General features: G+C 41.7%; 1 protein-coding gene and 1 long non-coding RNA gene across 3 annotated transcripts; one reads left to right on the forward strand and one right to left on the reverse strand.

The window, feature by feature from the left end:
• The first annotated feature begins 775 nt into the window (after positions 1-775).
• ANKRD55 (ankyrin repeat domain 55) lies at positions 776-92,289 on the forward strand. 2 transcript variants are annotated; one of them, XM_036065678.2, is made up of 12 exons: positions 776-905; positions 1,203-1,293; positions 26,174-26,296; positions 38,906-39,036; positions 43,061-43,170; positions 53,273-53,333; positions 64,363-64,491; positions 74,232-74,416; positions 78,284-78,451; positions 81,391-82,052; positions 89,731-89,823; positions 91,813-92,289. In XM_036065678.2, exons 2-12 carry the CDS (start codon positions 1,236-1,238, stop codon positions 91,932-91,934), a joined length of 1,842 nt encoding a protein of 613 aa, XP_035921571.1. In that variant the 5' UTR covers positions 776-905; positions 1,203-1,235; the 3' UTR covers positions 91,935-92,289. The 2 variants fall into 2 exon arrangements, with proteins under 2 accessions (XP_035921571.1, XP_035921569.1); XM_036065676.2 differs by having other exon boundaries at positions 787-1,045.
• Positions 58,116-60,913, reverse strand: LOC118518726 (uncharacterized). Its single transcript, XR_004908853.2, has 3 exons — positions 60,797-60,913; positions 58,865-58,928; positions 58,116-58,321 (listed from the first exon to the last, which is right to left on the reverse strand). It is a non-coding gene; the product is annotated as an uncharacterized LOC118518726 (long non-coding RNA).
• Positions 92,290-113,919: the final 21,630 nt, after the last annotated feature.

A 113,919-nucleotide genomic window follows, 5' to 3' on the forward strand; every position in this document is an offset into this window, starting at 1 on the left:
CCCAAAATCAAATTATCTTGAGTATAGAACTTTGTTAGTTTGCTTTGAATTTATTACATCAGATTTTTAATGACAAATAAAAAATAATAGACATTTGTTATAAGACTAAAAGTACAAAGGTGGATGGAGTTAGAAATCTACTACTTTAATTGCAATCCCCTGAGGTAACCAATTATTAACAGTTTAGTGGGTATCTTTCTACATCTTCCTTGATGTTCCTTAGAACATATATAAATATATTTACATATACAGTGGGTGGTTTTGGTTTTATAGAAATGTGAACAAATGAAATATATACCTTTTTTTTTCATTTAACAATAGATTAGAGACATCCTACCAGATGAATACAGAGAGAGATTTATCTCACATTTTTTAATCTAGAGATGAATTTACTATCATTTATTCAACTGTTCCTCAAATGATGTACATTCTGGTGTTTTCTGGGGTTTTTTCCACCACAGATAATACTGCACTGAACACCCTTGTGATTGCAGACTGTTCTAATTTCATTGTCATGGGTATCTGAGCCTTGAAATCTAACCTTTCAAAATGCCACTTGCTTCCCCTCATCCTCCCTGTCATTTGGAGAAGGAAGCTAGCTGAAGGGGGACACTGCAGATGAGCTAGGCAAACGGGTAATCACTCCATACCGCACATGGCCAGCAGCTTCCTGCTACACTATTTACGTCCTAGTCCATTGAGATGGCACTCTCCGCTCACATGACCCAAATGCAGCTCGCACTCCACCAAGAACACAGCTGAATCCAACTGCATTGGCAGCTTTGCACATGCTCCGTCTGGCCCTGTGAATCCTCACTCACCCATTGAGATTTCTTTTGGTTTAAAGCAACATTCCAGCTGCTGAAGCTCCGTGACCTCCAGTGTTTTCCTGGCTCTGATCCAAGGCAGGTGGCCCCCTGCAAATGGTGTTTTTTTGAGTTTGAGCTTTTTTGTTTATTTGTTGGGGGTCGGACGGTGTATGATAATTACCCACAAGCTTAGCTGATGAATGGAACCATTAAGAAGTAACTCTTTTTTCTGGCAGGTATTGTAGGAATAACATTTACTTATTACCATCATTTGCCTTGACAACAACCTGCAGCTCTAATGCACATTTAATTCTCAGAGGTCTTGGCGACTGATGCTGTATCTGACTGATGTGTTGACTGTAACATGTGAGGTGGTGTTTTTTTCCTGTCTAGAAACCTGGATGCTTTTTGCCATTCTGATGGTGAATGATGAGACAGGCAACCATGGATTTCAGCACTCCATCTGTGTTTGATCAGCAAAAAGGTAAAAACGCTGTTTTCATACATCCTTTGGTTCTTCGCATCTTTAGTTCAGTAGTTGAGATTTTGCAATTCTAAGAGGAAAGAGAGTAGTGTGTGTGTGTGTGAGAGAGAGGGTGAGAGAGAGGAGAGAGAGAGAAAAGAGGATTTCAGATAGAAAACCTGTTCTAAATGTTCGCTTCTTATTTGATAAGCATTTGGAAGGGAAAAATAAGCTTCTGGTCTGTTTGTCTTGTTAAAATATTCTGATCTACAAATTTAAAAAATTGGGTTTCGAGCACACCAGCTATTTCAGATATGATCATCTTTATTCTCATTTGATTTTTTTCAAATCTTCTCAAAAAATGTTATAGGAAGTAATATAAAAAGAATAAATCACGTATCTCTTTTCAGTCTATTAACCCAGTATCTCATTGCTCCAGTTTCATAAATACTTCTTGATTCCCTTTTAGGAATAGATGTTAACCTAGGTTTATGCTGTAGTTGATATATTATCTCATCCGGGATTGTGGTATGACTTATTACTATGTTATTATTTGTAATGACGGGATATATCTTTCTTACGCATAATTTGCAGAGTGGAGGTCATTTTCCACATGAAAAGATTGCTGTGGAATCAACCCATCCTCATAAAAACCATGTATTCAGCCATATACATTTTGCATATGAAGTGTTTACATGTGTGTATACATAATACCTTTGTGCAATGATGCACCTTTTCTATGCACAGGAAATTTCCACTCTGTAAATGTCATAGATATTTTTTTAGAATATTTTAAAAAATAATCTGTTATCTAAACCACTTTCTGTTACCTGTGAGTATTCTTCAGGATCCTCAAGTTCTTTGATCATTTCCTTGTTTTGGGTACAACATGAAAATGGTGATTTGTGAAAGCCTCATTAAGAAAATTCATTGCTTCTTTCTTTTTCCCTTTTCCTGCTGTAGGCCATACTGTGTTTACTATCCTCCAAGCCAAATCTGGTTTCATGGGTGAATTATTTTAGTTCAGTGCTTTCTCAAATATTAGCTTTACATTTAGATCTCTGAGTAACTGTATGTACAGGTATACGCAGACACACACACAGATTGATCTCCATGCCTTACCTCATTTTGAATTGTGTGTGTGTGTGTGTGTGCACCTTCAGAATGTACTGGTTCACACTGCGTTGGATGATGAACACCATAGAGAAAGTGACTGTTGTGGCCGTGCCCACAACTATCCTCTCCCTTGCGTACGTCTTATATCACTGAAGACAATCAGGAAAAGTGAAAATATGGCTAAATCCAAAGACCTAATACTGGCTAAAAAATGACATTGCTGAGCTATGCAATCCAAAGAGGAGCATAGTGGGCTTATTTTGTAAGACTAATTTAAGGAAGCTGGAACCGACTGCGAAGAGCTGGCCCTTCATAAAGAATTCCTCGTGTTCTAGGGTTGTGTCTCCTTACAGGACTGAGCCTAAAACATAACTAGTTAACATATTAATTTGTAATATTTATTTTCTTATAGCACCTTTCATGTGAGCAATTCACAGCATTTCCTCCACCCCAGTCCTGACTCTCCCTCATCGAAGTTAACCGTCTCCCTGACAACTCTATCTCTAGTTCTCAATCCTTTCTTTCTAGAGATGCTGCGGTATGGTGGAAATAGCATAAGCTGGGATGGCAGATCGACTTCTTAACTGTGTGACCTTTGCAAGTTACCTAACCTCTCTGGGCCTTATTTTCCTCAGCAATAAACTGGAGGAAATAATGCTGGCCTAGCAAGGTTGTTGTGAGAATATAAAATAATTTGTAAAAAGCACCAGTCCCATTGCCTAATGTGCCATAAGTACCTTAAAATTGTGGTTGCTTTTGTTATTATTGTTGCTATTATAATTATTACTACCTTGGACTGTGAGTTCCTCAAACGTGAAAGGCTCTTCACTTCTCTATCTCCAGCTTGAATTTAGCAGTCCTCAGAACAAATGAGAGTTTGGTTAATACTAGTTGACTAGAAAACTTTAATATTTTTTCAGAACTCCAGGGTACCATTCAGAGCAGTCCCCTAGAATAATAAATTAAATGATACCTGAATAGTTCTGTTATCACATTAACCCTTCCACCCTCTTAAAAGCATGAAAGGCCATAATGGTTTAGACCATTATATAGATTTTAAATACCAATATTGTGTTGTTGGGCAAACCATGGCAAAGTGACTTTCTCTCTATAAGTTGAATGTGGGCTTTGAGGGCTCTCCATGAATTCTGAATATTTAGAAAATCATAATTCTGGTAGATGCAGATGTTGAGGAAAGACATGCTATCTGGAAGGATCTTAGAAGTCATGTAATCCACAGGTTCTCAAACTTAGCCACACATGAGAATCATGTGGACAGGTTTTGAAAATGCTGATGCCTAGATCTCCAGTTTAATTGGTGTGGGGTGTGGCCTAACAAAAGCTCCCCAGGAAGATCTCATGTACCACAAAGATTGAGAACCACTCATCCAACCCATCCCCCTAACATCTCCAATGGAAAGAGTAAAGCACAGAGAGGTTAAAAGGTGGGCCCTGTTTGTACTAAGACCCCCAGCTAATGAGTAATAGAGGGGACTGAGCCCCAGGTGTTCACTATCCAGACAATAGAACAATGAGAAATTTCTCTTCATGGGTGATCTCTGGCCCCAATAGCTACTATGGGGTGGTGGTAGGGCTCAGGCTGCTCTGGTTTATGGGTTCCCAGAGAATGGTTAGCACTCAAAAAATATGACACAGAATGACCTTCAGGGCTCAAATGATGTGGATGTGCTAAGTCTGAATCCCTCCAATGGCATTTTTCTCTATTTCTCTTTGGTAGAGGTAACAAGGCATCCTTATGCTAGGGGCGTAGGGACGGATGGCAGTTGCCCATGTTCTGTCTCAGTTTTCTTCCCATTTGCATGCACCTGGCAGACTGATCTCTGGGTCTGAAAAATGTGCAGGGGCAGGGCTGCTGGCAGGCTTAAAGATCTGGTTCTCTGACTGGCCAAAGGAATGAGAGCCGGGTTTCTGGCTTGCTTTGTGAAATTGTGACACAGGAAGCCTGGGTCTTCAGAGCTCTCCACTCCTGCTTTGTGCTTTTTGCTTTCACCATAGCAACATCGCTTCTGGTCCCACGTGCTCTTCCTGGCTGTCTTCCCTCTCAAAGCCCACATGCAGGAAAGGACCTGTAGTAAAATCACTTACTACAGAACACAAAGGTTCCTACTGCGGTAGAGATGGTATATAACTGAAGAGATTTGCATTTTTAAGCTTTGTCTGTAATTGTGGAAGGAAAAGGTCTGCGATGCCTGAAGGAGGAACCTGAGGCCTCAGAGAGAGAATGGGAGCTGGACAAGCGTCCCCAAGGGTCTTGCCTACACCCGGCCCCACCCAGGGCCTGGGAGGTAACGTGTTTGATGAGCAGTGTGTTTGTGGGCACCTGAGGGGGTTGGGGCCCACCCCACAGGCTTTTCACTGGTAGAGGTGCTGAGACAATACGAGGAGGGCGAGGCCCTCCGGTGCAGTTTCAACCACTGCAGTAGGGTCCTAGGGCTGCCTGACAAAGCACCAGAGGTTGGGTGGCTTAAAACAACAGAAAGGCATTGTCTCACAGTTCTGGAGGCCAGAAGTATGAAATCAAAACTTCGGCTTGCTCCTTCTGCACTCTCCAGGGAAGAATCCTTCCTTGCTTTTTCCAGCTTCTGGCTGCTTGTGGCCTCCACTCCAGCCTGTGCCCCATCTTCACATGGCCTTGTCCTCTGCGTGTGTCTCTCTTGTGAGCATCTGGCTTAGAACTCTCTCTCTCTCATAGTACCAGTGCATGGATTACACTGAGGGCCACCCATATAATCCAGGATAAACTTCTACTCTCAACAGCCTTAACTTGATCACATCTTTTGACATATAAGGTGATATCCACCCTTTTGCCATATACAGTAAAATGTACAGGTTCCGGAGATTAGGGCGTGGAAATATCTTCAGGGCCACCGTTCAGCCTGCTACATGGCATGAAAAGATATCAAATCTCAAGTCCCTTGTCAGAAAGTATCGTGACTGGGGTTTTGGTACAAATCCATTCTTACTGAAACTAGAGGGAAATTTGGCATTTGGGAGGGAAGATGGAAAGGGCATCTATTCGGTGCAGACTCTGCAGGTACTTTACATAGATTACATTTGAAAAGAACAAATGTTTATTGAGCACTTAGCAGAGCCAGGCTGTGTGCCACATGGGCGTAGACTAGCTCATTTAACCCTCATATCTGCCCCACTATTATTCCCCCCCTTTTACCAATGAGGGAATTTTAAAAGGTTATGACTGACCCAAGGTTACGACAGATAAAATGGCAACGCTGAGATTCAAGCATAAATCTGCTTGACTTCAAAACCCATGTCTGATCTAGACAGTACTCTTCCTCCATCGGCCATACATTTTAATGAAGAAGTAGAGATTAATGAAAATTCAAATTAATGAAGCAGTATTTTCACAATCAAGCTGTTCTTCCATTGTGTTGCGGATTTTTAAAGCTCCCACACACAGATGTGATGGTTTTAATTTCCAACTTTTCATCCAAAATGGGAATGCTAAACAAAAAGAAATTAGAGTGTACAGATTTGCACTTTGCTGAAAAAGCAAAAGTGAAAATTCTGTGTGACATCCAGATGCCTCCAAAGGAAGAGTAAGCAAATTTTCAAAGAGGTTTGGGTAGAGAGCAGAGAAAAGCCAGGCAAAGGAGACAAGACAGAGAGGGAATGATTTGGGCTCACATGATGATTTTAGGTTCAAAAACCTTGAGTGGGTGCCTAGACTAAAACCCAGGAACACTGAGGAGAATGCTATGATTAATTTTCAGACTGATGGTTCAGATAAAGGAAGATTAGCTGGTAAATCATCAGTCCACAGGTTTAGAAGCAGAATAATCTGTGGCCTCTGGGAAATGATTAGCCTTCTCTTTTGGTGAAGGAAGAGGAGCAGAGGGAAAATGAGAGATGAGAGAATTCTTTTTCCAGTGTTATTGCCCACTCAAGACCAAGTTTAGTCAAACAGGTTTGCTGGAAGCCTGCCCTTACTTGCTTCCTTGCTGTCTCTTTGGCACAGGAAAACTCCTTCCCATCAACCAACTCCTGGGAAAGGTTGTGACAAACCAGTCCCCTCCTGGCTCCTCTTGTGAGCCTAGCTGGAGGGAAGCCCTTGACGAATCTTATCCAAACAATTACCATTCACAGCCTTAGAGAGCCATGAAAATGCAAGTGATTCAGCAGGTTGGGGATTAGGAGAGTGGTGTCATTGTCACTATTCTTCTCCAGAGGACAGCCCTACTGTCCTGGGGAAGGGGGCCTCCTGCCCTAGGATGCATCCCAAGGAGGATCCAGGAGTGGTAGCCCGAGGGAATGGAGGTACACCAGGTCCCTTAGGTCTGTGTCAACCCTGATGTTATGTCCCACAACGTAGCCAGATCAATTTCAGAAGGCAAATCCGCTATTCAGCCCCTTTTTCAGAAGTCAGCTAGGCCACCACACTGAGCTTTTCCTGCCATCTCTATTCATTAACTCCACATTTCTTTAACAATTATTAACTGTGTTGAGTAAATTGATATTCATGTATTTTCTCTTTAATGCAACCATTTGGATGCAAGGATATTTTAACGGAATCTGAAAAAAAAATTTCTACACATGTAGCTATTGTTATTACCAAACACGTACGAAACAAACATCTCACCTATCCCCAGATATGAGACAAGGTGAGAAGGTGAGGTTCTAGACGCACGTGCATGCAAGACTGGTGTAGAAGATGTGTACAGATACCATCTTGCAGAAAGACCACATCCAACCAGGAGTCATGCTTAGCACTTCTATCAGGAAGCCTGTCTATCAGTCAGGGCAGTGTTGGCTGATTCTGAGAATCCACTTGTTGAAGAATGATCTACATCTCAGCTTTTCTGATTTATCTCTTAAAATCATGGTGGTTTTACCTAATCCTTATTAGCTTTCAACTAATAAATAGAGTTGTGTGCTTAATAAGGGCCTTGGTTTCTTTTCTTTTTTTTTTAAGATTTTATTTATTTATTTGACAGCGAGACACAGCGAGAGAGGGAACACAAGCAGGGGGAGTGAAGAGGGAGAGACAGGCTTCCCGCTGAGCAGGGAGCCAGATGCGGGGCTCGATCCCAGGACCCTGGGATTATGACCTGAGCTGAAGGCAGACGCTTGACAACTGAGCCACCCAGGTGCCCCTAGTTTGTTTTCTCTTTGTAAAACTTAAAAATGTCACTGACTCATCCATGATCTTGTTTTATTGGGTCTGTTGGGGAGGAGGAAAAGGGAAGACTGTCCTTTTACACAGGAAATATTTCTATTTCTAAATGTTCCTCAGAACTTTAAAATATACATGTACAATATTTAATAGCATTCTAATTCTTTTTTAACTTTTTGTTTGAAAATAATTTCAAACTTAAGGAAATGTTGTAAAAATAGTATAAAGAACACTTGTGTCTTTTACACAGATTCACCTAACGTTAACATTTTGCCCCATTTGCTTTACTGTTGGCTTTCTTCTCTGTCTCTCCCCGTCCCACATCTCCCTGTCTCTGCCTCTCTCGGCCTCCCTGTATGTATATATATGCATATGTGTGTGTATACTATAATCTGTCCGCATTCCAATTTTGTCTAGTGAGCCAGTAACATCTTTCATAGCATTTCCTCCAGTACTTGATCCAGTCTAGGATTAGGTATTACATTTAGTTGTCATGTGTCTTGTGTTTCCTTTCTTCTGGAACATTTCTGCACTCTTCCTTTGTCTTTTATGACATTGACATTTTGAAATTACAGTCTCTCTCTCTTTTTTAATACTGAGTTCCTCTTTCTGGGTTTGTCTGATGCTCCCTCATGACTAGTTTTAGATGATGCATTCCCAGCCAAAGTACCGCAGGGTGATGTCTCCATCTCAGGTTATCACAATATCATTTAAGTCTCTTTAAATGGTAATTTGAAGTGACAGGTCTTGCACTACTACATATCAACCAGTTCTTACAATGTTTTTTTTTCTTAATATACTGGGATTTTTTTCCTATTATAAAATTAATCCGACCTTCTTCAAAATAGTCAAGCAATACAAGAAGGATTTCAGCATAAAAAGTGCTGTATTCTAGCCATATGAATGTTACACAGCTAGTGAATGGCTCTGTTCTTCAGTCTGTGAGCCCAGCCTGTCCTCAGCTTCTCAGCCACCAAGATGGACTCATAGTAACTCACCCTCCCTGCTGGGGCTGGGAAGTAGCTTCCAATGGGAGATAAAGGAGATCAGGCCAAGAATATCAATCAGCATCATTAATCAGAAGAAGAGCAATAACTGGTTAATTAAGCAGCTCCCACGTGCTAGGTGCTGTGCTAAACTCTTTACTCCTGTTATGTCACTTGAACCTCAACACAGCCTATGAGATATGTCCCATCTTTGGTTGTCTGAGGTTACACGACTTGGCCAGCACCACATAGGTCAAGGGCAAAGCTGCCATTTTAACTCCAGCTTCTGAAACCCAAGCCCTACTCACACTCCCCTTCACCACAAAGTTAGACTTTGTGGTCTCTGATAGCCCACCCCATCCACCACTTCGTGACTCCTAGCGCAAGAAGGAAAAGAAAGGTAGCGGCACCTCAAGTGGGACTGGTGGGAGCTGACAGCCCTGAAGTGGCTAACCCACGATGAACGTCCAGTTGCAATGAGCTCTCAGTGGGTACTGCTCATTGTGACAGCCTGACCTTTTCCAGGGTAGCGATGGATTCAGTCTCCATGGCAGGTTGCCTTGGGAGCAGAGAAGGGCACCAGCATCTTGGGAGAGGAGTCCACAGCTAAAAGATTGGGGTGACACAGAAATGTGACCTGTGGAGCTGATGTGATAGAAGCTGGGTATTTGCAAGGTCAAGGCTTGGGTTCCATCACAGAAGCTTCAGAAGCCAGGTTCTTCATCATATTCCTACTCAGCACATTTGTTCTCTGCAGCAACCTGTTGATGTTTCTCCAAAAGACAGTTCAGGGAGCCCAGCCCCGAAAACAAGGTCACACATAAACAGCATTAGATAGAAAGAAAAAAAGAATTATTTGGACATCGATATCCTGTGGTTTGATTGTGAATAACCTTGAGACCATTTCTTTGTTCTTTAACTCACCATAATAAATCAGAGCACAGTCTGCTGTTTTGTTTTGTTTTTTTTAAACTTCTTTTTAAGAACTGTGAGAGGTACACCTGAAATTCATCTGAATTGACACTTTTATCCTTCTGATTACTTAGTGCTATTAAAAAATGGTGTTCTAGAGTTTTGGCTACAACTTGGCTGACTCAGCATGACCAGTAAATATAGAGAGGCGTCAGGATGGGCTCACAGGCATCTGGTTTCAGGTAGTCAGAGCAGAAATCAATTTCAGGATGGATCCTGGGAGTGTTTTGACTTAGAACAGTTGTATTTTGGAACTGGAAGGAACCTCAGTCTGTAATCCAACTCCCTCACTTTTTATATGTGAAGACTGAAACGTAGAGGTATTGATGGGGATACCATGTAATGCTGTAATGGCCCCTGGAGCCAAACTGAACAGGTCAAGGCCAGTGCCACGACTTACTGTGTGACCCAGCTGTTTAACATCTCTACAGCTCACTTTCCTACCTTGTAAACTAAGATGAAGCTACTACAGAGGATTGCTTATCTAGATTGAGTTAATGAATACATACAAAGCCCCTGCAACCATTCCTGGCTCATAGTTATCATTCAGTGCTAGTGGTGGTTATAGGATTGTTGTAAAGATGGTTATAACAAGGATTGTTCTAAAAATTTAATGAATACATACAAAGCAGTTGGAACTAGGCATGGCCCAGAGTAATCACTCTGTGAGTGCCAGTGATTCTTATAAATGACTCACATAAGGTCACATGGACAACTGGTCTTCCCAGGTCAAGAGAACATCTTACCCTTTAAGCTGGCTCCTCCTTAGTAATGAATACATGGCATAGCACCACTGTTTTTTGTGGAAATTGGAAGAGGCAGAATTTTCCTGGGCAGGAAAACCACATCAGAAGGAAATGAATTCTCCAGGAAAGCTCACACAACTTGGACTAATTCTACTTTGCCTGTCCTCTGTTACTGGTGTTCTGTCCTTCCAGATAAAACTCTTCCTTTTGCCCAAAAGCCAGTCTACCTGTTAGCTTTCACTGTCCATGCTGGTGCCAGGCAGGTTTCTGGGCTCTCTACATGGTTCTGGGAATCTATCTGGTTTTGAGGCAGAATCTCATTTTTTAAAATTTAATAGTTTTATCATGTTTTATGATTTGATAGAGGAAAACTCCCTCAGTACTCTTTTTTCCCCCAATTTCATTGGATATTCTTATTCATTTTTTGTTTATTTATTTTTGCTTTTGGAAGATACACATTAATACATGTTCAAGGTGTAAAACAATATCCAATGAAGAATCTCCCACCCTGCCAAACTCTCTAATCCTCCAGTTCCCCTCCCTGGAAGCAAAACAATATAAGCAGTTTCCTATGTATACTTCTAGAGAGATTCTGTGTAGATAAGCAAATAGTTAAATATAATCTTTTTTCTTCTTTAAAGCATAAAGTTATCCATTTGTTTTTACAAATTAAAAGTAGTGTCATTTTCCTGAACCCGACCCCCCAGAAAACTATTGAAACTTTTATTGAAATGACATTAAACTTACAAATGAATCTGTATAATAATTAAAATTTATTATCCTATTTAGTTTGCCCTTTCTGGGAATATGGCATATATCTCCATGAATTCAGCTCTTCTGTTATATTGCTCAACAAAATTCTGTAGTTTTCCTCAGTTAGATTTTAAATATTTATTCCTGGCCATTTTATATTTTCATTGTAATGAGTTATTTCCTGCTTATATTATTTATTACAGAGAACTATCTAGTTTTATATTTTATATTTATTTTAAAATCTGCTAACTTAATCAAATCTCATTACTTCTAATAGTTTTGTCATTAGTTCTCTTGTGCCGTCCTTGTGCACAGGATGAAACCTAATGGACTGTTTTCAAATCCTGTTCTGCCAACTATGGGGAAATTATTAAACTTCTCCATGCTTCAATATCCTCATCTATAAATTGGGATAAAGATACTACCTACTTCATAAAATTGTTGAGGCAAATAAATAGCCTAATTCAAATGATACTGTTGGGACAGTTAGCTATTATTAAAACTATGATAATTTTCCTCTCCCTTTGTGATTATTATATCTCTCTCTTTTTTTTTTTTTTTTTGCTTCATACTTATTGCATTAGATTGTCTTCTTTCTTCTCTATTGTTTTACTATTAAATATGATGTTTGGAATTGATTAGAAATAAACGCACTTAACCATACTTAGAATGTAAGCTTTCAGCTGTTAAGCATTTTTTTAGATCCTTACTCACATTATCATGTATTTCCCCTTTGTTCTAGTGGTGTGATATATTTTATTAATAGATATCAAGAAATCAAAATGTTGTGGTTTTGGAATATAGGTGAAGTTCAGTAGGGTGAGGTCTGGAGCTGGACCAAGAAAGAATTCTTGAGACATCTGTGGTGCAAAATGGTGCTTTTAATTAAAGCACAGGGACAAGAGCCGAGGGAGGGCAGAAAGAGCTGTGGCACCAGGGTCCTGAGGAGTGGTGATTATGTACGCGGGAGTTGGGGGAAGTAAGGAAAAGGGAGGTTTCAAAAGAACTTTCATATGCTAAAGAGGACCGACCTACAAGATACCTAAAAGATACTGGAGGCCCTTGCCATTGTCAAGTTAAGGTTGTTTTCCCCTCTTGCAAGGTATTAACATTAAGATAGTTGGGAGATCCCTAGAAGACCGTCACACATGTCCCACCCAGGAGTGGGGTGGGGAAGGTTGCAGGGTGTCAGCTTATGCTTTGTCTTCAGCAAGCCTTCTGCTTCCTCAACAGAAACATCTTTATAAATGATTAACTATTTGATCATCGTGTATTATTCTTTCAATATCCAACTGAATTTTATCTGGTAGAATTTAATTTAAAACTTCGAATTCTATGCTCACAAATTGAATTCTTCTGTAGGTGCCTCTGTGTGTGTGTGTGTGTGTGTGTGTGTGTGTGTGTGTGTTACCAGTTTTGCTGGCCTTAGAAAATAAATTTGAGGGGGTGCCTGGCTGGCTCAGTTAGTAGAGCATCCAACTCTTGATCTTGGGGTTGTGAGTTCAAGCCCCATGTTGGGTGTAGAGATTATTATTTTTTTTTTTTGTAATTTAATTTAGTTTTATTATGTTATGTTAGTCACCATACAGTACATCATTAGTTTTTGATGTAGTGTTCCGTGATTCATTGTTTTCAAATAACATCCAGTGCTCCATGCAATATATGTGCTCCTTAATACCCATCACTGGGCTAACTCATGCCCCCCACCCCCCACCCCTCTAAAACCCTCAGTTTGTTATTTAAAAAGAAATTCTTTAAAAATAAGAAAAGAAATTAGCAAAATTTCCCTTTTTCTGTGCTTCAGTTTGAGAATTATTTGTTCCTTGGTCATTTGATATTTATCTTAACAAACTAAAAGAATTCAGTCAACCTCACTTTAGAATCTTTATGCTATTACCACCAACTTTAATTCTCTCTCTGGTGTACAACCAACTCTTCATAGATACATTTCCAATTTTCAGTTGATATGTGAATTTTATTTTTGCTACAAATGAGTTTAAAGTCCAGGACAGTGATGTCTGTCAGGCAGAATGCAGAGCCACGCAGATTGTGCAGCAGAGAGTAGATGCGGGCACAGGCTCTGTTAGAGAGAATGGAATGTAGAATGACCATCCAGCTCCAAAGAAAGGTCACAAGTTCACTGGAATATGTGAGAGCTTTGCCTCCTGAGTGAAAAGGCAGTTATATACAATAGTACACATGGGTCAGAGGGTAGAATCTGAGGCCTGACAACCTGCAGCCTTTTCTGAGTTTCACCAGTTACTACCTGTATGACTTTGAGTAAGTCACATTCCTGTCCTATGCCTCAGTTTCCCCATCTGTAAAATGGGGATAATTTGTAGTACCTACTTCATAAGGTGAAAATTAAATGAGCTGATTTACAGAAAGGGTTTAGTACAGTGCCTGGTGCATAATAAGCATGATGTAACTGTTAACCATCATTATGACTGTTCTTCAGACAGTGACAGAGACATGAAGGGCGCAGTAAGAGTGGATGCTATCATAGTGACTGGGAGACATTGTTGTCCTGTAGAAGTGGCTGTATCATAGTTTTTGCTAACTCTGGGGTTGTTCTAAGTTTTTAATTGCTTCAAATATGCTACCAAAAATTCTAGAATTCAAAAGTCTGCTGGAAAGACAAAAAAGCTCAGAACCTTGACTGTGGACTGGCCACAAGACTCTCTGGAATGTGCCTGAGGTGCACTTTGGCTATATCCCCAAGTTCATGTGTGCACCATGGCAGAGAGGGCAGGTCTGGGCTTCTGCTTGCCAAGCCACAGTTTCGATGAACAGGAGGTAGGAAGAGCCTCCTGTAGGGAGTTAATAGTGATTTAGTATATGATAAGGTTGCCATTACAAATTAGCAAGAAAAGGGAAAATTATCCAATAATTGGCTATTTGGGAAAAAATTTTAGCATACAAAAATATAGTTTAGAAATTCCACATTAATTATAGTTAAATATTAACATATAAGTAAGCCTAAGGTCCACAAATTCTTACCTTTCTAGTCATAAAAGCAATGCAATAAATTTTGTAAATGCAATATCCATAAATATTGAAGATGTGTTTTTCAAAAACCAACAAAACACCTGAAACTTAAGTAGCAAACAGGGAAAATAACTGCAGCATAGATAACAGGTGAAAAACTGGTGTCCTTACTATATAAAAAGGTATTTCAAATCAATTAGATAAAGATAAATGCCTGGAAATAGTAAGATGTAAGGACACCAATAAATAATTCATAAAATGGCCATAAACAGTTGGAAAAACTTTTCTCTCAGGACAAATAAATGACCATTGAAAATTATATACTATTTTTCTTCTTTCACATCAATGTTAATTTAAAAAATATATATATATATAGCATCATTAAGAAAAATGAAGTATGTGCTCTCAAGCCCTGCTTGGGGAGGGTATATTGGTTTAACTTTTCTGGAGGCCAATTTGACAAAGAGTCAAATGCATTGACTCCCATGTTCACTTCTAGGAATATGTCCACAGGAAATAGTCAAAGATGTGAGAAAAGATATATATGCAAGAATATTATCGCATTATTTGGAATGGCCAAAAAACTTATGATTCTACAGAAAAAAGAGAAAACATATAAATGTCCTATAATAAGAAAATGATCAAATCAATTGTGTTAAATTCAGTCAATGGGATTTTATGCCACATTTTAAAATCTTACCTTGTGACATGGGAAGACATTTATGATCAAACATTAAGTGAAAAGGGGCAAAAATAAAAATTATATGTACAGCATGATCTTATTTTTGTAAAAAATAAATAGATATGTGTAATTCCAGCACTATGGCTCAGAACTGTTAGTCATTGATTGTTACAATATTAAAATATCTCTATACCCTCAGATCAATAGAGACCACCCATCTTCCTGTACCAGTCATTCCCCAGGAACACACACATTATGCACAATTTAGCAGCTAACAAGTTATAGATCCCACCCCAGCTATTAGGCCTGCCTCCGTTCTGATGGAGGTTCTGATAAACCAGTTGTTGGATCCTCTTAATATCACCCTTGACTTGGTCCCTTATTATGGAAGGGGATTTTGGGGTGGGGGAGATACAGAGATTCACTTAATAAATAAGCAACAAAATGCCCTTACTCTTAGCCAAACTCATGCTGGATCTTAGAAAAGTTTAGTCATTTTTTTTTTCAGGTTCTATCATTGTATTCCAAGCCATGTAAAGATCACAGTGTGAGCTCTTTTAAGATTTGCATTGCTAGCTTGGTCAGCTAGTCCTTCCCCACCAGCTGCCACAGGCATGAAGCCACTGTCCTTATCCCTGAGGCTCAGTGCCTCAGGGTGCTGTAGCACCTTCCAGAACTTTTTTTGTCGCCTGGCCTCGCAGCTTTTTGGATTTTTTATCCCCTTTGCTTGCTCCTCAGGAACTTGCCTTCTCATTTATACAGCCTGTGAGTTGGGTTACCACTCATTTTCAGTCATGTCCATTTTGAGTCCAGAAGGGAGGGCAGGAGACAGTTCAGATTTTGAAGAGTAAGATGGAAAGGGCAGAGGTTCACAACTGCTCATTCTGAAGCAACGAGATCCTCAGGCTTCCAGGCTTCAGCTTCTGCTAGTATTTCTCCATACTCTCTAATTACTTTACACAGGCAGGTAGAGGAACAGAGGCTCCAGGAAGAAAGTAGGCGGGCAGGAATCCCGTGGTGCCACATAAGTCAAGTACATACAATAGGTCAACAGCTTAACAGTGATTATCTTTAAGGGTATATGTTCTTTTTATCTGTATTTTTGTAATTTTTATAAAGCAAGAAAGTATTATAAAATAAATAACATAAAATGACAGATCAAATGAATCAAAATATCTGGGGATAGTATTTGGGCATCAGTTGTTTTTTGTTTTTTTTTTTTTTTTATTATGTTATGTTAGTCACCATACATTACATCATTAGTTTTTGACGTAGTGATCCACGATTCATTGTTTTCGTATAACACCCAGTGCTCCATGCAGTACGTGCCCTCCTTAATACCCATCACTGGGCTAACCCATCCCCCCACCCCCTCCCCTCTAAAACACTCAGTTTGTTTCTTGGTGTCCATAGTCTCTCATGGTTCATCTCTCCCTCCGATTTCCCCCCCTTCATTTTTCCCTTCCTTCTCCTAATGTCCTCCATTCTATTCCTTATGTTCCACAAATAAGTGAAACCATATGATAATTGACTTTCTCTGCTTGACTTATTTCACTTAGCATAATCTCCTCCAGTCCCATCCATGTTGATGCAAAAGTTGGGTATTCATCCTTTCTGATGGCTGAGTAATATTCCATTATATATATGTTTTTGTTTTATTTTATTTATTTATTTGACAGAGAGCACAAGCAGGGGGAGCAGCAAGCAGAGGGAGAGGGAGAAGCAGGCTTCCTGCTGAGCAGGGAGCCTGATGCAGGTCTTGATCCCAGGACCCTGGGATCATAACCTGAGCCAAAGGCAGACACTTAACCAACTGAGCCACCCAGGCACCCCTTGTTTTTGTTTTTAAGCTCCCAAGGTGATTCTAATGTATAGCCAGTGTTGAGATCCAGGGATGTAATCACCCTTTCAGTTTACAAAATAGATAGCTGAACCCAAAGTGGTTCACAGTAACACACTTGGCTAATATGCTCATTGTGCAGAGGATTCTTTATGAGATTCAGATTTAACTGAGAAGTCAAATCTCTTAGTTACTGAGAAGTAATTTCTGTTGTCACTCTTTTAGACCCCACAATATTACATGCTCAAAGTTCTGATAAATATGGTTTAAACCAGCCTTACTTTAACCCTATATCCATAATATATGACAGTTAATGAAAGCTGTTCATTTACTTCAACTCTACTTAAAATCCTAGTGATAAGCCTTATAAAATTGTTTAAAGGAGCAGAAGATACCTTCATCCACCACTTTTCCTAATTCTCTTCCTAAAAATTATGAAAAATGAGACTTCATTTATCTACTCTTGTCAATTTGTCAATTGGAAAAGAATATGCCAATTAAGTCAATAAACATATTTATCAAATATCTACAATATATCCAACACTACTCTAGCTTCTACTATCTAATGTTAGAGATTTTTTTTCCTGTAATAAAGACAAAGCCATACTGCCAAAATTCTAGTGCAATCATATAAAGAGTGATTATTCTTTAGGTTTGGTCTTTATTCTTTCATAAAGCAGTTATCATATGGTTTCACTCATATGTGGAATATAAGAAACAGCGCAGAGGATCATAGGGTAAGGAAGGAAAAACTGAATGGGGAGAAGAACCATGACTCTTAACTATAGGAAACAAACTGGAAGTTTCTGGAGGGGCGGTGGGTATGGGGATAGGGTAATTTGGTGATGGGCATTAAGGAGGGCATGTGATGGGATGAGCACTGGGTGTTATATGCAACTGATAAATTATTGAACACTACATCTGAAACTAAGTATGTACTATATGTTGGCTACTTGAATTTAAATAAAAATAAAAATAGTGGGCGCCTGGGTGGCTCAGTTGGTTGAGCAACTGCCTTCAGCTCGGGTCATGATCCTGGAGTCCCTGGATCGAGTCCCGCATCGGGCTCCCTGCTCGGCGGGGAGTCTGCTTCTCCCTCTGACCCTCCCCCCTCTCATGTGCTCTCTCTCATTCTCTCTCTCTCAAGTAAATAAATAAAATCTTTAAAATAAAAATAAAAAAATAAAAATAGTTACCAAAAAAAAAAAAAGACAACGAAACCATGGCAGGAAGTCTGCCACAGTTCCATTTCAATTTCTTCAGGCATCTTTAGAAACACATGAGACAGCTATTCAGGAACTTACTGTCAATCTGTGACTGTGGACAGAGAGCAAATATGGACATTTTCGGGGTCAGAGCAATTTTAGAGAAATAAGTAAGCAAGAAAAGTGAGTAAAGGAAAGTAAGAGATCACTGTCCAATCCGGGAATGGATTACTGATAAAGAGGGAGAAAGCAGAGTTGAGACAACAAGAACATCCATGGAAGGCCAGCTAGCAGAAAGTGTCTGCAACAGGGCTTCAGGAGCAATGCAAAGCTAAGGGACTGCAGGGTGATAGACTTGTTCCCTCTTTGACAATGGCCCAGCCATTCATACTACGTTTGTTTTTTTAAACTGTTTTCAGTGGATCAAGGCACTAGGAACATTTTTGTAAGTGGCCACAGTAGAGGGCTACTCAGAGGAAGCCTTTTAGAGGACCCAAGGAAGACCTCCTTCTCCAAATCTCTTCCAGCCCAATAGTCATTATTCTTCAATAATAGGTTATTTGTTACTTGCTTCTCCGCAGATGTGAGAAAGACACATAGAACACCAGTCATGAAAGGAACCTTAGAGGTCAGCCTTCTACTCAACACAGGTATCTAATCAACAGCATTCCAAGCTATGTTTGGTCAGAACCCACTTAAACATGGGCAGTGATGAGAAGCACACTAGCTCACAAGATAATCTCTTCTAGTTCTGAATAGCTCTGGTCATTCAAAGTCTTAATTAGTTCAATTGCTGCCCATTAGGACTAGTTCTCCCTGTGCATCTACAGAAAACAAGTCTAAACCCTCTTCCAGTTTTTCCAGTATTTGAAAATAGTTGTCATGTCTTCTCCTAGCTAACAAACTCTGCCTCCTCACCTGTTCCTCACCTTCCAGAGTCCCCAGTTAAAATGGCAAATACTTGATGTGGAAACCTGTCATTTCTGGGACGTGAAAGAGGTAGTTGGAGTGATATATTTGATCCAGAAGAGAGTTAGGGAGATTGGAGGAAGGGTGGTTGAAATGACAGCACTTGGCTTACTTTGCAATTTCCAAAGACCAATTAGGCTAGTACAGTCCTTCACAAAATTCATTTAAAATTTATACCTGCCTAATTGCCAAAGAACTTATCGACACAATATTTTAACATCAAGGAGATTTCCACAAGACTCCAATGGATGAGAAAACCCATTGAACATGTATGCTAAATCACTCAATCGATCCATTCATTGTACATATCCTCAACGCCCTATGCATTGAGATCTCACTTTTTAAGAATTGGTATTATTAAAATGAAGTTCATTCTATGAAAATACATTTTAGAGAGGCATCATTACTGAAGTTCAACACAGATATGCTTCTTAAAATAGCAAATTCCATTTCCCAGCGCCCCCACACCCTACCCCACCACCACCCCAGGTCCAGTAGAGATGCCAACTGTGGAATGGCATTTACAGGTCAGAAGAAGCACCCCGAGGGACACAGTGATGCTGAGATTCAAAGAAACACAACATGTGTCGCATCACAAATCCAGTTATTAAGAAAGGTCTGATTGTGGCCAGATATTTACCCTTGAGATAATGTTGTTGCAAGACTTCCTCCCCAGAGAATGAAATCCCCTTTTCCACCCCCAGGGCATGAAAGTTCCTTTGAGTACTTGTTCTCAACTTGTTCAGCTGGTATATGCAGAACGCTTAGAGCTATTTTTCTCTTTAAAATGTTAGAAAGAGACTCTTTTTCCTCCTCACATATGACTGGCACTTTATAAAAAACTCTTAAAGCCTCAGCCAATATACCCTGAGGGACTGGAGGAGAAAACAGAAGAAATAGCAAAATGTTTCAGCTCACAAGATCTCTGTAGCCTGCTCAGCAATGCAAAGGGTCTCATTGAGGACATAGAAGACAGAGAGCCCTATCTATGTCAAAGAAGTAATATTCATAATAATTGGCATGGATTGAATACTTACTCTGTGCAGGCATTGCCCGAAGCACCTTGCATGGATTAACTCATTTAGCTCTCAGAACAGCCCTAGAAGGTAGTTACTATTCTTATCCCATTTGACAAGTGAAGAATAGGAATAGAGAAGTTAAGCAACTCCCCTAAAGTCACACAGCTTGCAGGTAAGTGGCAATGCCAAGATTCAAACTCTGGAGTTTGGGTCTGTGCTCTTAGTATTTTTCTACGGTGCCTCCAAGTATATATGCAATGTGTCACATGATATATATAATGAGTCGTATGAAACTACTTTTGTTTCAATGCCAGCCAGCTGTATCAATGATCTTAACTTGTTTCTGCATTGCCAGAGACTTCTAGACCGGCTTTTAATTCTCTCCAGCAGAACTGGTACCATCCTGGTTCAGGGACCAGGTCAAGGCCCACAGGGACTCTTCATCACCAGCGGGTGGCAATGTTGTCACATGGAGCCATCAGGGTACAGTGTAGGCTTGGCATCCTCCCTAAAAGTGGAAGGGCCTCCCCACCCTATATAGGTCATTCTACACAACCCCTGAAATGGACTTTCTCTACTGTCCCTGGAACACCCAGGATAATCCTGCAGGAGGAGAGAGGGATGCCCAGGGAACTATTCATTTAAGTGATTCTTCCTCTGTCCTGCCATATCCCTGGTGTATCTCAGTTGTCATTTACACACTGTCTTCCCACTAGGACATGTCTTTCTTAAAGACAGAGACTCTGCAATATTGTCCCCACAATTTCACTAGCCTAGGGTAGATGTCAAGTAAATGGATGAATCATTAAACTTCAGCTCTTCACAGGCAATCAATTCCACTGTAACGAACAGTCTAAGGAGGAGCTACAAAATCCCCTGTTGTTAGCCAAAATGAACCTGACCCGGACTTCATGGTGATTCTAGGGTGGGTTCAGCCACCCAAGGATCCTCAGAATAGAATGAACTAAAGAAAGCCTCTCAAGACCATTCTCGTCTGGACTCTTGAAACTGCAATACCCAGTCTATCCTTACATTGATCTGACTCTTCCACAAAATGGTCACAGCTTAAGCAGAACAAGTGTCAAGCCGACCTCTGGGTAGATTTCAACACAAGAGGCCAGTAACTGATGCAGCCAGTGGCTTTCCCAAGCAGCTCCGCGATAGTAACTCAAGGGCAGAATTACTCTGTGAAGCTTCTAGAAAAGAGGCCTACATGTGTATAAAATCTGAGAAATTCTGAGGCAGGTCCTCGAATCCCAAACATTTCTAGAAGCCTGTCATATGTCTGAAATCCCACTATTAAAGAGCTAGGCACTTGGAATTAGGTGGATAATTTATGGCACGTGCAGAAATCTTTTAGGGTTTTTAACCATGAAAAATGAGGGAAATAGATGATTGCAAGAATGTCTATCCTTCCAATTTTTAGGTAAAACTTAAAAACTTAATGTATGTACCTGTTTGTTTAATCTAGGGAATTTACAAAGGTCAGAATTAGAAAAATACACATATTTTTTTTTCTTTTTCAGAACTTTGTCAAATATCCAGGACTTGTTTTCTCAGTCACAGACACACTAGGCTCTGTTTACCCTTTTAGTAGTAGCACATTAATGTAAAGCTTATAAGACACTTTCCTCAGCATTTAAGAAAAAAACTTGGTTTACTTTGATGATTTTTAGAAATATAAACTCATTATAGAAAATTTGGAAAATATAGTATAGAAAGCTCTAAAGAACATCTAAGAGATGATCTCTGTTGACTTTTTGATGCATGTTCTTCCAGTCTTACATATTTCATATTTATACATATACATAGATAACATTTTAGAAAACATAATTTACATCTACTCACATGCTTCTTTCTTCCTACTTCTTTGTCTCTTTTCCATTTTATCTACTTTTAGCCTCTCCCCCTCTGTGTGAATTCTGGAATTTCTCTTTATGCACCCATACATAAGTCTATCTGTTTTACTTTCACACAATTAGAGAGGCTAGAGCCATTGAAAACATGCTCCAGATGATAGTTAGATAATACTAGATAGAAAAATAGATAGATGATAGATATATACAGAGATAGATAAGAAAAGAAGGAAGGAGAGAAGGAAGAATTCATGTATTGTTTGTTTATTTAGATATAGATCTTCTGCATATAAATGGTTTCGTGACCTTTGGTAGAAAAAATTTTTCTTGCTTCTGTTTTAGATTCTTTAAAGACCATCATTCATCCTTCTCTTTGTACATGTAATTTCTTCATCACACTTTCTCATTTCCACAGAAATTCTTTGTATAGTCTTAAGTTTATACCTAATTATTTGCATTGACTTCAACTTAAATTGGCTGTTTCTACACATGCTCTGTGGAAACCCCTTCGTTTCCTATTTCTTAATGGCTCCGTTGTTTAGTATGATAGTTCAGGGCTAGAAGGAACTCTGAAGTAAATTCTGTTCTGCCTCTCACATCTTCCTGTCCCCTTACTGCCTCACACATCTTCCTGTCCCTTTATGCTGTGCCTCATGTTGTGTGAATTCCTCCCATAATACACTTCCTTAGTGGCCATCTACCCAAGATTGGCCATCTTCAATGTCAGGAAACTCACTACCTCTTAAGTGACCCGGAATATTTTTACATTGCTTTAACACTTAAAATACCCTTTTCTCTGTCACTCTCACTCAGTGCTATTTCTAATTGCTGGAGTTCCACAAAACAATTAAACCATAAAATTATTTGTTTAAAAAGTTCTTTGAAAAACAATTCTATTTACAACAGCATCAAAAAAAATATTTAGGAATAAATTTAGCCAAGGAGGCTAAAGACTTATACACTGAAAACTACAAAATATTGCTGAAAGAAATTAAAGAAGACACTGATAAATGGGAAGACATCCTTGTTTCATGGATTAGAAGATAATGTTGAGATGTCAATGCTACCCAAAGAGATCTACAGATTCAATGTAATCTCTATATAAATTCCAATGATACTAGGTAAAAAAATGGATAAAGAAAGAAGAAAGAAGAGAAGGAAAAATTTATGTATTGTTTATGTAGATCTTCTGCATATAAATGGTTTTGTAACCTTCTGTCAAAAAAATTTTTGTTTTTGTGAAATAGAAAAATCCATCCTAAAATCCATATGGAATCTCAAGGAGCCCCAAATAGCCAAAACAATCTTACAAAAGAAAAACAAAGTTGGAGTTCTCAACACTTCCAGATTTCAAAATATACTACAAACCTGCGGTAATCAAAACTCTATAGTACTGGCATAAAGATAGACATATAGATCCATGGAACAGAACTGTGAGTCTAGAAATAATCCCATGCATTTAAGTCAACTGATTTTCAACAAGGGTGTTATGACCATCCAATGGGAAAGAATAGTGCTGGAACAATCAATAGCCATGTACAAAAGAATAAAAATCAGACCCTTACCTTAACACCATATATAATAATTAACTCAAGATGGCTCAAGGATCTAAACATAAGACCTAAAACTATAAACTCCTAGAAGAAAACATAGGAGAAAAGCTTTGTGACATTAAATTTGACAATGATTTCTTGGATATGATGACAAAAGGGCAGACAACAAAAGAAAAAATAGGCAAATTGAGCTACATCAAAGTTAAAAGGTTTTGTGCATCAAAGGACATGATCAGCAGAATGAAAAGGCAACCCACAGAATGGGAGAAAATATATGTAAATCATATATCTGATAAGGGGTTAATATCCAGAGTATATAAAGAATTTCTATAACTTAATACCAGAAATTAAACAACCTGATTAAAAATGGATAAAAGACTTAAGGAGACATTTCTCCAAAGAAGATATACAAATAGCCAATAAATACATGAAAAGATACTCAACATGACTAATCACTGGGCCATGCAAATCAATACCATGAGATATCACTTCACACCTATTAACTCCCTATTATTAAAACAAACAAACCCATAAAACAATAACAGGAAATACCAATTGTCTGTAAGGACATGGGAATATTGGAACCCTTGTGTGCTGTTGGCAGGAATATAAAATGGTGCCGCCACTGTGGGAAACACTTCGGTGGTTCTTAAAAAATTAAAAATAGAATTACCATATGATCCAGCAATTCCACTTTTAAGTTTATACCCAAAAGAATTGAAAGCAGGGTCTCAAAGAGGTGATGTTCGTGATAGCATTATTCAAAATTGCCAAAAGGTGGAAACAGCCCAAGTATCTATCGATGGATGAACAGATAAACCACATGTGGTCTAAACATACAATAGAATATTATTCAACCTTGGAAAAGAAGGAAATTGTGACACATGCTACAACATGGATGAACCTTAGGACATTATGCTGAGTAAAATAAGCCAGTTGCAAAAGCACAAACACTGTTAATTCCACTTAAATGATTCCTTAGAGTAATCAAATTCAGAGACTGAAAGTGGCATGGTGGTTTCCAGGGGCTGTAGGAGGGATTAATGGAGAGTTACTATTTAATGGATACAGAGTTTGAGTTCTGGAAGATGAAAAGAGTTCTGAAAATGATTGATGGTGATGGTTGCTCAACAATGTGAATGTTGAGTGTACATTACAAATGTACATAATGCCCTTGAACTATATATTTAAAAAGGGTTGAAATGATAAATTTTGTGTTATATATATTTCACCACAATTTTTTAATTAAAAAAAAAAAGATCTTCAAATATCTGAAGGCTGCTGCTATCATGGTCCCATAGAATAATCTCTCTAGAGTAAACACATAGACATAGACATAGGTGGTTGTCATAATCATCATCATCATCATCTCCATTTTATTATTATTATTTTAAAGATTTTATTTATTTGAAAGAGAGAGCATGAGTGAGGGAGAAGGGCAGAAGGAGAGCAGAAGCAGACTCCCCACTGAGCAGGGAACCCAACGTGGGGCTCAATCTTAGGACCCTGGGATCATGACCTGAGCTGAAGGCAGACACTTAACCAACTGAGCCACCCAGGCACCCCTCATAATTTCCATTGTAGGAACAAGGAAACAGGTGTAGAGAGGGTAATTTTCAAATTCACAGAGCTAGTTAGTATAAACCAGGACTTGAACCCAAGTTGTGTGGCTCCAGAGTCCTCACACTTACCACGGAAGGGGCATTTGATGTTGATATCTCTCACCTCCTACTTCCAGCCCCCAGGCAAATGTGCAGGTGAGCCTGCTTTAAAAACACCCCCAACAACAACAAATTTACTGTGGATAAATTAGGGAACAGCTACTCAACTTTACAAAGGAGCTTGTTGTCATAAGTGAACCATTTTCAATAACAAGCTCCTCCTGGGACAGGTCAACTAGTTAAAAAGTCACTAATGACTTCCCAGAAGTACTGGAGCAGAGAAACCCAGCCAACAGGTTAGGATCACTGCCAATTAAAGATTAGAATGGTAAAGTATTTCTGGTGTAATGTCCACATTCATAGAAAAACAGTTTTAAAAACTTTTCTTGCACACACATATTTTCCCTGAATAATGGCTATGTGTGGGAGAAATTGTAAAAGCAGAGGGGCTCTGCACAGCGCCTCACTAGGGGTCTCCACATGAGCAGAGTTTGCCTCCCAGCCCTTCAGTGCTCCCTGGGCATCACTTGACCCAAAGTTCTGTCCTCACCTTTGGTAGTACTATTAGTTGGTTCAGTCGTGCACAAAGGTATAATACAGGTGGCTACCAAATTCCAAGGAGTTGCATATAGGTCTGTTCCTTCTGGAAACAGCATGTCATGAAACCCCAACTGCTTTTGTGAAGGGACTACATACAGAGATGAGGCAGGGTGGAGAGAATGGTGTTTGTTACCAAAGGGAACCCAGTAAGAGCTGGTTCTGGGGAGGAGGAAACTCCTGGTGGAAGAGAAGCAGCTATTGTTAGACACTACACCAGGAGAAGGCAGAAAGAAATTCCCTACCTCTCTCTCTTCTCCCCACCAGTCTCTTGCCAGTGTCTCCTTTGGGCAAACCAGAGAGCGAGGGGGCCTGGGTGATACAGTCAGCAAGTGTCAGCCCTCAGGGTACACAGCAGGAGGGGATGGGGTGGAGAGTACATCAGGAGAACAGAAAATAAAGAATGTAATATCTGTATCAGAGTTGGGTAAACTGAGTCATTGAAAGGAAAAGTTTAACATGTTTCAGATCAAAGAGGGAAACCTAGAACCAACACAAGGGTCCCATTTTCCTCTCTGGTCTCACTGATTTTGAATACCCTGAAGGCCTACAGAGAATCTTAAAATCTCGGAGGACATCTAATCCCTCAGACTCTTTCCCAATATATGGTGATGTTACAACATGGCCCACAGGGGTCCACCTTTCTTCAGAAGCATTGAGGGTGCTTGTGAGGAGTATGACTCAGCCTCCTGCCTGGATTCATCAGAGACGTTTTCATGAATCACTTGTATGGGAGATGTTGTGGGTGTTATTCTTTCAGTGAATTTGGTACACACACTAAGTGTATCTCTGTTTGATTCATGAAGGTGACTCATCTGAGGAAGTCAACCTGACCATGGTTTATCAGGCAGCTTCTAACGGAGATGTCAATGCTCTGACTTCAGTAATTCGGGAAGACCCTTCCATCCTAGAATGCTGTGACAGTGAAGGTGAGCTATTTATGCATTTTTAATTCTGCAGAATGTTCTGTCCTATTCTTTTAGAGATGGCCTTCAGAGGTGAGCAATATTAATGAAATTATATATGACAGACCATTTTGATACTGGAGGGACAAGGAGTATCCTGCCTCTGTGGCTAAAAGTCCTTTAGTAATTCTTTACATGATAGTCTTGGACACAAATCTTCCAATTCTTTTATATCACCTTGTATAATGAAGCTAGTTGGTTTGGGTTTACTTTCAACTTCTTTGTATGAATAACTAAAGTAGATAGGCCAAGTAGTTAAAAAAGGAGTATGGAAAGAGGGCTATTTTGGGTAGCATTGGACGTTGGGAAAGTGTGACTATTAAAGCCAGAAAGCAAAGATTTGCTTCTCAGAAGATGGAGTAGATGTACTTTTTTTATTCCTACTGCTAAATATAACTAAAAATCTTGGATGTTGTGTATAATATAAACATAAGAACACTCTGGAAAGTGGAAAGAAAATGACAGACTAGCTAGGACCATGGGACCCAAGGAATGACATGGTGGTAACTTTCCTTGGTTCTCTTTCCAAGTATATCCCATACTTGGAGTTGAAAAAATCCAACAGCCCAGAAAGGCTAATAGTCACAGACAAACACACACACACACACACACAAGCCTGCTCTCTAGCCAAAGAACCAGGAAAGGGACATAGCAAGGCAGAGAACTTTTAGACAATAATGAGTCTACTCCAACCAAACATCACACAAATACACAAGCAAACAAGCAAACTAAAACTTGCTGCCCTAGCCCCATCATTCCAGCAAAGACCAAGTAGAAATCTTGGACCTCCACCCCAACTACTCAGCCTCCCTCCCCCTACCTGTTGGGGTGGTGTCAGAGGAAGCCTTTTTGAGAATTAGTATTTTTACCACCACCTAATAATGAAGAGTCTTCTCCCTCAGATGTCAATGGAAGCTAAGTAGGGAACCTGGACTTCTGATCTGACCTGGCAATGATGAGGTGGCACACATACACCCCTACTTCCCCTTTGGAGCAGTGTCAGAGAAAGCCAACTAAAATAGAGGGTTTAAGTAAGATTAGGTAACTCAATACAATACCCCAAATGTCCAGGTTTCAATAGAAAATTGTTTGTCATATCAGGAAACAGGAAGACCTCAAACTGAATGAAAAAAGACAATCAATAGATACCAACACTGAGATAACAGATGTTAGAATTATCTGACAGATTTTGAAGAGGCCATGAAAAAAGAAATGCTTCAATGAGCAATTACAAACTTGCTCAAAACAAAAGAAAAAAATAGGAAGCCTCAACAAAGAAATAATAGACATAAAGAAGAACCAAATGGAAAATTTTAAAACTAAAAAATACAATAATCACAATTCAAAAATTCAGTAGATAAGCTCAGCAGCAGAATGAGGAAGCAGAGGAAAGGATCAATGAACTTGAAAATAGAACGACAGAAATGAGCCAATCTGAACAACCGAGAGAAAATAGGCTTCTAAAAAAAAGAGGATCAGGGACCTATGGGACTGTAACAAAAGTTCTATCATTGTTTTTTCCGTCCTAGTACTTGTGGGAAATCATTAATGATTTTTAACCAGTGTACCTGTCCAAGAAGAGCTTGGGAGTTCCTTATCATGACAGCAAAATGTTTTGTAAAGTGAATAGTTGCCCCTAATTATCCATAGTAGTTTTATTTGTTTGCTTGCTTGTTTGTTTGTTTTTAAATCAGACTTACATGTACATCTGCTTTGGGGCTAGAAATGGAAAATGAGGAGAGACAAATGTTAAATACCACTTGTGTAATAATGCAAGATCCAGACTCTTTGGGTTCAATCCTAGCTTCTACTGCCTTTGAGAGGAAATGAACATATGACGTCTTAAAATTTGTGGGGCACAGCTAAAGCAATACTGAGGGAAAGCACTAAATACATTTATTAGAAAAGAGGAAAGGTATTAGTCAATAATCTAAGTTCTTACCCCAAAAACCTAGAGAAAGAAAAACAAAATAAACCCAAGGAAAGAAATAATAAAGAAAGAATAGAAATCAATGGATTTGAAAACAGAAAACAAAAAGAAAATCAATGAAGCGAGGAACTGATTCTTTGTGAAAAAGATCAAAAAACTGACAAAATTCTAGCAATACTGACAGAAAATGAAAGAAGTCACAAACTACCACTATCAGGAGTGAAACCAAAGATATCACTACAGACCTGTGGACATCTAACCGATAAAAAGGAACTACAACAAAAAAACTCTACACACATAAATTTGACTATTTAGATATAATAGATCATTTCCTCAAAAAAGATAATTGCAATTCATCCAATAGGAAATAGAGTATTTGAATTCCCCTATAACTATTAAGGAAAGTATATTCATAATTTTTAAATTCCCAGAAAAATAAATTTTCAGGCCTACATGGTTTCTCTGGAATCTTCTACAAACTTTTAAATAATAATTAATATCAATTCTAAATAATCTCTTCCAGAATGAGAAGGAAACTCTTCTCAGTTACACTTATGAAGCTAATATTACCCTGATATTGAAAACAGATGATATAAAGTATGATATAAAAAAAGAACCTAAAGACCAATACTCCTCATGAATGTAAGATAGAGAAAACCTTAGCAAAATATTAGCAAATATAAGTCAGCAATTTATAACTAGAATTATATACCATCACCAATTGGGATTTGTTGTAGGAATGTGTGATTCAGTATTTCAAAATCAATCAGTGTAATCCATCATATTAACCAGCTAAAGAAGAAAAATCACATGATCATATCAATGAATGCAGAAAAGCATGTGAAAAAATTTTATACACATTGGTGATTAAAAACTCAAAAAAATAGGAATAGAGGGGCACATCCTCAATTTGATCTATAAAAAAAGAAAGAAAAACCCTAGAACCTAACATTTTACTTAATGGTAAAAAAGACTGAATGCTTTGCCCCTAAGATCAGGAACAAAGCAAAGATGTTCACTTTTTTTTTTTTTTAATTAACATAATGTATTATTTGTTTCAGGGGTACAGGTCTGTGATTCATCAGTCTTACACAATTCACAGCACTCACCATAGCACATACCCTCCCCAATGTCCATCACCCAGCCACCCCATCCCTCCCACCCTTCTCCACTCCAGCAACCCTCAGTTTGTTTCCTGAGATTAAGATCTCTTATGGTTTGTCTCCCCCTCCGGTTTCATCTTGTTTCATTTTTCCCTCCCTTCCCCTATGATCCTTTGTCTTGTTTCTCAAATTCCTCATATCAGTGAGATCATATGGTAATTGTCTTTCTCTGATTGACTTATTTCACTTAGCATAATACCCTCTAGTTCCACCCACATCATTGCAAATGACAAGATTTCAATTTTTTGATGGCTGCATAATATTCCATTGTGTGTGTGTGTGTGTGTGTGTGTGTGTGTACACACAGATGTTCACTCTTACTTATATTCAGCAGAGTGGTGGCAGTTCTAGCCAGTGCAAAAAGGCAATAAAAGGAAATAAAAAGCATATCTATTGAAAATGAAAAAATAAAACTATCCCCTTTTGCACAGCACAAAGAAAATCCTCAGGAAGCTACCAAAAAAACTCCTACAACTAAGTAAGTTCAGCACTGTCACAGGGTATAAGATCAGTCCAGAAAAACAAATTATATTCCTGTATACCAGAAGTGAACACATGGACAACACAATTAAAACTATAATACCATTTGGGATGCCTGGGTGGCTCAGTTGGTTAAGCATCCAACTCTTGATTTCAGCTCAGGTCATGATCTCAGGGTTGTGGAATCAAGCCTTGCATCTGGCTCCATGCTCAACATCGAGCCTGCTTAAGAATCTCTTTCTCTCCCTCTGCCCCTCCCCCTGCTCACTCACTCTCTCTCTCTCTCACTAAAACAAACAAAAACAAAACAAAACAAAAAAACTACAATACCATTTAAAATCACTCAACAAAGAATACTTAGGTGTGAATATAACAAAATATGTACAAGATTTGTATACTGAAAACTATAAAATGCTGATGACAGAAATCAAAGGAGATCTAAATAAATGGAGAGACATCATGCTTATGGATTAGGAGACTCAAGATAGTAAATATGCAGTGCTTTTCAAATTCATATACAGGTTTAATGCAATTTCTATCAAACCCCAGCAAGATTTTTTTGTAGATATACACAGAATTATCTAAAATTATATAGAAAGGCCAAAGAATTAGTAGAGTTAAATCAATTTTGAAAAAGAATAAGGTGGGAAGGAGAACTTAGGAAGATGGAGGAGCAGGAGGACCTGAGCTCACCCCATCCCATGTTTACCAGATATCATCCACATCCAAGTCAATAAACTGGAGAGTGATCCAAAGACTGACAGAACAAACTCCACAACTAAATATAGAGAAAAAGCTGTCTCTGAAAGGTTAGGAAGGTCAGAAAGTTGGGGGGGTGGGGGGGTGGGGAAGCTACCTGCAGGAGAGAGGGGGCTGCACATGGAGAGGACACAGAAACAGGCCCTTACGCAGGGAGCTCATACTGGGAAGACTGATCCCCATAAGGCTTTTTCCTTAAAAACCAGAGGGGCGGGGCGCCTGGGTGGCTCAGTCGTTAAGCGTCTGCCTTCGGCTCAGGTCATGGTCCCAGGGTCCTGGGATCAAGCCCCGCATCGGGCTCCCTGCTCCGTGGGAAGCCTGCTTCTCCCTCTCCCACTCCCCCTGCTTGTGTTCCCTCTCTCGCTGTGTCTCTCTCTGGCAAATAAATAAATAAAATTTTAAAAACCAGAGGGGCTGAATTCTGTGAGCTTTTAAAACCAGTGGGACTTGGAGCTTAGAGCTTTAAAAGTCAGCTGACTCAGCTCTGGGTGAGCTTGGGAGGGTGAGTGGTAGCTGGGTTGACACCCTTAAAGAGACAGCAGACTATGTGGAGAGGCAACAACAAAATGGCAGTTTACATAACATCAGGGGCAAGTGGGAGACAGATCTGTTCATACTGATTTCTGAAAATGAGGGAACTGGCAGGCACCATTTTCCTCCCTTGTCCCCCATTATAAACACAGAGCCACCTGAGGGAGGTGGGGCTGCACAGACACTGGTAGTCTTGGCCCAGAGCTCAAGGCAAATTTTGTTAAAGCTTCGCACATGCCCTGCCCAGCAGTCGGGTACACAACTGTCACCTTGTGCCCCACCCAGCCACAGTGCAGCACCCAGCCAGCCACATGCCCCCTGATGCCAGGGCACAGCTTCCAGCCACCACAGTACTTCAGGAGATCCAGCATGAGACTAATGGCCCAACACAAATTTTGCTAACACTGCCACCCCATTCCCAAGTTCCCCAGCGGGCATGCTCCCTCAGAGCTGCCCTGCCTGGGTCCCACTAACACCACAGAGAGCAAGCACATCCCACAAAAGGCAGAGTCAGTGCAGAGGACTGCACTGAAAGGAAAAGTGACTCAGATGCAACAGCAGGGCGTAAGCAGCATACATAGGATACTCTTCTGAAGGGCCAGGTTCTGGTAAACAGGGGACACTACACTGCAGGGCACTCCAGAATCTCCTTTTCATAAAGTCACTACTTTCAAGAAAAAAAGACATAGCTGAGTTTCTTAACACACAGAAACAGACACAGAGAGGCAAACAAAATGAGGAGACAGAGAAATTTATCCCAACTCTAAGAACAGGATAAGGTCATGGCCAGAGATCTAAGTGAAACAAATTTAAGTAACACATAGAGAATTTAAAGCAATGATCATAAGGATACTCCCTGAACTTGAGAAAAGAGTGGAAGACATGAGTAAGACCCTTAATACAGAGATAAGGAATAATGTAGCAGAGATAAAGAGCTCAGTAAATGAAATGAGAAATACTCTTGGTGGAATGAACAGCAGGATGGAAGAAACAGAGGAATGAGTTAGTGACCTAGAAGACAGAATAATGGAAAGTAATCAGGCTGAACAAAAGAGAGAAAAAATAATTGCACAAAACAAGAATAGACATAGGAATTCAGTGACTCCATTAAACAATTACAGGAGTCACAGAAGGAGAAGAGAGAGAAAAGGGGGCAGAAATTTTATTTGAAGAAATAATAGCTGAAAACTTCCCTAATCTGGGGATGGAAACAGATATCCAGATCCAGGACAGACAGAGAATTCCCATCAAAATCAACAAAAGCAGACCTACACCAAGACATATTGTAATTAAATTTGCAAAATATAGTGATAAAGAAGAAAATCTTAAAAGCAGCAAGGCAAAAGAAGTCAGTAAATTACAAGAGAAAGCCCATAAGGCTAGCAAGAAATTTCTCAATAGAAACTTTCTAAGCTGGAAGAGAATGGCATGATAAATTCAAAGTGCTAAATGGGAAAAATCTGCAGCCAAGAATACCCTATCCAGCAAGGCTGTCATTCAGAATAGAAGTCTTGGTAGTAGTCTGACTCTCTGCCTTTTGTGGGATGTGCTTGCTCTCTGTGGTGTTAGTGGGACCCAGGCAGGGCAGCTCTGAGGGAGCATGCCCGCTGGGGAACTTGGGAATGGGGTGGCAGTGTTAGCAAAATTTGTGTTGGGCCATTAGTCTTATGCTGGATCTCCTGAAGTACTGTGGTGGCTGGAAGCTGTGCCCTGGCATCAGGGGGCATGTGGCTGGCTGGGTGCTGCACTGTGGCTGGGTGGGGCACAAGGTGACAGTTGTGTACCTGACTGCTGGGCAGGGCATGTGCGAAGCTTTAACAAAATTTGCCTTGAGCTCTGGGCCAAGACTACTATTTAGAATAGAAGGAGAGATAAAGAGTTTCCCAGACAAACAAAAACTAAAGAGTTCATGACCACTAAACCAGCCCTGCAAGAAATATTAAAGGAGAGACCAAAAGTGACAGTTTAAAGGCAGGAAACACAAAAGCAGTAAAAATGAATATTTCTGTAAAAAATCAGTCAAGAAACTCACAAAAAAGGGTATAAAATATAACAGCGTGTAACTAAAATGTGGGGAGGAGAAAAGAAAAGAATAGATTCAAACTTAAATGACCATCAACTTAATATATACTGCTACATGCAAAAGAGGTTATATACAAACCAATATATCAAACCATATATAAAAAACCACTAATAAACATGGAAAGAATAAAGAGGAAAAAATCTAAATATATCACTAAAGAAAATCAGCAAAACATGAAAGAGAAAGACAAGAAAGGATCAGAGAAAATCTTCAGAAACAACTACAAAACAAGTAATAAAATGACAATAAATGTGTAACTATCAATAACAACTTTGAATGTAAATGGACAAAACACTCCAATCAAAAGACATAGGGTGACAGAATGGATAAAAAAAAACAAGACCATCTATATGCTGCCTACGAGAGACTCATTTCAGACCTAAAGACACCTGCAGTTTGAAAGTGAGGGGATGGAGAAACATCTATCATGCAAATGGACGTCAAAAGAAAGCCAGATAGTAAATACATATATCAGACAAACAAGACTTTAAGACAAAGACTGTAAAACATAGAAAGAAACTATATAATAGTTATAATAATAAAGGGGACAATCCAGCAAGAAGATATAACAATTATAAATATTTATGCACCCAACATAAGAGCACCCATTAATAACAAACAGAAAGGAACTAATCAATAATAATAAAATAATAGTAAGGGACTTTTACACCCTACTTACATCAGTGGTTAGATCGTCTAACCAGAAAAATCAACAAGGAAATAATGGCTTTGAATGACACACTGGACCAGAAAGATTTAACAGATATATTTAGAACATTCCATCCTGCAACAGAATACCCATTCTTTTCAAGTGCACATAAACATTCTCCATACCATGCATATTTTCTGACCACAATGCCATGAAACTAGAAGAACAAATCTGGAAAGACCACAAATACATGGAGTTTAAGTAATACGCTACTAAACAATGAATGGGTCAACCAGGAAATCAGTGGAGAAATTTAAAAGTACATGGAAACAAATAAAAATGAATACACAGGGGTGCCTGGGTGGCTCAGTCAGTTAAGCATCTGCCTTCAGCTCAGGTCATGATCCTGGAGTCCCAGGATTGAGCCCCACATCAGGCTCCCTGCTTGGCGGGGAGTCTGCTTCTCCCTCTGCCCTTCACATGACTCGTGCTCACTCTCTCTCTCACTCTCTCTCTGTCAAATAAATACAATCTTAAAAAAAAAAAAAAGAACATACAATGGTCCAAAACCTTTGGGATTCATCAAAAGTGGTTCTAAGAGGGAAGCTTATAGCAATGCAGGCCTACCTCAAGAAGCAAGAAAAATCTCAAATAAGCAACCTAACCCTACACCTAAAGGAGCTAGAAAAAGAATAACAAACAAAACCTAAAGCCAGTAGAAGGAAGAAAATAATAAATATTGGAGCAGAAATAAATGATATAGAAACTAAAAAAAACCAACAGAACAGATCAATGAAACCAGGAGCTGGTTCTTTGAAAAAAAACTCAATAAAATTGATAAACTTCTAGCCAGACTTATCAAGAAAAAAAAAAAGAAAAAAGACTCAAATAAATAAAATCACAAATGAGAGAGGAGAAATAATAACCAACACCACAGAAATACAAACAATTATAAAAGAATATTATGAAAAACTATATGCCAACAAATTGGACAACCTGGAAGAAATGGCTAAATTCCTAGAAATGTATAAACTGCAAAAACTGAAACAGGAATAAACAGAAAATCTGAACAAACCAATAACCAGAAAAGAAATTGAATCAGTATTCAAGAAACTCCCAACAAACAAAAATCCAGGACCAGATAGCTTTACAGGTGAATTCTACCCAACATTTAAACAAGAGTCAATATATATTCTCCTTAAACTATTCCAAAAATAGAAAAGGAAGGAAAACTTCCAAATTCATTCTATGAGGCCAGCATTACCCTGATACCAAAATGGGATAAAGACACCACTAAAAAGAGAACCACAGGCCAAAATCCCTGATGAACATAGATGCAAAAATCCTTAAGAAAATACTAGCAAACTAAATTCAACAGTACATTTTAAAAAATCATACACAATCAAGTGGACTTATTCCTGGGTTGCAAGGGTGGTTCAATATTCACAAATCAATCAACATGATACAGCACATCAATAAGAAAAAGGATAAGAACTATATGATCATTTCAATAAATGGAGAAAAAGCATTTGACACCCATTCATGATAAAAACCCTCAACAAAGTAGGTTTAGAAGGAATATACCTCAACAAAATAAAGGCCATCAATGAAAAATCCACAGCTAATATTATCCTCACTGGGGAAAAACTGAGAGCTTTTCCTCTATGTCAGGAATAAGACAAGGATGTCCATTCTCACCACTTCCATTGAACATAGTACTGGAAGTCCCAGCTACAGCAATCATATGAGAAAAGGGACTAAATCAGTAAGGAAGTAGTAAAACATTCACTATTTGCAGATGACATCATATTATATATAGAAAACTGAAAAGACTACACCAAAAAACTGTTAGAACTGATACATGAATTCAGTGAAGTTGCAGGGTATAAAATCAATGGACAGAAATCTGGTGTATTTCTCTACACCAATAATAAAGCACCAGAAAGAGAAATTAAGGTAGCAATCCTATTTGCAATTGCACCAAAAACCGTGAGATACTTAGGAATAAACTAACCAAAGAGGTGAAAGACCTGTACTCTGAAAACTATAAAACACTGATAAAAGAAATTGAAGATGACACAAAGAAATGGAAAGCCATTCCATGCTCATGGATTGAAAGAACAAATATTGTTAAAATGTCCATGCTACTCAAAGCAACCTACACATTTAATGCAATCCCTATCAAAATACCAACAGCATTTTTTACAGAACTAGAACAAACAATTCTAAAATTTGTATGGAACCACAAAAGACCCTAAATAGCCAAAGCAATTTTGAAAAAGAAAAACAAAGCTGGAGGCATCATAATTCTGGACTTCCAGTTATATTACAGAGCTATAGTAGTCAAAACAGTATGGTACTTGCACAAAAGTAGACATATAGCTCAATAGAACAGGATAGAAAACCCAGAAATAAACCCACAACTATATGGTCAATCTTCAACGAAGCAGGAAAGAATATCCAATGGGAAAGGGATAATCTCTTCAACAAATGGTATAGGGAAAACTGGATAGCAACACATAAAAGAAAGAAACTGGGCCACTTTCTCACACCATACACAAAAATAAATTCAAAATGGATTAAAAACCTAAATGTGAGACCTGAAGCCATAAAAATTGTAGAAGAGAACCTCTTTGACATTGGCTGTAGCAACTTTTTTCTAGATATGTCTCCTGAGGCAAGGGAAACAAAAGCAAAAATAAACTATTAGTACTACATCAAAATAAAAAGCTTCTGCACAGTGAAGGAAACAATCAACAAAACTGAAACGCAACCTATGGAATGGGAGAAGATATTTGCAAATGACATGTCTGATAAAGGGTTAGTGTGCAAAATACAGAAAGAACTTATAAAACTCAACACCCAAAAAACAAATGATCCAATTTAAAAATGAGCAGAAGACATGAACAGACATTTATCCAAAGAAAACATACACATGGCCAACTGACGATTGAAAAGATGTTCATCATCACTTATCATCAGGGAAATGCAAATCAAAACTACAATGAAGTGTCACCTCACACCCATCAGAATGGCTAAAATCAACAACACAAGATACAACGGATGTTGGCAAGGATGTGGAAAAAAAGGAACCCTCACGTACTGTTGGTGGGAATGCAAACTGATGCAGCCACTATGGGAAAAAGTATGGAGGTCCCCCCAAAAAGTTAAAAAATAGAACTACCCTATGACCCTCAAAAATACAAAAACACTAACTCAAAGGAATACATGCCCCTGTGTTTATAGGAGCATTATTTACAGTAGCCAAGCTATGGAAGCAGCCCAAGTTTCCATGAATGGGTAGAGAAGATGTGGTATATACATACAGTGGAATATTATTCAGCCATAAAAAAGAATGAAATCTTGCCATTTGCGACAACATGGATGGAGCTAGAGAATATAATGCCAAGCGAAATAAGTCAGAGAAAGACAAATACCATATGATTTCACTCATATGTGGAATTTAAGAAAAAACAAATGAGCAAAGGGAAAAAAAGAGAGAGAGAGATAAACCAAGAAACAGACTTTTAATTATAGAGAACACACTGATGGCTACCAGAGGGGAGGTGGGTAGGGGGATGGGTTAAAAAGGTGATGGGGATTAAGGAGGGCACTGGTCATGATGAGCACCGGGTGACATATGGAAGTGTTGAATCACTATACTGTACACCTGAAACTAATATCACACTGTATATTAACTAACTGGAATTAAAATAAAAATGTTAAAAAAAAAAAAAGAATAAAGCAGGAGGAATCAGTCTGCCAAATTTCAAGACTTATTGTATGGCTACAGAAATCAAGACTGTGGAAATGGCTGAGGGTTACACACATAGATTAATGGAAAAGAATGAAAAATTCAGAAATAGACTCACACAAATATACTCAACTGATCTCTGACAAAGGTGCAAATGTAATTCAGTGGAAGAAAGGCTCTTCAACAAACAGTGCTAGAGCAATTCAACACCCGCAAACAGAAAAACGAAGACAGAGGGAGGGAGGGAAGGTAGGAATGAGGGAGGGAGGGAGGGAAGAAGGGAAAGAGGAGAGAGAGGAAGAAATAAAGAACGAACTATTGAGACTAAGGAAGACATAGTGCTTCATTGCTGCTTTTACCCAAAGAGCATTGCAAGGGAGAGATTTGCAGAGCAACTGGGTTGCCCACGCAATCTTTCGGTGAGAACAGCAGTCCCGCCATTTGTCCATTCTCAGGGATCTCCTAGGGTCACAGCTTGCGGGTTCACAGGAAGAAGGTGTGAATCGCCAATGAAAACACTTGTAAACAAGTCTCACGTTGGCAAGGGACTGTGTCTGAGGTTTGGTTTCTTCACCTAAAGGAGTGTGAAGCACCTGGATTCTGCCTCACCAGGCTAGCTTGTTCCAGCAGGCCTACAAGTTAATCAGAATGTGTAATTTCATCTCTGTTTTTGTTCAGAAAGAAAAGACATGAAGAACCAAATGCCTTGGCTTATATTAATAACCAAAACAGAGAAGTATTTCAACAAAGGTGGACCCTTTCCTTAAGACTGTATGCAAGCTAAGGCTAGGCTGCCATCACTGCCCTTTATCACCCACCACCTCTAATAAAAGTGTGCTGGAACTGTCTGCCTGGCTCAAGTTGCTTTCCAGACGCTTCCAGATCCTACATTGTTCAAGCCAAATGAGGATAAACCTGCCTGTTAGTCCCAAATTGTGCTGATTCTCAAGGTAGTAATGAGGAATTCTTATCATTGGCACGAAATGTTTTATCAACCAATTACTGCAAAATTACAGAAGATTTAATAGAGCTAGAAAAAATACACAGTTTATATAAATGTAGCAACAATCATCTTCATTTCTCTTCAGTCCCATGTAGCTCAACAGCTGGGTTTGTGTTGAGGGCAGCTCATTTATCTGCAACGAGCATATATGGGCAAAAAATTTTGCCCATAAATTTCACAAGTCAAATATTATTAAAGGCTGTTGAAATGTCTTCTTCCAGGATGTACACCCTTGATGCACGCAGTTTCTGGACGTCAAGTGGACACAGTGAAGCTATTGTTGAAGATGGGGGCCAATATTAACATGCAGGATGCTTATGGTCGCACAAGTCTATGCCTGGCAACCTATCTGGTACCAACTCTGTCTTTGGTGGCTGTCAGGGAGTGGGGAGGGCTAAACGTGTTGTTATGGGGTCCCCCTTGTGGAAGAGTATTCTTGGATTTATGCAGCTAGCCAGTGGAAGCAGAACTTGAATCTTTGCTCTAATCATCTCTGACAATTATAGCACTATGAAGAGTTGGTTTTGTGGATCTGAGTCATTTTGGATCTTCCTAACAATCCTCCAAGATAGAGGCGATATTGCCATTACAGAAATTTTACTTTCCATCTTAACTGCATCAGAATTTGCCTTGGGGCATTTCTGGACATACTTGGTACTCCTTCTAAGAACACAGTCCATTAATACCCTGAGTGGGTGGTAGTCCTTGAAGCTACAGGTAACATTGTGGGGTAGGGTCAGTTGAGTGGAAGCTGGAGAATATGGGGAACATTGGGAACTGGGAAAATTGGGGGGGGTAGGAGTAGGGGAGACATGTCGGGCTATTAAGTGGCAATACCAAGCATAGGACTCAACCCACAATCAATACTAAGTATAAAAATTATGTAGAGTGAGTCCTCATCAAGAGATTTCAGCTCAGCATTTCCCAACATTAGAGCAAGTTTGGTAAGCTTTACTGAAAACCTTCAAGTCCCTCTCTTTTCAAATCCTCCCTCGGGCGCCTGGGTGGCTCAGTTGGTTAAGCAACTGCCTTCGGCTCAGGTCATGATCCTGGAGTCCTGGGATCGAGTCCCGCATCGGGCTCCCTGCTCAGTGGGGAGTCTGCTTCTCCCTCTGACCCTCCCCCCTCTCATTCTATCTCATTCTCTCTCTCAAATAAATAAATAAAATCTTAAAAAAAAAAAAAAAAATCCTCCCTCAAATCCTTCTAAGAAACCACAGGGCTACCTTGAGTGTGTGTCAAGCAAGTTCTTAGCACCACAGGTGGGTCATCATTCTCTTTTATCTCCAATGAGGCTCCTGGAAATCTTCCTCTAACTATTGTTGCTGCTGAAGCAGATTCTTGGATTTGCTATTGCTGCCCATTGACAGCAGGGGATTTGCCCTGAGCAAGCCCCACTCTGTCTTGCAACTGTCCTGCTGAAGTAGGAATGTCCCTTCCCCAAACACCACACCTTCCTGCCACGATCTAGCAGAGATTGCATGAGGCATTGCCCAATTCTTGCAGAGATTGTCTTTAGAAACTACTTTTTCTTTTTCTATTTGCATGCCCTCTTTCTCTAGGACTTAGACATGAAACTAGAAAGAATTTTTTTTTTTTCCCGAAGTGCTGGAGTACTTGTTTCAAATGCACTTTCCAGGAGTACACCCTAGACCTCCTGAGCCAGACACTGTGAGCAGACATGGGTAGTGGGTGGGGAGGAGGTGTCTGCATGTTAAAGAAACCTCCTTGGCCATTTTTATACCCACTCAAGTTTGAAAACCACTGGTCTATGAGTACTAGGTGAAGTCTCATATCTCAGAGAGACACAGGAATGCCCTCCTAGCCCCTTCCCTTCTAAAGCATGCCCTAGTAACTGCTCCTGCAATGGATTTTTTCTCTTTTCTTTTTTTCTTTTTTTTGTATCCAAGCTGAGGAGAAGAGAAAATTTGGATCGGGGGTGGAGGAAGTGAATAGAGATGGTTTCTAAAGTTGACTGCTACTTGCATATAGAATAGATGGAAACCAAGCTGTACTTCATTCAAAATTCTAAAGTTCCAAGATTGGGAAGAGTTATCTTGTAGATCACAGTGAATAGTGAGCCTAGAGAGGTGCTCCCTTTGCAGACAGCTCTTCCTAGGAATGTGTTCTAAGGAGCTACATGAGGGAAATAGGCCTGCATGAAAGCATATGGCATTGCCCTGTTAATGATGCCCCCCTTCTTTGTGGTAACCAAAGGAAGGACCCATCCTTGTTTCTTATGAGGCTTCCTGGGAAGGGTGAGGGGTGGTTCTGGGGATTGCACTGTGGAGCCCACCACTCCCTTCTAGCAACGTTTGAATTCAAGTATTAAAAGAGAAACTTGGGAAAGCGGGCACTTAGAAATTAAGTGTCCATCACAGCTCCAAACTCAATATACAAATATACTTACCATGGATGTGTAACCTTAGGCAAATCACTTTACCTCTTTGTGCCTCCTTCCTCATTTGTAAAATGTAGTAAAAAATAATATCCTACATTTATCACAAGTGAAAGAGAAACACATGTGGAACCACCCAGCACATAGTGAAAAATGTACTTGTTGGTTCTGAATAGTGACCACTGGTTTCAAGTATATTCAGTGATTTTCTGATTTCTTTTCTGAAGAAAAAAAGAAAACCACATACACACAGTTCCAGGAAATGTTGCAAAATGATAAATATGTTTCAAACCCTCCCCCATCAGAAGATCTGTTTTCAAAAACTATAAAACTTAGGCAACTCTAAAATTTGCCCAGCATGCCTTTCTTTTGGGTTTCCTAGTCATATTTTTTCCTTTTTTTTTTTTTTTTTTTTTAAAGATTTTATTTATTTATTTGACAGAGAGAGACAGTGAGAGCAGGAACACAAGCAGGGGGAGTGGGAGAGGGAGAAGCGGGCTTCCTGCCGAGCAGGGAGCCCGATGTGGGACTCGATCCCAGGACCCTGGGATCACGACCTGAGCCGAAGGCAGACGCTTAACGACTGAGCCACCCAGGCGCCCATATTATTTCTTCCTTTTAATTAGAGATCTTGATGATTTGGACATTAGCAACTAAAACCAGATTTAATACATTAGGAAACTATAACTCAAGACTGAACAACATTTGCTTCTACTTAAGACATATATTATCGGTCAACTCAAAACGATATTCAATATTAGAACCTATGAATGTGCTCTTACTGAAAGATTTTTTTCCAGAATTTCCAGAACCAAAAGGTTCTTTTCTTATTATCTTTCTTCTCCTTTCATTTAGTAACATTTTGATTTTCATTGCTTCCAGTATTGTGAGGGAAAATCAGTCATTCTCATCTGACTGGGTAGTCTTGAAGCTTAACTATACAGGAATGGAGGAAGGTGGGAGAGAGAGTTATATATATTATTCTCATAATAATAGTTTCATCTACTTATATGTCTACTTATAATTGAATGAGTAACCCCAGTGGCTCTGGATGAATGTAGGAGGCACTCTCCTTAGCCAAACTTGGTTATCAGTAGAGTTGAGTCAGTTACTTAAAGTAATATAGAACAGAAAGGGAGGGAGGACTAGCTGTCCATTTTATCTGCCCTTTGAAATGAGAGATAGTGGGGAAATGACCCAGCTATAAGTGCTAACCAGGAAGGTGACAAGCATGAGGTGCAGTAATATCACTCTCAATCTGGAGGATCAGTAGACAGCAGGGAGTTTACATGAAGTTTCTTGGGGGAATTCATAGTGAGCGAAACACAACTATAGGGAACACTTAGAGGGTCCTGGTGATAGCCCCATATTCAGCATCAGAAAAATCATTCAACAAGACGGCAGGGGCCCAGCCATTGGATTAGGGCTCAGGTCAGGATTCTAGATATTGGGAGGAGACAGACTAGAATAAGCAAAATATTATCCTCGTGGTTACTAGAAAGGGAACTTGGAAAAGTGGACCAAAGCTTGTTTATCAGATATAGATAAACTGAGGCACAGAGTGGAGACTGGAACTCAAGAATGACATAGGAGCCCAATTTTTGGAATTGGACCATGGCACCTGGGTCAGACCATTGACAAGCATGATTTGGAGCTAAGCCCATAGAATGAGAGGCTAGAGCTACCATGCGCCACATTTAGCCCTAGGAACTCAGTATAAAAGTGGAAAACAGCAAGTAAGAAATGGGAAATGGGAGACAGGGGAGAGAGTCTAGGAAACTCAGGAATCCACACCTCAAGACCTTCAGCCTTCTGTTGAAGTGCCTAAATTGAAGAGTTGTGATCCTTAACCACTTCAAATCAATAAAACATGGTTTTAGCCACACCGAAGAAGAAAGAGAAAGAAAATTGGAGAAAGTGTGTTGGTCTATGTTATACCAGGCTGTGTTATATAATGACAGTTGCTCTTGTATTTCAGGGTTGGCTGGAAGGCTGTGTGAGTCTGCTTAGAAATGGTGCCAAGCACAATATCCCAGATAAAAATGGCCGTCTGCCACTGCACGCTGCCACTGCTGAGCCCGATGTGAGGTAAGTAGCCAGGTTCACACAATGCTCACACTGGGAGGGACTTAGCTTAGATTAGAATGTAACTTAATCAACTCTCAGTGGTGAATAAAAACAAAACCTGTCCATTTTTTTTGAAGTTGTAGCAGACAGGACCACATTTCAGTCAGTCAAATTATCCTGGAAGAATCTTAAACTCTAGTCTCAATCCCCCCCCCCCCCCCATTTCAGTAAAACCCTTTCCTCCTAATCTCTGATTTAAGAAATGCTATTTTTCATTATCTGAATTCATATATTCATTCAATCAGGCAGTTATTGATTCAATAACTGTTGAGTGCTTATCATGGACCAAGTGCTATTCTATGCCCTAGGGGTTCCCAGTAAGCACGACAGTGTATCTGACCCACAGAGTTTACATTCTAGTGAAGGAGCTAAGTGGCATACTAGTAAACAAATAAATAGGGTAATTTCAAAATAAATAGGATAATTTCAAATAGTGGGGAGGGGAGTGGAAAAGCACTGACTGGGCATAAAGATTCATGTCTGAAGTCAGAGTCATGCCAACATTCTTTTTTAAGATTTGTTTATTTATTTTAGAGAGAGAGAGTGAGTGGGGGAAGGGCAGAGGGAGAAGGAGAGAACTCCCAAGGAGACTCCCCACCGAGTGCGGAGCCTGACAAGGGGCTCATCCCAGGACACTGATATCATGAACTGAGCCAAAATCAAGAGTCAGACACTTAACTGATAGAGCCACCCAGGTGCCCCAGAGTCATGCCGACATTTATGGGTTGGAAGGAGGCAAGGGACCCAGCAAACTAGAGTGAGACAGGGAAATGAGTGGGTTAGAAAGAAAACCAGGCCTCTGAGCTGCTGGGAGCTGTATGAAGAAATATACTCAAAGAAGTTGGATGATCAAGAGGGTCACATTTTTGTAAGACAATTGAGCAAAAAAGGCAAAAGTTTTGTCCAGACCAAGTATAGCTTCCCCAATCCTCTGTGTCTAAAAGGCCTCAGTCTACAATCTTTCGAAAACCCCTTGGAGCACCTAATAACAGCATTTCCCACTGTGGTTTCAGCAACATTCTGGGCACTTCCTTAACCTCTGCAGCACAGAACGTGCCTCTGACAGGAATTTAGCATTCCCCAGAGCTAGGCGCAGGCCAGCACCACAGAGGGGCGTTCTGGGAGCCTCAGCCTCTAGACCCTGTGTCCAGAACTAAAACTAAAGCTCTGTGGGGGTTCATGAGACCAAGGTTGAGAGGTAACAGGATTTCTTCATTTCATTCTGTTTTACACTAAAAGGGTTTGGGAAATTCCAGAACTAATCCCAACCAAGCATTGCCTCTTGTTATCATTGGATTATATCCAGGAATAATAAAGAACTAGGATTTACTCAAAGCCCAACAAAACAAGGAAGTTTAGAGAAGAAACAGCAAGCTCAGAACTAACAATCAATAGACATCATAAAGGGATGACTCCTTTTTGATGAATTGGGAAAAAGAAAGAATGACTTTTCTGGACAGCCCACAAAAATATTTAGTCACAAAATCACACTGTTTTCCCAAGAATAATCTTTAAAAAACTATATTTAAAAAATATCTTTAAGACTATTCTGCCTTGATTGGCTTTACTTGGTTCTACCTGCCTCACCCAGTGATCATTTTAAAATCTGCCTGATTCTGGAAGATATATGACTGCTTTTCTTATGGTGATTATAGGTTTTGTAACACATTAAACCCAAAGCTTTCATGTTTTAACACAGGAAGAGCTTTGTCCAATGTAGGTATTCCTGGATTGGATGTGGCTCCCCTCCACGTGGTAACACAGGGATCTAAGTTTCTTCCATCTTGTGGCTCTACCATCCTCTAGGATCAAAGAATTCTCTTTGCTCAGCCTGGGAATGGGGAAAGAGTAATGTGGAGATGCCCCCCTTATTTCTTTAAAATCTCAGCCTTTGATACAATTCACTTCTGCTCACATTTTTTTAATAAGGACTAGTCATTTACCATACTGGTCCTATACCACACATGGGTATAAGGAGCACTTGGGAATATAGAATAGAATCCACCTCCTGGCAATGACTCCAATCCAAGAAAGGAGGTCATAAATTTTGGTGAAAGCTCTCTCTGTCATCATGCCATTGCACCTGAGGGGTGAACCAAGACTTTTCAGTCAAAATCACACTCAAGGTCAATTTGGTCAGACTCATCATCTCAAATCACTGCAGTAATAAATTGAACACCAATCCAACTGTACTTCCTCTTTCATGGACATATTAGTCTATTTCTTATTATGCCCAGCAGTGGCCCTAAATCTCCTAGGATTTACATTACATCACTATAACTGAGATAACACAGAGTTGTGGTTTCCCCTTTTCTTGATATTATACCTAATGACCCAACCACCACCTTCAGAAGAGTTGAAGCCAGAAAAATAAACATCCTTCTGTGTGCTGATGATACAGTTTTATTGTCCTAAATGGACACTTCGCTGATTCTGGAAGATAAAATCCTGCTTTAGTTATGATAATACTAGCTGTGGTAACTAGGAAAACCCAAAGGTTAAGATTAACTATTCCAAAACCATCATTTCTGGTAAATGTTCTCCAAAAATGAATTGGGTTAAACCTCAACAACTCATATAGCAAAGCAACTGGCTTTGTTACCTAGAGAACATTTAGAAACTAGCTTGCCTTAAAGAATTCCCTCTGGAATTACATTGCTTAAAATTAGATATTTTATCATTGTTTTATGAGAAAAGTTATGGCCATGTCAGGGTTTGATAGCATCTGCATTCAGTGTTTTAAGCAGAAAGCAGCCAAGCCAAGCTCTCTGGCACAAAAGTTGGCCTTCTTTCTTCCATTTGTTTGTGTGTCAGCATGAAATTGTAATTGTTTTCTGGAAAAAAAAAAAAATTGGTCTGGCTTGTGGGTACTTCCTAATCCTACAGACACAATGCAGAAGGAGTGACCTTCCATTAGGCCATGCAAACCAGTTTGCTTAATTTTCCTAAGTGGATACAACTTTAGGCTGGTTCGGCTAACCACTAAAGTATATAGGCCTGCATTTACAATGAGGAGGAAAAGGAGGACAAATAGCACTGATCATTTACCATGTTCAGAGCAAAGTTCTGAGTGCTTTCCATGTATTATCTCATCTAATCTTGACCACACCTTTATGTAATAGGTATCTCTATCCCCATTTTATAGATAAGAAAGCTGAGGCACTAAGAAGAAAATTTATTACCCAGTGTATGTGTGAGGATAAGTAACCTGCCCAGGGGACCTGCTAGGCTCCTAGGATCCACTGCTGTGGACTCTATAGAATGTATTTTAATGGCCACATTCTGTCATTAAGCCCTACCTTAAGAAGCTTTACAAAATTCCTTATTGTCTCATTGTCAGGAAATACTTTGTTTGTCACAGCATCTAAAAAATGAGAAACCACAAAAAATATATCTACTAAAGGAGGAATTGCTGTGCTTCTCCTGATAGATTTTTTATTTTTACTATGTGGACACTGTGACTTATGATTATGTTTTTCTTTCTGTATGTTTAGAAAACCCAAAGCCCAATTTGTGTCCCACCTTTGGAACACATGTAGGACCATAATTGCATCGTCTTTATCCTGCCCTTGTTTTCTCTTTGTCTAGTTTCTTCACTTGTAATCTTGTTTTACTATATGTATCTGAAAACCACCTAAAATCCTTTTTGGATTGAGGTAAAGGGTGGCCAGGCATGCAAGCTCTGGAGTCAGACTGACTGGGTTTGAATCTGGTCCACTTCTTAATGACCATATTAACTTGTCAAGGCTCAGCTAGCTTTCTTTCCTAGAAAATATGAATAATACAGTATTTATCTCATAGTAAATAGGCAGAAGTAAATGAGAAAACATGTGAAAAGGACTGAACACTGTCAATCATCAGTGTTCAATAAGTGTTGGTGATAATGAGATGATAGTAGTGATGATCATGATGGAAGGTAGATAGAAATAAAGAAATACCATAGATCAATGCTAAAGAATGAACCCCTGCTATTCCCATCTCATCAGTTCTCACCCCAGTCTTCTTTACCTTAGCACACACAGGTCCACAAAAAAATTTGTTCATACATACAGGTGTGTTGGGGAGGAGGAGTTTCATCTACCTTTCAGAGTTCTTCTAGCTGGACTAAGTACCAAATTGACATGAGACAGATTCACAGGAAAAACTAAAATTTTGTAGCATATGTACTGGGAATCCACACAGACATGGAAATTCCAGAGACAGTCAAGCAACATGAGACTTATCTAAGGAGAGGGGTTGGGGTCTGAGCATACAAAGGGGAGGAAGGCCATTAGAAGGAAGGTGAGAGGAGATGTTTGGAAAACAAAGATTGTGCTATTAGACAGGTAAGTTTCTTAGGTAAAAGGGAATCTCTGTTAATAGCTCACTTCCTGGTAGAGGCAGGCAGTTGAAGGGGAGCTAAAGAGCTTTTTCTGAGTCTACTGAGTTTTGATTGCTTTTAACTCAGAGTAATGTCCATGCCAAAGTAGACCATCTTGGGGTGGCCTGCCCTTGGCCCCTATAAGACTGTTGCTAGACTTTAGAATCCAATGAACATCAAACTCAACCATTCAGCTCCCCTGAAACTCCCTTCCCTACCTTGCTAGTGCACATTCATCTCTACTTGTCCCCTGATCCTAAACATATGTATGGGCCACATTATGTCCTTGTACTCAGGTATTCATACTCATTTTAAAATCTACTAACCCTTAGATTTCCAAATAGCATGATCCTTCTACTCATTGCTCAACTGGAGGTTATTTAGAGTGAAGCCTCAGACTGTAGCTGCTTATAAACAAGCCAAGGGGACACCTCAATTAGCCCTTTGCCCCCAGCAAGATTCTGTGACGGAAACAACTCATGAACAAACCAGCCAGTTCCAATACACAGCCTTAGCTAAGCTGCAGCTCAGTGGGGATTTAAGCTGATGCAGGAATAAGGGATTTATAATTATGAACACGAAAGCAAGTTGGTGGATAAAAGCAAAGGAGTGCAGGTTTTATCTCACTGTTCCCTTTCCTGCTTTGAACCGTCAGCTTCTCAGTAGGTCCACGTTTTCTTCCTTTCAGCTCTCCATGGCTTTTCTTGCTTCCTTGCAGAGGGCACCAGTGTGAAAGAGGGGGCATGATCGTTAAGATGAAGCTCCAAAGAGAAAGGAGTTGTGTTTGTACAACGCTGCACATGCTAGCATTGGAAGGCGAGCGGCGATTTCTTCTGAAAGCAGCCACAGGGCTCTCTGAAAGTCTTTTTCATGGTCTCCATGGTTACTGGCAGATTCTTTTTTTTTTCCCTGCCAGAGTGCCTGCGGCTCTGCCTCTTTTCATGGCTCTTGATGACAGAGGGAGGAAGGAAATTATTTCTTTGGGGTCCTGTTCTCAAGGTACCAGGTAATATATTCTAACCTGTGGGTGGGTGTTATACTACGGGATACTCTTACATCGGCAGCTTTAGGAATAGGAAGACAGACAGCTAGCTTAGGGACCCTTTTCCCCAGTCATCACTGTGCTGGCCAGATTCAGGGCTGTGAGCCCAAGGAGCCAGCAAAACAGAGAAGCCCACAGAGCCAAGCTACCCCCACCCCAGCACACATCTAGCTGATCTCTCTCTGGCCTCCCAGTCACCTCATGGAGATAAGGGGATCCCCAAACATAAAGAGTGGAGCTTTTTAAAAAATTATTAAATTAGGGGTGCCTGAGTGGCTCAGTTGGTTAAAGTCCAACTCTTGGTTTTGGCTCAGGTCATGAGCTCAGAATCATGAGATCCAGCCTCGCATGGGCTCTGTGCTGGGCATGGAGCCTGCTTGAGATTCTCTCTCTCTCCCTCCCTCTGCCTACCCGCCACACACACACTCTCTCTCTCTCTAAAAAAAAAAAAAAATATTAAATTATAGAGAACTTATTACAGCATGTAAATGTCATTCTAACTGTTTTGTATGTATTGACACACTTAAAATCACAACAGATCTTTAAGAAGTAGGTGTTATTAGGGGCGCCTGGATGGCTCAGTCGGTTAATAGGCTGCCTCCGGCTCAGGTCATGATCCCGGGGTCCTGGGATCGAGCCCCACGTCCAGCTCCCTGCTCAGCGGAGAGCCTGCTTCTCCCTCTCCCTCTGCCTGCCACTCTGCCTACTTGTGCGCTCTCTCTCTCTCTGTCAAATAAATAAATAAAATCTTTAAAAAAAAAAAAGAAGAAGTAGGTGTTATTATTATTTCTATTTCAAAGATAAGAAAATATGGGCACTGAGAGTTTCCTAGCTTGCCTAAGTTTACTGGCTGGCTGGTAATGGAGCAGGGATTCTAATGGCCCCAGCATTTGTTGTCTTACCACTCACCACGCTACCTGTCTGGGAGTGCTCCTGCTGGGCATCTGCGCCTGCTGTCCTGCTACCTGGGATGAGGTAGGCTTTGCACTGCTTGCTAGAGAGTTGAGAACAGGACAGAGCTGGTGCTAATAGGAGACTAGGCTGGGGGTTGTGGGAGAAATACTCCTGAGCCACCTTCACACAGAACGAGAGCTCTGAGAAAACAAAACCAAGAAGTCTGTGAGTCCTCTGGTAATTAAGACAGATGTGGGACCAGCATCTGGCAGATGACCCCTGTACCATGGAACAGCACAGAAGCCCCAGGCTGGAAACCAAACACCTGCTTTCTAGTCCAGTCTGGATCACCACCACGGCAATGCATGATGGCCCTGCAAGCAAGGTAGGGGCTCATGTCATTTGCTCTCACAAAAAAAGAGAGAGAGAGAGCATACTTATCTGTAAATTTGTGTCCATCTTTGAAAATTGATGAATCTGAGACACTTAGGAATCAAACGGAATCAAGCAGTATAGATTGGCATGTATCAATTGGTCATAAGAGGAAAGTCGTGGAATAATAGAGGGTAACTGTAGAAAGCTTCATGGAAGACTACTGAAAATTACCTAACAAGAGTTGGTAACAGAATTCCCCACTTCCACCTGCCCACCCCCCAAAACAGGAAAATGTTCCACCCCTAGGCCGGAGGGGCAAGGAAGGGAGCTGTTATTGGAACCTGCTGAGAGCCCGGGCTGGAGAGGAGGATCCACCAGGCAGGAGCCATGGCCTTTGGTAAAGAAAAGAAGTCATGGTCAGAAAAGGAAGTGGCTTCCCCCCTCTCTCCTGCCAGTTCTCCTGGCCAAACCCAGAAAGAAGTCAGGGGCAAGGGAGCCTGCACGATAAAGACATTGCAGGTCAATCTCAGAGCAGAACATTGAAGGGTAGCAAATAGATTTGAGAAGCAAATAGAGAAATATCCAGGTACAGGATTCATCCCATGACCCTGGCATCCCGAGGATGTGACAAGAGGTCTTGCTCTCCCCTCCCTCATTCCCATCTGGTCAGAGCCCGACTTCCTTCAGTGTGATCACTGCTCTGGAGCAGCCCCAGAAGATGCTGTCTGGCTACATATGATCTCAGTCTGCTCAGGGTTAGCCGAGGATAACCAGATTGGACCACAGCTGACCTCTTGCCTTTCCCTCCCACTATCCCCCCACACTTCAGACCAAATGAGCCCTAGAGATTAAACAATGGCCAGTAAAGAGATAGAAGAAAATCAGTTACTAGTTGCCTTCCAGCCTTATAAAGCAACTATAAGGGAAAATATATCCAGTAGTGAAATATAATTACCAAGATAAACACAGCGTTATCCACAAGTGCAATTATTTTTATAGTCTCATCCCACTAGATGGAGGAATTTTAGAATTCAGAAAGCTTGCATTTAGAGCCACTGTTCTTTTCAAGTCGGTGTACTAAGAGCTTTATGCCTGTTATGGTGTTCAGTCCTTACCACCTGTTATCCCCATGCTGTTATCACCATGATAAACGTGAGGATACCGAAGCTCAGAGAGGTCACGTGGTAGTGAGGGCAGAATTAAATCACAGCATTATCCTGTCTCCCCAAAAGACAGTGATAAGACTAGATTTAAACCTTGGGCTTCCTGGTTATTTCACCTCCACGGCAAACAACCAGAAGGGCATCCCTAGTTAAGCTCTCTTTGTGTTACATTTACCACTAATGCAACACGATCAGTCCCACTTTCTTTTCTTCTATTGTAGGTAGCAATTTAACACTCAGGACTACATGTCACCTAAGCTGAGAAACAATGAAAATCTGACTGGGGGAAAGGCTAAACCATTTCATTTTTTCAAATACTTCTTCCAAAATTAATTTCCTTCACTGTCTCCCCATAGACATGCCTTTATCATCTTGATTGGGTATGTTAGATTGGTAGGGCTTCCGTAACAGAACTGCAAAGACCGGATGGCTTAAGCAACAAAAATCTATTTTTTCAAATTTCTGGAGGCTGGAAGTTCACGAGTGAGGTGCCAGAAGGGTTGGTTTTCTCTGAGTCTTCTGTCCTTGGCTTGCAGATAATCACCCGCTTGCTGCCTTTTTACATGGTCTTTCCTCTGTGAGCCCCTGCACCTGGTGTGTTTCTGTGGGCCCTAATCTCTTTTTCTGAGAACATCAGTCAAATTGGATTAGGACCCACCCTAATGGCTTCATTTTAACTTAATTACTCTTTAAAGGCTCAGTCTCCAAATACAGTCACATTCTGAAGCATTGGAGGTCAGAGCCATATGAATTTGGAGGTTGGGGGGGGACGACACAATTCAGTTCATAGCAATGAGTATCCATTGATTAATTTATTCAGTACCTTTCTCAGTGGTTTTCAGACCTGTTTACTAGAATTTCCTGAACAGCCCTTTTAAACTGTGAAAGCTGAGCTTCTATCCAGACCTACTGAGTCAGAAACCCTGAATATAGAATCCAGGTATTTGTGGTTTTTAAAAAATTTCCCCTGGAGATTCTGAGATGGAGCCAGGGTTAAAACTTCTAGGGTTGGGGCGCCTGGGTGGTTCAGTCGGTTAAGCGTCTGCCTTCAGCTCAGGTCATGATCCCAGGGTCCTGGGATCAAGCCCCACATTGGGCTCCTTGCTCATCAGGCGAATCTGTTTCTCCCTCTCCCTCCCCTCCGCTCATGCTCTCTCTCGCTCACTCTCTCTCTCAAATAAATAAATAAAATCTTAAAAAGAAAAAAAACACTTCTAGGGTTAAGTGTTCTAGAAATAACACTTGCTATGTTCCAGGCATGCTGTAAATACTGTATGCATTAACTCATTTAATCCTCACACTGAGCTATAAAGTAGGCACTTTTCATTAACTCCATTTTACAGATGAGGAAGCTTAGGCACAGAGAGGGTAAGATACTTGCCTGTGGTCACAAAGCTGGTCAGTAGCAGGGCTGGGATGTGAACCCGCACAGTCTGGCTCCAGATTCTGGGTCCCTAACCACTGCACTCAGCCACTTCTCTCACGGTGTTGACCGCCGTCAACCAAGTGTGGGACCCAACTGAGATAAAAACTTGAACTTGAGAATCACTGATAGTTGTTTCACACTGATTAGTGTCATTTCATGCTTAGATATTTGTATGTTTTGTAAAAAATAAGCGAAGTTGTAAATGCTGTCTCCTTATATAATCTATACATTTAAAAGGCACGACCTGTGTACTGATGGTGAAGCAATTTGAAAGCATTGTATACAGTTATGTAAAAGAATAAAGAATAAGGACTAGAGGACTTTAGTTCTTCAATGCACGCATAGGTACACAGGTCTGGTGAATAAGATGAGCCTAAAGATTCACCTTCTCCTCAACATCCATCACCCATCCATACACTGGGGAGGGTATGTGCTATGGTGAGTGCTGTGAATTCTGTAAGACTGATGAATCACAGACCCTACCCCTGAAACAAATAATACATTATATATTAATAAAAAATAAAAAATTTTTAAAAATTAAAAAAAGATTCACCTTCTCCATGCCCTTTGTGCCCCACCCCCAGCCGAGGCACTGAGACAGAGAGGAGGTTGGAGGAGAAGAGAGAGAGGAATCCCCCCAGGTGCCTCCTCACATATCACACTGTCTTCTTTTCTATGGCTCTTTCCCCTAGATAAACAGAAAGGGCCCATCTTCATTTGGAGGCCTTCAATGGACTGTCTTTCTAGCGTTATGTTCTCATACAGATTCTGTTCTTTTGAGCCTCTTCTATTTTTCTTCACAGGCTCCTAACAGTCTTGGTGCAACAGTCAAATCTCAGCGAGATTAATCACCAGGACAATGAGGTGAGCCTGCCCTCTCAAGGAACAGTTGGCCATTGCACCTGTCAGGGTAGAAGGAAAGGCTTTTCTCAACCGGCGCTTTCTCTCATAAAGGTTCAGGGAGGGGATGGGGCACATTTTGGGGTTCCTACCCGGAGAGGGGAGCTTGTGTCTCTACTCTTAACCCTCAGGCAGAAATTTATCCCCACCCTGGTTATGGGTAGCTTCTACTAGGGAAGGATTTCTTGCATTAAGTACTTAAGCATCTATCATACCACTGAAATTTTGTAATTTCCCTCTGGATATTGAGAAATAAATGTTGCTCTTTCCTGTCTTCTTGAGTCCCAGAAACATCAAGGGCAAGCTGTGGCTGCCATTGCTCTCCCTTTGAGAGAAAGATGACAGATTGAGGATAATTCCAGGCTCCATGCTCTGGAGGCCCACATCATTACTGCCAATGATCACAGTTGCTGTTTCCTTTATGTGGCAGAGACAACATAAGGCTTCCAAGAAGACAATACAGACTCTCAAGCAAAATTCCTGCAGGACTGTTACCAGATACCAGGCAGAGCTGCCCCAGAGTAGCTTAGGATCTTATTCTAGCTACTTAACTGTTTTAAAAAAAACAGGACTGATTATCATTACCCAGCCTGTTTTCTTTAACAAGCTTCTTTAAACCGATTTAAATACCTGGTTTTTAATGTTGTTGTTGTTTTAATATGATATGTGCTTGGTTTGGCTTCACTTTACTAAGAATGTCTGATAACCTTGAGAAAGCATGATAGCATTGAAAATGCATATGCATGAAAATCCCAAATTACACTGTTTTCAAGGAAGCCAGGTGGCCAGAGACAGCAGTGTACAAGGAAGTGCCCTATCCGGGGCTGGGCCCTCATCTTTCTCAAGCTTTCTGATTACAGGGTTCCTCCCAGCTGGCTTGGCATCAATGACCACACCGAAAAGCCCCTTCTTCACAACCTCAGTCTGAGGTTGGACACCACTGGACTCCGTGGTCACATGCTGCTTTCACTCCCCATGTCTTCAGTGGCTTAAAGCAAAACCCTCGGAACGAGGGGATTGCTCTGCTTTAAACTTCTGCTTTAAAAATGAGAACCAGCAATGAGAAAGCACTCTCTGACTACTCTGCCCATGGTATGAAAGCAGGGAGCTTGAGTGGTGCAGTTTTGTTTTGTTTTGTTTTTAAGATTTTATTTGTTTATTTGTCAGAGAGAGAGAGAGGGAGAGAGAGCACAAGCAGGGGGAGTGGGAGAGGGAGAAGCAGGCTCCTACCTGAGCAGGCAGCCCGACGTGGGACTTGATCCCAGGACCCCGGGATCATAGCCTGAGCCGAAGGCAGACGCTTAACCGACTGAGCCACCCAGGCATCCCAAGTGTTACAGTTTTTGCCAACTGATCACGAACTTCTGGAGTTTGGGAAAGTTGACAACCACTTCCTCTACCTCCACTCGTACCCTCACCCAGCAAAACTGGCGTTTCTTAGAAAGGGGGCAAATTCAGTCATTCCTACCCTAAAGCTTAACTCCTCTTATAGACCTCCAACTCCGTTCAGTCTTCAGCTAAAAGAACATCCTCCAGCAAAGTGATGGTTCCCTATTCTTCCCCACCCTGCAAGGCCCCTGGCTGCTGGGGACAGTGACATTAGACCCAGATCTTTCTTTTTTTTTTTTTTTTTTTTTTTTTTAAGATTTTATTTATTCATTTGAGACACAGAGATACAGAGAGAGAGAGCATGAGCAGGGAGAGAGGCAGAGGGAGAAGGAGAAGCAGGCTCCCCGCTGAGCCAGGAGCCCGATGTGGGGCTCGATCCCAGGACCCTGGGATCATGACCTGAGCCGAAGGCAGATGCTTAACCATCTGAGCCACCCAGGCGCCCCTAGACCCAGATCTTTCTAACAGTGGTAATTGTTACACTTTTCAGATAATATGTGCTAAATATTGGAAATGTCTCCAGTTCCTTCTCATGCAAAGTAACCTCTCAGAGGAGATTCCTCCCACTGTTAACACCAGCATTGTGACCCAGTGGCTTTTATGTGCAGAGAGCAGGACCTCAAAAAGGACACTTACTTCCAATGTTTTAGCTTCCTCTTTGGGACGTGTCACAGCACATCTGAAACCCATCTAAGTACTAGTGCTTGTCTATTTTAAAATATATATATATATATATTATGTGTGTACACACACAGACAGAGCAATGATATACATATGATTGCTAGTATGAGTCAATCCGTATAAATTTATAAGGGCTAGAAGCTCTTTACAACTGGGAAATGAGGACAGTTCTGACATGGAAAGAACACAGCGAAGGCTCTTTTTCATTCACCACCTTGGTAGATTGCCTACATTGGGCTTCTCAATGTTCTGAACAAGCAATGGCCCGCTCTCCCCCTCCCTCAATCACTTTGCCAATGAGCTCCAAGCACAACGCAGTCTCCATTATATATGAGGGGATAACAGTTAAAGCATAGGCACATGCACACCCTGCATCTGCTAAATAACAGGAAGGAAAAAGATCAAAGGCAAAAGAAATGAGGGAAACGGTAAGTTAATGCTGTCAGTGAAGCATTAGGGTTTTCTAATACAAGAGGAAAGAGCAAGGCATACCTCTACATAGTCGGAATGAAATTATTTTCCAAGAGTAACAGAAGGATGAAGCTTATCACAGAAATGATGAAAGATTAAAGGATCCATTAGTAGAAATCTAACTTTGTTAAGAGATAGATTAGATTATAAACTGAAACTACAGAATAGAGACAGGAAGAAAGAAAGCCTCTCTCCTCTAACTGTTGAAGTAAAATAAAACATGAGGTAGTACTTCGTATCAGAGAAATGATTTATCACTTTAGTAACTGTCCTGATCTGAGCTCAGTGACTTAAAACAATTTTTTTTGCATTATTAATTTTTACTTGTATAAGTAATATGTAAACACATTTGCTTTTTAAAATTTTAAATATTACAAGTAATGATAGTAAGTCCTTGATTACTTCCACCCTACCACCTTAGCCCCCAGGTAATCACTGTCTGATGTGTCTCCTTCCCAAAGTCTTCTGTATATTCACAGGCACTGTGGACTGTAACATAAAAGCTATCACCCTCCATATGTTGTTCTACAACTTTGGTTTCTCACCCAACAGTATGTCTTAGAGCTCTATTCATGTTGATACATATAGATCTGGCTTATTCCTTTTAATGGCTTCATGATGTTCCACACTATGAAAATACCTCCATTTATATTGGTATTCCCCTATGAACGTATATTTAGGTTGTCTCCAATTTTTCACCACAACAAACACTCCTCTAAAGACTGTTCTTATACAAGCCTCCTTGAGTATTTTACACAATCATTTCTCTAGAAACCAATGTTGGGAACCAGGGTGTACATTTTTATTTTCAATACACACGACTGGTGCTTCTCCAAGATGGCTGTATCAATTTATAGCTCTACCTGCAGTTGAATAGTGTGCTGGTCATGTTTTCTTGTTGTTTTAATTTGCATTTCCCTGATAGCTAATGAGATTGAGTACCATTTCATAAACATAATGGCCATTTTTATATCTTCTTTTGTGACTTGCCTCTTTAGATTTTTTTGTCCATTCATTTATTGAGTTACTTTTTCATTTTTGTATGGATTCATAGTTTATTTTCTATTCTGAACATTAATCCTTTGCCTGCTGTTGGATTACAAATTGTTTTTCACAGTCCATTGCTCATTTTAGAACTGTCTGTGATGTCTTTTCTAGTACAAAAATTTTTAAATATGATATAATCAAAGTGATCATTCTTATTCCTTACTGCTTTTGCTTTTGATGTCTTTTTAAAGAAGGCCTTCCCTAACCCCACAAGACATAACTACATTATGCTAAGTTTTCTTGTAATTGTTCTGTTCTAATGATCTGTTTGTTTTTCCTGTTTCATTGACCACAGAGCTTAATTGTAAAGTGACTTATTTATAAGCTTTCAACACAGAGGGAAAGGCGAAATGGGTCAGATTGTCCTTTGTGCCTTTGTTCTTCTGGACCTCAGAGGAAATCACTGACATAGAGAGCGGCTGTCTATTGCAGTTACAGGGAGTTGACCAGTTGCTAAACTCCTGGAATCTAACCTCTCTTGCTCTCATTTTAGCTTTGACAGGAAGAGTGCTCCATCAAAAGGGGCTACAAACTAATGGCATCTGGTTTAGGACTGTTAATGCATTTATCCAAAGAAGCACTGTTTTTAATTGTATTTAGGATATATTGTTAATCCTATGTTGAATGCACATTCTGATATAAGTAGATTTTTGTGAGTGACCTGACAATCCAAACTTTCATTATAACAGTGCTCTGAGAAAATAAATCCAAGTTGCAAAACCAGATGTGAACCTTTGGATATAAGTCTTAGCACTAAATTCACTTACAACATCCCTAAGACATAACCATAAGCAGAGACTGTGCACTGTCAAGGCAAAATCAATAGAAACAGTGCCTGACTCTAGAAATTATTTTACTTTACAGTTAGCAAAAGGTAAAATAATAAAGTAAAAATTTTTTAATGCTCCAGAATTTTTATCCTAAAAATGAACACCTTAAAATGGAGTAGAGTCACTGCTACTTAAGAACCCTCACCTTCTCCTTTCCCTGTGCATCTAGAGGCAGGCCATATCTTTTTTTTATTTTTGGATCCCTAGACTCTAGCTCAGTAACTTGCACATAGTAGAGCCCTCACCCCAAATATATACTTGTGTATATAGATAGAGAATTACTAAATTTAAAATCATTTTATTTTATTGGCCCTTTCTCTTTGTTTTGTTGACCCCATTCAGTTACCCATTTTATTTATCAGACTTGACTCTCCAGGTGACTTTTAATTATTGACAAAAATCTACTCTCAAAAAAATAAGATGTTATATCATTTGGGATCTTCAAAAAATGTGCTGTAGACTCTAGGCCAGGAGTCCTTGTCCATTTTTATGACATGGACACCTCTGGTGTGCTGGTGAAGCTGATGCATCCATCTGTAGAAAAATGTTTGAAACTACATAAAATAAAATACATAGGATTACAAAAGAAACCAGTTATTTTGAAAAACAGTTATCAAAATATTATAAAGATCAAATCTGTAATGGTGATATGCAAGCTTGCTTGTTAATGCATTAAGATTTAGTGGTGGGACAAATAACACTGTACTAGTGATGCATACAAACAATATTTTAAGATATCTGCCCTAATTAATGCAATACAAAAGTATCTGTGATTTATATCATTGGCAAAGTCACAGGTATTGTTAACAGTGGTTGCCTATATTCATATTTAAAGAAGATGCTAAATTTCAATTTGAAGTTAGTGACCATAAGGATGTAATTTATTTCTTTGATCTAAGCTCACACAAAGCCTGATTTCTATCCATGGCTAGAACCCCTGCTGCAGTGGATATTCCAAAAAAAGATCTTCCAAAAACATTTTGATCGACAAGTGGGATAATTGTAGGCCTCCCAGGGTGATCTACTTGGAATGGGAAAATTGTCATTTTATTCATTAAAAAATATTTACATACCTACCTTGTCTCACGTAGGCTTGATTCCTTCTCTAATAGTTCACAGTTTAGTGCAGAATGTAGATGCTCTGTTTAGTTGAAAAATAAATATAACAACTTAGGTCTCTATTCTCAAGGCTTTGCTTTAGAAATTTGCCCTTTTACTTCCATGGCCTGAGTTACTCTTCGTTGCTTTTCCTGTGTTAGTGTCTCATTTAAATTATAAAAGTCTCCACCCTAAAGATTTTTATGTTTTTGTTGGATACATTGTTTTTGTCATTATTACAGGGAGAGAGTGAGCATTTTTAAAGAATATCATCATTAGTAGCCATTCTTACTGTCCTAAAATCCAACATCTAATTATTTTTAGTCTTCAGTTATAATCTTTGGCTGTTATGATATACACAGCTTATACACAACTTATCCAGATGGGAAAACTCTAAAACAAAGACAATGAAATAATTTGTTAATCTTTGTGATCTATAATTCTAAAATATTTTCAAAATAAAAATTAAAGGAAATGGCTTTCATTCCTGCACTTCTAACCATCTATTTTTTTAAAAATCTTTTAAAGCACATCATTCATTCCTATTTTTTGTCTAGAGGAGACAACTTTTGTGAAGAGTAGTCATATGTGATTGGGAGATCAATAGTATGTGAATTTTTTTTTTTTTTATTTAAAGATTTTTATTTATTTATTTGAGAGAGGATGAGAGGAGAGAGAGAGCACATGAGAGGGGGGAGGGTCAGAGGGAGAAGCAGACTCCCTGCTGAGCAGGGAGCCCGATGCGGGACTCGATCCCGGGACTCCAGGATCATGACCTGAGCCGAAGGCAGTCGCTTAACCAACTGAGCCACCCAGGCGCCCTAGTATGTGAATTTTAAAACGTCAGCCAGAGGCGCACCTGGGTGGCTCAGTTGGTTAAGCATCTGCCTTCGGCTCAGGTCATGATCCTGGGGTCCTGGGATCGAGCCCCGCCGCATCGGGCTCCCTGCTCAGCAGGAAGCCTGCTTCTCCGTCTCCCACTCCCCCTGCTTGTGTTCCCTCTCTCACTGTCTCTCTCTGTCAAATAAATAAATAAAATCTTTAAAAATAAATAAATAAATAAAATGTCAACCAGAGCCAAGCTGGACTTCTGTGAAATTCTAGATCCTTTAGAAGATCTAGATTCTCTGAAGGACCCAGAATTGTTTTTGCTGACCTCTCAGCACTTGCTATAGTTTTATCCCCCAGGGCACCAAGTTGAGGGGTGCGGCAAATGCCTGGCCACGTCCCACATCTCTCTCTCTGTGCCTTTCAGTGTCTGCTAACGCCAGTCTACAGGTGCCATCCTGAGCACTTAACAGATTTCTGCTTCAGAAAACACAGAAGTTACAGTGGTTTTGGAAAAAAAAAAAAAGAGTTCTGAGGCATTGATAGGACTTGTAAGCCCTTAAATAAAATTTCAGTGACACAGGCTCAAGGCACAGAATTACTCATCTGTGTGAGAGCGCCTTTCCAAAGCAACCTGCTAGGCACCCAACAGTCATGACATACACTTAGTCCTTTCAGAAACCTTGAAATGGATTCAAAGCCAACTAAAACTGAACATTTCCGTTCGAAACATTTTGGAGACCTGTGCTCTTACGTGAATGTGAGTTCCTTTTTTAGTCTCAGAGCCAATACTTTTTGTTTTTCAAAAAAGTGGAGTTCTACTCTGAGCAGGGCCATCTGGGTGTTTGTTGCAACGTGTCTGCAAATGACTCCCAGATTTTCAGCCCTTCGATGCCTCAGAGGCCCAACTGAGTCCTCGGTGAAATTGCAGGGGGCAGCTGTTAGAAAAGGTCTCCACAGTTTGGACACAGAGGGCTGGCTTGCATTCGACAGACTCGTATTTTCTACTCTCCATGAGTCCAAGGGAGCCTTGATAACCTGTAATTCACTAATTCTTCCTGTGAGTATTTCTTGAACACTTACTGTGTGCTCGGGGCTGTACATATCACGACAAAGAAGCCCCAGCCTCTGCCTATGTGCATCACAGCTGAACCGTGACCTGTCACCACTCAACGTAGACGCCAGTCTCCGAGCCTGAAGTCAGCCCCTTAAATGGCCACCAGCCTTCACATAATACAACTGAGATGCCTTCCGGCTCCCAGAAGCTGGAGGAAAAAGGAGGCAGTTGTAGAAAAAAAGCCTACTTTCCTAATCAAAGTATGTTGTGCAACGCCAGGGCCTGCACTGAAGCTGATTTTGAAAGTTTTGGTTTTCATATTACTAACTCAAGGGGATTTATTTTTATTGCTCACTAGCCCAATTGAAAAAACAGCAATGGAAAAGTTCCCTTGACTCGACTGACTATTTGCAACCTGTTGTAGTGTAATATAAACAATGTGTGTGTATGTGTTTATAATTATTATTATTTCAAGAAGGAATGGAATGATTCAAGTCTTGATTTAGGGTCAGATGATCACCCAAATTCCAGGGTGGGGGATGGAAGAAAATCTATAGTTCAATACCTTACAAAAATAAATACTCACCAGCTGTGTTTCTAATAAGAGCCTAGAGGTGATGCCAAATGCAACAAATAATAATATAGGATGGTGACCCTTACACTAATGAAAACCACCATTCCAAAAAGTTAGATGACCCTGAATCCAGTTAAAATCACAAAGAAAAGAATTCTCCAGCATTTGAGCTCATTTCCAAAATGAAAGCCTACCAGCCTGATGTGTGGGAAGAATGTTATTCTCCAGGATTGAAGAGACCTGGATTCGAATCCCAACTATGGCATGTAACCATAGCCTTAGGCAAATTACGTAACCTGTGTTTCAGTTTCTTCACCTGTAAAATGGGCCTACAAATGCCTACCCCTTAGGATTGTGTATGTATATAAATATTCAATGAGGTAATATATATAAATTTCTTGACAGGAAGTAGGTATACAAAAAATGCTAGTGCTCCACCCCACCACTTTACCAAAGCATGCCGAAGTTGGGCTTTTAAGGTTTTTTTTTGCAGGGGGTGGGGTTGTTTTAAGGAAATAACTCTAGAAGTTTAACGGTTGTATTTAGGAGACAAGGATTAGCAGTGCATCATCAGAACTTAATTCATAACCTTATTTTCACACTGAGTTCTCATATCAGTAAATCATACCTATGCATAGAGTGATTGCCATATACCTATTTGGAGAACTGATCAAAAATTCTACCAGGTTTCAGTTGAAGAGTTGGTAACAATGACCATATCAGACAAATTGATTCTCTATAAAGAGAAGTCATGTTTTGCCCTTTTTTTATTTATGTAGTTTTTAAAAGCAAAGCTAAATTTTACAAAAGCAAAAAAATTCAATCAAGGACAGTTAAGAAGTCATTCATTTTAAATAACAACTTACTCAGCACCTACAATGTTCCTGACATTGTTCTAAGCTCTAGGGCATCAGACAGCAGACAAGGACCTACCCTCATGAAGTTTCCACTACAGTGTCTTCAAATTTTCTTTGATGTCTTTAACCCTGAGTACTGGTAGCACTTCATGATGAAGCCAATGAGTCTGAAGCAAATGGGACTCAGCACTGGGAAGGGGAAATCCAGGCGTAATAAAGATAATCTGATTCTCTTGAGTCCAGATTTCTAGTTCCAATGGGCCACACTTACAATGAAGAGGACTTACTGAAATGCATGGAGTTATTCTGAATCCTCAGTAAATATTCAGCTGTCAGAATAAGAACAAGAAGGTCCCCTGCTTTTGTATTAGCATTCTTTTCCGTATGGAACCAATTTCTTGAAATATTCTCAAGAGCATATCTCACTTATGTGACTCTCGCAACTTGAAAGCAGACCATAATATAATGATTTAGAATTTTCGAACTGGTCTAGGGGATTAACATTCTCATCCCAGTGCCCCCGTAAACCTCAAACCCTAGATTCAGTTCCGTGCTCACTCACAGACTTGGGAACTTCTCTAGAGCTCAGCTTCCTCTTCTGTAAAACGAGAAGGACGGCGGCACCTGTCAGAGTTGGCCAACTGCTAGAGCAATCAAAGTATCAGTGGCCTGACACAGTAAAATCTTATTTCTTGCTAGAATCATAGTCCAGTCCTGGTTGACAGGGTAGCCTGATTCTCCCCCATCAGTCAGGGTCCTGGGCTTCATAATTACATGGTTCTGGAATCTTCTCTAGTCTTGTTCTCTGCATTCATTTGTTGGATGAGGAAAGAGAGAAGGTGCGGGAGACCACGTGGGTTTTGTTTTCTAGGCAGGCCTACTAGGGGCTTCCACCCCCTCTGTCCACATTGCAATGCTCAGTCTCAAGGCTACCCCTATCTGCTGGGAGGCTGGGGAATGTACCCTGTGCACCCTGGAGGAAGAGGACATAGAGTTTGGGGAACACATAGTAGACTTCAGCACAGTACTTAATTCAGAAGATTGTTTGGAGGATTTGGTGAATTAATCTACATAAGAACTCATAAAGACCATTGGATTGATAAGTATTAGACTCTTACCTTTATGTTATCTGCAGAGGTGACTATGAAAAAAACTTCAAAGCTGCCCATACTCTTTACCCCCTTTACCAAGCATCTTAATCTAGAGTCATTTTAGAGATATTTTGTGTAACTGAGAGGTGTGGGCAAGGAGAAGAGGCCATCTTTTCATAATACACTCCCAAATAATACTGGTCCTCATGGTTACCTTTCCCAGCATAAGCTCATTGTATTATTAAATGATGTCTAAAGCGTGTGACCTTAAGCTCTGAAAGAAGCTGAGATTCACCAGATGGGCTCATACAAGCTGCCACAGAGTGATTTCTTCTAAACAGGGTAAATCAGATCATGTCAACATCCACTTAAAACCCTTCACTGTCTTTCCACTGACTTTAGAATAAAATCTAAATGCTTTATACAGAGTTTGTATCCCCCATCCCACATCCCAGGATCAGCCCTGCCTCTCTCTCCAGACTCATTTCACAAGGTTCTCTCTCCCTCTCCATTCATTCTTTCATTCAACAGCTATTTACCTAGTCTCTGTTGTAGCCACTGGGGATACTGCAGTAAAACAATGCCCCTCCCCCTGTGGTGGGATATGGCAGCTTAGTGTGACCCCAGTCACAAGTGGTTGCCTCTGTGGCTTGGCGCTCGCTACTCTGTTCCCCCAGCCTGGCTCATAGAGGCCATGCAGAACAGTCACTAAGCCCACAATTACTCCCTCACACCATGCCGTATGCATTCTTTACAGCATGGCACCATCTGGAAAATCCTTTTGCTCATTTGCATTTGTTGTCTCTCTTCCTCTACCACACTGCAGTTCCCATGAGGGCAAGGATCTTGTTTATCTAATTCACTGTAGTATTCTCCATCCCTGTTTTCCTGGCACAAAGCAGAACCTCAATAAATATCTGTTGACTGAATGGTTTAAGGAATGAATGAACTGACTGGCAGCAACCAACGTATCTGGTGGTGGCCCTTGGATCTGGGGAGGAAGTGTGAGCTCCATTGTCCTTCCTGATAGCCTGTGCTCACCTTTCCCCTTTCTGACTGTGTTTTTGTAGGGAATGACACCACTCCACTGGGCAGCTTTCCACAACCGGCCTCAACACACTCAAATGCTGCTGAAGAAGGGAGCAGACCCTACTCTTGTGGATAAAGACTTTAAAACAGCTCTCCACTGGGCAGTCCAGGTGAGAAATTGGCCGGTAAACTTGTTTCCAGTTTAGATGGTGTAAAGCAATGTTACAAGTTCTCTGAGGGTGTCAGACCTGAAAGGTGGAATTATCAAAGGTGCAGCCACTGCACTGATATGGAGATTATATGTGTGCTAGAGCAAGGAAGATTCATGCTGCCCTCCTCCCGGCCCTTCAGAACCAAAGGGCGACAGCAAACCTGTCCCTTTGGAGGATTTGGGTGCATCAGTTGGGGAGAAGAAACCCCACCAAGATACAAAGGGGGAAGAGAGCCTGCTTTGGCTGTTTTATACACACACACACACACACACACACACACACACACATGCACACACACAATACCTCTCTTGCTTGCTCTCTTTCTCTCTCCATCCCCATTCTTGCTAAGTAGCTCATGGTGCACCAGGATAAACCTTCAAAGTTTTATTAGGAAAATCCCTTCGAAGTCTTTGGACCATAACTCTCTTCTTCCAAATCCTCCAAAGCAGAGTTATTCCAGGTGACCCTGAGTTCTGTGCTGAGCAATGAAAATCATGCCTCTTAACACTATCCCATGATCACAAAAGGGAGTCTATCTCAGAACACATGACCAAAAAAATCAGAATAGGCCCCAGAAATCTATAGCCCAAAGAGGGGGAAAGTGAGAATAAGGTGAAAGAATGCCCATAGCTCACATTTATTGATGTGCTTTCTATTTTAGAAGAATAGATTAATTCAGAGTTATCTACTCCATCCTTCAGAGGAGAGTAGTATTATGCATCGTTCCAACAAACTTGCCAGCCCGTTCTGTCTTTTGATACCCAAGCAGAGACCCCTCCACTGTTCATCTTCATCAGCCCAGCAAAGGCACCCTTGCTGAGCTGCAGCCGGGATCCTTGTGAGAGGGGTTTCTGCCTGCCCTGCCCGCGGTTTCACCCAGTTGTTTCACGTGCCAAGCATGCCAGAGACGGGCACCTGGCACTTTCAGGCCTGAGGTAAAATTGAAACAGAAGTGATTTGGAAACTGCTCTGGTTTTGTCCCTCCAACTCTGGCTGTTCAGTTACTCTGTACCGCGACTAGCTCTGGGCAAGACTGCAAAGTGAGCAAAACTGGTTTTGTCCTCGCCACCTGCTGTAGCCTCCTCCTACCTACTTTCAGTATCTAATCTCCCACCCCGTCCCGCCTCATGCCCGTCCCTGCCCAGGGCCCCGTCCTCTGGCTGGGCCACCATATGTGCTGGTGCTCAGCTGAGGTGGGAGTGGTCTCCAAATCAAGCATTTCCTGTGTTCACCCTCATCACCCTTGCGTTCTGATTCCGCAGATCTGGGATGGGGCTCACATCTCTGCTCCCACGGCCTCCACCCTGCCCCCAATGTAGAGCTACTGCTCTAGTCCCGGCCTTGCAGTGGAATCAGCCGCAGTGCTTGTAAAATGATAGGTTCCCAGGCCCCACTCCAGACCTTCTGATTTGGACTCTTCGGGGTTGGGAACCGCTTCTCTTATCCTCAAAGAGGCCGTTTGGCAAAATGAAAAGAACACTCAGTACTCAACTCAGAAAATCTGTTTGCATTGACAGACCTGGTTTTGATCTGAGAAAAATCACCAATCCCTCTTGGCGTAACTCTCAGTGTGTCTTTGGGGTATGAATGAGAGTGTGCATATGACAGCAATGTGTAATGTGCTAGGTAATTAGAATAGATAACCATTTTTGTTATGGTTCCTGATTTCCTCCACAACAGCTTAATTATCATACCCACATCTTCTTATTCTTTCTCTCTACTAAATGATAGAGCTTTTAACCTGCTACATTGATCGCAGTCCTGTCTGCACTTTAAAATTATCTGAAGAGCTTTTAAGCAATACTGATATGCAAGCCCCACACCCTTAGATTTTCAGCCGTTCTGGGGTAGAGCCCAGGTATCCATATTTTTTTAAAGCTTCCCTTCACCCCAGGAGATTGTAATGTGCACCGAGGGTTGAAAACTGCTATGATAAATGAATTCATATTAATGGGTGCTAAAACCTTATCTACTCCTACCTAAGATATTTGCATTTTGACCATGATTTGGTGTGAGCATACTGCGTCATTCATTTATTTACTCAATTGCTTAATATATATTTCTTGAGCACCTACTGTGTTTCTGGCATTGGGGGTAAAAAGGACTAACAAGACAGGTGCCTTCTAAAACCCCTACAACTGTATGAAATATGCTATGTGTGAGTGTGTGAATATGTTAGCAAACTTTTTTCTGAGGAAGTCATTCACGACTTTCTTCAATTCCTCAGTGAGGATTGGTGACTACCCCTAAAAGGTTCAGAGTCACACTTGTAGGAGAACCATGTACCCTCTCTGTCCTTGTGGTTAGCAGTGAAATTCAGAAGTGGTGTGTCCTGCCCTTTAATCTGCAAAGACTAAGGGTAATTCCAAATGTCAGCTGAAACCATGATTACACTTGCCTCCTTTAGCCTTCTGGTTCATTTATAGCACAGGACCAGCATTGTGCTCCTTTTACAGTTTTTCCACATGAATGAGTCTATTTCCCGTTGTCATTTATTCCTTTCCCCAAACTTCCTGCTTTTCTCTTGGACCATATGAGCCCATGTTTAAAGCTATAGCACTTTAAAATAATAAAGCCTCTGTATTTCACCCAGATAACCAGGCAGGGAAGATTGGAAACATTAGGCCCATGAAGTGATTTGGGGTTGGGCTTCTGCCCCATCTCTCAGGGGCCTTGGTAGCTGGTGATGCCCTCCTGTGGTCCCGTTGCCCTCATTCACCTCCCCTGTCTGCCCAGGAGACCCTGCAGAAGTTCAGTCTCCAGTCTTTTTCTTCCTCTCTTCCTCAGAAAGCCCATTGTATCAACTATCATTCTATTCAGAAGATTCTCAAATCTGACCTCTCTCTGAAACTCTAGACTCACATTTCTAGCTCTCTTGGGCATCTCCACATCATTTCCCAGGCACTTCAAACTGGACATGTCCAAACTTAACCCATGGTCTTCCCTTCCCATCACATTCTCATCCTCGTAGTAGCCCAAGCCAAAGGGCTTTGCATGGTCCACACTCCTTCCTTATCACCCTTCATATCTAGTTGGTTATCAAGACCCCTCAATTCTACCTCCTCAGCTCTCACATCTCTGTCACCTCCTTTCTGTCCCCACTGTACAGGTCAGGGTCACAGCAGGAAACATAGCCCAGTCATGATGGGATAAATTGGGCAGAAGTTCCTGAAGAGGCTATTCGAATACCACAGCAGGTTGCCATTAGGGCATATGGGCCTAAGAGTGCATGGGAAGGGGTGGTTACTAAGACACAGCAAAAGATGGAGCTGTAGGGGAGGTCCCAGGACAGTAGGTGTAGCCTTTGATGGAATGACCAAACCGTGGCCTGGCAGAGAGAGAACTGAACGATAAATACCCTAATCTCTGTCCTCCTACACCCATCTCCTGTCATTGTCACTCATTGGCCAAACCCAACCAGAAGCCATAGGGCAAGGGAGCCCATTTGATGCAATTCATATAGGCTAGAGGGAAGAGCAGGATGGAAAAAGATGGGAGAGTAAACCCGGAAGAACAAATGGAGACAATTTTGCACACCTACTGTCACTTTCTTAGATCAAGCTTCTACCATCTCTCATCTGAAAGGTTTCAGGATTTGTATTCCTACTTTCAGCCCTTTCCTCGTCCCTTCTATTCTCACATTGCCACCAAGGTTTCTTTCTACAAATTCCAAAGGAATGTATGAACACAATTGTTATTCCACCAAAACAGTTATTATGGTCACTGTTGGGCCTTGGCTCAAAAACCTTTAGTGAGTTCCATTTTTTGGTACAGAACAAACTCCCTGGGCTGGCATTGGGGGTAAAAAGGACTAACAAGACAGGTGCCTTCTAAAACCCCTACAACTGTATGAAATATGCTATGTGTGAGTGTGTGAATATGTTAGCAAACTTTTTTCTGAGGAGGTCATCCACGACTTTCTTCAATTCCTCGGTGAGGATCGGTGACTACCCCTAAAAGGTTGTAAACAAACAACCCCTACCCCCTACTCACTCCCTGACATCTCCTCTTCAGCCCATATAGGCTTTACTCCAATCATACTGAAATATGAATGATCTCTTCAATACATCACAGAGATTCATTCTGTCTGCACCTTAGTCACCCTCTTCTGTTTTGGTGAAACCCTTCTTGCACTTCTCACATCATCCCTTCCACCTGAAGAATTTCTGCTTATTCTTTCTTATTCCTGAAGACCCAACCGAATGCCACCTTCTTTGTTGAGCTCCCTTTCAGAATTGTTCCCTCTGAGTTGCCCATCTAGTACTTTCTTATGTCTAGGACTGGTGTTGCAAGCAGTGGAATGGCTGATTCTTCCCTTCTAGACTATGTGCTTAAGGGCAATGTGCTTATAGTTTGTCAGGCTTGTTTTACTCATTTATTTATTGTTCAGCAAATATTTATTGAGAGTGACTCTCTGCTAGGCTTCATTTCAGCAGAAAGATTCCCAGTCAGACATTTAGCAAGGACAAGAGAGAGCCCTCCTGGAGATCTCCATCTTGTCAGACAGCCAGTAGAATTCAGCCCCTTTCTACACACTAACACAGCAAGAAAGGAGATTTTTTTTTTCCTCTACAGTATTAGAGAACCTATGAAATGAAGTAGCTCAGCAGTGGAGGGTCAGCATGCCTCATGCCCCATCCCCCCCAATTTCTGTCTTGCCCTAGCTCTCCAGGGCAGTCAGCCCCAGGCTTTGGGGTACAGTGGCCTCTGGAGTCAGGCCAAGCAGTAAAGCTTGTGTCCAAAGGGGCTAAGCATGAAGATGGTTCAGACTTTAGGCTATTAGGTATCTTTGTTATCTGGTTAGCCCCAGGCTCTCAACTCTCAAATGTTCACCTTGTGTAGACTGGTAGATGTTCCCTCGAAGCTGCATTCCCAGCCTGATGCATCTGGCTCTGGCTTATGACCTAAAATCCTAGCCTCCCATTTATCTGGTCACCGTCATGCAACAAGTGATGCGAACAGGCCACTGCTTCCAAGAGAAGGAGGGAGGTTGGAGTTCCCTCTAAGAAGAAGCCACAATAGTACTAATTCTCCAGACATGTGTTAGCAAATAACCAACTCAACCAAAATCTCCCACTCAGACCCTTTGGAAGGTCTTCTAGAATAAAAAGCGTCTGCAGTTGGAACATTGGAATCTTGTTTTTTAGCAGTCTGCCTGCAGCAAAATTATTATATAGTAGTTCAACTTTGTGTGTGTGTGTGTGTGTGTGTGTGTGTGTGTGGCAAGGGCTTTAAGAGTGTTGGAGAATTCAAGACAATTCTGACACTGTGTCTCTGGAGACGGCATCAGGTTCCACAGGTGAAGGGTTCAGTCCTACAAGGCTGCACCTCATGCCCCACTTCAGACACCAGTCTCAAGGAGGCTGTTATCTGTACTTCTGACTGACCAGCTACAGATTGGAAGTGCCAATGACCTCCTCCTTAGATTCAATTAATTTGCGGGAGCGGCTCAAAGAACTCAGGCAAACACTAACATTTACCATTTTATGAAAGGATATGATAAAGCATAGGAATCAACAGCCAGTTAAAGGGATACATAGGGTGAGGTCCCAAAGAAAGGAACTTCTGTCCTCATGGATTTTGGGGTCTGGCTTGGTAGCACATGGAAACCTTCTGGTTCCACAAGCATGGAAGCTCTCTGAGAAGGGCCTAAAAGTTGCCCTCTTGGGTTTTTATGGAGGCTTCACTACACGGTCATGATTAAGTAAGTCCTGGGCCATGGGCTGATTCAACCTCTAGCCCCTCTCCCCTCCCTGGAGGTTTTGGGTGGGGGTACTGACAGCTCCAACCCTCTAATCACATGGTTGGCCCTCCTGGCAACCAGCCCCACCCTTGGGTGGGGTCCAAAAGTCACCTTCTTTAATAACAAGACACCCCTTTCACCTTTATGGCTCTGAAGCATTTTCAGGAATCTGAATGACCATATATATATTTTTTATAAATCATTATATCACACAAGGCTTCTTATGGACCCTCCCTCATGAGGTATAAAATGACAATGACTAGCACTATAGTCCCCAGCAGTTTTCAGAGCACATGAAGGCAACTGTATGAATTATCCATGAACAGAAACAGAACAAATACGACAGAAAACAGAGAAACAAATCCACAATCCTCATCTGGTCATCCAGTGCAGAATTCCAGAGCTCCATAAGAATAGGATCTGTACAGTATTGTTAGTTCCCCTGTTTAATGACATTTCTCCCAAGGGGAAGCCCCACTCTCCTTTCTTCCTGAGGGCTCTTCCGGGCACCATCCCATTCCTTCTGGGGCTTCTTGGTCTCTGTAACCCCTTTTGGCCTCCCAGGCCTAGAGCCTACCTTTGCCTGACACAGCCAGCTTGCCAAGAAGGAAATGCGGTTACCAGGAAACCGGTGAGCCAAGGCCCCAGCTCACAGACTAGTGCTCTCTCGGGCCCCTCAAATTCCTCTGAGGGTGCACCATGGCAACCCTCAGAGCAGAGGCTTTTGAAGACCTCGTGTTTCACTCTGAAAAAGGTCTCATTTGGCCAGGCACACATCATCGCCACTGCTGTTGCAGCCTAAACAGGAGCTTTTTACTTTCATTTCTCCACTGTGAATATGAAAGATCAAATAAACAGACGGGGTTCCTTTTTATCAGAGACAGAATGGTGTAGCTGCGAAGCACAAGGGCTCTGCAGACAGACTGTCTGTCCTGCTACGTCACTTCTTGGCTGTCACCCTGGGCAAGTTACTTAACCCGTGTGCCGCCATATTCTGCTCTACGAAATGGGGATCCGAGGAGGATCTACCCCACAGGGTTGTTGTCAGGATGAAATGAACTGGTGCGTGAAAATGCTTGGAACAGTGCCAGGCACACAATGTTCACTCGGTAAAGACAGCTTTTCCCATTATTTCTGGGAGTATCTTCTTATCAGAGAAAAGAAGATACAGTGACAATGTTGTATAAGTGAGAGCTGGGTGTAGAGACAAAGAAGTTCCCTGGAAAATTCAGGACAGAGGGCCTTTTGGAGGAAAAAGATAAGGGGTTGGAGTTCTGGAGTGTGACACTTCAGCTCCCAGCGGAGCTGCTGACGGGTCCAGAAGAGGCAGGTGCAGAGGTCCTGGGAAGCAGCCCGGGTGTCAGTGTTGCCACTTCCAAAATGGCTGCTCTCAGGGTCAGGAGAGGAGGAAGACACAGGGTGAGGAGATTTTGTTTTTTCTATCTGTGCTTGACGCTCCCTCTTCAAAGGGAGAACTGTGACAGGGCATTTTGCCCTTGGAATCACCTTGGCAACCTGAATTCCTTTGCTCTTCCAGGAAATTACAATTTCTGAACTGACTGAACTCTTTGCTTCTGTTTTCCTTCTCAAATGGTTGGTACTTTTTTTAAAAGGTGTCAGTGTTGGCGGTGGGGGTGGGGGCTCTTGATTGTTTTAGATGTATTTTAGACTCCTTCAAAATATGTTTAAGTAACATCAGGTGAAAGAATCTTAGAAAAGTTGATAAAGCAGGCACAAAAGCTTGGATGTGTTCAGTGTAGCCGACTTCTGGTAACAGGCATGCGATAGCACTTCACCAATTGATCCAAATAATTTAAAGTCATTAGAGACAACGGGAGGATGGAGGGAGGAAGTGGAAAGAGGGGGTTTGAGTGGAGGAGAAGGAGGAAGCTTGTGGGTAGGGACCGCTTAATGGGCATGTGACCAGTACAGCCCTAGTGGGCCCCGTGCTCAGAAGGGAGCCCTGTGCTTGGGGATAGTGCTTTGTGGTTGCCATCTGGAAATTCTCATTAATTTTATCTTTGAATTTTTGTTTTGTTAGTGAAGTCAGATAGGACAGTGGCACCGTGGCTCCCAGTACCTTCCTCCCTGCCTCCCTAGGACAAACTCTCAGCCCCCTGGCAAGGGGCCTGGACGCAGACTTGGGGAGGGTCAGGATCAAGCATATGCCTGGTTGCAAGCGGGGTCCTTAGACACCCATGAGGGTTTGCTCTAATGGGTGAGAATCTCCAGCCCAAAGGAGCACAACACTAAAGAACAAATAAAAATCACTGTGACATGTCAAGAAAGACACCAAGAAGGAATAAGCTTGTGCCCTGCTGTGTAAATAGAGGGCTCCATATTTTCATTTTGCCCTGAGCCCCACACATGATGTATCTGGCCCTGGTTGTAGCATTTAACACCCACTCAGCACTCTTCCTGAGAGCTGTGAGGGCTCCTGGCCCTTGGTCCTGCAAGAGGGTTCAGGACTGTTGTCAGCTGCTGTCCCCTTATGCACTGGAAGCACAATCCAGGGGTCACAGTGTAATGGCTCATTGTGAAGCCAGCAGCCAGCTGAGTAATGGGAAATCCGGAGAGCGAGAGAGCCCAGAGTGCAAATAGACAAGGGAGGGAAAGGAAGAGGAAAGGTGAAATGAATGAGTGCTATTCCATGGAACTGTGAAAACTGACTCAAGTTCTAGAACGCAACCTTGGGGGTCACATTAACAGGGTAACAAAGTGGGAAGAAGATCAACAGGAAATTTTACATGGAAAAATGTATCTGGAGGTAGCCGCTGAACAGCGTTTGAAGCATATCAGAATTACAGCTTTTTTAAAAAAATCTAACTCTCTCTCTTGCCCGGGTTTCTGACCCCAGCATGCTGGGTTTCCAGAATAACAACTTGCCTCTCCCATTTCCTTAACTTGCTCTGCATGCCTCCGAGGGACCTCCGATTCCACCCATAAGTCCTAGTGCATGGAGTTCCAAGGTCTCTCTGAGGATTCACTGAGAAAATTAAAATGCTAATGAATTATTTGGATTGTTTTATGATCTTTCCAGAGATACCAGGAGAATCTGAAAGATAAGACTTTTTATTGCATGATATAAAATGAGAATTTCTTTCATTTGCCCCTGAAGATTTATTGTCATCTTACATTGCAAATGCTCATGCAATGTTTTTTTGATTTTTCAGGTCAATAAAAGGTATTCAAACCAGTAATATGCAGATTTTACTCACCTGTTTGTGCAATCTGAAGAGATGTAGGACACTCTTGAGGAAGAATTGGTGGCTTTTAAGGCTGGAACAGTTTACTAAAAAGAGGGTATAATAGCCTCCCTTCAAAGATAAAAAGTGTATTAGATCTGTATAGAGAGATAGGCCCAATTTACATGGTTGCCTGAAGTTCTTTCTTTCTCGTATTTGTTGATTTCTTTATTGATTAGCTACTTAATTATGATCCATTTCCTTTCACCAAGGGGTTTTGGAGATTAAATTTCATGCAATTTGTAGCCATTTGACCATTACTGGATCATCTTGGTCATCATTATGCCACCAGTAAGTACTTCTCATGGTCATTTTGTTAACATGAGAATTCACTCTTCCAACTTCTCAGGGGTCTGCCTCTGCCACAGGCGGGTAAAGAAAGCACAGAGATTTGAGCAGCAAGTTGCTGGGTAGGTAGCCCCTGCTTGGACCAGCTCCGACGTCAGTCAACTATTCCTGTATTTAACTGAAGTCCTTCTTAGCTGGCTAATCGTAGAAGACAACTTAGCTCTTTGGGGAAATAAAAATCCCGGCAGTGACAAGAGGCTAGTGGGAATGTGTAGGAGGGTTTGATAAAATGTGTTTACTTCCCTTTTTTTTTCCTTTTCTTTTTGCATTTGTTTTCCTCTTTGTATTCTATCTCAACTTGTGTAGACAGGGAAGAGCCCCGGGCTGGACCTCATGAACTCCCTTTGACCTCTCTTCCCCAGAGTGGAAACAGAACCCTGTGTTCCATCATCCTGAGCCACCACCAGGGTCCGTCCATCATCAACTACGACGACGAGAGTGGGAAGACATGCGCGCACATTGCCGCAGCCGCGGGCTTCAGTGACATCATTAATGAGCTGGCCAGAGTGCCTGAGTGTAACCTGCAGGCTCTGGATGTGGACGACAGGTATTTGCGGCCACTCAGGACGTGTTGGGGACTACCAGTCATCTTCTCCAAAAGCTAATCTTAGAATAAAGAACATGGTGGAGGGGTTATCCTATATGAGTATCTCCTCACTGCCAGTAATGTTTACCCATGTGCTGGGGACAGTAACAACTGCTCTATTTTAGTCAGGGCAGGAAAAATCATTGTTATGGAGAGAAACACTGTGACTGTACAGTATTGTCAGATTTTCCACTTTTTGCTAAACGTTCTCAGAAGACTTTCTGTAGGTCAACTTCCTGCTATACGTTCTTTTTTATTCTTAACAGTAAGTCTTATTTTTTTTTCTTCATTCCTGGATTATGTCATAAAGTTAACAAGTTCTTGTTATCCAACAAAAGCATAATAGAGGTTTTGTATTCAGAACCAGATAGGACTTTATCAAGCTTTTTTTCCCCCAATCATTAAAAATATATTGGCATGGAAAAGGATCCAGAAAGGGGAAGAGACTTATCTCAGAGGTAGTTAGCATTTAAAGGAAGACTTGGATCCTCGTCTTCCAGAGAACTTTTAATCCACATTGCTTTTCATCCCCATAATCAACTATTAGAGCTTTTCAATTACACTCTTTATCTAATCTTTCTTTTGGTTAAGCATTGACTCAATGGAAATACAAGAATAATATAACAACAGACAAGACTATTGAAAATAAGTAAAAGGCTTACACAGTTTGTTTTTTGTTTTTTGTTTTTTTTACCCTCTTGCAACATTAGCCACCTATTTATTCTAACTTTAGATAAACTCCCAGAAGCACCTCCTACTCCCTGATATCTGAAATCCTTGCAACACAGGGGAAAAATCTTGGATTGCATCTGAGTCTCAGGAGCTGGAGATGGTTAACATGACTATAATTAAAATTAAAGTACAGGTCATTGAAAGTAGATCTTTTCCTAAGAGCAGATGTTGATCCTGAGCAGGTAAGACAGTAGCGGGACTGAAGTTATATGAAGAAAAAAGGTGAATAATCCAAAAGGCGAGAAAAGCAACACATTTGGGGTGCCTGGGTGACTCAGTCATTAAGCGTCTGCCTTCCGCTCGGGTCTTAAGAAAGGAGGGCTGGAGAAAAGGTTGCCTAGTTCAAAGTACTTTTAGAACCAGCTCTGAAAAGGGTATTTCCCATCCAGCATTATTACACACTTAGCAAAGAAAATCCAGTTCCACAAGCCTCAGGGAAGAAAGTACAAAAGATAAGGTCCAAGGAGAGTTCAAGGTGAAGTAAAGTCTCAAGGAGGATGTAGTTCCTGCTCTAAGGCTCTGCTGGGTAGCCTGCGCTGACAGATCCTGCCCTCTGTTTTGTTTCACGTTTTCTGCTTCACGCAGCTGTGCCTTCACGCTGAAACTGTGAGCTTGTCTCAGTACTAGAATTTTTTCAAAATTTTCAGAGGTGTAAGTACCTTAAGCATTTGTAGTAACTGTGATTTCCTGTCTTTTCCTTCTTCACGGAAAGTGTTTGAAGAAAAGGAAAGAAAAATAAGGCAGTGATTAAAAAAAAAATAGAGGGAAAATGTGGGGGGCCCTAGTCCTCCTAGATATTAAAGTACTTTATAGATCTATGATATTTAAAACATGGTGTAGGGGCGCCTGGGTGGCTCAGTCGTTAAGCATCTGCCTTCGGCTCAGGTCATGATCCCAGGGTCCTGGGATCAAGCCCCGCATCGGGCTCCCTGCTCAGCGGGGAGTGTGCTTCTCCCTCTCCCGCTCCCCCTGCTTGTGTTCCCTCTCTCGCTGTGTCTCTCTCTGTCAAATAAATAAATAAAATCTTTAAAAAATTAAAATTAAAATAAAACATGGTGTAAATTAGCCTGAGATTGATGGCACAGCACATGAGACCCAGAAGTAGCTTATGGGGCGTAAATGTCCCAAGTTTCATCAGCCCCTGGGGTCAGACTTGACTTTAATACCCAACCCAATTTAATTGGGTTTAATTTAATACCCAATTTATCTTCAGGAAAGATAGTCTTCTATCAAGTTCCCCCCCCCACATGTTTCTGGGAATTCTCTAGGGGATGTTTACATGTCCTATAAATCGTTCCATAGCTGCTGATACCTCAACCAATGCTGCATGCTCAGAGCCATCATTTCCCGCCATTCAGAGACTACCTCCTCGGCCATCTCTAATGAATTTCTTCCATCATGGGCTCTCACCCTCCAACTCTGCGCTGTGATGGCTGAAACCAGTCTGCTGTGTTTGCAGGAAGTTTAGAGATAAGAAAGGAATTACAGCTGAGATCACTTGAAATTGGATACAGATGGCGCACAAAGGCTCTATGTGTATTAGCTAGGAGTTGTCTCTATACTCCCCTTGTTTTTCTGAAAAATATTTTCAGTTTCCCCACTGTTCTTCCGGGCCTCTTTTTCCATGTTGGTAGTCCGAAGAATTAAAACAGTCAGTCTTCACAGTTGTTGTGAAGAAATATTTCAAGCTGCTCCACAGTGGGTGGTCATGTGTTAGTAAACCTGACGAAATTGATGTCCAGCCCTTCATCTACTGAATTTATTGGCAATGTATCCTCTAAACAGGATGGCATAATCTGGCTGGTGCCTCATCCTATTTCATAATAAACATTGTCTGGAGACCTCTCTCAAGTAGGGTGGAATGAATCACATCTGCCACATATTCAAGTAAGCACTGTGATTGATCACTATATTGAAAAAAATATGGTCCTATTAAGTGGTCTCAAATTGCTGCCCATAGCATAATCTGAGGTGAAGGATGCTTTGATTGACAGGAGATACAATCCACACCTCGGGGCACTGGCCACACTGGGGACAAGGCTACTCTCCAAATATTAAGGCTCATACACCTTCATAGATAGCCCCAACTGAGCCCTTCTCTGTTGAGCCCCTCAGCTGCCTCCATGTCTGAGAGCCCACTTGGCTGCCCTTCTGCCCAAGGTTGAGGCCCCACCACAAAGCCAAGGAGAAGCTGTCCATGCCCTTCTTTCCTGCCTCAGGACTGAGCGTTTCCCAGGGCAATTTATAAATTACAGTATTTTCTCCCAGTCTCTTGCTTTTTTTTCCTAAGAAAATACTGGTTTTACAATTTAATAAAGGCTTAGATACTGATGAATATATACCTACCTTCTGGCTGATGAAGGGCTTTCTAAGCATAAAGTTATGAAAGAAACGAAAGTGAAGAGATGATTAATGGTTATTTTTTTTAATTTTATGGAAAAATCACTAAAAAATTAAAAGTCAAGTAACAAATTAGAGAAAATGTTTGCAAAAAGATTGATACCTTTAATACATAAAGAGCCCACATAAATAATAAGAAAAACTAATAATCTAACAGAAAAACAGCCAAAAGATATTAAGAGTCATTTCAGTGAGGAGACTCAAATGACAAAAATGTATTTCAAAAGTTCCACCTCACTATTAAAGAAATGCAGAAGAAAACAACCCTGAAGTATCATTTTGCCTACCAAATTGGCAGAGATTTTTGAAGGCTCTGATAACACTCAGTTTAGGGAAGGAATAGGGACCCAGCTGGTAGGTGGCTAAATTGAGTCAGTGTTCTTAGAAGACAGCTTGGCCCTGTGTATAAAGAGCCTGAAAATTATCCACAGCCTTTGACCCACTACTTCCTCTTCTAGGACATTCTCAGGAAGGCCAGAGAAGGCAGTAGGCCAGGGGATGCTTAGAACTAGAGGACAGGCTCCGACAGACACACCATCATCCTAAAGCCGCATCTAATGCTTACCACTTCCACGGCGTACATAGCAACGCGTGTTTCAGGCCGTGCCCAGACTTTGAACAGGACCTGTCGCCAGCTAAGCAACCCGGGCCGTGTCTGTGCTCTGACCCTTGTGTTGTTCCCCTGTGGTCCCCCAGGACCCCGCTGCACTGGGCTGCAGCTGCAGGGAAGGCAGACTGTGTCCAGTCACTGCTGGAGCTGGGCATGGACAGCAACCTGCGAGACACCAAGGAGAGCACGGCCCTGGCCTACGCCCTGCACTGCGGCCACGCGGCCTGCGTCAGACTCCTCTCCCAGGAGAGCAGGTGAGTGCACCAGCGGGCGCTGGTTTTCTTCCTCTCAGCGATGTACAAAATCCGTTACAACTGTTGAACTTGCTGATGTACAAAGCCATCATTACCTTAATATTGTGTTTGCCATTGTCCAACAGAGGGTGACGTGTTCTCGACTCAGGGGAGCAAAATGATAGTCACGAGCCCAAATCCATCAGCCCTGATGCCCGCTCGACTGGCACTTCTCTCTTTTTTCTCCCTTTCTTCTTCCCTTTATGCCATGGTCTCTTCATCTTCTTTTTTTCCCTAATCAACAATTCTCAAACTTTTTGTTCTCAGGACCGTTTTGCACTTCTAAAAATGGGGAACCCCAGAGAGCTTTTGTGGACGTGAGTTACACCTATCGATATTTATGGCATTAGAAATTAAAACAAATTTTTAATAAACTATTTATTTAGTTATTCACGTAAAGCAATAATAACCCCATTACATTTACATGTTGACATAAATACCATGTTTTTAGTTAAAAATAACCTATTCTCCAAAACCAAAAACAAGTTGTAATGAGAATAGCTTAGCTTCACATTGTTTTGCAGATCTCTTTGATATCTTAACAGAAGCCTGATACAATACAGCTGAATTCCCATATCTACTCCTGTGTTCCATCTCTTGCAATACTTTGTTTTGATTGAAGTGTCTGAAAAAAATCTGGCTTTGCATAAACATGTAGTTGGAGAAGAGAATATTTCAGTGGTGTTGTGAGATAATTTTGGATACTTTTTCTTTGATATTACACCAAAACTTGACAAGTGTTAGTTTCCTAAATGTTAGTTGCAATGTGGACTGTCGGCATATCAATGAACTTTTTATACTCTGTTGTATCAAAATCCATTAGTCTACCTTGCACTTTAAGTGGGTTTTATACCCATGCATGACTTTATAACATCTTGCTCTGGTCATTTGGAAAATATTGGTTCAGTTAGTTGTGAATATCTTCCACATTTCATTATACAATTTTTAAAAATCACGTTTGTTAATATCACCACTGATCTTATCAGAAAAGCCTTTATGTATCAGGAAGCTGTCAAGCTTACAGCGTGCATACAGGTTTTTCAAAATTCTAATTTTTGCTTGAAAACTGGACTTTTGTCATTGGCAGCAATTCCTGTCAATTGTTTACCTTGAAATGGCAGGCTTATTTTATTCATTTTTGAGAAAATTTCTGCAAATAGCCAATTCCAAATAACCATAGTTTGTCTATGAGTCATAAAAATGGTGTTCTGTGAAAAAAAAAGTGCCTGGGTTAGCTGGCAACTCAAACAATTACACAAGTGTTTTGCCTCAAGACAACTGTCATACTTCATTATATAGTGGAATTGCTTACGAGTACTTCCTGTTTTGTCAAAAAATGTATACTCGAAGGTTAATATTTAATAAAATTAATCACTTTTACTGGACATTAATAAGTTAAATGACAATTTTTTAAAATGTAAGTCCATTGATGCTACTGTCTTTTTTTTTTTTTTTTTGCTACTGTCTTGATTTGTTCCAAGGAGCCCAATACTTTCACTCACTATCTCAATTGTACCCTTGGAGCAAAAAGCAGCACAGTGAAAAAGACATCTTGATATTATTATGAATATAGTTTTATCCTCATGGAACCCCTGAAGACTATTAGGGACCCCACCCTCAGGGTTCAGTGGACCACACTCTGAGACCCCACTGGCCTAAATCACAGTCTGTAACAGAAGGAGGAGAGATTGTAGAAGACACTTATGTAGGATTGATTCACACAGGGAAATAGTCTCTACAGGTCCACTCTAGAGAATATTAGAGATCCCCTGGGGCTCTCCCTGGTAATATCAGGGGTCCAGAAGTTGTGTTCAATAGTTCAAAAAGCCTAGTGGAAGGTGAAAGAAGGAAGATAAAAATACATCATGGAAGTAAAGATTCAATTACACACTGTGTGACCTGTAAAGAAAAACATGAATTATATGCAGTCAACTGGTGATGTTTTTCAAATTACAGATTACAATATCTCACTCTGAAAAGTAATGTTGCAATCTGGCTTTTAGGACACGCACATGGGTCAGGTTTCATCATTAACTCGTACCACAGAAAGCACTAAGTCAATTGTGGCCTCAAAAGAGAATAACAGAATTTTCCAAGGAACAAAAACAGAATGGTGCCTCAGGGAAACTCTCCACAGAAGAGGAGCCAGCCGGACAACTGCTGACCTTTTTTTCTTTAGAATTTGCCTGCCCATTGGGCATTGCTCACTTTGCTTCTGCTGCCACGCCCGATCTCTGGCATACACACTTCCTCGAGCAGCTGAAGCCCAGACAAAAGCTTCTTCCCTTGGTTTCCCTTAGTATACTTTTTTTAAAAGTATTTTTTCAATAGGAAATTCAGTAAAAACTGAAAGGGAAGCGAAGAACGTCCAAATAGTGTAAAATGGGCCAGCTTCCTGAAGTAGATAATGTCTGAGCTCTGCGCAGATCTGCTGGGATCTCTTCCAGAGAAAGCCCAAACCACACTTCCCCCACCTCTGCGAGCATACCCCACTCCCATTAGTTGAAGCCTCAACTCATGCTTGGCCTTCATCTCTGTGACTTAAAACTTACACTCCCACTGACTGTCCTTGAGAAGTGAGGTTCAGCTTAGGTTATCCCTTGGTGAAAGGAGATTCTCTAGAGGTAAATTTTGTGAAAGGACAGCTCCTGAGGAACTAAGAGGAATCTAAAAAATAACTGGACCGAGAAGTGACTATGGCAAGGAAGGGAGTGACAAAGGGTGTTGCAAATTCCTCCACATCACCTTTGACTTGACACGGCTTTGGGGTGTCTTTGGATGACCTCAGACAACCTTCTCAAGCAGATGGAACAGAAGGAGGTTTTTTGGTTTTTTTTGGTTGGGGATTGTCTCTATTTCCTATCTCCTCATAGCATCCTTGTTATTTTATATCCCCATAGAACAGAGCCTACTCGACCCCTTCCTTCCCAGAACAGTAGACCCCAGAAGAAGGAGGGACGATTTAGCATGCTCAACCAAATCTTCTGCAAAAACAAAAAAGAAGAGCAGAGGGCCTATCACAAGGATCACAGCAGGGACCGACACAGGGGGGAGCACACCTCGGAAGTCGATGACATCATCACCACCTTTGACAGCATCGTGGAGACCAACTGCCAAGACGAGCCTGGTGATCAGGTGGCTATGATCGACTTTAAGAAGAGGACCTCGGAGAATTCAAAATATCTCTTGCCAGAAAAGAAGCCTCTGGCCCATAAGGGGCTTCCACCAATCAGAACGCAGAGTCTCCCACCCATCACCCTGGGCAATAACTTCCTGACGGCTTCCCAGGGGGCCACTTCCCAAGCTGGCCTGAGCTCCGGTACTCATCAGATGGCCCAGCGATCTCAGAAAAGCCGAAGCGAGCAGGACTTACTGCACAACAGAACTGGCTGCCAGACATTGCTAGATAACCCCTGGAGAGGTGATTCTAACCAGGTGTTCTGTAAGGCTTGGACTGTGTCTTCTTCTGATAAGCTGCTAGACAGATTGCTCACCAGCAGGTCTGGTCAGCAGGAGGTCTTGGGGCTGCCCCATCTTCCTCACCTACACAATCCTTCATCAGGTATTGTCCTTGCTTCCTTCTCCCTCATTCCGGGCAAGCTCTCTCTATGTGAGAAATGTTTCCTGTAGTTCTGGGTGAGGAACTGGACTGACAGTAGTAGCCTAGAGGGCAGGGCCAGAACAAAATGGTGATTAGGGCCAACTTTTTTCCTTGAATCCATTGGATTCAAGATCTCCAGGCTGTGGAAGCATTCTGCTTTTCCACCCTGAGAGCAGTCATCATGTTGAAGTATGTGCCTTCTCATCTTCCCAGCAAGTATGTGTGGTGACTGGCAGATTCGAGCGGGAATGTTAGTATTTCCAGTAGCAAAGATTCTTAACCAGGGGTAAGTGGCAAGATCAATTATGAGGGGTTGATTTGTTTGTGTGATGGCTTGTTTTTAAATCAGGTGTTCAAACCCTACTCCAGACCTACTGAAGCAAAATCTTGGTGAGGGAAGAGGGAAAATGGCAATGCTTTCTGTGTATCCACGTAGAAAGGAAACACATTCACACATTAATGGTTCAAGTTTCCATGCATTCCAAAGGCTCACATTGCGTTTCTCCCTCCTGTCTCTTCCCCCAGCTACACGGTACCCCACGTCAGAACTACTGATGTTATTTTTTGTTTTTTATTCTTCCAGAGATGTTTTATACACGTGTGTGTGCACACACATATACACACACATGAAATATTTATACATAAGGACATATCCCCCTTTTAAATAAATGTATCACACTGAAGAATTTGTTTTTATACACATACAAACAATATATATGTATCTAATCACCCCTTTTAAATAAATGTATCACACTAAAACATTTAATTTTTTAGATGGTCCACAGGTGATTCTGATGCACACCAGAGAAAGGGAACCATTGTTGTAAAGCAGAGGCTACAAAACAGCTTCCCAAATCAGTTCATTACCACAGTGTCTTGTTTTGTTTTCAAGTGAGTTAATTGCTAATGTTTAAAAATCATGAAGTTTTACATAAAAATCGAAAATTCTAGCTTCTCTTGAGAAATTAAAAAGTCAGGCAACACTGAACCCAAATCCCACTTGGTCATAATGGGCTGGATGTGAATAACCACAGTCCCCTTCGACACCAGTTGGACGTTCCTGTCCCCATTTCAGCACAATCCAGCACACTCCCTAGTATCTCTCCGTGGAATGTCAGTTGTTTTTATCCATGGGTTTCTGTTGTTTTCCTTATAGTAGGGTTGAGAGGGAGAAAAAATGATGTATCTTGAACCCCTATTTCTGTCAAACACAGAAGAAGGAAGGACCAAGAGGAGGAACATGCGTATTTGGAAATGTAAAATATTCCTTCCTATTTAATATGCAGCATGAGTCTGGCTCTCTTTCCTCATTTCTAGGTGCCTGGTGTCCGAAACATGTGAGGTAGAGTATGGCTCCCCGCATACAGATTTATATGTACTGAAGCACAGAATAAATATGGATGAGCACAGGAAGGCTATTTCCCAGTATCTGAGAAAACTCCACCCAACATTTTACTTCCTCCACAAAGCACTAAAGTGTGTGGTTAGTGGCATAGGTAGTGTTTTTGCTTTGGTTCTACAGAAGGATAAAGGAAGGAAAGATATTGGTCTTCATTTTTTTGGACACTTTAGTGGCCTCCAGGGCCTCAACCCAGCCTCCTTTCTGGATTTGGTCCTGTCCTGGCTAATACCTTCTCTCTCTCTTTTTTTTTAAAGATTTTATTTATTTATTTGAGAGAGAGAGAGAGAGCACATGAGATGGGGGAGGGTCAGAGGGAGAAGCAGACTCCCTGCTGAGCAGGGAGCCTGCTGCAGAACTCAATCCAGGGATTCCAGGATCATGACCTGAGCCAAAGGCAGTCGCTTAACCGACTGAGCCACCCAGGTGCCCAATACCTTCTCTTTTGAAAAGCTTTTGGAATTTGTGAAAATCCTGTTCTTTTTCTGTTCCCAGGACAGCCTTGGTCTGTCTTTTCTCTGTCAGTTACGACTGGGCTCAGTTGCCTGTAACAGAAACCAAAGTAGCAGCGGCTTCAATCACATTGGAATTTATTGCTGTCACAGGAAAGAAGTCTGAATTAGGCAGTTCCCAGGTGCTCCATCATCACCAAAGGCCTAGGCTCCTTCCATCTGCATGCTCCACAGCTTCTGTTATGGCTAACTAGAGAAGGAGGAAAGGAGCACAGAGAGGGGAAAAATGGATATGCCCCCAGCTGAATCAGCTCTCATTAACTAGTCCCCCATGTCTCTCTCACATCTCATTGGCCAGAACTCTAGTCACATGGTCATGCCTATCTGCAAGGGAGGTTGGGAATTGTAGTCTTTTATCTTGGCACATGGCTGTCCCTCGAAAATTGGATTTTTGTTTTGAAGAGAAAAGAGAATAGATATTGGATAGTGAACTAGTACATTCTGTCACTGGTGCCATCTAAAACCTTCTATATTATTGGAAATAAAAGGAAATTCAATAAGCTTGCTTTGAAAACTTGCTTCATTTGCCAGTGAGGTAACTTGAATAGTCCTGGGGTTGCAGAATAGCAGAAAAGAAGCAACAAAATTCTCCAAGGGAATCTTAAATAATTAGCTGTGGCACATCAAAGCATTTATTTTTTCAAACCAATGTTTTTAAGCACTGATAATAACTAGGAGCCATTCTAGGCAACTGAGTTGTGATAAAATAAATCTCCCAAGAATCTTCAGCCTATAAATGAGTTTTTAAAGATATGGATTTGCTAAAATGATTGTGCAACTGACTTTAAAGCAATTTTCTTCTCATGTTTAGATAGAAGATTATATGGTCTTTATAATGGTTAGAGTTTCTGTCATTCTAATTTGTTGAGAGGCAGAATACTCCAGTGGTTAAAACATCTGGGTTTAAATTCTGGCTCTGTCACTTACTTGCTGCTACTTAATCTCTGGGCTTTTGTTTCTTCACCTGAAAAAACTGGGAGGAAAAACCTAACATAGGACTGGGAGTTGCTGTTAAGATTAAAAGAGTAAAGTACTTAGAACAGTGATTTGAATATAGTGTTATACACACAAGGAAGTATTTGGGTTTTTGTTTTTTGTTTTAAAAAACCATGTGCCAGGCCCTATACTAAGCACTATGCTTCAGATACAAGCTAGAAATGACCTTGTTTTAAAGATAATGAAATTTAAGTAAATGTGCTAGTCAACTGCTTCATTGCTTTCACATCTAGTCTTTTCCCTCCAGCTCTCTTCTGTCTCTCAGGGAACAACCTTCCTAGACTCCCTTGAAGCTGCTTCCAGGTACTTTGGCCAAGTCCCAGGAGGCACAGTAGAAGGAGAAGAATAGGAGAATGAGGGAAAGCAGTGTAGGTGTACACAATGTCCCTCGGCTTCCTCTGGAAGCCCCAGTAGCGGTTCCATCCTCTCCTTCCTGCTCCCCCCCCCACCCACAGCTGCTCACTGTGGCTCTGGCCCCCACGAGCTTCTACCTCCTCTTCCTCTCATCTCACCAGCCTAAGGGGGGTTGCTTTTTTTTTTTTTTCATATAACAGCTCATCTCTGGATTGTCCTTCTACCCTCTCTTCATTTGTCTTCTTAGCTTTTCTATTGCAGACATAACCAACAGTCTGTACGAAATTCCCTGTTTGAAAGACCAGGAGAGGTCTCTTTTTTCCTGGATGAGCCCTCATTGATAAAGCAAGACATGTCATCTCTCTGAGCGAGTTTCTTACTCATCCAGAGGCTGAGACCATTATGTCTCATGAGACCCTTTTCAGTTATAATTCACATGGCCTAGAAAGGTTAAAACGGTTTGCTCAGTCTCACAACTAATTAATGACATAATCAGCACTCGAACCCACATCTCCTAAATAGCAAGTATCACCGTGGCAATGTATTTCTCTCCTGAAATCTCAAAGTCCAGTTTGTTAGTATACTTACCAATTTACCCACGGTGCGATATGCTTAGAAATTACATTGTCCTTCCCAAAACAAAAAGATTTTCCTGTCTTATGGATTTTATTTTTGTGGACATTTTTAACCCAATTTGAAATGTTGTTTTTAGAACTACTGAGGCTTCTGGACTACAGTTATGAGGGTTCACTTAAGTGGTTTAAGTTGTTTATCTAGCACATTTCAACATTGATCTCCCATATTTGATATGAAGTCTAATACGATAAAGCAATTGGATACTGTAAGTCATACCACTGCTCCCACCACTGATTTAAACTTGGATAGTCCCTTTAGCTTTGGATTTTCTCTTTTCCTGCCCTAGCGTTTAGTAGAAATAATAGGGTCTAGCAGTGCTACTGTTTGAATTCCTGGCAGCCAATATCCTGTGCTTGCATCAGCAACTCTGAACATTTAACTATAATGATTATTACTTAACATTCATTGAGACCTGTCAGTGGGCTAGATGGAGAGAGATGCGGGATGAGGCACTTAACCTAATGAGGAAATTTGGAGCACATCAGCTTAATTCATTGTGAGCAGCTTTCAGAGAAAATGGAACAGAAAGCTCTGTGGTGTTTGCTACCAGCCTGGTTATTTACAAGCCATCACACTGAAAGTAAGAAAGTGCTCGCTTCCCTTCTCCTTCAAGAGAGAACTTCCTTCTCCCCAGTTTTCTAGACTATCCCAGCAGCAATGTGCTCTCCTCCCTGATCCTGTAGGATCTGATCCTGTGACCCCTCTGTTTAAACTCATCAGAGGTGCTGCGTCTTTTCCAGGACAAAGATCAGATTCTTTAGCTGGTAAACAAAATGCTCCCAGCATGACTGGGCCTCACTTCCCATTCTCAGTGTCTGGGCCTCACATCTCCTATCCTTTCGCCCATCCCCTTGAACACTTCCTTGAATGTCTCTCAGTTCCCTGATAACCCATACCTTTCACTCTGTGGCATCGGTGCCCGTGTTATTTATACCTTCTGTCCACTGTGTGCTTCGCAGATTTGTACAATCTTTTTTTTTTTTTTAAGATTTTATTTACTTATTTGACAGAGAGAGACACAGTGAGAGAAGGAACACAAGCAGGGGGAGTGGGAGAGGGAGAAGCAGGCCTCCCGCGGAGCAGGGAGCCCAATGCGGGGCTCTATCCCAGGACCCTGGGATCACGACCTGAGCCGAAGGCAGACGCTTAACAACTGAGCCACCCAGGCGCCCCAGATTTGTACAATCTTTTAAGAACCAGCTCAAAAGCCACCCTTGTCTCGAAGTCACCCTGATCTCTGTAGGAGCTGTGGCTCTTTCTTACTATGAACCATAGAAGAACAGCTCTACCTTGTTGAGCCTCCTGTGGGGCAGATAGTGAAGTGCATACTTCCCCTTTGACAGCACTTCGGGAGTTCTTAATCCCTATTCTGGAAATGAGGAAATGGAGGCACAGAGAGGTTAGCCCACCTGCTTAAGGTCACAGAGCTAGGTAGGAAGTGACAGAGCAGACATTCAAGTGAGCTCTGTGGGATTCAAGATACCTCCACCTCTCTGGACCCCTCTTTCCTATGTGATGCCCTCACACCACCACTCTTGGGCTCCAAAAGAATAAGTTAACCCGTTTTTCTTCCAACATACACTGTAATTCCCTCCTGAGCACCTTGCCTTGTCCTCTTTTTGCTCTAGGCTCAGGAATACGGTGAATACACAATAGATGAGTGCTGAATTTCTTTAGTTGCTTAACTAAATTCCTTTGTTTAACTGTGAAAACCCCTCCTGCCTTTTGAATCTAGGACAGTGGTCTTTGACCCTGTCCCCAAGGGCTGGATGCTCCCTGAGGTGCCTGCAGCACAGATAAAAGAGCTTTGGGCTGTGCACAGCTCCACCTTGTCCTTCAAAACTGAGCCAAATGCCAGTGCAGAATGAAGTCGAGCTCTCCCCCCACCTCCCAAATCACTGCCGCATCCCTTTTCTGCCCATCTCGCATCCTGTCAAAATGGCTTTGGCTGCTAGGAAGGCAGGATGGGCTCTATGTCAGACAAACCTAAGTTGGAGCCCAGGCTCTGTCACTTTCTATTATGTGACCCTGAACACATTTGAGAACTCCTCCAAGCCAGGGTCCTCATTTGTAAAATGGGGGTGATGATGGTATCTATGTCACAAGGGAAAGTGATTGTTTAGATTCAATGAAATCATGCCTATAGCATTCAACCCAGTCCCTGACAGTCGTAAGTTCTCAGTAAACATTATCCATAATTATCATTATCTCATTTCTTGGTTTTGCAAATTTCTGTTCAAATGTTCATGGATAAATAAGGTATGAGTTGATATGGGTACTTGCTGTAATTACTTACTGTTATTCTACTCAGGGATGTTTTCTTTTTAAATAGTAGCTTATGAAGTTATTTGACCTTTAGCATACAAAGGAATAAAAATATAATACCCACCAGAGAGACTGGAAATTTTGCTCAATTTTCATCAAATGGCAGTGCTCAGATGTCTGCCCTTACAATATGTCATCGGACTCCCCTACGCAGATGGACAGGGGATCTTGGCTAATGCTTTTTCCCCCTTATTCTAAGGAGTACTCGGCCCAAGCAGAAGAATTAAACCCACGAGCAGTCCCATAGTTGTTTTGATTCTTACAAGACTACGAGGCAAAAGATCGAATGAATACATTCTCCACTCTCCAGGAGATCATGTTAAACACTTCACAGAATAAAACTGTAATAATTACTAATGTTTCTTGAGCGTTAACCTTGTAAGCTAAATGCCTTACATTTGTTCTCCTACTTAATTTTTATGACAAGTGATAAAGACAGATACAATTATTTTCACCATTTTGTATGTCAGGAAATTGAGGTTTAGAGAGGGAGCATCTCTTGCCCAAGCTGGCAAATGAGTCTAATCCTGTCCCATTTGGTCAACTATTTAAAAGGACCTAAATAACTTGGGTATTCCTTTCTATTTTCAGATATTTGGATCGCTCTTTTATAATCAGTATTGTGTTGATAAATATTTAACAGCTGGCCAGAAGGATCAGTGCTTGCTGATTTCCATGGTGTAAATACTTCTACCTTGACCGATGCCTAGCCGCCACTGTGATGTCAACCCCCTCACTAAAGTCCTGAAATTGTCACCATCGGTTCCCAAGAGCCAGGACACATTGCTCCAGCAGAGCACTGCTTATAGCCTATATTAGAGAATAGCCATCTCCCAAGTGACTTCACCCAGATCCCATCTTCTAGGGCAGTGATGCGCAATCCTATTGCACACTAGAATCCCTTGGGAACTGATAAAAGTCTGATGCCCTATTCCAGCCCCAGAGATTCTCTTTTAATTGATCTGGGGTTTGGCTAGGGCAGCAGTGTTGTTGCTGTTTTTTAACTCCTCAGATAATTCCTATGTGCAACCAGCATTGAGAAACACTGATCTAGAAAAATATATCCCACTTATCTGTGTCATTCACCACAGATTTGATTGATATGTTATACTTTATACCCTATTTTATTTTTTCAAACTTTTAAGTTTTATAGAGTGGGTGGCCAACTGTGCTTGTTTATAAAATTTTATTTCAATTAATTTATTCAAGAATTGATTTCCCACATCTTTTTCTTTCATTGAAACAGTGACTGGCATATAATAGAAACTCAATAAAGTGTAGCTGTTATGATTTTGGTTCTTGTTAGCATCTTAAACTCGGCGATCTCTAACAACTTCATGATTCTCTTATCCATTGGATTTTATAATTCGCCCTTGGTTATGTCTCAAATGATTGATACCATTCTGTTTGTCCCCAGGACAAAATTTTCAGCATTTTTCCCCAAACAGAGCCCAGATCAGGGACCTTCCTATCACTCGGAACAACCTAGCTCCCCTGCCAGACCAAAAATGTAAGTATTATGAATCTTCTTCAGCCTCCTTTGCAAGTGTTAACATGTCTAGACGCAACTAACTCTTATTTCAGTTTACTTTCATTTTTTGAGGGAACATGAGGCGCCAAAACTTGTAAATTACAGGAAAATACAAGAGAAGCAGTCTTTAAAGCTTCATCCAAGTTGGTAATGCTTGTTTAGAAAAAAGAAAAAGAAACTCCCTCCCTTGAGGAATTTTTGTGTTTGGATTGTAAAAACAATGACTGAAGTTTATTTAGCTATGTACTATTTAATGTGTTTAAGAAGGTGCTTTAAAAATTCTTCTCTTAAGACTGGTCCCTTGACATTGGTTTCCTTACTATGATGAACAGGTACAAATATGTGTCATTCCTGTACTCAGAAGCCATGCATCCCTAAACAGAAAGGAATCATCATGTAGATGCTGTTCACCCATATTGCTTTTGACATTATTGAGTTATTCTATAATATTTTGTACAAAAATTTCTTACAATATAAAATATTAAATATATTCCATTCAGCCAGTGACCTTCAAGTTTGAGTGTCTTTGAAGTATTACCTGGGATGCTTGTTATACAGTAGATTTCTGGGCCCCACACCCCAGAAATTCTGAGTTTGTATATCCTCATATCTGTAGTAGGAGGCAGGTTCTATTATTATTCCTATTGTACAGATGAGAAAACTGAGTTCAGAGAGGTTACATGACTTGCCCAACATTACTTAGGTGGTAAGTAGCAGAGCCGGGAGCAAAACTATAAGCCACGGAATCAGCTGGCTCATGCAAACAAGCAATACTGGATTTTAATTGCCTTCCTTTCCTCTTCTTTCTATCCCAGCCCCGTCATTTATAACATGTATGCGAGCATGCACGTTCTCTCTCTCTCTCTCTCTCTCTCTCTCGCTCTCTCTCCCCATACCCTCTTAATTGGAGAGGTTGGATGATTTAAGAGCTGCCCTGTTTCAGACAAGTTTCTTAACCTTCAGTTTCCTCCCTTAGCCTATAAGTGCCAGCCTGATAAGGTTGTTGGGAGGATTACATGAGGTAACGTATGGAAAACACTGGCAACTGTTTGCACAGAATAAATATCCAACATGTCTTTTCTGCCCCAGGCTGTAGTTTGGAAGGGACCAATCAAGAGTTCTAGGATTCCTTAGGTAAGAACAGTGAACCATGGGGTCTTAGTAAAACCCTGTCCCTCTGCAGAGAAGGAAAGGGAGAGGTAGAGATATATGTCCAAACTCACACAAAGACTTTGTAGCAGAAACCAAAATCTCTTCCTTAACAGATCCATTCCTCTGCTTTGACTGATTTGCGTAAAAGTGAGGGTTTGGGATGGTGTGAATTCAATCACTGGATGAAATTCAAGCCTGAAGTTGTCTTTAAGCAGGAATGACTCACAAAGATATCTAATTAACTAGTCACTCGGCCTTGAGTCCTGGTAGGGCTTGGAGAAGCCAGAGGGGGGTTTTCTTTGGCAGGGCCCAGGAGCTTTTTGCTCTTCACAATTAAATGTATGGAGAGAAGTGAAGATAAAGATCTTAGATCAACTCCAGCTCTATGAAAAAGAAATGGAAAGGTACAGAGGGCTTGTCCTAAGAGAACCCCAAGAACCTTTTGAGGTTCGCATAAAAGGGTAGTACAGATGTCTTGGGGCTCATTTAGAGCGTTATGCTGACTTGGCCATCAACAGCTACTCCACCCCAGGAAAAGAGAGCTCTGCCAGGCACGCAAGGCCCAATCACGTTTTGATCAAACTTGGCCCCGTCCTGTGTTTGTGCACATTTCATCCCTGATGACATGTGGGAAGCCTGAATGGATAGAGGCTTCTGAACGAGAAGCTTTCCCCTGCAGCCGGGCTCTGAACGAGACAAGCTCCTTAGAAATGCCTCCACTCCTTTAGAAATAACCTCGTTCTCCCGCAGCTATTCCTCCTGAGACTCTGAGAGAAGCAAACCTTGAAAGTCTCTCGTTCTATCCTTTCTCCCCAGTTCTATCTGGAGGACCTCTGCGGACCAACCGAGTGCTTCCTGCTATTCCAAGCCAACGGGGACACAACACAGCAGCCGAAGACAGTGAAAGCCTGGCCAATCCCACCACTGACGAAAATTAACTGTGCGTCCCTGGTTGTAAAAATAGAGATTATATATATTTTCAACCGTCAAAGGATGAGATTACTCTAGTTTGTGAGAACAAAGACTGATTTAGTAAATTGCGTTCTAGAAGCCATTCACAGTTTTATAACATTCCAATGATATTTCCCAAATAAGCGCTTGGAATCTTTGTATATATATTTTAAGTCTGTGAGTTTCTGTGATGTCTCCATGCCAAAATAAAAATCACAATATGTTATCAGTAGGGAAACTTTGCTATGTTTGGTTTGCATTGTGGTATCAGCAGATTTTTTTTTTTCCTGAATGATTTTGTTTTAAAAATGTATGCTTTGCTGAATAAAAAACAACAGAAAAGCTATTGTTTCCATACTTTTCCTTCACACTTATTGCAATTCTACCTTAGGTTGATGAAACTTAATTAAAATTAAAGTAGCAAATTCCTTTAATCAGAGTTTATAGCTTTTAAATGTACAGGCTTCTGTAAAATATTTTCTAACATCTTCTCATCCTGGCTACAGCCCAAATCGTTTGCCAATGTTTATGTATCTTCTTTGTTATTTGATTATTTCCACTTATTGTCATTTTTAGATATGATTGTTCTAATAGTGAGAAGATCATGTGAGTTGGAAGGGTCTACATCCTGGCTTAACAGAATGAGATAGGCATTTCTCATACATTCCTCAAATACTCTGTGTATTTAATCATTCTTTTTTCTGTTTGAAAATAATGGTGTCTGCCTACTCAAGACATTCCCAAACTTATGACTTAGTAAAGTTTGAAAGACTACTACTAACTGTAGATCTTACTAAGATGTTTGTGTGTTGTTTGGACTGATTTAAATGTCAAGGTCCAGACATACAAGATCATAGTCATTCCGTGTTATTTCTAAGCCTATATTTTATTCTGTAAATATCTCAAGTACAACGCTTGCCGTTTTATATTAACATTATTTGTTGAGACAGGTCAGACTATGCCATTAACTAAATAGCAGCTCCTCTGAGGCCAAATCATAGTTCTTTGGCTTTGCTCTTCTAGAAACGTATACAGTTCCTGGCACATAGTAGGCAGTCAGCTGTTGTTGTTTTTTCCAGGAAAGAAGGAAGGGAAGGAAGTAGGGATGTCGAGAGGGAGGTAGCAAGGTAGAGAGATGTAGGAAGTGGTAATAAAGAGGTTATTGGTCCACAATCTCATTTTGCCAATGATAGTAGTCCGAATTAGGAATTATAGAAGAGAAATGAGCAGTCACTTAAGCTAGACAGTAGCTGGCGGTAGGGAAGGCAAATGCTGGTGCAAACGGAAGAGCTCTCAGGACCTAGATTCTGAAGGGTTTTCTGTTATGTTACGTTATGTTTTGTTTTGTCTGTGGGCTGCATTCTCTGTTAAGTATCAGTTAGGTGGTTCTATTAGGTCACCTGGTTACTTCTGAATCTATGTTCGTGCACAGTAGATACCCGGCCATAGACTGCTTAGCTTAGTCAGGATAGGCCAGCCTCTGCTTCAGTAATAAAAAACCCCCAAATCTCATTGGCTGACAATTCTCATTCACAATACCTGGCCCGGACCAGCTAACAGAGTTGGCTGATGTAGATTCTACTGCAGCATGCATCTCATCGGTGACAAAAACAGAGGAAGTGCAAGGTGAATCTCATCACTTCCTTTCACATTTCATTTGCCAAATCAAGTCATGTGGACATGCCTAACTCCAAATGAGGTAAGCAAATGCAATCCTTCCATGGGCAGAAAGGGGAGAATTGGAATATTTATGAATTATCCAAAAAAATTACCACACTAACCAAAGCTCAGTCCTTAAGTGATCATTTAAGTTCCCTTTACCAAGTGGGTAGCTAAGAGGCTAAAGCAATTTAAAAAACAAAGAAACCATATCTGTCTATAGCTCTGGAAAAAGCCACCGTCCCTCAACACTTGCACTTATGTATATACACATAGCATTTTTTTAAAGATGTATTTATTTTATTTTCGAGAGAGAGAGAGAGAGAGCGCGCATGGGGGAGGAGCAGAGGAGAGGGAGAGAGGGAATTATGAGCAGACTCTGCTGAGCATGGAGCCTGATGCAGGGCTCAATCCCACAACCCTAAGATCATGACCTGAGCTGAAATCAAGAGTTGGACACTCAACCAACTAAGCCCCCCAGGGATCCCCAACACACAGCACTTTCTAATGTTAGGCCTGCCCATTAAAGTTGATTTAAGGATCTTTTGTTAGCTATGAAGAAGTAATATGCTGCCCACTACCACCTTTTTAAATAGAGCAGTTATCCTTTTGCCACCAAGTAAAGTGGCTTGTTTAGGGTAGATTTATCCTCAGCCAATATTTTACTGATGAAATCAGATATAAGGTATTCACTGATTTGTGCCCAACTTTAAAAAATGTCAAGCAAGTTTTTCTTCTAAAATGACTTTTCTTTTATTTTACCTCTTATATTTCCCTTCCTTGCTAAGGACATATCATTTATTTACATACATAAAAATCGTAACTTTTCATCCATTATTTCATTGGAAGCATTATCTCCAACTATATTCTCCAAGTACAGACAAGGAATCCAAGGCAAAGAAAGAAGTTAACTAATTTGTCCAAAGTCACACAGTTAATGGCAGAGTCTTTCTAGTCCCATAGTCTACATACATAATTCCCAAATCATTGTTTTCCTGTTCCAGAAATTTCACTGGTGTGATACACCTTTGGCAAAGCATCTGCACAGGCAGAGTGGAGCCAATGTTAATATTTGTGGAAAGAGTTCACCAATTCAGTAATTTGTGCTAGCCAATTAGAGTTGTTGGAAGGTAGGGTTTCCCCCCATTTTTCTTATTTCCCTTCGGTAATCACCTGGTGCAACACAGGTGTTCTTTCTCCCCATAAACACTAACCTCTAATGCTCTCATTTTCATAGAACTCAGCCAATATAAATAGCTTTCTGTGACTCCAGCTTATTATCCTTTCCAACTCTATTAAACCACAGCTTGATACACAATTTTAGAAAACCTCACCAAGTGACTGATTAGAAACATTGTGCCTCCCAGAAAGACAAACATAACCATTGATTTTGCTTTTGCCCCTACTCTTTGAAGTTTACCAATGCATGTCTCTAAGCAAAGGCATCTTGGCATTTTGAAGGCAGCATTTTGAAAACAACCCTTTGGAATCTACCATAGGGCCAAATGGGGTAATTAAGAAGGAACATATTTGAATTTAGCATAAAATATAACACTCAATTTAAAAACTAAATTAATTTAAAAAAAAAACCACACCACATGATAGCAGCTCTCACATGTAGCAGTTAGCCTCTCTTAATGCCTTCAGGGAAAATGATCTTTCTCCTTAGGGGCACCTGGGTGGCTCAGTCGGGTTAAGCGACCGACTCTTGATTTTAGCTCAGGTCATGATCTCAGGGTCCTGGGATAGAGCCCCGCGTCGGGCTCCGCGCTCAGCACAGAGTCTGCCTGTCTCTCTCTCTCTGCTCCTCCTCTCGTGTGTGCGCGCTCTCTCTCTCAAATAAATAAATAAAATCTTTAAAAAAATAAAATAAAATCAGGAAATTCCATCAGATTCACATATTTCCTAGACGTTGACATAGAAATATTAATACTGATAGATGAAGACTGTCAGCAAACGGTATGTTTCTATCAAAACTTTTCAAAGAAAATGCCTTCCAATTCTGACCTCTATTTTAGTACATCCAGCCTTGGTCTTTTAGTCAGCTGAGCTTCAAGAAATCCCCAAAGGCCAAATATGAAAAGTCAATGAATAAATTGTATCAAAAGCTCAAGAGTTTCCAGTCAGCATGGTATACTAGCACAACTGTCATCAGAAGGACAAAGGTAGTTTTCACACTTATGTGTGAAAAACAGGAAATAGCTTGTTAATTATTAAATCCCTAGTAAAAATTTTATTAATGGTGAATGGTAAATCACCTTGCAATTACTAGTGGTCCACAGCTAGGAAAAATGAGAGCAAAAGAAACACTGCTTGTTCCCTTAGGGGGACAAGGTAGACTCTAACATGTTGTCTTTACTGATGAGAAGCTGGAGTTTGGAGATTTGGAGATGTGGGGTCAGCTGTAAAGTGAGAAGGTGGAGTGAAGGGTGCACATGGTCAGTGAATGCAAGAACTGAGCTCAGCTACAGATGATCATGAACAGTATCCTGGGTGCACTGAAGGTGAATCACCACCAGAGACATAGCAGTGAGTGACATAAAGGAATGAGGAAAGGAAATTATCTCCATCATTTCCATTTCATGTGATGTATAAAATTACTCCAAAAAAGCTTTTAAAGAGAAACCAATTATATTTACCAACTATTTAGAGGCTGATAATAAAAAGACAGTTTATGAAGAAGCTAAGCCACATCTTAGAGCCCAAAGAATTGTTCTCTGTGACAAACACAAGAACTGGTCTCACCCACAGAAGATGACACCCTTCCCTTGACTAACACGTAAGGCATTGCTCCAAGGTGTCCCGGGGGATACCAACTGTAACTTCTCTACTTCATCAGGGTTCAATCCCACCTACTGAGGAGATCCAGAGCCTACAGGCATTATGCTCAATCAGGTTAAAACAAGAAGCTTAAAACCCTAAAAATGGACTTCGGGAGCACCACTATGGAGCCCAACACTAATCATATTTGAAAGTATAACTTATTCAAGCTGCAGAGCTAGACGAGAAGAAGTTTTTCTGAAAGTATGTAAGAGAATAACAAAAAGACGGTGAGGCCAATCAGCACTGTGGTTTACGGCTAGAAGGAAGCAGCCAGAGGACTTTTCTCAAATCTCTATGACAAAACCAAGCAAGTGCTTGAATTCCAGAAAAGCTAAAAATCAAGGGAGTGTTCTCATGCGTTGAAATAGCTCGCTCTAAGATAGTCTACCCCAGTATTCTCTGAATAAGTGACTTTGAGGAGGAAAAAATACAAATGCAAAGAGAAAAGGAAAAGATTTAAAGAATCTCCCTTCCATTGGATGTCTAGCTCCTGAGTTCCTGAGAGCTAGCCCATTCAACCTCCGTTAGTGGAAAGTTTAGGGAGCACCCCCTCCCCTTTGCCACAGTCTACTATCCCAGGATGAAGAGTCAAATTTCCATAAAGCCCTTTCTACTGTTCTAACAAAGGCTTATATAATAAATAAGATTTTGCTTCCTTGGATATGCTGGAGCCAGCTCTTACCAGCTTGTAAGAGTTGATTGTTAAATCCAGTATTCAAGAAGTCTGTGAACTGGTTGTTCAACCACTGGTGGCTTGACATTGGCCCTGGTGGGAACATTTACACCATGGAAACTGGAAAACACTACAAATCAGGGCTTTCTTTTATTTGAGATCTGGTTTACCAGCATACCACTGGGTATAACATTTTGGGGGGGTAATCTTTTAGCTATAAGAGCACTTTAATTTTATTTTCTGCAAAAGCTTTATTGTTTCCACCTGGTCTACGGCTCCAGGGTGAACACGGGCCCGGTGGCCGCAGGAAGAGGCTCGGGCAGGAGCCCAGACGCCAGGGCAGCGTCAAGGGGCCCCTCGGAGCAAGGCTCCCGGTGGCGCCTGAGGGGGAGCCGGGTGCGGAGACGCCCGCCCGCCCCGCCTGGGGGCCGCCCGCGGGGGTCGGGCCCGCAGTGGCCATCTTCTCGACGGGCCGCACCTGCACCGCGAGGCCGAGCTTGGGCAGGCGGGCAGCGGACCCCGGGGGTCGCACCTGCACCGCGAGGCCCAGCTTGGGCAGGCGGGCAGCGGACCCCGGGGGGTCGCACCTGCACCGCGAGGCCGAGCTTGGGCAGGCGGGCAGCAGACCCCGGGGGTCGCACCTGCACCGCGAGGCCCAGCTTGGGCAGGCGGGCAGCAGACCCCGGGGGTCGCACCTGCACCGCGAGGCCGAGCTTGGGCAGGCGGGCAGCAGACCCCGGGCGGCCCGCGTCGGGTTCCTCCCAGGACCCGGGCCGCTTCCTCGGCGTCCAAGGTTCGACCCCGCTGGCAGACGCGGCTTCCGCACGTCCTGGAAGAGGCGCGCAGGGCCAGGCGGGCCGGGCGTCGACGAGGCCTCCCCCCGGGGTGGAACGAGGCGGACGAAGGTGGGAGCTCCTGCTCCTGGGGGGACACTACAGGGGCTGCGACGCGGTGTTGGCGTCGTGAGGCAGAGGATGGCGGAGAAGGTGGTTCCGAAGGTTGCGACTGGAAAAGAGGTTGCAGGGTGTGGGAGGCCGGAGGAAGGGGCGTCCTGGGCTCGCTGTTCCTTCCAAACACTGTTGAAGCAAGAGACAGATACCTGGAACTGTGTAGCAGATGGCGATATTTTTAAATTATATCCTTTCGCAAGCACTGATGCTGAGGCACAGGAATCATGTGTATGTTTTACTGTATTAAACTGTAATATTTTGTGGGATAGAATATAATCCAAGGTCAATGAAACCCATATAATACATGTATGCATGACTCCACACTGCACTAAGAATGGGATTTCCCCTTAGAGCTCATCATGAGCCAGATCACACCGTAATGAGTATTCATGGATGAACAGTTTCTCCCTGTTACCTTGTGAGCCTCTTAACAGCTCACAGCTCAATTTAGTCCATTTTTCTGTTCAAGGTAGGTAGCCTGGTGGTAATGTAGGCAGGACTCTGTGTAACTTCATGTCTGATCTTGTAGTTACCCCACGGCCTGTAATACTCAGGAAATGCATAGTTTCCCCCTTAACTGCACTCCTAGCTAAGAAATCAATGCCAGCCCCTGGTAAGGAGTGAAAGGCAGGTAGGAAATGAATGTGACAGTGCCTTTTCTCACGCCAACTCTCCTAGAATCAGGGGGATAAACAGGGTTCTCCTTATATTTATAAACCAGGCAAATTATGGATATCTATGGGTCTGAACTGCTTGGCTGATTGCATAATCACTCACTACAGGTAAAGAGAAAGGTTAGTTTAAATCATGTGACCCAAGAACTCAGACATCACTCAGAGAGGCAGGAAAGCCTCTTACGGATTCAGTTCTAATGTCAAGATCTGGAAATTATCTCCATTTCCAGCCCCTCTTCTCCATTCTTGCCTTAGCTTGTTTTGGACCAGAAGCAGATGATTGTAATGCATTTATGCTGTCATTCATTCTCTCAGCAAACATTTATTGACTGTTTGCCCTGTGGCAGATGCTGTAGGAAAAAGAACATATAAAGTATGAGGGATAAAACAAATTTATATGAGGTTAAGTTATGAGGATTTTCCTGTATTTCTTAGAAGAAAAAAAGTCATTGAAATTGTGTACTCTCTGTTTTGGTGATTTTTAGAATTTGAAGCCAATAAATTATCTTTTAATATGTGAACCTTAAAAATAAACTAACAAGTTTACCAGCAAAAGGAGTTTATTTGGGAATAGGGGAATTGCAATTCTGGACATGCAAGCTATGGCAACCTTCGGCAAGTCCAGAGAACTAAGGAGAGGCGTGTGCTCTTACAGGGATCCACAGGGTGTTGGGAGGGGCTGTCGGGAACAAAAGTGCAGTGGAAGAGAGCAAGAGTTTGGGGTTGTGGCAGCTTCTCATTGGCTGAGTTGCTGGACTTGTCACTGGCTGGCCTGTCCTGGGCAAGGAGGAAACTTCCTCCCTGTTGTGGAATGGTGAAGTAAGCTTCGGCCTCCTGCGGAGTTGGAGCTGTGCTTGTTCCTAGTGGGGTCTGCAAACAGGGGCAGTGTAGTGTGTGTGACAGCTCCCCCTCCAGGTTTTCCCGACTCCCCTTTAAATGCGGTTTCCTTTATTCATTTTCCCCAGTAAAGCCAAATGTTAACTCTTAAATTGTTTCTCTACTTTTACTGTTTTTTGAATTATTATATGGCTATTTATTTATTTATTTTTAAAGATTTTATTTTTAAGTAATCTCTACACCCAACACGGGGCTCAAACTCACAGTCCCAAGATCAAGAGTCTCACGCTCCACTGACTGAGCCAGCTGGGCACCTCTATAGCCTTTTATTTTTTAAAAAAAACCCTTCATTTTCCTAGAATACATTTTCATGTTAGAAATTCCCACAGTGGGAAAGTAACAATTTAGTGAAATGATAATCCAGAGTATTAACATTGTACCTCTTCAAGATCCTGAAGATGAAAGCCAGAGGTAGAAGATCAGAGTTTGAGAAAATCTAGACTGGTTCTTATAAAGTGGTAACCTTATTGGTTAGGAAAACAAAAAACAAAACAAAACAAAAAAAACACCCCAAACCAAAAACCTGACATATTTGACAAAGCTGTGCCACTCTCCAAAGTGTTGGCGTTGCTGAGTATTTCTTTCTCAAAATGAAACTTTGTGCTAATTTGACCTCATTTCCTCATCAGTAGATCTATTCAGGAAAGGATAGCCAACTGCTGAGACTCTGTAGGAAGTGTGAAGAGGGCGGTGAGGGGGGTGGACATGGAAGCTCATACTTACACCAGCCCCAGTCTCTGCTATTCCTGGCCCAACCCAAGGGCCAAGGAGAGAGTTTCTCAGGGTGGAGGGACAGAAGAAGCAATGGTAGTTACCCCAGGAAAGAGGAAAGAGGTGCTTCTGGTACTCCTGAGCCACGGCTTTTTTTTTTTTTTTTTTTTACCTTAAACTCAGCCAACATCATTAGTTTCAGATATAGTGTTCAATAATTTATCAGTTGCGTATAACACCCAGTGCTCATGACATCATGTACCCTCCTTAATGCCCATCACCCAGGTACCTCATCCCCCACCCACCTCCCTTTGTTCCCTATAGTTAAGAGTTCTCTCATAGTTTTTCTCCGTCTGATGACTTCCCATTCAGTTCTCCCTCTCTTCCCCTATGATCCTCTGCACTTTCTTATATTCCACATAGGAGTGAAACCATATCATAATTGTCTTTCGCTGATTGATTTATTTCGCTCAGCATAATACCCTCCAGTTCACAGCTTTTTTAATGGATTATCCATTACCTTCTCTGAACACAGCTGCTCACAAGAGGCAAAACAAACGGATTTCTGTGATCCCATTTCTCTTAACCTCTTAAACGTTCTGTGGGTGTGCACATGAACTCTGGAAGAGGGAGAAGGAAGGAAAGAGGCCTGGAAGATCTGTCAACTTTGAAAGCAGTCCCCCGATGATAGAGAATTGGCTTTGAGTAGCATAGACCTAAGTATGTGCACATGCAGACATCAAGCATAAAGTTAAAAATCATCTGTCTCTTCTGTGTTTTCAATGTAATGTTGGTTCTTATGAGAAAAGAAACTTAGAACAAAATGTCAGGAAGCTCCTCAAGTGTGTTTTATCTTCAACGTTTGAAAGGTAACTGTACAAACCATTTTAAAATCAGAATTAACTTAACAGAACATAATGCTTTGCTCTGAGTTTTTTTTATTACTTTAAAATTTCCCTGGCAAGAACATATGGGTAATTGCTTTTTTTTTTTTTTTTCAATTAAAGCGAATCTAGAGAGGTGTCTTTTTAACAGTTTTTTTTTTTTTTAAAGATTTTATTTATTTATTTGACAGAGAGAGACACAGCGAGAGAGGGAACACAAGCAGGGGGGAGTGGGAGAGGGAGAAGCAGGCTTCCCGTGGAGCAGGGAGCCCAATGCTGGGCTCTATCCCAGGACGCTGGGATCGTGACCTGAGCCGAAGGCAGACACTTAACGACTGAGCCACCCAGGCGCCCCTTTTTGACAGTTTTTAAGAGAAAATGAATAATGTGATGAAGAAGAATGGCCATTTAGATCCTAAGACATACATTTTTATAAAATGTGCTAGCCCTTCTAATACTACTAATATAGTTTCTGATGCAGGGAACAATACTTCTTAATAATGACTTTAATCTTGTAATTAAAAATTCCATAAAAAGTTGTGGCAGAGAATACCAGAAGAAACTAAGTAGTCTTTCATAAATGAAAGACTTGTTTTCATTTACCATTTACCTTCTGCTGCTAACTCTCCCTTCTCCAGACAAAGACTGATTATTTTAGCGAAAAAGTTATGAATACCATTATGTGCATTGTTCCAGGGCGAAGAAGCGACCGTTGTGAATAAAACAAAATGCCTGCTTTTATAAAGCTCATTGTCGTTGAGGGTGCCCACCAAAATTCTGCAGGTTGCATTTACACGGGTAAGGCAGTGACAAAGATGGTTAATTATCTCAGGTTCTATTTTCTGACTTTGTCCCATCAGTGTCCAAGGAACTCCACAAAATCTGATTACCCGTTACTGGTATCACTTCTGCTAATAGCCCTGTTTTTCCTGGGGTAAATTTCCTGTGAGAATTGATAAAACATACAGAGAGAAAAGTAGAAAATCAGGGGGGACCACACCATTTAATTTAGAAAGATTCTTTAAATGGGCAATAAAGACACAGTTTCATTAAGAGGAGGTTTTCACGAGGTACTTGATGGTGGGGAGGGAACTGGAGGCCAGAGGATAGAGCCTAAGCAAAGGAGATTTTTACAGCCAGAGGGTGTGTGATGGAGGAAATTAAAATCCAGAGTGGAAACAGCCATAAAAGCTGCAGCAAAGAAGAAAACAGGAAATAAAAGGAGAAGCAGATGGAGGTCCGTGAAGGACCTCAAATATTAGAAAAGAACGTTTTTAGGGGCGCCCGGGTGGCACCCGACTCTTGATCTCAGTTCAGGTCTTGATCTCAGGGAGCTCAAGCCCCGTGTTGGGCTCCACACTGGGCATGGAACCTACTTTAAAAAAAAGAAAAAGAAAGCATTTGTAGTCGAAGCGATGAACACCAGAGAAGAGAAACAAAAGCAGCTCGTGTTCTTCTGTCAGGCCTGGTGTAGGTGGTGTAGGTGCTGCCCATTCAGAAACAGCTACTGTCCCTCAGTCATTTCCTATGGTGCAGCGGCAGTTCTAAGTCCGGTACTCACGGGAGTCCTCTTGTGGAACCCTCACAACAGTCCCATGAGATAGGACCATTACTCTGCCTTATAGCTGTAAAGGGCAGGGCCAGCCTCCTTGCCCAGGCCATGTGGCTCATTGTCCCTGCACACCCTGCTCCCCTCCCTGCCCCAGGGAGCTCACCTGGTTGCTGCTGAGATCGCGGGTGCCACCAACACTGTGGTGTCCTCTTCTTCCTGGGCACACGGCAAAACTGCTTGTCCCGTGCCCTTGCAGCGGGGTGAGGCGTGGGCTCATTGTGATGGTGAGTGGCCGTGATGTGTCCGAACTCCCTAGAACCTCTCATAGGGCCATTCATGCTCTCCGTTCCGTTGCCATGAGTAAGATGTGGAGGCCCCGGTGGAGAGCTCTGAGGCCATAGACGATGACGAAGCCACTACCTGATGTGGTCTGAGTCCAACTGCCGAAGACCCAAATGGACTTCAGTGTTTTCAAGAAATAACTCATCTTGTCTTAAATCACTGAGATTTAGGAGTTACTACTGTAGTAGCTTTTTGCTGTTAAGACCTCCTCTTTTTTTCTGGAAAAGCTCTTTGTCATCTTGTATAGGGAATCTCAGCAAACAAACAGAGTGGTTGTTGGCTTTGCCCGTAGAGCTAACACTTCGGAATTTTTGGTGACGGGCAACCTGGACAAGGTCACTCTGGCAACCTGTACACTGTGGGAGGCCAAGGAGACTTGTGAGCCCAGAGCTGGTACAAGCTGCATCTTCTCATAGAGTTGAGCTGAACTGGTGCTGGAGGACCCCCGAGGCCACAGGAGAGGTCTTGGTGTGCAGGCCTCCTCCTCTTTCAAGTCATGGAGACGCCCTTGGATTCTATCTGTGCATTGCCCAAGGGATTTCTCAGGGAAAGTTCCTCACATTCCTCACTGCACTCAGTATTTTTCTGAATATCCAAGGCCCTGACACATAGCTACAGACAACTGCCTCTTTCCTCTGACATTTTAACCCCTCATTCCCTACATCTACTTCTAGACCATAGGGGCCTAAGAAGAGAAGGGAAAAGGGATTCGGATTTTTGGTGCTCTGTCAACCACAGAATGCTTGCCAAGCTGCAAAAGAAGATACCAATCTCTTCCCACTCCCACCAATCACCATAATACACATGATGAGTGGTTCGTGAGCGGTAACAGAGAATTTGGTGATGTTAAATGGAGAACTCAGAAGGAATGAGATTAATGGACTATGGTCATTGTCTACTCTTCTGTTTTCCTGCCTAAAGATCTTTGGAAATATCCTTCCACTTTTGCCTCTGGCTTTGGGGTGGGGAGAAAAGCTCAGGGATGCAGAACCAAGGTTCTATAGAAAGACTGACATCTTGTAAACCTGCAAGCCTCAATCTCTAGGCAGGTGAGACCCAAACATTCTCTGAAGGTGAATAGAAATAATCTTATCTAAAACAAGGGCAATGTTGGACTCTGTTTTTAGACTCCCAGGCTTGGCTTTTGGTCAAATATTGCAGTTATTTAGGCTGACAGATCCCCAGTCTATTAAAAAAAGAAAGAAAAGCAGCAAGCATCCTTGTGTCTCCTGCAGAAGCAGTGAACCAGCTGGTGTCCAGAGTACCTCTCCGACCCCAGAGGTTACTTCGCTCTGTTTTAAGATAACCTAGTGCACATCCATAAGAGAAAAGAATGGTTTATTTCAATATCTTTTATGAGTGGCTATCCATATTGTAAAATCACAGAACGTTGGAACTGAAAGAGATATTAATGAAACTTAATTTTCCTGATTTATGAAATGAGTATGTTGCACTAGAACATCTGTAAATATGCTTCCAACTGTAAAAGTCTGTGATTATGTATGTATGATATATATGTATGTACATACTCATGTACACATAAAAAAGAAGCCGTAAAGTATCAAGCTGATTTTTTAGCAAACATTTCAAAATGCCTACATGACCCATTTCTTTCAAGATGTATGTCTCAACTGACGGTGAAAATGAAAGCAATTTTAATGTTGCCCATCATTCCCTAGTAGACGGAGACCATTTTTCTAGGCCCTAGATAAAATCTCAGGCAGGTCCCATAGCTTTCCAGGCCAAAGAATAGTCTTTGATGTTCAAAGTTCAGAACAGTTTAACATCTTAACTCCAACCTAATTCTCATCTGAACACAAGTTGGCCTCAGGCTTGGAGGCCTGCTGTGGAGAATTGGGTGTGGTTAGCTTCTTCTCTCCTCCTTTATTTACCTCTTCTCCAACCTCCTGGCACTTGTATTGACCCCTCAGGGTCAGGGTCACCTTATGGAGAGAGGGGATGAGGGAGCATAGATGCATTCCCGAAAGTCTGATAGAGTCCCGCTCTGGCCCTGCGCCCACCCCCCCACCTCGGCCCTGGCCCCGGCCCCACCCTGGGTGATGGCCATGGTATAGCTGCCTCTCTCCAGTGCAATGGCTTCAGGTTTCTCTTCTGTGGTCTCTCTTGCTGAGAACAGCTCTCCTCTGGCCAGCAGCTTGTCTTCCCACCAGCACCAAGATCCCAACTGCCTACCTTTCTTTTGGGGTCCCCTCTCTACTCTAGGAAGTTCCCTTGGGCAAGATCCATTTGTCTTAGTCTGTTTAGACTAAGAAAGTTGGAAGAACTAAATTTCTGTTGTTATAAGCCACCCAGTCTATGGTACTTGGTACAGCAGCCCAAGTGGACTAAGACAACACCTTTCCTCCCAGTCTGAATGGTGGGGTAGGGAAGCATTAAATGCAACAATTTCTTCTCTCTGAAGATGAAATGGAATAATTTCATCTAGGAATTGCCTGGCTCTTCCTGTTAGGTCTTTGTGAACTGTTTTATAACAAATGTGGATAAAGACTCTGGAGATGGCAATGGCCAGTATCAGATATGTAAGTTACAATATTATTTATAGCTTCTGTCAGATATGCTCAAAACCTCACATGTAGAGACATCTGTTTGCTCTAGGAAATCATCAAAAATTCTACTAACTCAGAAGTAGTGACTTCATTTTGCCCCACAATGACCTCCTTTTTCCCATATTAGCAATTAATATTAGCATATCATATTAGCAATTGCATTTCTACAAGCAAACCAAAAAATGGCTTTAGTTTATTAATTATTTAACTATGGGAATTAATTAGAGATGGGAAACGTGGTCCAGTTCAACCAGTTGAAAAACAAGCCCTAAACAAGTATATTTTTTTTTTAATTTTTTTATTGTTATGTTAATCCCCATACATTACATCATTAGTTTTAGATATAGTGTTCCATGATTCATTGTTTGTGCATAACACCCAGTGCTCCATGCAGAACGTGCCCTCCTCAATACCCATCACCAGGCTAACCCATCCCCCCACCCCCCTCCCCTCTAGAACCCTCAGTTTGTTTTTCAGAGTCCATTGTCTCTCATGGTTCTCCTCCCCCTCCCATTTCCCCCCCTTCATTCTTCCCCTCCTGCTACATTCTTCTTCTTCTTTTTTTCTTTCTTAACATATATTGCATTATTTAAACAAGTATATTTTTAAGTGGTGATGATTTGGCCTTAACATTTCCAGGCTTCTAATGAATGGTTAGATGCACATGTCAAAATACATGATGGATGACTAGGAAATCTATCCCCCTGAGGTCAGTGTTGCTTAAGGTCAGTGATTAGTTCTGGGGCTTTTATACACCCGCCCCTAGAAGAATGATCTCAGTTGTAATCACCACTGAAATAAAGAAAAATGAAAGTGACTTTATTTAAATACCATTTCAATGGAATAAATAAGGAAGTGGTCTGGCTTTTTTCCCTACCCTTGGAAAATTGCATGACACACAGTAAGCATTCAATGAATATTATTCTTGATGGTGAAAAGAACATGAGGACAATAATGTTAGTGTTCTCAGGACAGGCCATCCCATGGAACCACTCTTGCCCACAAGCGTTGGTTGGAATCACAGTGGTTTATTCGGCAAGCATTTGTGTCAGCGCTGTGCAAGGTGTTAGAAACGGTACAGTGAGCCAGAGACGGGCTTGCCCCCAGGTGCTTATCACTACCAGACACTGACAGGTAGTGTGGTAAGACTCTTGATAGAGGGACTCCATTGGCTCTGGAGCCACCTAAAAATCAGAGAAGACTTTAGGGTGGGATTCATATCCCTAACCTGGTAATGATAATCTGATAATGAGCTAGAGTGGGCCAGGAACAGGAGAAGGAAAGAGAGTCTATGGAACTGCTCAGACAAAGGCTAAGAGATGAGAAAGGGCATTGAGGACACAGTCTGATGGGGGAGCAGGAGGGATGACAGGAAAGGAGACAAGAGAAGCAAGCAAAGAACTCAAGATGAGAGTCCTTGAAGGTCATGTGGAGCAATCTGGACTGTGTCCTAAGAGTCCTAAGCACAATCAGAGGGGTGTAAAGTGGAGGAAATGGGTTGCGTGCTCTGATGGGAATGTGTAGAAAGAGTGATGTGGCTGCAATGTGGAGAATGGAAGAAAGGGGGGGAAATGAAGTTGAGGAGACTAGTTAGGAGGCTGTTGGATTAACCAGATGAGATATAAAAGAACTCAAACTAACATAGGGACAATTGGGAGAGAGAGAAATAAATGGATTTGAAAAATTGAAGAAGCAAAACTGATAGTAGGCCTCAGTGACTGACTAGATTTGGGGAATGTGGCAGAGGGAGGAGCCGGGGACGCCATCGAGACTCTGACCCCTGTGGCCCCGAGGGACAACAACAGGGATGACGGTGCGGCTCATTGAGAAAGGGAGTGTGGGAGTGGCCTTGGGGTGGAGGTGTGGTCGCAATTTAGGATATCCCCATTCTGAAATGCTGGTGGATATCCATGTGGAGATGACAAGTATACTGTTGAATTTTCTGTGGATTCTGCAACGAAGAGATAAACGGAACTGGAGCCCACAAAAGATTCTAAGAAATTGCGGTGGAAAAGATAAATATCACTAAAGCCAAAGGAAAGCAGTTTCAAGAACACAGTGGTTACCAGTATCAGAGGCTGCTTAGAACTTAAATCAAATAATGCCAGAAAAGCCGCCTTAAATTTTTTTTTTTTTTTAAGGATTTTATTTATTTATTTGTCAGAGAGAGACAGACAGAAAGAGCACAAGCAGGGGGAGCAGCAGGCAGAGGGAGAAGCAGGCTTCCCGCGGAGCAGGGAGCCCAATGCGGGGCTCGATCCCAGGACTCTGGGACCATGACCTGAGCCGAAGGCAGACACTTAACCGACTGAGCCACCCAGGCGTCCCAAAAAGCCACCTTAAATTTTAGCAACAAGATTGTTAGTGATCTTGACAGGAGCTGTATGAGAAAAATGTTGGGAGAGAAGCCAGATTTCAGGAGAACTTCAGAGTGGAGGGTAAGGAAGTGGTGGTGGTGAGTGTAGACACCTGTTTCAATATACTTGACTGAAGCCAAAAGTAAACAGGTAAGGAAGTAGGTGGATGTTTTAAAATTAGGTTTCATTATTATTCCAGTAATGGGAAGCTAGCAGATCAGGAGAGCACTGCCATGGAAAACATAGTTTGTTCCAGATCCCCAGAGGAAGGGCACACCAGGCCGCACCGGGCCCCGTGGGGGAAGCACCAGGGTCAGTGAGGAGGCAGAGGGAGATGGGGAAAAACACGGGCAGAAGACTTTCTTGTGGATTTTACAGGAAGGCAAGGCAAGGCGGGGTGAGCAGGCTGAGGACTGGCGAGCAGGACCAATTCCAGCAGGCTCTGGAGCAGAGGGGCTCTCTGTAGTTGTCTGGTACCTGGGCCTGGGGTAATTAGGGTAGGAGATGAATGGGCCGAGTGTATCAGTCCTGTGAGAGCCACATAAAAGAGGTGGGTATGGGTATGGGTTCCGAAATGGCTAGTTTACACAGGACAGGTGAGTAGCTCTTTGTCTCTAGGAATTAGCTAACCTGGAGAGAGGCAGACCCTCCCTGGTCAGCAAGGCCTCAGATGCCAGAGCATCAAGAATACAGAATGATGAAACTATAGTTAATCCATTAGAAAGAAATGTGGAAACAAAGGAGGGCATTGTTTTGGGGATGGGAGAAACTTGAGCTGGTTTCAGTGCTGATGGAATGAAGCAATAGCAAGAGAGGCAGCAGGAAGGAGAAGGGACTAGAACGGAGCAAGCCCATCAGGGAGAGCCTTAGCACTGACGGCGGCGATGAGCAATCTCTTCAACTACGGTGGAGGGAGCTGATGAAAGGATGGCGGAAGAAGGGTGTGTGGCAAAAATTTGAGAGAGTTTCTCTCCAGTGGCTTTTATTTTCTCTTAAAAAGTAGAAGAAAAATTCCCCCACAGAAGACTGACTAAAAATACAGATAGATGGATGCCAACGTTATGGCCACACATTTTCTCCAAATGTGGTTTCGCTTATAAGTAGAAAACATGACAAATCAACCTTGTCATTCATTCTCTTTCCTTCCTTTAAGAGGTAGGTCTTAACTCCCAGCCACCGACTATAGGCCCAGGGCAGGCTTTAGCCAAGCTCCATGAGCAGCAAGGGGACCGTCACGGCTGTTGACGAGTCCTGGGCACCACCTCAGATCATCGGTGTGATGGCTCTGTGCTCAGAGAGCCTCCAATCGCTGGAACGTTGGGGAAGGACAGAGAAAGGAGGACTCCTGAAGCCCAGGAGGATCTGGTGGCCCAAGGAAAAGCTTATTGAAGAAGTGGGGCTGACCCCAGGAAGCAGAGACCAAGGGGAAGGAAAAAAGAACCTAGAGGTAGAAGTCCGGAAAGGGCCAGCACAGTCGGCTCTTAGACCAGGACAAACAGTGCAGTGTATCTAGAACTTGAAGATGAACGCTTGTCCTTTCTCTCTCCCTCCTTCTCTCTCAGGTTTATGTTTGTTTTATGATTCTTTAGACCATTTTCTATATTCACTGGCTTCAATAAAGCACCAACCTGCTTTATAGCCCAAGTGATTATTTCTTGTTACTTAGTTGCTTTCATAATATAGTCGCAGAAAGCTGAAGCTGCCTCAGACCCCCAGGCCCCACTTCCCTGTGTAGCTTTATACAGGAAGGGGACTGTCCACCCCACACAGCTGATATGAAGACTTCAGGTAGCCCCACATGGGCCCTAGACCCCATCCCGGAGTGTGCATCAGGAGGGCCCTCACCTAAAAGCAGCGTTCAAGATTCTGCTTTGCTTTGACATTCTCAACAATCTGCTTTCCAAATCAACCACATAATAAAGTGGTGGCAGTGAGCCACCATTATTTGCCAAAATGGCCAGGCCTCCCACTGGATCTTGAGGAGGAAGCAGAGAAGCTTTTCCCATTTCCATGCTCTGCCCCTACTCTGAGGATCAGGTTTGTCTCTACCACAGGGAGGGGAGTCCTTGAGAGGCCACCTGATCTGTCACCAGCACCAGCCCCTCCCCCAACACACACAGGCTCCCTAAACTGTTGCAAAAGAAGAGAGGCTCAGACCCGCTTTGGTAAAACCTCTGGTTAAAAAGATTTCATAAATTTCCACAGTGACTATTTCAAAACCAAATAACGTTCTGATTTTGCCAGCCACTGAAATGAAAGTAGAGAAGGAAAGTGGAGGGCAGTGGGGTGCAGAGAGATAAGGAGGGGAGCACCACTGCCAAAAGGGAAAACAGGAAACAATTATTTAGAGGGAGAACCAAACAATAAAAAGGTTTAACTGACCCCTAAATTAAGAATTTTGTATGAAAGTATAAAGTCATCTTTTTTCTCCCCTTTATTACCATGTTTGGGAAGAATGAAGAATGAAATGAGACCTACGGCAGCACTAGAAATGTAGCTGTTGGAGAGATGTTTCCTTGTTAAAAAACAAACAAACACACACAAAGAGATTGCTCGTGGCCACAGTCAATGCTAAGGCTCTCTAGGTCCCTTGCTGACCAAAGTCAACAGATATTCATATCAGATTTGAGTAGACTGTCCCCTCAGGATTTCCAGCTCACACCCCCTGCTTTCATGACTACTTCTCCACCTCTCTCTTTGCCTCTCTCGTTGACCTCTCTTTGGGGTCAACATATTTAGAAATCCTCTCTGTGCCTGGAATTTTCATGTTCTCTGACTGCCCTTGACCCAGGGCCTCTGATTTAAACACAGCTGTTCCAAAACTTCCCACCAGCTCCGTTCTCTCCCTGCCCCAAGCTGCCCACCTCTTCCTCTCCCTCTGAAATGAAAAGTAGATCCTGCTCTTCCTGGCTGATTTGCTGGAGTGTCTCAGCCAAGACAATTCCCTGTAGACATTATGGCAGAGAGTATGGCCCAAATCCCTCCTATTTCTCAGTCTAATGAATGGAAATGTCTCCCCTCCCCCCCCCCCCCCCCCCCCCCCCCCCCCCCCCCCCCCGGCAGGAGTAGCCACTGTGAATCATTTACTGCCTTGAGACAGACCGTCTGTCTGGAGCAGGAGGGGGGGCCAGTGGTGTGCTGGACCTTACCTCACTTAGGAGACCGGGATGGATTTGAGAGGCCCTTGAGTTCATGGAAGTTGGGAGGAGAGAGTTTTAATTTCATTCAAAAATGGTGGCCACTGGGTGCTGCTACCCATAATGAAGACGCAGAGCCCTAAGGTCACAGACTTTCCCCTCGGCTTGTTTTATGGGCTGCGGGGCTTCTGTGGCTGTACCGGCAGCTGTAGAGAGAGCCGTGCAGGTTCCCTGCGTTACTGGAAGAGTCAGACCATCCCGGGCTGTGCCCACATGGACGCCGGAGCGCCAGGAGAGCAGTGCTGGGCAAAAATCACCGCACTCTTCAGTTGCCCTTTTTCCTCTCTCATTTTTTCCTAGTGCACAGATAGTCGATTTTCCAGAGGTTAAACATCCTGATGACATAATTCCAGACAGAGGTTTGAAGAGTTCGATTTTCATTAGTCCAGTTTCTTGTCCTACTTTGTAAAGTCTCATCGGGGTTTCTACAACCGCTCATGTGGCGCTAAAACTTTTTTTTAGTATAATAAACCAATTGTTTATTGCACACTTAATGTTTGCCAAGCACTTCCTAAACAATATAACCAAGCATTAAAAGTAGAGTCTTTGCCCTCTGAGAGTGACAGCCAAGTTGGAAGAGAAGACCCTAGAATGCTGAATTGCCTGAGAACAATACAGGGTGACTTGCAAGCAGATGCCATCTTGGTTTGTGACGAGAAGTGCCAAGGCTGTCCCCAGAGGCGTGAAATCACTGCAAGCTAGGGGTCTGGGTGTGGGTGTGTCCTAGCTGGGAGGCAGGGGCCTCAGATGAGGCTGTCCTGGCTGAGTGTTGCCTCCACCACTTACTAGGTGTGTGGCTTTCGAAGTCTCGGTTTCACTTCTGTTAATGAGGACAATAATAGCACATACCTCGTAGAACTTTCATGAGGATTAAAGAAGATCGAGTATACGAGAGCCTGGCATGCAGTGAGCACTCAATAAATGCTAGTAGGATTATTCTGAGCAGGGCCCTGGAGGATGGGTAGGACTTGGACAAGCAGATGGGTGGAGAAGGGAGAGTCCAGGCTTTGAGGCCATCTGGAGTGAAGATAATGGGAAGGAAGTGCTGTGATAAAACGGATGTGAGTTCTGATCCTGGTTCTCCTATTTTCTGGTCATCTGGGGCAAGAACGCTCTGTGCCACAGCTTCCTCATCTGTTAACAAAGAAAATAATAGTAGTTGCCGTGTAGGGTTGTAGTGAGGACTACATGTGGTGATGTATTGTAAATGCTCAGCACACTCTCTTGGAAGGCAAACGTCGGGGACTGGTGAGCCAAGGTGACTCTGGGCAGAATGTTTAGGGAACAAGAATGGAAGACCCACTTTATGAGCATCTCACTCTGTGCACTTCAGTTTCTTTTAAATGTTTTAGTCAATTCAATTAAAAAAAAAAAAAATCTCAAAACGCATATGCAGAAAGAGATCAGTCCAGAGCCTGGTACATAGTAAATACAAAATGGGAAGCAGCCGTTATGTGATGATTGCTGCAATATACTAACGCATTCCACATGGGATAAGACCACATTCTTTCTCACCTGCAAAAAAGAAAGAGTGCAGAATAAGCTCAAGAGATAGACTCCATCAAAGCAATATTTTGCAAAACAAATGCTGAAATCACGTTTAGCCTTCTGAAGGAAACAAACCCGTGTTCGAGTACTTAAAGTAATTTTAGCATCTATTTTATAACACTTAATTGACCCAATTACACTTTTTTTCCCCCTCTAAGCATTTAAACACTCCCAGGAGGATTTCTGCTTGCTTCCTCTGCCCTTTAACTATTAAGGAATATGCATTAAAATAAGAAATTTATGTTTACTTTAAAAATTAACACATAGTTTGTGTTTTTATCCACATCAGACCTCTTTGACACTATTCTGAGTTACTGAGAGTTCACTGTAGTTGAATGCTTCAGAGCTGTCCATCAGTGTTTCTTCTCCATACTTTAGGCTTAAACTGACATTTACTTTCTTTTCCTGCCTTTTTTTCCTTCTTATCCATCATCTCCGGTTCCTTTCCCATGCACGGTGATCCTGTGGATCAGCTTGGGAGGTTCTCATTGGCAGATCTACAGCCTTCTAAGCAAAGACGTCAATTCTAAAAGGCTTCCCTGATTTCTCCAGAGCCCCCTGGGCCAGGAGATTGACTAATGAGCTCTGAGTACCCCAGGCTTTGCTTTCCAGGCTTGGCTCAGAGCCCAGCCTCCCCCTGGGCACTCACACTCACCCAGTTTCCCATCACGCATCATCTTCCGGGGACCTGGAGGGACTCACTGACATTCAGCAACTGCCAGGAGCTCGGTTACTCCAAGGCTCCATGGGAGGCATGTAAGGGAATCCTCCTGTGTTAAACCATTTGTTGATTTCTTAAAAATCTGACCACTTTACATTTTGTGTTAATCATCAGAGGGCCTTGCCTTCCTTCAGTTAAACTCAACCTATGACTCTTTCCTCTCACCACCGGAAATCTATTGTGTAGCGAATATGCTAACGTGGCTTAAATTCCAGAGTACAAGTACGAGAAGCAAAGAGGAAACAATCTCAGCAAAACCTGTGTCCTTGAGGTTTCATTTTTAAATTCTAATTTTTCTGAGTCATTGGCAATATTTTTCTAGAAGTAGATTTTAACTTTTTAGATTGGCGATTGTTTTTCCATCTGGCTTTTCCACTTTCAAATTCATTAGGAACAAAGCTGAAGTCAAAATGCTCC

The sequence above is a fragment of the Halichoerus grypus genome, chromosome 2, assembly GCF_964656455.1.
Source record: "Halichoerus grypus chromosome 2, mHalGry1.hap1.1, whole genome shotgun sequence".
NCBI lineage: Eukaryota > Metazoa > Chordata > Mammalia > Carnivora > Phocidae > Halichoerus > Halichoerus grypus.

Bases quoted from the DNA above. Each gene is read 5' to 3' on its own strand.
- ANKRD55 (XM_036065678.2), top strand. From the start codon at position 1,236: ATGATGAGACAGGCAACCATGGATTTCAGCACTCCATCTGTGTTTGAT. The intron at 43,171-53,272 runs GTAAGTAGCCAG...TTTTCTTCACAG, and splicing joins ACTGCTGAGCCCGATGTGAG to GCTCCTAACAGTCTTGGTGC. The intron at 53,334-64,362 runs GTGAGCCTGCCC...GTGTTTTTGTAG, and splicing joins TTAATCACCAGGACAATGAG to GGAATGACACCACTCCACTG.